This window comes from Xiphias gladius, chromosome 10, assembly GCF_016859285.1.
Source record: "Xiphias gladius isolate SHS-SW01 ecotype Sanya breed wild chromosome 10, ASM1685928v1, whole genome shotgun sequence".
NCBI lineage: Eukaryota > Metazoa > Chordata > Actinopteri > Istiophoriformes > Xiphiidae > Xiphias > Xiphias gladius.
In genome coordinates this window covers 9749870-9860198 of record NC_053409.1, presented here as the reverse complement: position 1 = coordinate 9860198, position 110329 = coordinate 9749870, and the positions used below count along the sequence as shown (strand labels likewise).

General features: G+C 43.1%; 3 protein-coding genes across 6 annotated transcripts; 1 reads left to right on the top strand and 2 right to left on the bottom strand.

Annotated features, from left to right (window-relative positions):
• The first annotated feature begins 4243 nt into the window (after positions 1 to 4243).
• On the top strand, positions 4244 to 29669 carry tfb1m (transcription factor B1, mitochondrial). 2 transcript variants are annotated; one of them, XM_040137871.1, is made up of 8 exons: positions 4244 to 4335; positions 5428 to 5574; positions 6110 to 6261; positions 6472 to 6580; positions 6669 to 6820; positions 7328 to 7447; positions 28320 to 28447; positions 29375 to 29669. In XM_040137871.1, the coding sequence occupies exons 2-8, from the start codon at positions 5442 to 5444 to the stop codon at positions 29652 to 29654; spliced, it is 1074 nt and encodes a 357-aa protein (XP_039993805.1). In that variant the 5' UTR covers positions 4244 to 4335; positions 5428 to 5441; the 3' UTR covers positions 29655 to 29669. The 2 variants fall into 2 exon arrangements, with proteins under 2 accessions (XP_039993805.1, XP_039993806.1); XM_040137872.1 differs by lacking the exon at positions 4244 to 4335 and adding an exon at positions 4351 to 5249.
• LOC120795742 (claudin-20) lies at positions 17839 to 19971 on the bottom strand. Its single transcript, XM_040137873.1, has one exon. It carries the CDS (start codon positions 19969 to 19971, stop codon positions 19243 to 19245), a length of 729 nt encoding a protein of 242 aa, XP_039993807.1. The 3' UTR covers positions 17839 to 19242.
• Positions 29670 to 31521: 1852 nt separating the features above from the next.
• tiam2a (TIAM Rac1 associated GEF 2a) lies at positions 31522 to 100602 on the bottom strand. Of its 3 annotated transcripts, XR_005708253.1 has the most exons (28): positions 100290 to 100602; positions 78742 to 78836; positions 76579 to 77760; positions 72849 to 73299; positions 72433 to 72605; positions 71048 to 71272; positions 67382 to 67567; positions 66918 to 67061; positions 63170 to 63226; positions 59035 to 59211; positions 58322 to 58426; positions 58149 to 58227; positions 57904 to 57993; positions 57568 to 57786; positions 55056 to 55150; positions 42173 to 42406; positions 40479 to 40547; positions 39355 to 39480; positions 38751 to 38859; positions 36334 to 36513; positions 35930 to 36048; positions 35229 to 35337; positions 34756 to 34814; positions 34541 to 34643; positions 34208 to 34304; positions 33545 to 33699; positions 32337 to 33199; positions 31522 to 32242 (listed from the first exon to the last, which is right to left on the bottom strand). XR_005708253.1 is itself a non-coding variant. In XM_040137571.1 (27 exons), exons 3-27 carry the CDS (start codon positions 77752 to 77754, stop codon positions 32496 to 32498), a joined length of 5241 nt encoding a protein of 1746 aa, XP_039993505.1. In that variant the 5' UTR covers positions 77755 to 77760; positions 78742 to 78836; positions 100290 to 100602; the 3' UTR covers positions 31522 to 32495. The 3 variants fall into 3 exon arrangements, 2 of the variants coding, with proteins under 2 accessions (XP_039993505.1, XP_039993506.1); XM_040137571.1 differs by having other exon boundaries at positions 31522 to 33199; XM_040137572.1 differs by having other exon boundaries at positions 31522 to 33199; positions 34208 to 34301; positions 100290 to 100601.
• Positions 100603 to 110329: the final 9727 nt, after the last annotated feature.

The window sequence follows — 110329 nt, the reverse complement described above, 5'->3', positions numbered from 1 at the left end:
TCTGGAACAACCTCAAAGAGGTTTTTTTTTTTTTTTTTAAACTTTTTGATGTCCTGTGTGTGACACTCAAAGTGAGTCAAAGCAAAGACAAACTCAAAAAACAAAGTACATTTGTTTGGCAAACGCCTTCCTCCCCACATATGAAGTCATCCCCCTACATGTGGTATCGAAGAGGAAGATCTATCTAAACTGAGGTCATGAGAAGTGTACTTTGATTGAATGCCATAGTTCCCGCACCCAAAATGAAGTCATGTGGCGGGAGCCAGTGAGGAAGAGGTTTGTTATGATTTCACTCAGTATATATAATGCCCACAGGACGGTGGTCCTGTCTGGGCCCATTGGGGCTGCGGTTGTTATGAATCACAGTCGAAATATGGGTTGGCTGAAGTAGCTGCTGTTCCCACGCTTATAGGATGTGATCGGAATGGATAGCACTCACTCACAAGATGGGGGATAAAATGTTGCTGTGGGACTTGAGCTTTGTCACTCAGTTGCGACGAAACAGTGTAAATCTTTGTTGAAGGTTTTATCCAAGGAAACATACATCACCACATCACCACATCACATCTGCCCTCTGAATTTTTAACACAGGTCTCTCAACGCTACCTTGTTGTCACATATCCACCCCCTCAGGCAAAATAAATGACTGCTGTTCCATCCAACTGTCGCGTGTGTCGTCAAAACGCTCCTCCAACATTAGCGACCTTATGTTCACTTCCACTTCTTCTGCTCAGACATCACCTCATCTTTCCGTTTTCAGCTTTGGGCATGCTGACAGATGCTAATGAGCTGTCCAAGCACAGTGAGATTACACCAGGCCGATTCAACAGGGAACATGGTGTTCCTGGCCCAAAGCCATGAAGGGACTACAGTGGTTTTTAGCAAAAGGGATGAAGGCCAAAGAAAAATGATGAAACAAAGCCATGGAGCAATAGGACATGGGAAGATCATTATACCATTGTTTATGCTTGTGGTCACCTGTATATAGTGTGTTGTTTCAAAAGAACACTTTGACATTGGGAAATAACGCTTATTACTTTTTGTGCAGAAGACTGACACCATCCTCATATCTGTACGGTAAATGTGTAGCTGGAACCAGCAGCCAGTTAACTTACCTTAGCATAAATACTGGAAGCAAGGGGAAACAGCTAGCAACCCCCCTAAATGACAAACTGTTTTTGTTTTGTTTTTACACCTGTTTTTTACTGGTTAAAGACACGAGATATTATGTGTTAATTTATGAGTTTTAGAGGTGCTGGTAGCCATATTTTTTTTTAAACTTTGGACAGAGCCAGGCCATCTAACTCTCAGCAGGAAAGCGAATAAGCATATTTCCCGAAATGTCAAACTATCCCTTTAACATTACTGCCACCAATCGGTATCAGCAGAACGACCTGAATCATTTGCAAACAAAACTTCTAGATCTATTGATTATTTTCCCTGAGACTTGACTGGCACTAACATGACTTATGTTTTGCTTTAGTTTGTCTCAAAACACACAAAGCACAGGAAGCACTAGTTTTATTTTTTGATTGTTTTGAGCCCAGATTTCATATCAGGTACAATGTCAGACTTGTACTCATATAACGCTGTCGTACAACAGAACACCAAACGACTCAAAGTAAGTTGTCCTAAAAATGCCAGCAAATCTCACGGTACCACAAAAATACCACAACACATGTATCACAGGAACACGATGATTACCACAGGAATGCCAGTGCTGAAGAACCACCACTTCTTTTATGTGGTGCTGTGCTATAGGACTTTTTAAAAGGTTGACAGACAAGTATGTATAATTAGGGTTTGGATTTTCCACTTCTGAACACAATAATAGTGTCCTGTCCAAAATGAAAAATGCACATAATTTTGTTTTTATATAAAGGATCAAAATGACATCATATAACATTTTAACTCAAAGAACTCTAACCAAGCACTGCTTTTATTCATCCTTAGACTACTTGAGCCAGATTCAAGAGATTACACATATTAAAACTATAGTATTTACTGTGAACGTAGATGTATATGGTGACCCACACGTTTAACACCATTTACTGTGGTGTCAAATTCCTACGCAGCAAAAACATCAGAATGTAAAAATACTTCTATGTATCCCACTCGACTGTGATACTGGAACCTGACATGTTGGAGAGATGTTACAGATATAGTAGATTCACAGGATCATGTGCTGAGATAACTTACAAACAATATAATCATATAATAACAACCTAGTGTTCACTACCCTTGTATTTGAATAGGACAAAATATGACTGTGATACTGGAACCTGACATGTTGGAGAGATTTTACAGATATAGTAGATTCGCACGATCATGTACTGACATAACTTACAAACAATATAATCATATAATAACAACCTAGTGTTCACTACCCTGGTATTTGAATAAGACAAAAAGAATAGGGTTTATTTTACCAGTTTTACAATTCTTTTGTTTTCAGTGGAATACAATATTGCTATAGTAAATACTTGAAACAAGTAATCCAAATCACTGGAGTCATTATAGAATCTAGTTTCACTTTTTGCACAGTTAACCCTGTTGAACTTGTTATGGCATCAATAACACATCCAGTAAAAATACCAGAACATAATACTGACTCAACTCTGAATTATCATCGCAACAGAAGTTATTGCTGAACAAACTGTAGACATCTCATGTCTTGTGGTTTCCATGTTCATTGATGTAAGCCTTTTTTAAAAGCTAAATTGGCTTGCAAATTATATACTCTTAAGTATTCCAGTCTTTGTTTTTCTTCTGATGTTTCAGTTATAGTGATGACTTACCATCTCAGAAATGTTAATTACTTATGTTTCATTTCCTGTTTTTGCTGATCACACACACTATAGAGTTGCATTGAGGAAGTTACTGTCAAACATCCTCCTTTATAAATAGTTATACCAAACCCTGGTATACTGTATAAAGCCCACGCAATCAGTCTCCTCGATTTAGGAAAAAGACATGGGACTTGGTGAGTATATTTAACTGTTCCTTTGACAATATTAGTAAATTCTTTGTAAATTCTCTTGTATTACCATTTAACGATTATAGTCATGACAGCAGATATCTTTAAACCAGTTTTATCTGTTGTATATTAATGGGGGGATTATTACTACTGGAATGATACACCAAGGGGCATTCTTGCCTTTTTGGTGGTTTTGTGGCTTTATGGAAGCAATTTGCAGTCATATTTGTTGTCCTATTCAATCAAAGACAAGGCTGACATGACTAGGGTACAGCCACTGTGCATGGAATATGGACTATGGGTGGAAGGCATGACCCCAGGTGATCTATTCATGATTCTGTAGACTAAACCAATAGCTTGGTCCCATTTTTGTGTATAACTAATTGCGTAAACTGTCAATAAGGTGCCTTTGCAGAAGCTCCTCCACAGGAGCAGAGCCAGGATGACCCTTGCCCGTCACTACCAGTGCTTTTCTTTCGCACTTCTTTTGGATCTAAGAGCAGTCTCCCAAGGCCAGCCACGACACGAGACAGAGCTGCCACTCATCCGCCAAACCCTGGAGGAGAAGGGTATTTCCATCTCTTGCTCCGACACCCGTGACCCGGCTTGAGGCATGGGCAGTACCGGGAAACCGAAGGGCCACAGGGTTCGTTCCAGACAACAGCTGTGCATCATCCAGCATGACAAAACACTTAAGCAATGAATTGCAGCCCTGCAGTGGACTGTGGGCATGCGGGCTGCTCATCAGTTTAAGCTGAGAGTTCTAAATTAGTTCAACATGATGGTGATGTCTGAAGCCTGATATGCTGGTGGAAGCCAAGGGGTATTGTGTGTTTGCAACCCTGAGTGGACTCAATAATGATCCTCCAACCTCCTGCTTTTTCTAAAACAAATGCCTGGATTTGATCATTTTAGATATCAGCTGCATTTTTGTTCATTTTGCATGTATCTGTAACATGTATTTAATATATGTCAAGCACTTCTGCCAGTGGCAGCATCTTTTGAAGCCATGTAAAATCCAATAGCCTAGTTTCACAAGAATGCATTAAGGTTACATTAAGAGAAAAAAATAATGTTAGTGTAAATAGTGACACGGTGATTTGCTCCTTTAGGACTAGTGCTTTTTGTAGTTCTACTATAAATAAACACTTCAGTATCATCGCTGAAATGTCGCCCTCTCCTGGCTGCGATGCATCATTACATCAACACAAAACGGCTCTTCAAGGGCAAAGCAAAATCCCGCCTACTTTGATTTTATTGGTCGAGGTTAACATTCTCGCAGGCTCATTGGATACCCAGAAGTCAATTGAATGACGAAGGAGGAACTGTAAGGGAGCGAAACGGTACCTGTGAGAAACGTGGGTTATCTCTTGTGTATTTTCAGCTTTGTGTCCTCGTTGTGTTGTTTGTAGTTTGTATCTCAGTGTTCCCTCGGTTTTTAGAAACAATGTGAAGTGTCTCGGCTGAATTCTGAGCCTTATACAATTGACACTGCTAAAGGCTTTTGGACTAAACGCTAACCTTAGCCGCAAATGCTAACAACTGTGTGACAGTGTCACAGCTCAGTATAATCCCAGAAAGAGTTTAAAGTGAATTGAGATTGAAATTTGCAGGATTGTTGGGCACTGTCATCCGGACGTGGCGCTGATACGTTGTTACTGTATTTAGCAGCTAATTTTACTCATGTATAATTAAAACAAATTGGAATTATACTGATTTCTTTGCTGCTATTTAGACTGACTGATAGCAGCAGTTAAAATGTAAAAATCTCAAATAGGGACGTGTTTTCAAAATGCGCTGTGAAAGAATAGTTATTCTATATTTTATGTCTTAATCTTTGTAAAATAGTGTTCTGTTACAATTCCACTAGATGGTGCCCAAGATCGTATTATGAGACACAGTAACTTTGACACAGTCAGCCCTTCAGCACTAATGCCTCAGTTTAAGGATAGAAAATGGAAATCAATCCCATGATCTGATAAAGAAGTAATTGGAATCGATAAGAGTTTGCCAGAATAACAGGCATCTTTAGATTTAGACCACTCCGTTCCACATACTGCAACATGTTTGTGGGAAAACATGAATATGTTTGAATTTAAAGGGTTAAAATAAAGCCCACTCAATCATTCTGCAAAAATACAATAGTTAAAGGACATGCTGAAATAACAAATTGCTTAACTGTATACACATTCCTTTCAGCGTTTGCAATTCAAAAGGTCTCTCCTGACTTGAATTGCTATATGTAACAACTTTAGAATACTACTACTGACAGGTAGTTATTACCATTAATGCCTCACATGTTACCCTTTTCATATTTTTATGCCTCTCAGCCTTTGAATCGCGTTGCTGCCAAGGAAGCGGATCAGTCATAGTTTCTTTCTCTCAATGTGTGTGTTGTTTTTTTTTTTTTGGTTTTCTTTGTTTTGTTTTTTTGTTATTTTTCCCCACAGAGGTCACCGGTACGATGTCTGCCTCTGGGAAATTGGCATCTTTCCGTTTGCCTCCGCTGCCTACCATAGGTGAGCTGATAAAGCTGTACAATCTGCGAGCTGAGAAGCAGCTGTCCCAGAACTTTCTGCTGGACTTGAGGCTAACAGGTTGGTCTTCCCTACATCACTCTCTCTCTCTCCCTCTTTCTTTCGCTCCGTCTGCAATGCACCAGTAGCTGCTAGCTCCTGTTCTTTGTTACTGTGTCTACACTACAATGTGTTTTGTCAGCGCAGTTGATTGCACAGCTCCACATAGCCTTGTTTGAAGGCATTGAAAGTGACAGGCTTTTCTGTATGGGGAGATTGAGTAGATCTCCTTCTAATGTGAATGTACCGAGTCAATTGTTTGCAGCCCTTGTGGAGCTCAATCCTTAATATAATTATCAGTGATGCAGTGCAGGTCTGATCTGCTCTCTTGTCCTTGGACAAGGTGACTGTTAGATTAATACATCTCATCTTCATCACACAGAGGCTGATGGCTATTGCAACGTCACACAAGATTAATCTCAATTTAAATACCTGAGACTCTGATGAAAACATTTGATTTGAGAGTATGGTGTAATTTAGTTGATGCATGAGTTGAGTTAGTTAGTATATAATTCCGAGATTGTAAGCAAAAGTCATCCATTTCCCATCTTCTCAGACAAAATAGTGCGTCAGGCAGGCAGTTTGAGGGATGCCCATGTGTGTGAGGTGGGTCCTGGTCCCGGGGGCCTGACGCGCTCCATCCTCAATGCTGGTGCGGCGGACGTGCTTGTGGTGGAGAAAGATACACGTTTCATCCCTGGGCTAAAGGTAAACTGAGCAGCTACAATTATACTGGCTTATGCACAAGGTCAATAGGTCATTCAGTAGAAAATCCTCTAACACCTCATCTGTCAGTTGCATGAAACCAGTTAATATATTCTCAGCTGTGGCATCGTTAGCCGCCTGCAGAGTGACTGATGACTATGTTGTACCTTTTCATTTTTCTCATTTCATGTCAAATCACTTTCATTTCCACAGCTGTTGTCTGAGGCAGCACCGGGGAGGTTGAGGATTGTCCACGGGGACATACTCACCTACAGAATGGACCGAGGATTCCCAGTAAATATCTCTAAACCATGGGAGGAAGGTGAGAAAATGAAATTATATAAGTTGTTACTGTGGACAGAGTGAAGGAAATGCATGCGACTAAAATGTGCCAACGTATTACTCCTCAGATCCACCAAACCTTCACATCATAGGGAATCTTCCATTCAGTGTCTCAACCCCTCTTATCATCAAGTGGTTGGAGAACATAGCCAACAGGACGGGGCCTTTTGTCTACGGACGCACCCGACTCACACTCACTTTCCAGAAAGAGGTGGCACAGGTGCGTGAACACTGTTACCTGTTACCTGTGGGATACTCTAAATTAAAACAATTTAAACAAAGCTTTGATACTCTTTGAATACTGAGTATGAAGCCTACATAGGAGATTTAATTGCTTTTTTGCTATGCAGTCTCTAAAGTACGAAAATATTTTTGGATTAGATGGCAAATTGTATTGTTATGATTAAATATGGATTTTTAAAAACCGATGGTTAATCATAATTTGCAACCAAAATAAATAAGTCTGGAAAGTTTTTTTTTTTGATCATTTCGGCCGGTCAAAATCATTCAGAGCAGGATTTAATTATGTATGCTTAATTTTTTTCTATTTGTGACATAAAAACATAATTAAGATACACTCCATTTGTTCGAGTTTTTTTGTCTTTACTTACCATGTTTATCAGACATGTTTGGTTACTACTAAAAGCAACCTCATATGACCACAGCAACTTACCAGGTCTTACTGAATACGCATCACTAATTTTTGGTACTTGTCCTCTCCATCCAGAGGTTGACAGCCAGCACAGGCACCAAACAGAGGAGCCGTCTGTCCATCATGGCTCAGTATCTCTGCACTGTCCGCAACTGCTTCACCATCCCTGGACGGGCTTTTGTCCCCAAACCAGAGGTAGGACTTAACTTTGATAATGATAATTAATATCTCTATATAATGCTACTATAACAAATTTTAAAAAAGCAATCAGGCAGTGTATTAAAGCGTAGTGATGCAATTTTAACACAGGGATTTTGATGTGCTGATTTGTATTTGGAAAAAAGAAATAGTTTCTTTTTTTCCACCTAGGACCAGTTTTATTAACCAGTCAGACTGGGCTCCTGTTCGACGTGTGACGGTCCGTTTGAAATTAATTTTGTGTTGACTTTTGCGGTGAACTGGCTAGAGCTATTCTGTTGCTGTCTATTCCAGCTATTCCTCTGCCTTCCTTTCCACTTGTGTGCCTACACGTAAAAATCATGCAGTGTTAAGAAAGTTTAATGTTTATTTCAGTCTTCAGCAATAGCGTTGGAAAGGTGGCAGATGGACACATTACTATTTCACAGAGCTTACCCCAAGGTAACAGTGGGCCCTTCTCACTCCTCCTAATCTCTGCTCCTCATCTGGTCCGATGTTCCCATCAGTACCCCTCATCATGTCACCGTCACTCATCCCTCCCTCACGCTTCTTGCTTTAAGGCTTCATTAAGATTGTGTTGAATCAGTGTTGTTTCTGTTCTGTCTTTGGACCCTTTCTAGGTTGTAATGATGCCTGGTGGGTATTTCAGATGTGGCACGATCACACTGTGCCTTGTAATGAGGGCCTAGTTCTTTTTTAGGCCCGATTTCCCTCTGCATTTTTCTGCCCATGTGCTTGAATCAATGGTGAAAGAAAGGCGTTCACTCTTACGTAACATGAGGATGCAAAGAGTTTTTATTTTAGGGGTTAGGATATAATAGTAGGACTAGGGGGATTAAAAAAATAAAAGTACTAATAGATTAATAGACAGCTCCGCTGAGATACACTTTGAGAGTACAGACACACAACTCTTTTGAAAGACTCAGAGGCTCCCTTACATCTTTGTACAGATGAAACCATGTTTTTCTTTTCCTGAATTAAAGGATAGGTGTTAGGTGAATATCAGACATGGACTGTTGGTCCCTTGAAGATATGGTGGCTCTTTAGGAGACCCACTGTTGGTAAATATTTAATCTCCTGTGTGGAGTAAAATGCAGCAGAGTGTATGGGACCATAGCTGATTGTTCATTCTCTTAGAAAAGATGGCTCCCAATGATTATTTCATCACACTCAGCTGCCTTTCCGTGCATTTTTATTTTACTTACTTTATTTTTTGTGTGTACATAAAACTGTAGCTTCATGGTTTTCAGCAGGCTTGTCTGTGCTGTAAAGGTGCACACACATGCACGTGTGCTAGCATGCATGTGGTATGTATAAACGTTAACAGAGTGGACTCACACTGGACACGTCATGAAACAGCACCTCCCACATACCCACACAGGCCATCTATCCCGCACTAAAAGTTTTAATGGGCAGTTGGTCGAATTGATATCATTAGGAGAGATGATGGCTGTTTGATGAGCAGGCCCTCTGCTGCTGGTGTCCTATAAAGATCAGAGAGCACATAGAGTGTGGTAATGCTGTCATACTCTCTGCATTGCTCAGGGCCTTTTTACTAGTATGTCATGTAGTATAATTCATAAAAAGCTCTATGGTGCTGCATTGTTGACTGGTGCACACCAGAGTAATTACGCAGAATAGCAGGAACAATAAAAATGTCCTGCTTGATTTATGAGACAACATCAAAGTGCTGGTTGGAGGGGGGATTGAGGTTATGACATACAAGAATATAGACTTCTAGCTAAAGCAATGGGTTGCTTAAAAAATAGACCTATATATTGTCAGAATACATAATGAGATATAGGAGATACAGTAAAATATTGTCATAGCATTAGTACATAAGTTCTAATGGATTCTGTCTTTGGTGTTGATGCTATACACTGCTTATAGTGCTCGACTGAAAAGGCAGAAGCTACCCTTTGGGGGCAGAAGTTAAATATAATGGTGGAATAACTGCCACATATAAAAGTTCTTTCCCTCTGTATCCCTCTCTTTCTGTGTGTCTCTCTCTCTGCGTTTTCAGGGAGCGTGTGTGTACACCTATAGCCAATAAATCGGCTCAGTGGTCTGATTATTGGTATTATCTTGTTCCCTCTGAAGCTTTGGGATCACTGATTGTGTTAATGAAGAGGGATTTGTTCAAATTGAAGCACAGCTGGGCTTTCTTTTTGTCTGCTCTTGGCATGTCTTTGTCATGTCTGAACCTGAGGCTCTCTGTGTTTTTTTTTTTGTGTGGGTTGGTCATGTCTGTCCTTCATTGTGTCAACTCAGTCATGGATTGATAATTTTTTTCTGTAATTATGAACATTTCTGTCAAAAAAAACGTCACTTCCTCTACATCGCCAGTGGCAATTCTCCTACACTATAATGAATGAAATAAACAGCAGCAAATGCTATACTACACATATGGCAATTAGTGGAGTGTGAAAAACATCTAAAGAGGTTTAATATTTTGTAATCAAACAAACAGAGCCACAGAAAAAGTGATTAAATTACTGAACCTTTCTAAAGGTCTATGATTACAAAATAGCAACAGTTAAAGGCGGAGGGTAGGGGAAGTGCAGGATGATTGGCCAGTTGATTTGAACCTATAGGAGCTGGGCAGTGCAGGGTAATGGGATAATGAGAAGGGAAATGTTGAATCCATTTTACATTAGCAGATGCTGGAGCCCATATTGATGTAGGGTGGACAGATAGGCTCTTATCCTTGCTGTTTAATCTGTCTGTCTTGTTCTTCTCGCCCCCGGACTGCAACTCTCTTGTGTCACATTGAGTGACTGAGATTGTCCTTGAAGGTTTCCGAGGGTGGTGATTGGCTGCTTTGATGGTGTTCCCCCAGGCTCAGAGTGCCCTAGGTCTGTCCTACTGCAGATCACACCTGCCTCCCTTTCCTTATTAGTCGCTCTCCTCCTGTTAATTCTCACATAGACAGACAGAGTGAGTGATCCTTAAATTGCGTCTGTCATTCACAGCTATATATATATCTAAAAGATCTCTCTAAGGAAGGAAACTGAGAATAAAAAACAAGCTTTTATGCTGTTGCTTTAGTTATTATACACATTTCCAATTGATATTCTGGTTAGAGGTCAAGGGGTTTTGGAGTACACACTGCCATCAAGGAATCTGCATCTTCAACACGAACATCCAGTCATCCAGATTCATCCTCACTGTCTCTTTACATAGAAAGTAGCTGATTTGCAAAGAGTAAAGAGTGTGTGTTGACTTGCTCATCTCTCTTCTCCTGCCTCCCTGCCTCTCTGCATCCGGGCAGAATGTGATTTAAAATCAACTTCTTTCCGTCACAAGGAGGACTATAAGTCAAGCATTAGATGCTCCATCACGAGCAACCTGTTGTTTCTTCTGTAGGGTACCTAGAGGGTTTCATATTGTGCTAACACTTGTGGTGTTCATTGAAAAAGGTAATGAAGAAATGGAGGCACTGAGAAACGGGTAGTGGGAGACAGAAATACTAAATGATAGAGGTGAAAGAAACAGTAAGAGAAAATTAGTTAGAGGAAGAAAATGGGAAAGAGGAAAAATGGAGTGATAACTAGGTAGGGAATAACAATAAAAAATAAAAGATGGATGGAGAGGAAACATTGGAAACCACAGAGATAAAAGAATAAAGGCAAGAAAAGACAGGGATTGACTCTAAGAGAATGGAAGGAAGATTAAATTATATTTGGATGGATGTGATATATGGAATGACAGAAAAACTGGAAAAGGATATAAACACAGCAATACCTCCTCCACATGAGTACAGAGCACCAGAAGACAGATTCATGACAGAGATCGATCTGAAAGGAGAGTGAGGCGTACCTCCAGCAGATGGTTGTCTGGGCCAGTCATCAGCCCGCTCTGAGTAATGGCTGCATCAGCCATCACCCACCAACTAACTGAGCCTCACAGGAGGAGAGCCCTACAGATGTTTGCCTTGTACACAATTGTCTATCAACAGCACAGGCCAGATGAGCAGCGCCTAAATTAAATTTGTTAATGCTGCATTGAGCATCTAATATGGCTGGCAGTTGTCAGGGAGTGTTTGGACTTGTGCAGTAAAAATTTAACAGATTAACAAACCTGGTTGAAATTATTGGCACACCAATAATACAGTACAGAATTTAGAATATCTTCAGAAATAAATGCAAATTAACCAATTTTTTTATAATCAGAATATTTGACACAATTATTGGCACCCTTTTAAAGAATTTAAATTAGTTCCTCACACAAAATAAAAAACAATTAAGACTCTCCTGTGCTTAATTTTCAGTGTTCACATGACCTGAATTAACCAAAGAAAGATGGTTTTACTGCATAAAAAAGATTGTTTCCGGTTTCTTTTTCAAAATGGTGAAGACAACAGAGCTGTCTGAGAGCATCAGAAATGCTTTTATAAAAGAACATAACAATTCCGAAGGCTACAAGGCAATCGCCAAAGATCTTGAAATCCCTGTTTCAACAGTTCGTAATGTTATCAATAAGTTTCACAGTCATAAAACTGTTAAGACGCTTCCAGGACGTGGTGCTAAGAAGAAATTCAATGAGAGAAGACTGCAAAGGTTGGTGCCGATTGTGGGGAAAAAACACCACCCAAGACATCTAAAGAGCTTCAGGCTTACCTGGAGCAATCTGGAGTGGTAGTTTCAGCCCGTACTATACGCCGCACACTAAATCAAGTAGGGCTCCATGGGTGGAGGCCAAGGAAGACACCACTAATGAAAGAAAGGTGCAAAAAGGCAGGACTAATGTTTGCAAAAACGTACATGTATAAGCCACAGTCTTTCTGGGATAATGTTCTACGGCCAGATGAAACCAAAGTAGAGCTGTTTGGGAATGCAGTACATTATTTTGTTTATAGGCGACGAAATGAAGCACAAAGATTAGAACAACCTATCTACAGTAAAACATGGTGGAGGTTCTATCATGCTGCGGGGCTGCTTTGCTGCCTCTGATACTGGAGGCACTGAATGTATCAAAGGAATGATGAAATCAAAAGATCGCCAAGGCATTTTAGAATGAAATGTGTTACCCAGTGTCAGAAAACTAGGTTTGAGGTGAAGGTCTTGGGTCTTTCAGCAGGACAACTGCCCAAAGCACACATCCAGCAGCACAAAAGAATAGTTGTTTGAAAAGAAAAAGATGGACTATTTAAATTGGCCAGCGATTTGTCATGACCTAAATCCCATTGAAACTATCTGAAGATAGGTGCAAGAAGCTTCTAGATGGCCACAAGAAACGTTTAGAGCCTGTCAATGTTGCCAGAGGTTCTGTAACCAAGTATTATGGGGCCAATAATTGTGTCTGGGGTACATTTTACGTTTGTATTATTTCACACTCATGCAAGTCTTGTTTTTATTTTTCCGTTGTTCAGTAAGTTTGGATATTATATTAAAAATGTTTGGATTATATAAAATTGGTTAATTTGCATTTTATTTTTAGCCGGTGATTTTTAAAGCCTTTTTGGTTTACTATCCCGCTAAGATGTCAGCTGGTGTTTCAAGTATCAAAAATAAATCTGTTAAAGTATGAGGGTGTTTCAGTGTTGAATGTTACCCACCTCAGTCCTGTGTACTGCTCTGGCAGGCTCAGTGATGGATATCTTCCCTGTGACCTGAAGTAGCTCAGCTCTCGCCTCAACAGTAAGAGTGAGAATCTACTCGCAGGGGCTACACTGCTATCTCACCTCCCGCTGGACATTCTACAGGCACACAATTCATCTAGGCCTATTCCTATCTCATAAACGGGGTCAAACACAGTATCAAGAGTATCGGGGAAAGTTATTTCAATGACTTGTGCCAGGGCGGTAAACGCTTGAGGGCTTGGTCTCGATACATCACAGACCCAAGGTAAAGAAAAGCTAAAAATACTCTCCTCCTCCTCTCTCCTTAAACAAAATGCAGAGGTTGGCAGAGCTGGCTTATGAACATCTCCAGAGATCTATTGCTCCTCCTAACAAGAAACCGTGCCGGGTTCGCTCAGAGTCAGCACTCAGAGTTTAGCAGATTCAGCTCTGTTTACTTACTGAGCATGCCAAGAGAATATGCAGGTATTTTCAGGAATAATGCTAAAACCTTGGCTATATCACAAAGAAAGAAGGTCAGCTTCAAATAATCAAAAATCAAATAAAGTAAATTGCTAGTGGTGCTATGATACATCGATAGCAAAGGAAGTCAGTAAGAAAAAAAAACTCAACACAAGGGGAGACATCAATCTATAAGCTATTAACTTGAAGGCTTATTTGGACGCTCTAATTTAAACATCATGCACGGTGATTTCGTGACTTCATTTCAGGCTTTTCAGAGGGGCTGAAGGTGTAGGTTGGATTTAGTGGGTGTGTTGATTAGATTTTGAACAGGTCCCAGTAAATAAATATATCATGGTTTTTCAGCTAAAAAAATTGTTTAACTGACAGTTCCTTCAACCTTTCAGTCCATTTGTGAAAGTATGCCTATTCCTTAGCTTGTAATTACATTTCTGCGTTATTATCTTTCTCTCATTAATACATTTTAGTCATCTCTAATACGAGACAATAGTCTCCACTGATGCATCCACACCTTTCAACCATTTAGCCTCCCTCACCTTCAGTTTATCGAATCCTCCCAGCCACACGTCCTGCCCCGTGCTCCAAGCTGAAATATTAAAGGGCCTCCTTTGAACTGTCAGAGTGTATTGTTTTCCCTACAAGCTCCCCTTTAGTCATCTCTATAGCTATTACTGCCGTTCTCAGCAGTTTACTGCATAGCCAAGGTCAGTGCTGTTATTCTCCAGCCTCACATGTACACTTGGACCCGCGGAGAGCAGCTCCAACAGAGGAAGGTCATTCTCCGTCAGCTTTGATGACCGCATTATATCTTTAGTATGAACCTTCATAAGCATAATAACTGTCCAAAACAAATAGCCACACATTAAGTATGGTGACATTCTGGAGTGATTTGGGCACGGGCATTTTGAGTGATGTGGTGATCCTCAATGGAGTTTTGGTAAGCGATGGCATGACAGTTCCTAAACATGCTCAGATATCTGTCTCGATCTTTGTGTCTGCAAGCACGACTGGTGGAGTGCATTAAAACTTCTGTGAGCAGTCATTGCCTTATTGTCTTCCACATCTTCCCTTTCTTTCTTGGTTGATCTTTGGAAAGGTTATTTGCTGGTCAAGAAGGTCAGTTCAATAATCTCCAAATTTGATGTGGCAGGAGAGTTCAAAGGAAAGCCTGCACATGATTAACCCCTGCCTCAAATTGACAAGCGCTCACCTCCCCTCATCTAAGCTCACATTCCAGATCTGTCATAGCGGCAACCCGGGGTGAAAGCCTTTGATGGAAAATGTAGGTTAAATACACAGAGGAGCAGATCTTATTAGCGTTTCCCCACGAGAGGAGTAGTTATTTGATCTGTGCTCTTGTTGCATAACCAAGAGGGGTGGGTGAATGAGAGAGAGCCTTGAATAATCCATGTTTGTTTCAGGAAAGCACATTCTCACTCAGCCGGTGTCAATGAGGGTCCAATCCGCTGTAATAACAGCCCAGATTCTCTTAGAGTGCTTATTCAGTAGTTACTTTCTATCCAAACCGTATAGGCTGTATGTCACAGATATTCAAGTTGAAGAACATACTGTACAGTATTCTGATTTGAAACAAGCTCCGGTTAAGGCGATAAACATCTTCATACAACAAGTTGATCAGATTTTGATCATTCAGAGCAGAAGTTGTGCTTTTAGCATTTATGTCTTTTTTTCTACATGTTAGCATTCCTCTTGTTTCTTTGTTTCGTCTATAAAATGTCAGAATTTAGTGAAAAATTACCATATTTCCCAGAGCACAAGGTGGCGCCTTCAAATTTCACAGTTTCAAAGTTTACTGTATATATAACAAATAAAAGCAGCAAATCTTCATATTGGAGAATCTGGAATCATTTTTTTTAAATAAATGACTGAAACAATTAATGAGCTATCAAAATTGTTGCAGATTAAATTTTTGAAAACGGACTCACCATTTCAGCTCAATTTCATCTAGATAATTTCTGTTGTTTATGTCCAGTTTCTTCATTTTATTGATTGTTACTGATTAATTGCAGTTGTCATTTATTCATTTAATTAATCTCTTTTTTTGTGGTCATCATAGATTATATTTAAATGGTTAAACTAAACTAGGAAAATGAAATCCTTCAGCTGTTCCTTTCTACACCCATTTAATTGCCTATCATCAGCAGCTACTTTACATGTTGCCATTTAGCTCATTACTTGGTGGCAGATAAACCGGACAACTGAGATAACTCCATTCCCTTAAACTCCCATGGGTGCTGTTATTATCTCATGCATCTATTTTCTAAGGCTATCATCTGAGCAATGAATGACAGGAACAGGTTTGGTGTGGTATTTTTCAAAACCTATTTGCACACAATGTTTTATGGATGCATATTTTATTTTGACGGATGCTGCTGTATTCTTGAGTGCTGCATGTGAGCAGCCTGTCTGCCTACACTCAGCACAGCCTGTACCATCCAACAATCTCTTAGATTTGGCAGAGAGATGAATGCTATCTCCATCCTTATCAGCCACACTTCAACACACACAACAGACTACACACAGTAGGCATGTTGCTTTCACAAAATAATTTTATTGGTAAAAAATAGAACTACTTGCACAAGCACATTGAGACAACTGTATCAGAACTTGTGAACTTTTCATCATCACAAATATGCTCTGGCAAAGTAAGAAGTGCTAAAGCATCCACAAAAATAAGCTGCAGTTATCAAAATGATAAATCAATGTCTTGGTACAGTATATGCAGGAGAGTTGTATCTCTTTAGACTTTTAGGACCTAGTCACCTTGCACTCTGGCCATATATAAGCTCATGGAATTGCGTGCTGATGATCAAGCTGCACAGCCACAAAAAGAAATCTTTAGCTCCTATTTCCCTGCTGAATCCTATCAGACAAAAATTGTTCCCTTTTTTTCCTTTTTTTTTTTTTTTTTCCTCCAGAGTGCCAGTTGTGTTACGTATTTTTACTGGTCCAGGGAGCTTGGAATGCTCAGCCATTTGAAACAAACTGCTGTCAGATAAAGTAACACAAGTAAAGGTGCATTGAGTAGTCTTCTTATAAAGAAGATATGGTATGAAAATGGTATTGTATCTTATATTGAAACAATCTGAGGGAATTCTGATCCCTCAGTAAAAAATAAACACCTTTTAAAAGCTTAGATACTTGTGTACAGTTCTCACAGATATACAGTGAATCAGGTTCCTGAAACAAATACTTGTTTTTGTTTTTTTTTTTCATTTATAAAATACCACACTCATGTCTTCCAAATGAAACTCTCATGCCCAGTGAAGTCTTGCTGTGCTTTGGGAAATGAGGAATAAAGAGGATTTAAAATAACCCTCAAAAGCTGCACTGGACTGTACACAAGCATCTAGTCGACTTGAGACTTAGTCTGGCAGAACAAATCACAAATCCATAAAACATTTGTTAATGTATAATTCATGTACAAACAACGCAATAAAAAAATAAACAGAAAGAACTCCAGATAGTATTAAAACGTGTCATCATGAGACAATTTGGCACATTCTCCAAACACATTTCGTGTCAGTATTAGTTGATGACATGTCACATTCTTTACTTTGTTTATTGCATTGGTTATGGTGCCTGGGCAGTGAGTTATTGTCAGGAGGCCAGTTCTGTCAGCTAAAGTCTGTGCTGGACAAGATGGCTAACTCAGGGTGGAGTCCAAACCTGACCTTAGAGGGCTGCCAGGGCCGGTAGTGGTGCCCACAGAGATGCCCGTGGCATGCCGGCAGCAGCCTGCGGGTGGCGAGCTGGGCTTAGCCATCTGCTCTCCCCCAGGAAGCTGCATGTTTATGAGAGAGAAGGAGGGAATGTGCTCTTCTGTACATCACTGCCAAGGCCTGTCACGAGCACGAAAACAATATTCCTCCAATATCCTTCCCTCAGAAAAAAGTAGACACTCTGGAACATGACCGTTTAAAAGCGCGACAGTGCTGCTGACATATGAGTAGGTGGGAGTTTTGTTTATGCGTGCCTGGCATGCATGTGTGTTGGGCAGCCATGTTTTCAACATGCATCAGCGTTCTCTTGTCACTGATCACATCCATGTGTCATGTGACAAAAGCAGGACAGGGAGTGGGTAAAAAAAAAAAGATTGGATTGACGGGCAGGAAACAGAGAAATGGTGGCATAGTCAAGTGGCCGCAATTTAAGACACCGAGACCTTCTGCAGGTGCAGACTGGTAGTGTGTGCGTACTGCTGACGCACTTGGAAAACAAGTCACATATGGAGAATGACTCAAACGTTTTTTGAGCTGCCTGCTACACAGTCGACCATAATTCAAGAAGCTTCTCCCTATCTGCTTCATTTTTGCCTCTCTGCCACTGCACCATTAAACATCTGCTCACCCCTATGAGACTACTTGCATGGTATAGACACAATAGCAGAGAAGAAGAAGCATTTTCCAAAACCGCCTGACCGGGATGCTGCCTCATGTCACTGTCTAATAAAGGGGATTAGTGAAAGTAGTGTGAGCAGAGGCTCTGATTAAAGCTTATGGAGCCATGGCTAGAGAAAAAAAAAAACAACTTCAAATCACTGATTGACACGCACATACCCCCAAACAATAAAGATATTTGAATGCCGAATTCTGTTTCCATGGCAGTGTGGGGGAGGATGACAGGAGTGAAAAGCACATGCAAAAAAGCCGGCATGTCTGAGTGTTTACTGTGTACACGAAGACACACAAGAGCATGTGTAAATGTGTGGGTGTGCATGTCTGAGGGCGTGCAGGAATGGATTGGGATTGGTAGCTGCTACTTACAGACAGGATGTTTTTGTCGGAATGGAAATATGAAAGCAGCATATCAGATGGTCCACTCTGCCTAAGGACTGAATCTTTCAATCAATTTTCTCTCCATCTTTCTCATATTTCCACCTGCAGAGAGAGAAGCAGGCATCTCTTTGTCTGCATTTTCGTCTCAAATCCAGCCCAGCAGCCCACATCTATTCCTCCTGACAGTCCTCTATGAGCAGTTACAGCAGGGTAATGTTTCTACAGCTTTTCAGGCACAGGCATTGTGTGGCTATGTCTCAGTCTTCTACCAGGCATTCCGCTGTATTAATACACAGACAGGCTCCACACAGCATGCGTTAGAGGCAAAATGTCAACATCATTCTAGTAGCTAACAAAAATACGACCATTTATTTCAGTCAGTTCCATTTAGCATTCTAGTGGAGAAGTATACGAAAAGATACAATGGCTTACTGTGAGAGGTCTTCCATCTACTGCTCTCAGGTATTGTATTGCCTATTTTGTCAAATGGGAGTGTACCAAATGATTGTAAATAGCAGCTAAATGATTGCTTTTTTAATTTTCTTTCAATTCAAACCTTTGGCAAGGAAAAAAAATCTACTCGGAAGCCTTCCTTATTTGCTTATTCCATTCCCCAGGGAACTCTTTCTATGATTTACTGATGAAGGATGTCTGCATTTGGTTAGCGGCTTCCTTCAGTTCGGCAGCACCTTATCCTGGCTCCTTACACATTCACGCTGTTTGTTCCAAGGCGCTGCTTAGGGAATACCTCCACTGTTTGTGCTTGCAAAACAGAGAAAAGGAGAAGAGCCAGATCGAGGAGAAGGGGAAAATGAATTCAAAGTTGTCACCCTCCTCCCTCATTTTTTCTCCACCTCCATCTGGAGTAGAGCCTAGTGTGTAGCATAAGCCGTGATGGTTTCCCCTCGGGCTCATCTCCCTTTAGCCATAGCATACACGGCGCTGCTTTATTACACATAGTCCTGCAGGCTGTAGCCAGTCTTATTGTCTAATGGGGAGAGAGAGCAGTACTGGTGCTGGAGCTCCTGCTGCTGCTGGAGCAGCTGTTGCTGCTGCTGCTGGAGCAGCAGTTTGTCAGGGGGAGGGAGCAGGACCAGGTCCTGGGGGCCATGCCTCTTTCCTGAGCAGGACATACAGAAGATGGACCCCCCAACAAAAAGGAATCCTGCGGAAATAAAGGCCACGTACACAGCGCCCCCAGGCTCAAACTTATTGCTCTCGGGCACACTGGAGTCCAGGAAGTTGGTGATGACCTCATTGGTAAACCAGGAAGCAGGCACCAGACACAGAAAGCCTGCAGCGACAAAGCAGCCTCCACTGGCAATTGCAGCGTGTCGCTTGGAGCGCCGTCCACCCCCCCAACGTGTGCATTTTAGTCCTAGGGTGGCAAGGCAGAGGCCCATGGCAGCCAGCACACAGCACAGCACCATGGTGGTGCGGGCAGTCTGCAAGTACGCAGGTAGTGAAAGCACCGAATACTTAAGTGTGCAGCTGAACATGCCTGTGCTGTACCATGTGCAGTCCATCCACAGTCCCTGCATCTGGGAGATTGCTGTGATGATGTTGGAGCCCACATCTGCGCTAACCTTCCAGTTGGGCAGCACGGTGGCCACCATAGCACCCATGATGCCCAACAGCGCTAGGACAAATCCAAATATCTGCATGCCCGTGGATGCCATGCTCTTTTTAAAAGTCGATGCTGCGGCCGCCCCAGCCCTTGTCCTCTCCTGGCAGCATTCAACCAGGGCCAGCCAGGCTCGTCGACCCCACCGCCCGGCCGCCGCTCTCCCCCTCCCTTGGTGGTGTACCAGCTGCCAGTCAGATCCCCAGTTCCTCAGTTCCTCAGCTGCAGCTCCACTGGACTGGAGGAGAGAGACAAAAATGAGAAAATTGAACTGAGTGGGTCTGGCTCTCCCTCCTCCTTTCTCCCCTCATTCACTTCACACAAGCACAGACTTTTTTTCTGGCTGGAAACAAAGGACAGCATGAAGCACGAGCGGTAAGAGCCGGCTGTGGCTGACTGTGGGTAAGCAAAACACCGGGGGTTGTTGGGCATGTGTGCCTTCTTCTATGTGCTGCCTCCCCCCCCTTTTCTTTAACGGAGCCCCATGGAGCTGTTTTAGGAGAGGGAGATATGAGTTTGTGGTATTTGCAATGCTGAATAGCTATGTGGACTTAAAGCTGCAGCGCCCTCACCCCACTCATATACTGTATATTCTACCGCTTTGATTTCACTGCTGTGTAACTGAAACACCGAGCCTGCCTTTGTAGCCGCCTTACAAGGTTATCCTCAGGTAAAACGCTAGTTATAATTTAGTCAGCCGCTTGAATTGAACTTGTGAATGTACAATTCTTTTTTTTTTTTTAATGATTGTTTTGTCGGACTTTCTAGCCGGCGCACTGTGGTCCTTCTCATCCAACTAAATCGCTTGTTCCAGCTTTGAATAAATAACCTCGGAGCTCAGTCTAATTGTTTGCTGTTGTTTTATGGTCCAAGGAGGAGGAAAGAGAAAAAAAAAAAGGGAAAAAAAAAAGCCGTGTTGAAATAATCCCTTACCCCGGCTGGTGCAGAGCTGGCGCTGAGGCGTCACGTTGTTCGCACTGACTCCTGTCAACACACACCGTCGCGCAGTGGAAGACAGTAGGCTGATGAGGGGGCGAGGAGGAGGATCCAGCCCGGACCACGGATCCATTCAAGCCATCCATTTCCTTAGCAACAGTGTCTGAGAGGACATCCCAGCTCTGTAGACCACACAGGCTCGGCCGGAGCCTGGGAGGAATAGACGAAGCGCGCTCTCTCTCTCTCTCTTCTCCTCGCCGGTGTGTGTGCGCGTATATAATGTGTGTGTGTGTGTGTGTGTGTGTGTGTGTGTGTGTGTGTGGAGCATAGCATTCTTTGCTTCACCGCCACAACTTCAGAAACACCAGTTTAGTGGGAGTCAGCTAAAGGAACAGGTAAATCAGTCAGGTACAGTAAAGCTACCTGTCACGTCAAAACCAGTGTAAAAGGAGGGAGAAAGAAAGCCCCCAGACTCAGTTCACCCAGACGACAATAACATGTCACCTACCTCTAGAAGTTTCTAGGCAGAAAGCTTTGGTTTGAATTGCCCAGTGTTTTTGCACTGGTGGATGTAATTTGTACAAATTTCAGAGGGAATTTGTCTCCAGAAGCAACGTCCAAGCTACTCTACATAACCCTCACTGTCTCCGTGAAACCATTTTTATCCAAAGTACTTCCCCCAAGGAAATAGTCCCTGTGACAATTCTTCCGCTTGGTGATAGCTAGATTGTCTATTTTGTGTCATCTTTTTTTTTAATCGTTAACTATCTATTTGACCGAACCACTCACTATCCTCACAGTCAGCTTGTGATTATGTTTAAACAAAATTAAGTTGTGTCAAAATTATGCTGTTTCTACAGTGCATTGTAAACAGATTTGAGTATATGTAGGCTACCTGTAAATATTCTTTATTAGTCTTGAGAATTGATTTTTGTGAAAATAATATGAAAAATAGGGGGAATAAAAGTCAGAAAAAATATACCATTACAAAATTTAATATCAAATAAACGAAATTAAAAGTGACAAATAAGGCAACATGTTTGACCTAACATAATAGCATGAAGTTTTGCAGATCTGCATTTGTTACTCAAATAGTAGTTGGCTGTAGAGAGTGACATTATTTGACTCCACTGACTTTATGGATGTAGAAAACTCTTTCATGCTGTGTAATGTAAACTAAGTAAAAAATTACATCTAAATTCACCCCATTCCTCCATTTGAGCTGCTCAGTAGTCATAAGGCAATACCGTGGTTGTTCAAAGATAAGAAATTGCCAAGATGCATAGTTGAGATAAGATTTCCAAACATAGCCCCACTGCACAAATGAGAAAGGTAATCTAATTAACGCAGAAGAAGAAAAGCTGCTATCATTATGAGCAGATTGTGTTCTGTGAAGCTTTGTTTGTTTATGTGTTGGTCCAGAGGCCAGAGGAGCATGTGTAGCCCACCGCGCCAAAACTGACCCTCCCTGGGGCGTCATCTTCATCAGGCATCAGTCAGCGGGAGGCTAACACTCACAGCTGATACCCTGTCTTTGCCTGTCTTTCCTCTCCTCTCTTTAGAGGACATACAAAACAAGGGAGGGAGTGGCTAGGGCGGCCTTGATTCATGAATGACAAAGAGGACAAAATGAGAGAGGGAAAAAAAATCAGACAGGACTAATAGACCTGATAACCTTGGAGACGCAGATGCGTGTTTGCTATTATTTTGCTGCATGCGCAAATCAGCAAAGGCAGCCAGCTGTGGGAAATTATTTTGCATACCCCCCCACTTACAGTGTAACAGCCAGGCACTGACCACAGTGATGTGTAGCTATTACATGTAGATAGGTTGGTAGCAATTGATTTGTTTAGCTATTGATCTGTTTGTTTAATGTGGCCCAGTGCTCTCTCCAGCCTCTCCGTTGTTTTTCTCGTAAACTACCCCAAAGAGACCCCTTTGTTGAAATGAGATCTGGCCGGTATGCTGAGATGGTGCTCACCACATTACCTCTAGTGTGATGTTGTTGTCGACCTTCAGCACTACATTCTCAGAGCTCCTTGTTGGATACCGCTGCAGCAGGAAGAGAAATTTTCCCGTTTTCTCGGACCCACTACAGTATGGCATGTGTGACCTGTCTCCTTGTAACTGATGAGATCCTAAGTGCTTATGCTGGTGTTGTTCTGTGGGGAGTAAGATAAATAAATAATTATAGAGGGAATGGATGAAAGGAGGGGAAAAAAATGGAGGAGAGAACAGCAAAACGCGGTTAACATACACCCAGTGAGTGCAGATGTGTGACGCTGTGATGTGTGAAGATATTGCGGGCTATTATAAGGAGGTCCCCTTTATTTTATCACCTCGCAGCAGAGTTCTCTAGCCTTTCTGCAGCATAGCTCTGAGGCACAGCCGGACCAACCACACTCTCTTTTGCCCACACGAAGGGCTTTTATCGTTCAATTTGCATTTTCCTCTTTTATGTCTTCCCTTGTGTAATTGGTTTTCCTGCCCATCGTCTTGCAGCGGAAGTTTGTTCATAGCGGCGGTGCAAGGTGTCGTGCGATAGCTGTGATGTCGCTGTCAATGCAATCTTGTTGTGGAGCAGGGCCCATGTCAAGTTTCACCATACATAAAAGCTGTAAACCTGTCCAAGGCAAAACACTTGTGACATGTTGTGAAATTACCAGCATTGGCTTGATCAAAAAATCTATTCAGCTTACTCCATTAAGACTGACTCCCAAGTGAAAAATGTGGAATGGCATTTAGGAGTTTTTAAATAACACATCAAAACTATTTTTCCCATGTTGCCCTCATTTGCTGTTCTGCTGGTCCAGTAAATTTCACATTTTTTGGGCAAAATTCAGACTTTTATATGATGAAAGCCTCTCTCCAAGGAGTTGATCTTGTCAAAGACCAGGGCTATAGTCTTGAATGTCCTGCGTGCATGCCGTGGGCGGTTTCATGGGAAGTAAGCCAAAGCCTTTCCTCCTCAAACCCTTCAAGCAACTTCAACCTAGTATATTCAGTTGCATTGACTGCTACCTTTTCTTCTCTAAGAGGATGTCTCCCTCCCTGATGTAATGGAGGTTGTCTTCTCAAGGTAACGTCATGATTAATGCAACTCTTCCCCCTTTTGGTTGCGGGATCTCTGTGAGCTTTTTTCTCTCATATTCCCCGGCTGTATATATAGCTTTCTTCCATCCCCCCTGCTCTTTCTCAGAACCTGCCATTATGTAAGCGTAGATGTTGGTGGTTCAGGTATAGCGCAGTGGCTGGTGCCCCAGGGCCCCTGCCATCTCATCTTGGCTACGCTTAGAGGGACATGACAAATTACTGCTCAAATGCCATTGGGCAAGAACTCACCAAGAAAGAGAGATCAGTGGTGTAAATGAGGAAAGGAGAGCTGTAGAACCACATGGCAAAGCTGGAGTAATAGAGTTCCCTGTTGAGCTTTGGGAAGGTCAAACACATGAAATATGGTAATGCACAGGCCTGTTAAGATGGATGTATGACTATTGTGCTCAAGTGGGTAAGAAAAGGTCTTGAGTTGCAGACAAAAGCAGATGTGTGACTTTTAGATAGAGATCTGTCATATTTTGCCCTTTTCACACGCTCTACCAGGGGATTCAGCAGTATGAGACCTTCTTTTTAACAGTAGAAATGAAAGGTATCAGTGTTGGTTTATCAGATTTTTTAGTATACCTAGCATGAGAGGAGAGGCAGGTTCAAAGCAATCAAATTAGCCAGATTGAGAGAGTCAGAGCCAGAGGAATTTTCATGAGCTTGAGTATAGATCCTTACATAACAATCTAATTTAGAGGCCAAATTAGTGGTAATGATTCACTTGTTTTTCCCTGCTAAATACGATGATTTGCTCAAGCCTACAAGAAATGATTACCATCAAAGCATTTCCAGCCTTTGTCTGCTTTGTGTGTATGATCCCTGCAGCCATCCATGTAAATGGGGGGGTTACTATGCTTGTCAGATAGGGTCAATAAGTCAGTCTGCTACCCAATTTCAGGATCTCCCCCAGCAGATGCAGAGTATTTTAACCATTTTTGTTTGTTTGTTTGTTTGTTTGTTTTTAGGGGGGGGCATGTCCATAGCCCCTCAGTGGAGGGACCAGGTGACAACATGTGATTTAAGACGGAGTTTCCTTGCATGTTGAGGTTATCAGTGGGAGGATTAATGGCAGGGAGCGGGATATATTACAGTGGTGCTAGCAAGTGAAGCCGTGTAGCAAGGCCATACATAAATCATAACAGCAAAGTAACTTGGACAAGCTGATGGCTGAAATGCTGCTGCCTGTATAGTCCCAGTATCGACTTTTCCCCTTGCTCCTCTCTTAAATCATGAAGTGTGGAATATAAATGGCCTAATTATTCCAGCAGAGAGTGAAATTAAAGGCATTCCTTTTTATTGCTCCTTCCGAACAGATGGTGGTCTGTTCGTGCATCATGGAAGCAATAGTAGAAGCAGTTTGCAAATCCAGATATAAAATCCGTACATGTTGATGTGACAGGTAGAGGAATTGATTCTCATGATACAGGCCTCAGTTTCAAACCAAATGAAGCAGCCAAAGCTCTCAATGCCCTTGACAACACCTGCCACATGGCCTTTGTATTTAAAATGCATCATCTGAACTAAAAGGGTTAGTGTATTATTAAAAGACTTATCAAGAAGAAGCCAGGGCCATTAGTGACACTACAAATAAACCATGGAGTCATCATTCAATGTTAGACTGTGTTAAGCATGACAAAAATCAACATTAAAATTAAACATCAGATTTTCTTAACAGCTGTATGGTACATGCACTCACAGCTTCAACTCATAACAGCCTTACGTCCCTCGTCCATGTCGAGCCGTCTAATTCTGAAGCCAGGAGTTTGAAGCTTTCTCTGCACTATTATTGAACATAGCCTTCAGGGCTGTTGAGACACTCTCCACCACTGCCGTCCCATTAAACGCCACTGCGGCAGGAAACTCAGCAGCAACCAAGCGTCTTAGGACTACAAAGGGATCTATAGATCTGATAAGGGAGAGAGCTGCGGTTTACAAGTGCTCCCGAGCGCTACCTCAGTTGTTCACAGAAAAGGGGGAATCTAAACAGCTCATTAGAAATCCTTCGTGCGCCCTTGGACCACTTTAGTTTTCCTCCCCTAATTATCGACGCCAGCCCATACCCTAGAAAAAGCAAAAGGCAGCTGTGAATGAGATTGAGTCACACAATCCAGAAATACAGGCTTCAAGGATGCATGAGGAGCTCTGCAGGGCATGTAGTCTCAGCAGGAGGGCTGTTGAGCTGAAATAGATGTCCTTTTATTTTACCTCTGTGTATGTGTTTGTATGAGTAGGAGGGGAGCGTGTCTGCGGGTATGGGTTTTTGCATGTTTGCGTTGTCATTTAATGTTAAGTTAACATGCTGTGTATCATTTCCACTCATGCACCTGCATCCTCCCTCCTTTACGACTTTTGCCTCGTCTCTGTTAACAGTACAAACCTGCCCATATTTCAGCTGTCTCCTCTGTTTTCTTTCTTCTCAGCTTTGATATCCGTTTTTAAAAACAGCTTATTCCACTTCCAGGTCTCCGATACATTTCCATTCAGATGGAAGTTGATTTTTTTTTAACTTAATATATTAAGAGTCTTTGAGTATCTTGAAAGGCACTCAAAGCCAAAAAGCACTTAAGGGCAACCAAATGTATTATTATTACGACCAACACTGCTGATGTTTCTCCACGGAGTACCATTGTGAGTCCACTCAGCCAGAGTATAGACCCCCTCAGTGCTCTCTCACTGGTGAAGTAAGGCTATTACCTACCATGGAAAGACAGACAGGCGACCGCTCTGCTCTGGTGCCCACTGTCTGACTGTACCATTGGTCCACACACAGTGGAGTATAACTCTGATTGTGCTGCAGCCCCTTAAGCTATAACTTGCAGGAATGAACCCCATCATGTGAAACACCCTTGAAAAATGTTGGCAACAGACACACAGATCTGGAGATTCAGAAATGTTCTTTGATTGTATTTTTGTTCTTTTGATCCTATAGTGGTGTTCAGGAGATAAAGAGAGTAGATGATCCTTTACAGGAAGCAATAGTGGAGAGAACATGTTGATGTATATCTGCTTGAAAGTTAAAGTGATCTGAGAGCGACAGAGCAGGACTCTGCTGAGAGTAGCACGATTACTTCAACAGTGTGTCATGTCAGCTTAGTGCTGACACAAGAAGGATCGGGAGGCAGCAGCTAGCGAGGAACTGGAGCCAAGGTCCCCCACCACCACCACCACCTCCACCACAGGTCCTCTACTGTAGTCACGTGATCCCCAACCAGTGGCAATGGGGTATGTGGAAAGATTATAGAGTAGCTCAACTCTTTTGGAAAAAATAGAAATTGAATAGAAAGAATTGTCTGCATGTTGAGTCACCTGTAACACTGAACACGTGTTGTGATTGAGAGCGTGTGATAACTCTGGAGGTGAGCAGAGGCATCTAATCAGTTAGCTAAAAGTAAAGAATAAGGAGTCGAAATAGTTAACTAAAAGTAAGGAGTCGAAATATTTACTGAAGTAATGAATAAATAGCTGACAACATTGGCCAACAAACATTGGGAGCCATTGCTCTTGTTGACCACTAGCGAGGACTAGTTCTGCTGAGGTGACCTTCAAAAAGCTAGATTCCTTACACCCACACATCATAGATATACTAGCTGAGCTTTACAAGGCCAGGGTTTAGTGGGAATAGTGTTTCCATGACTTTTTTCAATGATTATTGTATTTTTATTTGTCAGAAGGAGTTGAAAACAGGTAAAAAAGTATGAATCATAGTACCTGTGTCCACCGAGTCTCTGATGAAGCAGGATATGAGCTCTGTGGCTGCCTAACGTACCCATCACTGGATCTACTGGATATACAGCATGTTTATGCTCCACTGGATTCACCCTCAGTGGAAGTGATAGAGCCGGATAGACAAAGACAGTAGGATGAAGAGAAGAGTGCTACAGTGAGTCAGGCTCGTTGGTATTAAGTAACTCCGTAGTGATGCCATGACAGGAAGAGAGACAGGAAAGAAAGGCAGAGGCTCAGATTCTACGGTCCATCTCACAGGTGTTACTGTGGCAACTGGAACCGGCCTGCCAGCCAGCCATGCTGCGTCATCTTATTTTCTTCCCTTTCTCTTTTCTTTTATCCCAGTGTGTTGATCCCTGTACCTCTCTCTCTCTCTCTCTCTCTCTCTCTCGCCATTTGCCAGGCAACCTTTCGCGCCATCTTTTTTCTCCACACGTTGCATACTCATTCCTCCTCACACCTACCTACTCTTCCTTTACACTTTTTTCCTGTATTCCCATGAGTAAGTTCTTTGCTATCCAGTTGTAACCCTGCTTTTTTTGGATTCCTCTTGGTATGTGTGTGTGTGTGTGTGTGTGTGTGTGTGTGTGTGTGTGTGTGTGCGTGTGCGCGTGTGTGCGTGCATGCGTGCCTGTGTAGGTGGATGTGGGAGTAGTTCATTTCACCCCTCTGGTTCAGCCCCAGATCCAGCAGCCCTTCAAGCTGGTGGAGAGAGTCGTCAGAAACATATTCCAGTTCCGCAGGAAGCACTGCCATAAAGGAGTAGAGTAAGCACAATTATACAACTTGATGTAGCCGGTAAAGCCTCCATCCTCTCTTTCCTCTGTCTCTCTTTCACTTTTTAATCTTGTCTCATCCTCATCTGTCACTCTCTCCTCTGCATTTTTCATTCTCTGTTATCTGACAGCGGCATCTTCATCTCATCATTAATTAGAACGGTTTATGATTTGCTTTCCTTTCCCGCACACACCACTCTCGACAGCGGAGATCCCTCAGAGCTCCGTTGAAAACCACTTGCAGCAAACCCACACGCATGTGCGCACTGCCCATCGCCCCCATGCCTGTTAGGAAAGTGCATGTGGGCCCGGATAACAAAAGAACTCGGGCTGTGTGAAAGAGAGCAGCAATTATGAGTCATTGAGGTGGCATAGGAAGACGAGGCAGCATATTTTATGTAGCTGCAGTGGGTTGGCGGCGGCAGCACCAAATTGGAGAGGAGGCGCCAGCAGTGAAGCGCCTAAAAAGCATCTGTACTGGAATTGGCTACTGCTCACTTACCTGCAGAGAAATAATATGGAGGAACATGTTAGGCTGCTGTTTTGAAAAATTAATGGCTACCTGTCTGGAGAACTTTTAAGCCTGAGATCCAGCAAAATGAATGAAAATTGGAAATTTAAACTATAGCTACCCTTTCATTATAGAGACGTTTGTGTCTGTGTGAGTTTTGTGTCAATGACTACCATCCCTTGATGTTACAAGGTATTGGAACAAATCAACAACTCATGAGCAGTTCTAGCCCCTTGTTTGATTTCACTTAACTTCACAGATTTAAAATAATTGCTGAGGGATTATTTCTTTCTGTTTGAATGTTATAATGCCATTAAACTTGCATGATCGTTAAGATCTCAAAGCAACCTGAGTTCAGGAATCTCTACTATCCCTTCTTCTCTTTTTTTTTTTTTTTAATCCCCCAGAAAGTTGTTCCCGGAGGCGTGTCGTATGGAGCTGACACAGGAGATGATGCAGAAGGCAGACGTGGACCCCACTCTGCGCCCTACAGATCTCACCATACAACATATCAGGGCTTTAGTGGATGCCTACGCTTGTCTGAGCGCCCATGAGCCCAGTCTCCTCAGCTACGAATACAGAGAGGAGCTCAGACTGAAGCACATCGCCAGGCAAACAAAAGCGCCAGCGGACACGTGTATGGACACGCCAACCAGCAAACCACCAAGCCCTCTGCAACCCTGCTGAAAAAAAAAAAAAAAAGGAAACCAAGAGGAGCCCACTCATAGCCTCTTTTAGCACAGGGAGACAGCAGACTGCTCTTAGGCTTGGCATTTCCACCTGGCATAAGCATGCATTTTTTAAAACGTTTTTCCCTGCGCCCAAGGAGCAATAGTTACCTATTGGTGTACATGAAATCCTGGGACAGAGACAAGAACCACAAGGCACATAAAGATCCTGGGTGGGCTGGAGCGGCTTCAAAACCTGGTTCCAGGATGTGACAACTCAGAGCAGAGTTGTGTGTTTTTGGCAGAATAAAGAAAAGCATGCTAGTCACCCACAATAGCGCTTTAAGAGTGAATATCTCTTTATGTCTCAGTTCTTACTGCAGAACTAACTCGTGTAACACCTTGTCCTGTGGGACCTTAAAGAAACGTCAGTGGTTTCAGGGTGATTTAGAGACAGAGTTCAACATGGCAGCACCATATCCAGGCCATTTTTTTCCTTTCTCTATGTACTGTACTGCTTAGTCACTTGGGAGACGGAGCTTAAAGGGAGGAGGAGAGTGCTGGGAATTTGTCAGCTCAAAAAAGAACTCTTGTTGTATTAAAGGAAGAGGACTCCTATTAAAATCATTTTTGTATGAAAACCTGGCAATCTCGTTTTGTATGTTAATATTTGTGTAAGTTTGTCTACTAATGTACATATTCATCTATACACTCAGGATTCAAAACGTCCGGCTCTCAAACTGGCAGATGAGACAAACAAATTCTAACCTATAACATATATACATATATATATATATACACACACACATTTATATACACACACACATATATATATATATATACATAAAAGTTACATAGGTGCTTTAAGCAAAATAAAGCGGAAAGTAGCCATGCAGATAGCACTGGGTCTATGTGTGAAAATTAATGAAACTTGAAAAACATCCTTTAATTGATGATGAGGGGGCTTTCAGTCTGCTGACATTAATATAAAAGAGAATTAAGTATAGAAAAACAAATTGTCCTTGTGGAGTAGCTAGATGTGCTCAGCCGATAGAACATTTCCCAACATGTAGCATGGTTGACTGCACACACATCCGTGTATCAAACTCGAGCACGGCAGTAAAGACTTTTTCCTAAGTCTTTCTTCATGTAACTGTGGCCCACTTCTGTCAGATAATTATGTATTCTACTGAGGATACCTTTCCTTCCAATACCAGGATATAGAACTGTGTGTTTCCTATGACAGCTAATCAGGGACCGGTGGCAAGTCTAGGCCTGGGACTGAGACTGATAAAACACTTACATCCCAGTACTGCGTTACCTGTCAGTAGAGCAGAAAGGACATGCAAAAGTGAACCCACAGACTTTGAAGGGCAAGTTGAAACTTTCTCCAGACGTCATTCACAGATAAAACGTTTATTTATAAAACAATTCCATAAGAATGGAATAATGGGGCATTCACATTCATTGGTATCCTAGCATTAAAGGCATGGTAAAGTTGGGCTGAGAGGGTAAAGAATGGAGTAGTGGTTTGCCTTTTGATAGTACCTCAGCATGTGCTTCAGGCTATGGCAAACAATGTTTTACAAAAATATTAGCTGCATTTATGCAAATTCCTGCCTTGTTTCTCATCTGTACAGTGTCAAGTATGTATGAGAGAAAACATAAATGTGTCAAAGATAGAAAAGATTATATATACAGGACACAAACATAACAAGGAACACTGGGTTTAAAACATTATTGCAGTTTAAATCATTCCGTTAAGTAGCCTCATCTCAAAAACATTTGTACATTCAAATGCAAACACTGGAAATTACAATCTTTAGCGAAAGACAACCAAAATCCAGTAGGCTACATTTAAAATGAAGTGAATAAACGTCAAACTGTCATATGTATTTTTTTTATTGAAGAGTAGACCAGATCTTTAACCAACTGTTCAAGTCTTCACCCAAAAAGTTACATTGCTAAGATATACATAATCAAGACCTATTAATAAATAAAAACAGCATTAATAACATTAAAAACTATACAAATAAAAAATATTTCAAATATATAGGCAAACAGTGTACTTTAGTGCAGAAAATCCCACAAAAAGGCTTAGTTACGAAAGTCAGTCTACTTCCCGTTCATTTAAGCCAATGTCCTCTCTGCCACAGCTCTTTGTGTCGCTCTTGTTAGTCTGTGATAGCTTTTACTCAGTGCCTCCTTTCATTTAATTTCTGACGAAAATACAATTTTCAGAAAACCTGCTGTGCCATAACTGTCGCAAAGCGCCAATGTGGCCGTCTGAAAAACTCATTCTATCTCAGTTTCCCGTGGACATGTATTATATATGTAATATATATATATATATATATATATATATACTGTGGACTTGTCCCCCTCTTTCAACTTTCAACTCTCTACTTCTTGAAAAGGTCAAGGAATGAATAAAAGCTTCCAATCGGCATGAGCTGCAGGGGACACGTGGATGGAATGCGTCACTCAGACGGTTTGTGGGGAGGAGGCAAAGCCCAGAGAGCTGAGGAGATCGCCGGGACGCATCAGTGCTTGGCAGATTCATTGCAGTCATCGTCGCTGTGACAGAAATCACCTCGCTTCGCCTCTCTAGGGGGAAAAAAAACTGAGTCCGTCAGCCAACAGGTTTTCGTTAGAATACATGGCTTAAACCTAGCCTTTAGCGGGCAGGTGTGTGGCTTACTGAACTGTCTTTTTGAAGGGAGGCACAGCTTCACAGCCACCCTGGCAGAGCCTGCAGTGAACGACGGGTTTGTCCTGTTGTGACTAATGGGCTCGGGTCTGACTTTTATGACCACTAACCTGTGGCCCAGGTACAGTAAAGTCTCGTCCGTCCCAGCCCCTAGGAGGAGGTGGCATTTCCAGAGTCAGTGGCGCAGCTCTCAGCTGGGTCATAGAAACAGTCCTCATTGACTACAGACGTCAGGCTTTGAACACTAAACTCTCTCTCCAGCAACACGTTGAGGTCCACAACCCCTGGTGATGATACTGCGTCCGTCTGGCTGTCCAGTGACCTGCTGTGCTCCTTCATGTTCAACAGTCCACCCTGACTCCTCCTGAAACTGCCGGGTTTCCTCTTAACAGCACTGAAGTGTCCCCGCATCAGCTTGGGTTGGGTCTCGGGAGTGTCCCCGACCCCCTCAGGTTGAACACAGGGTGCCGGTGCACATTTTGAGACAGCGTCCTCTGAGAGTTTAAGCTGAAGGAATTGAGCCTCAATGGCGCTAGTTGGGGAGCTGCTGTCTCCACTGTCCCTCCTCGTTCCCCCCTCACTAAAGCCGTCATCATCCTCATCACTTAAAATATCGGACTCTTTGACAGAGGCGGGGCGGGGCTGTGAATTGGACCCCGGGGTCTGAGGCCAGTTCTGCTGGACAGGGAGGATTTGCGAGTCAGAGGGGGTGCAGGGCGGAGGAGCGCCAGATAAGCTGTAGGTTCCGCTGCTCAGGCTTCCTTCATCTGAGTCTGGCCCCAGCTTGGGATTCCCAGCCTGGGCGGACAGATCTCCAAGTGGCTGCTTACACAACCAGGAGGCCCTGGAGGAACCTGGTGGCGAAGGTGGAGACAGAGGTCAGAAATTGCACGCTTATCTGAGCAAAACACTTGCACCTATAAAAAGTAAGATATGACGATTTGTAAGGTAAAGGCATACTTAGAGCTACAAAGCTGATGATTTTTAAAGCCGAATGACCTTAAAGGTTAAATGCCATTCAGCAAGAAACTCCCCTATGCCCTATGTGAGCGTGTTTTATTTTTGTACCGCAGTCCCAGGAAGCAGTGCCTGGTACTCGAATCAAGTGTCAAGTGTTTCACAGATCTTTAATTGGAAGTAGTATCTCCTCCGTGAAACATACAAGCATACATTTCCCAAGAATGCCTCTGAACTCTCACCTAGCCTGGCGGAGGAGGGCAGGGTAGTGCGCAGGGGGGCCAGGCGCTCCTTGCAGCTCCTCTCCTGCGTGCCCTCGCTCTTCATGTTCCTCCTCACGCTCTCCCTGAGGATGGCGCGGATCACCTTGATGATGCTGACCTTGCTCTCTGGCACACTGGGGAAGGCACAGCAGTGGTACAATAGTAACATGAGCACAGGGCATGTTAAACTTGATTTCAGAAGCTAAATATAGATTAAGAGGATTGGTGAGAGAGCTCCATTGTGTCCCCAGTGACATGGGTGATTTAATTCATTAGGAGTGATCCCGGTTTCCCAGTGTGTAATGAGAAGTACCAGTTCGGTCACAGGCTTCACTCTCCCCGCTCTCTACATGTAGACAGTTGGCACCATTAAATGCTAAAACAACAGTAGTAAATTTGGCATCCATGGGAAGAAATGCAGATAACTACAACTTAATGTGTCTTATTTGGGGACCATGATATGAAAACAAAAATGGCCTTACAAGATTAGATGGTTGGACTACATACGACACAATGCTACATGGATAGGGGACAAAGGGAAACATTTGTATATTCTATATACTACATTTTCTGTAGTAAAACGACTTTGGTATTCAGGAGAATCAATCATCCCCGCTTCCACCTGAGAGTTTCATCTCTGACCTGCTACACAGCTGGAAGATGGTTTCGGGTCTCCCTTTCACTTCAGACCTGGAGTGAATCAGCTCCCAGATGCAGCTGCTTTCCGTGCCAGGTCCTGGGACCGCGAGGAAATAAAAAGGAGAGGCTTTTAATCACACAGTCCAAATGTGCTTTATGGCTTTCAGAAGAAAATAAGTAAGGGGGGGAGCTGAATGGAAATGCCAGAAGAGGTGTGTGTGTGTGTGTGGACAAAGAGAATGAGCTTAAAGTGTGTGTGGGGAAATATGATAGAACAAGAAGATTTAGTGGGAGTGATTTAGTGGGGGGTAATGTGGCAGTGTGCGGGCCCCTTACCTGCAGTATTTCCCAGTCTGACCTGCAGCGCAGAGAGCGGGATGAGCCAGCGGAACTTAAAAGGGTCTGAATCTCCGTGAGAGAGTGCCGAACGAGGGTTGGCCTGGTCATCACGCAGAAAATGCCACACGGGGACAAGAAAAACGCTGTGTTTCACACCAAGACGATGTTTATGGCATGTGAGAGTAAATGAGTGCAACAGACACAATACTTACAATCTTCTTTTTCAGCTTGTTGTTTTCCCTGTAGACCAATATCACCGCTTTCTTGAACACTGGTGAGAGAGAACACATCAACGTCTTAGTTCTGACTGCGAATGCCTCTTGGGGAAAGCCGACTGAAGGAGTGCAGCACACAGAAGCATTTTAGATGCCAGCTTGAAGCCTTAAAGCATACATCAGCGCTACAGCTACAGATATTGAAATTCACTGATATCTGTTTTGAGTGCTACCGCAGGAAATTCGGTGTGGCACTACAGCAAACCTGGTTTGCACCGATTAATCATTTTCACTGCAAGCATCTGTGGGTGACATAAAATTGTCTTCTCTCTGTTGATTTGTGACAAGACAAAACCATACGTGGAGTTAGATGGCAACCCGAGCCAAGGTATCGGTTGCCAAGAACCTTGGGGTATGTGCGTTTCCCAGAATGCGAGAGCAAAAGTGGCCGGAGCAGTGTGCAGACTCACCAAACACGGTCATTTCGGGGTCTTTTCTCATACGACCCAGCGATGGATGCGGGTTGAGCCAGACCACGGAGGAATGCATGAGAAACTCTCCCATCGAGATCTCTGTGACCTGAGAGTGACACACACACACACACACACATACATGAGTTGTTTTGGAAGAGAGTGGAGGCTGAAGAATAACAAGCAAGACTTTTGGCTTTTCACTGCTGTGTGAGATACATACTAAGCATCCATGTCTGTGCACGGAGATCCACAGACACCACAAACTAGTGTTTGCATACAGGGCTGAAAGCTGATTTTCAGGCAAACCTTTATCAGGTCTTTATCTAGGAGCTTTTTAAATACACTGAAAACATACAGCACCCCAGACAACATTATTTAGCATTCAGTTTGAATATTTATACTGCAGTGCTTACCAACTAAATATTCCATCAATTTGTAAATGTATTCAGTTCCTAGCGGCAATGCACAGAAGATGGTGTAAAGAACATAAACAACTCTACTCTGATGTACTAATAGTTTGCTGGGTTGAAGTAGTTTAAACTTATTGTAATAACTTATTGTTATTGCATTATTAAGTATTAAGTGTTTCACTTAATCTTCTATGAGAGTCTCTTTTAGCAAGTGTTGTGTGAGACTCAATGTGACCAACTTTAAACTGTTCTTGGTCGTAGGAATCTGACTCTAAAATGTGTATCTACCTCCTTATCATGGCCAGTCTGCTCAGCAACTAGCTGATCAAACACAGCGCCGTAATCCTCGTAGATCTTCTGCATCTCATTGATGTGGCTGGCCACCTTCTCCATGGCTTTCAGAGCCTCTGCAGGGACGAGAACAGAAGTGTTGAAAGGGATCAATCCCTGGCCGTGCCTGTGTGTGCTTTGCATTACAGTAGCAGGTTTTATTTGCTCATTGTGTGTGCCTCATGTCTGGGGGGAAAAAAATGCCAGTTCTTATGTGCCAAGATCTGTCATGTAATGTTCCCATGCATGACAGCGCAACAACATGACACTGAAACGACAAGTGTGAATTAATATATTTTTAGCACATCTTAACCGTGCGTGGCTATGCGTGTATGTCAATATATACGTATTTCTCTCCCTACCAGTGAGGTGGTAGTGCTCCTCGCTATCGGCATCAGTGAGAGAGACCAGCTCCCGGAGCAGCAGGGGGTACTTAAGCACCCTCTGCACCGGTTTAATCAGGTAGGACTCCAGGGTGGATGAGTGCTGCTTGGTGGGGTTCCTCGCATCCAGGAATTCCTTGAAGGCCTGATCCGTCTTAGCTGAAATAAGAGGAAATGACTGTATTAATATGGATCTTGTACTAGTCTATTATCTTTGCTGTTTGAGACCATCAGGAAACACAAATGCCAAAAAAAACCATAGTTGGAGAGACGTGTGGCGCATATTGTGAGCCAAAGTCAGATGTGACATAGAAAACTGTTGGCCTTCCATTGCATATCACTAGTCCTGTGCAGGCCAGTGCAGAATCACGGTGCAATAACAAGTCCCCAGCAGGGGGTAGTGTAGGCCTCTCCTCAACCTACCATGACACCTGCAGTATGTAAGTGTAAACATCTGCTAATGAATCCATTATGCTCGGTGCATCACCTCTGAGTACCTTAATAAATTGAGGACAAAGAGCTTTCACACAGAAAAAGTAAAAAAAATCAGAAGTGTGATGATAAATACTTAGAAAAGCTGTTTTATTTTTAACCTGGTGAAAACTATCAAGTTGGGACTGCTGAGTTTACGCTGAAGCCAACAGCAGAGTGTGAAATGGCAGGTGTAATACAGAGCCAGCCTCCTATAAAGGTGATGACATTTTCCCTAAACAGTATGCTTCCACTGTGCTTACTGGGGGGGGGGCATTAAAGTAGTAATTATAGCACTGCCAGCCACAGACAGGCAGCCGCCATCGACACCTCCCTGAGTAATTGGCAGGCAATTAATGAGTCGACAAATAAACAGAGAATCTAAGGTAACCCAGGGCCCTTGGCATGATGGGAAAGGGAGGGGATTGATGAAGATGGCAGACACGGGCATATAATTACTTAAAGGGTTGAAAAACGCCCACAGATTTCTTCTCGTTGTCCTTGGATCAGCTGATTGTGACCAGGCTGCGCTGGGTGTTCTGTATCATGCTGAGCCACTTATATACTCGGCGTGTGCACTGTGCAACTATTGCCTTGTTATACTCGACCTTTTTTTATCTGTGCTGTGCAATTATTGTGCTACACATTGTTCTAATACAAGTGTACGACACCAACTATAACATTTAAAGTTTCGGTTACAGAACAGGGTGTATAAACCCTGTGAATGCTGGTGCTTTGAGTCTGGCATCTTTTCCCTGCACTCAAACATTTGGAGCCATTTTGTGCCAAGTTGGCACTGCCCACAGACTGAAGCACATAAGAATAATCATTATGCTGAGACCTAAGGGGCATTTTGAAAAGGACAGTCAGTAATTTTTCCACCACATAAATCCCAAGTAAAAAAAAAAATTCTTTTGGTCTCTTCGATGTTTGGTAGTGGGGTTACCCTTCTGTTTACATTTGGATCACAGATAATATCTCATCTCTAAAAGTAGGGGGGGGGGATTATGTCAATCATAATGTTCATGATTTTTCAAAATATTTAACTGTATAGGAAACCCTTTCATGCACCACATTCACCACATTTTATTCTCTTCTAGATAATTAGAGACTTTTCTGAGCGTTTTTGTCCTGTCTAATCCCATTAAACATCCATCTCGCTGCTTACTTCGAGGAATATCCGTCGCAGTTCTGGTAATGGGGCAGATTTAAGCTGCACAGGGGGTCAATTTGCCCCCCCCATCCCGCCGTGTCAGCAGAGAAGCCAATCTTCTTACATTTCTCTCTGCACTGGGCGGCGTTCCCAAAAAGTGCCAGAAAGGCCGGCGTCTTAGCGGGCGTAAATCAACATTAGAAATTCTACTCTGTCACATGCTCAGGGAGACGCAAGGAATTATTGGGGCTCTCAGGCTGTCACGGTCGCGGTGTCTGCCATTAGCTGACAAGGTTATCCAAAGTCTGTGTATAAATTAATGCATGTATTTGTTTAAACTTCACCTGCTTGTAAAACAGGTAATAGCTTTGGATGTTTAGAAACCGTAGATCACTAAATGAAAGGCGAGGCAGCTCCACTTTTGCTAACGCTTATATTTTGTGTGTGTCTGCGCATGGTGTTAGAGATGGAACATGTCTTGCAGTAAATTGGAGAGGCATCACTCACCTCGCTTTTATCCACTGTCTCACTCTGGGACATATTCTTTGGTACCTAATTGACTTTTTTCCCAAAAGACAGGGCCAAACCTTCAACGGTGAGTGCCATGAGGTGTCTCTGATGCAACATAGGTGCAAGGAAGCGGAATCTAGCAGGGGTGTGGCGCATATTGGATTAGTATGTGTCTCCAGATGTGTGCATTATATGCCAGTTCTCGTAGTGTAAGTCTCAGCAGTGTATTTAGGCCATCATGTGTTCTTCGTGTGTGCAGTACCTCTCTCCAGGACCTTCTGGACCTTGATGTGGTTGGCACAGAAGCCGCTGTAGAGCTTGAAGTGGTCGGCGTAGTAGAGGAACGACCCCCCAAGAGAAAACAGCAGCTTCTGTAAACAAAGAAGGTGCGAGAGAAAAAACCAAGACCAAGGGAGTGAGCGTTGCACACAGAGGGAGAGAGAGCGCTGCCACGCAAAGCCAGAGAGTGATGAAAGAGTGCGAACATGTGAAGTCGTGACTGGACGTCTGTCCTCCCTCTCCTGGGCGACTATTCAAATGCCCCGTCTGTCCTCTCCCTCTTGCCTAACCTCTTGAGTACACTAGCTTTCAGCAGCTCGCAATCCAACCAGTGAACCACCACCTCGATCAATAGACCCCACACCTTGTCATGTCAAGCCTATAAATCAGCCCGCGATGCTCCTGTCACACCACCTCAATTATTTATAAACCGCAAGATCTCAAAGGTCATGCATTTCTTTGGAATAGAGGCTAAAAGCACCTGGTTTGAGAATGATGTTGCTCCGTATATTCATACTCATGGAATCTACACTGAATCTTTGGACAATTAATAAGTAATATAATATGTTACTTTGTGCGTATCTCACCTTGAACTGTGAGGGGGTCTCCAGGGTGCTGAAGTCGGGCGAGGAGGCAATCCTCTCCTCTAGCGTCTGCAGGAAGACCCTCTGGAACTCCAACATCTCTGGCAGGCTGCCAAACAGACTCTCCATCTGAGGAAAAGAACAGGGGTAGCGGGTTAGGAGGATAATGGACAGAAAGAGGCCACGAAAGGAGAGGTCGTTTTGGAATTTGTGGGAAGGTGATGGATATGGATGCATGAGAGGAAGATACAGAAAGGAGTGGGAGGGGGAGAAGGGAGAAAGAAAAAAAGAGCCAAGATAGCTTGTAATTCTTAATCAGTCAGTCAGGCCCCCTGGAGTGTTATAAAACCTCCACTCTGATGGCTCTATCTCGGACAAAGGCACTTAAGGACAGGCTATAGCCCTGCTAGAAATACAGCACACACACATGCGTTTACAAACTTATACAGTCTTATACACCCTTTCATCCACACATACCCAGGGTCAGCGCTTCCCTTCATTAAAAGGTGTTCGGGAGCTAGCATGCCCTTGTCCATTTTGTGTCTGGACATGTCCCACTGTCCCATAATTGCCTTTTAATTTGCCCCAGTGCTCAGTGGCCTATTGACTAGTGTGTCTTGGGAGAGACGTCCTGTGTTTGAGGTCATGCCTGGCACAGCGGTGCACAAAGGGCTGCAAACTGTAATGCTACGGTCATTAGCATGCTACCGCTCCTCTATATGTTGCCGCAGGAACACATGATGACAGTCTGAGGTGTTTTTAAATGGAGAAAAATCCCACTTTCTTAAAGAAAAAGGTTCACTGAAATCAGTGGAAGGCTATACGGTGGCATGTGGCTTCCACTGAGGTGAAAGCTTAAAGGGCAGGTGTCCTCTTAAGCTGGCCTTTATTAGTGTGTCCCTCTGGGACGCTGGAAGGTCAGTGTAGGTGAATGCTAATTTGTCCTCCAGCCCATCACAGTGGTAATGAGGGAGATATGGCCTACCAGAGTTCATCACTACCAACTCTGGGTAATAAAAACTAATTGATTTTGACGTCCTATACAGCCGCAACACCTCCCAGGACATGCCTCTGGGTGCTCCACCTTTCCTTACATGTTCCATTCTTCACACACACTTGCCACCTACCTCGTCCAGTGTGAGGAAGGTTTCATTCTGCAGGGGTTTCAGGTAGATCTCAAACAAACAGGCCAGGTCCTACACCAAAAAATCCAAAAGATGGTTAGTGACAAGGAAGGAAAACACCAAGAGTAAACACTATTCCTTAACCCGCCTGTCCTTTAACATCCCTTTCATGATCAGATCACTACTTATTTCTCCCTTTTTAACCTCTATCTGCCTCCCTCCCACAATCCCTCACCTCATTCCTCCATCTTCTCCCCTCTACCCCAGACCACCCTTCCCAGCTCCTTTAATTTGGCTGTAGCTTGTCTTGGTATCAGTGGGGATAGTCTCATTAGGTTGATTTATGAGCTTCCTCCTGGTCCTGGTCCTCCCCCCTCCGCCTCATCCCCTCCCCTAGCTACTTTAGGCACTAGAGGTACACAGACACAGGCGAACAGGCACTGTGAGAAGACAATCTCCTCCCTCAATTACAAATCAGCGGCAGGCAGGTTGAAGAAGAGGGGTGCGTGGGGAAAGGGACTAAATGAAAAATGAGGAGATGAAGAAGAAAGGGAAAAAATGCTAGCCATCTCAAGTGTTGCAGACCCAAGAAGATCGTGAATGTGGCCGTTTAATATGCGTCAGGAAGGTAAAGGTCGTATTGGAAAACACGAAGGCAGCAAAATGATTGGGCGGGACGAAGATAAATAAGACTAGACAGAAGGAGGGGGGAAGGAGGAGCTCTAACTGTGACACATTAAACAGCATCTCTTTCAGTTTTTCTCTTCTTTATGTACCATATTACTACTAAACACAATATCTTATATTAAAAGATAGAATGTGACATTTGTGAAATACACGTATTTGCTTTCTTGCTGAGAGCAAGATGAGAATGTATATATATTATATATACACACACACACACACACACACACATATATATATATATACACATATATATACACATACACTCATCTAGCTCTCAGCAAGAAAGCGAATAACATGCACGCACGCACGCACGCACGCACGCACGCACGCACACACACTTCTCATGTCTGTATGGTGAATATGTAGCTAAAGCCAGCAGCCCTTTAGCTAAGCATAAAGAGGGAAAACAGGGAAAGAGCTAGCCCGGATCTGTCAAAAGGTAATAAAATCTACCAAACACCTCTAAAGTTCACCAAATATTCTGTTCATTTGTCATTTCTTTAATCTATACAAAAACCAAAGTGTAAAAACGACAATTTGCCGTTTTTATGTGCCACACTATTTCTTGGCCGGGAGCAGTAACCTCCTGTAGTCTCAACTGCTCCGGGCCAAGAAATTGTCAGGCACATAGCCCCCCAGAAAACCTCTTAAAGTTGTTGTTTTTACACTTCAGTTTTAAAAGAGATTAAACAAACGAGCTATAACATATTAATTAGTGAGCTTCAGAGGTGCTGGTAGGCTGATTTTTTACCTTTAAACAAAGCCAGGCTAGCTGTTTCCCCCTATTTCTCTTTATACCAAGTTAAGTTAACTGGCTATTGGCTCTTGCTACATATTTACAACCTTGTCTTATTAAAAATAAGGATTTTATAACCAAGGAGTAAATAAATAGGATAGTGGAACAGTTTTCCAAATCTTTAGAAAGCATGAGGATAAGTTTTATCACTCTTTGAATCTGGCTTCTTAGAAGAAATTCTGATATGACAGCAGTCGAAGCTTTGTAGTCTCACCTTAACATAGGATTTCTCTGTGTCCACCAGCTCCTGGATGACCTTTCGTAACCTCTCAGTGGCACTCATGTGCTTGGGGCAAGGTCTGAGCAGGGTGGCCTCTCCCGTGGGACCTGACCCCAACTCCCCTCCCTGCCTCATCCGAGGTTCCTTGGCGTCCTCCATCAGACCCCCAGGGCCTGAGCCCGTCCCTTCCTGGAAGGACTGGTAGAGTGTGCACACTGTGTCCACGCTCTGTAAGGGGCAACAGAGAGGGGGGGGGGTTGTATATAGGTTAGGTAAATCAGGGATTGTATTAGCCAGCTGGATAAAATAAGCATCACAATTTACATGCATGTGCCCACAAACACATTGTCTAAGATGCAATGAAATGAAAAAGTTTTTTACCTCACCACTGATTATTTCAGTTCCACAGCTGTATAAAACAATGATGTATATAATTCTACACTGTACAAGGCCAGTCATTCCCCTTGGTATACTAAGGGCGTTATGGAGATTTAGTTATGCAATCTGCGCTAATTGGCTTTGCATCAAAGACTTTACAGTGCATCTGAAAGAGTGACTGGATATCCCAGCAGATAGTATTACAGCACATTATATTCTTCTTCTAAATCCATAATGGACAGTTATGCAGCTTTGTGTCACATCAGTTCCAGAAAATTTGACATGCCAAGAGATCCCAAGTGGTCATGTATTAGTTTCTTAATAGTTTGTACTAGAGGGAGAGGAGGAGGGGGTTAGTAGCATCTAATTTTCTAAATTTAGTTGGCAATACCTCATTTACAAAATGTATAGTTTCCTCCTGCCCGCTTCGTGCTTCTTTGATAGGCGGAACCCCAGGACGAACTCAGCGCCATATCATTTACAGAGGTGTTCAACGGAAACACATAATTCGCGTTATTTACATTAGCTGTAGGCAACATACTGAGAAGTCGCCTATGGCGGGTAAGATTTTGTAGACTGGGAGCAACTATGGAAGAAAGTGAACCATTATCATGCTCTATGTTCTATTCCCTGGGACATAAAAAAAGAAGCAGTGAGGGAAAAACCTCAACCTTCTCTCTACATTACACCATGGTTGCCAATCTTTTTCAGAACTATAGCAAATGTATGTACACTTAATCAAAATCCAGCCTAATTTCTTTCCTGAAAAGCTCCTCAAGTACATCACTTCAACTGCACCAGGCTTTGGTCGACTACAGTGCGCAAGCCATCAGTTATGATTTCTGTTCTAAATATAGCCTCATGATGACCAGTCCTCCTCATTGCAAGTAAATGACATGATGTAGCATTATAATCTGTGGCCAGTCACTAAAATCAGCAGAGGCTGATAAGTGCCAGTAATAGCAGGCTCCAATCCGTGGCACAGCAACACAGCATGGTGGGATGGCCATGGTGCCAGGCAAAACAGCTGCTCAGCACTCTCCATATTCTTGTGTGTTTATGTGTGTGTGTGTGTGTGTGTGTGTGAGTGTTTGTGTATGTGTGAGCGCGGTGGTATTGATAATATTGCATGAGCAAGCATTCAAGTGCAACTCACTACTGAAAGACTGTCCAGTAACACACATGGATCAATAAACCCGTTATTCTGACACTGCAGGCCTCGACGCACACATGCACACTTCCTGAGCAGTGGGTGAAAGCTTGTCTGAGTCACTCAGCTCTGATACTGATGTGAGCTCCCTCCCCATCCTCTCCCAGGGAGCCCAAAGACAATCAAGCTTTCCACTAATAAGCCTGCGACTCATCAGCTAGCTCATTATAGCATGGTCACTCCATAGACGGCCCTGCAATGCTACAATATAGACTATGTGAGAGTGACAGACTGAAAGAGAGAAGCAGTCAGAGAGGGAAAATTCCTCTCTGTGTCCTCCATGTATGTCTGCGCTAAGCCTCTTTCAAGGGATCCACCATCCACAGCAGCGCTCCATACTGGATCTCTTTGAATGTGGGCAGATAATCATGAGGGGGACTTAATGTCTCCCTTTGCGCTGTTGGAGGGACCAGTGTTCTGACTGGAGAGCAAGACACACTCATATACTGCGAATAGGCATACCCGCATAAGTAAGCAAACTGGCTGGGTTGTAATTAAACCTTATGCTCCGTTAACAGTCAAAACAGGATTAAATGTTGACAGCCAAGCTAGTAGCTCTGTGAAGCAGCAGTTCTTTGAGCTACACGCTAACGTCAGCATGCTAACATTGTTCACAGTGACAATGACAACATGCTGATGTTAAGCAGGTATGTTTACCATGTTGAACATCTTAGTTTCATGTGTTAAAATGCTAACATTAGCTAATTAGCACTAAATGGCTAAAAAGGCCGCACTGCTAGCTTTTAGCCACATTGCTAGCTTGGTTAAAAAGGTCTTGCTACACTGATAATTGAAATGAAGGTTGATCTAATATAACAGTGCAACTTTCTCCAGTTGGAATACATTGTATTTTTTTGTCTATAATCGTGTACTTCAGCATCTGAGCTTAACAGCATTATTCCCAACATTCATTCTGAATGCTTACATGAAAACATTAAGGTAGCATACAATAGAACATACAAAGAACCTAAGAATATCATCCATGTAACTACAGCTGCTGATGCACACTATCCCACTGAAGATCAAAAAATGTGCTTAACACACTGATGATGGTGCCACACACGGCGCCAGTCAGCCTTCATTCACTGATACACGCTCTGGGAAAACTCCATATTGCGGCAGGCAGGGGGAGATTGCCTGAAGGAAACACAGAGGTTGAAGGATATCAGAGCGACATAATCATTAAAATAGGCTAGTGGTAGCTCCAAACACAGGAAAGGAGCCTTGTGGAGACAGATAACAGTCATTTCTGGCTTATATTTCAGCGACAGGTGGCCAGACAGGGGAGGACTACCCAGGTCTTTAAAATGTGTATGTGCCTGGTAGCACACCACCGCTCAAGTGCTGAGTTAATTCTCATCACACCCACACACTGGAAGGATATGGGCTCGTGTTCACTTCTCTCACAGTAGCCTAACTAAATAAGATTTTCATCAACATTAAATGGCAGATATCTGCATTGGAGTGTGACAAGAAGAGGTGGGCAGAAAGAAAGAGAGAAGGAGGGAGGAGGGGCAGATGAGGGCCTATACACTGTCATGACTCAGGAATCGCAACTGCCTCACAACAACCCTACCAACACAGCCTGACAGCTAGCCCAAATAACCAATTAAGAGCTGAGGACAGGAGCCAGCAAAGGTGGGAGAAAAGCCTGGGAGCGCCAGGAAAGACAAGTGGATTCAACAGCACTGCTGTGGATTCCTATTCAGGTTTTCTTACTGACAGCTGTCAGCTCTGCATCATGTTTCTACCTCCTCTAGGTGCTCATGCCCTTTAGTCAATTTAGAAAAGAAGTCTCTGTCAACCCTTGCAGGTTAAAAAAAACAAATAAAATGAACCGAGATGCTGTTATGAATTTTTTCTCCATCTCCACGATTTCCTTCTGATGGCGTCCAGCAGCATTTATTTCATTTTCAGTCAACTGTCATACATATGTACGTGATGTTCATTTGCTAGATCCCCTAGGTCAAAGTGAAATGTTTCATTCCGAAATGCTATAACCCTCATGTTAAATAAAAATCCTTATTTTTATAAATCCACTAACATTTTCATTCCAAACTGACCAAAGATATTCCTATGACACAGATTAACCTAAACCTCTACACGAGCCCTCTCATCCCTCTGAAATTAAACCTCATCTATCCAATCCAGAAAGCCCTTGTTGAACCTACTCACTATCAGGAACAGTTATACTCAAGCCTAGTTTGGTACTGCTGACTTTCTATTGTCCCTCTTAATGAGGCCTCTTCATGAACTGCATCAAATATGACAGCATAAGCAGTGTCAATTTTTCTAAATATTTACTTGATCTCTCGGTCCTCTGCTCACCATGAAGAGCAGTCTGTAGAGCAACCTCCATGCTGCTGTGGCCTGCCGCTGGGTCCTCCGGGCCAGCGAGCAACCTTTCCTACGCAGTCTGCCTCCCCTGGATGCCGGCATGGCAGCTCCAGAGACGGTGTGTGGTTTAACGACTTGACCAAACTGGAGAAAATATCAGTGTCAGAACTGAGAAGCTGGCCTGACTGACTTGGAGATCTTCTCGCTCCGGCCAACTCTGTTAATCATCTGAGGGTAAGTCAATCTTCTCTTCAACTTTTCTCACCCTCCTTCTCCTTCCCTTCTCTTTCTCTAATTTGTTGCTGCCGGTCTCTCTGTTAGGCCCCGGGTCAGAAGCCTTAACCTTGACTGTGCCTCTACCTCCGGGGCGGAGTAGGCTTTGATGGGGATCGAGCCATTGATCCTGCGTCCTGCCGTTCTCTGGGCGTAGTCAGAGAAAAAGTGCTTGCTGCCTGCTTGTTTTGCATATCAATCAGTAGTGGATGATCTGGCCATTTGGTTTGTGCAAATAGAGGGGGAATTCTTCCCCTCGCATTTGTCCTCACTCAATATCTGTCTCTTTGCATCAGTGCTGTTCAGCCTATGTTTCTACCTCCAAACCCTGCCATCCATCCTACTTCCCTCTGCCCATTTGCGTCCAGATATGTCCATGCCTCCTTCCATTTCCCCTGGTTCTTCCCCCCTTTTCAGCTCCATGTGACCTCTCTTGTGTGATTACCAGAGAGCTGAATGGTGAGGCCGGGGGCTGTATCAGTGTCCAGTCTCTCAATAGGAGCAGTACAATGTAGACTGTTCTGGCTTGTTACCTCCACACACAGAAGAATGGCTGACTCAAAAACGGGAGGCTCTGAGCTGGTGGGGGTAACAGGGCAGGAATGTTAACTATGGCCTCGCACAAGAGTAAAACGTGACATGTATCGTTCATTGCACAGAGTGCTTTCACATAGAATAAATAAACAGATTACGGCTCTGTCCACTTGTTTTTAAAACTTGCTTTATTATATCGAAGTTTTTGGAGTTTATACCTTGTGAGGTTAGCCAATTTATTGAGGGGGTTAAGATTTGGAAGGCTCAGGTACTTTCTTACCTGGTTTCCTGTAAGAAGACAATGCAGTGTCAAGATGGGTGTGAAGGTCCCTTCAACTGTTCCTCTACTTGACAGTATGCCTGATGACAGTCGGGACTTTTTTTTGTTAAGTATTCTTGGCTATTTTTTTCTATTACTAGAGAGACACAGTAGAGAAATGACAAGAAATAAGGGGCAAAAATGGGAGTGACATGCAACAAAGGTCCAGACCAACCAGGGCCATTGCAGTTGATGGACATAATCTTAACACCTGGTCATCAGGGCTCCCCTCACTCAGGATTTTTTCTGTAAGGTTTCAGTATGCTTTAAACAAAATAGGTTGTACAATGAAGAAAGGAGAAGTTCAAATCCCATCAATTTTTACACATCTATACACCTGGCCAGATGCTGCATAAAGTGGGCATAATTGTCAAATTGTCTGTTACGGAGTCCAGCATCAGAAAGGGGGTTTGGAGGCGCTGTTAGAAGATCCCACACAAACCAGCCTGAACCATGCTGAGGCCTTACCAAGAGGGGTTCTTGGCCTTTTTGTGGGCTCATTTAAGTCTCATTTGAGTCATACTTCAATATTTTTTCTTCCCAAGTGTTGGGCATACAGCGCATTCATAAAGTAAAGCAGGCTCCTTCACTTTTTTCAGATTTTATCATATTGCAGCCTTATGCTAAAGTCTTTTAAGTTAATTTTTTCCCTCATCAATCTACACTCAATATCCCATAGTGACAAAGTGAAAAAATAATTTTTAGATTTTTTTGCAAGTTTATCAAAAAGGAAAACCTGCAATATTACATTGACATAAGTATTCAGACCCTTTAATCAGTACTTAGTTGAAGCACCTTTGGCAGCGATTACAGCCTCGAGTTTTCTTGGGTATGGAGCGACAAGCTTCCACCGGCTTCTGTCCGGCCACTCTGCCATAACGCCCAGATCAGTGGAGTGCTGCAGTGATGGTTGTCCTTTTGGGAGTTTCTCCCATCGTCACACAAGATCTCTGGAGCTCTGCCAGAGTTACCATCTCTTACTAAGGCCCTTTTCCCCCGATTATTCAGTTTGGCTGGGCAGCCAGCTCTACAAAGAGTCCTGGTTGTTCCAAACGTCTTCCACTGACGCATTATGGGGGCCGCTATGCTCTTGGGAACCATCAATGCAGGAGAAATTTTTTTGTAGCCTTCCCCAGATCTGTGCCTGGACACAATCCTGTCTCTGAGCTCTGCAGGCAGTTCCTTCAACCTCATGGCTTGGTTTTTGCTCTGATAAGCATTTTCAGCTGTGAGACCTTATATAGACAGGTGTGTGCCTTTCCACATCATTCCCAATCAATTGAATTTGCCACAGGTGGACTCCAATTTAGGTGTAGAAACATCTCAAAGATGATCTCAAAGAGAAATGGGAGGCACCTGAGCTAAATTTCAAGTGTCATAGTAAAGAATCTGAATACTGTATACTCTGTACCTTATATTCTTTTTTTTGCTTTGTCATTATGGGGTATTGAGTTTAGATTGATGAAGTAAAAATAAATGTAAAGGATTTTAGCATAAGGCTGCAACATAACAAAATGTGAAAAAAGTGAAGGCATCTGAATACATTTTCTGAATGCATTATAAAGAAAGAAAACACACACAGCTCAGCTCTGTCAGACTGGGAGGTTGCAAGATAAACCCTAAACACTGTCTCCATCTCCCTTTAACGCTCCAATGGAGTAATTATGTTCAGAGCTCAGTCTGCTTTGCAGATGAAACGCTACAAAAATCAAAACAGAAGCCTTGCGCTTTTATCAGCGGAGGGGCCGCATCTTAGTGGAAATAAACAAATGTGGGGAGGGAGAGGATAAATAAGGGGGATGAAATACAGGCGTGTCCCTGGAGCTGGCTTTACCTATCCCTCAAAGGATGATACTATGATGGAGATAGAGAGAGAGAGAGAGAGAGAGAGAGGGGGGCCCGATGGCCAGTAGGCAGGCCAGTGATTCGCTTGCCATGTTAGTGGGCTATAGTACCATGATGCCATCTTCTTTTGAAAGCCCAATAAAAGTAGACACACGCTCATAAATCCAACAGATTAGAGGGGAGGAGAGAGGAAGACAAGAGGGAGGGCTGGTCCCGTCGCGCTCAACTCAAGCCCATTTACTCCTTTTATTATTCATCCTAAACAAATATTATTCCACAGAGTCTCGGAGGACTTTGGGAGAAGAGTGTGTTTTAATAATGAAGCCAGTTTCAGATTAAAGCACCCATTCTACTGAGTCCCCCAGGCTATTCAGATCCACTCCACTGCATGACTGCCAGTACAAAGGCAAAGTAATGCTAGCATTATATGCTATTCTTACTCCACCTACATCCCTAAAAATAAATAAAAGGTTAAGTGAAAATGCTTGTTGCCAATATTAAACACAGCTTGATTAAAAACAAATCTTTGGAATAACTAATGGCAATCCCTGTGCTGCCCCCACTCCCCTTCCTGACATGGAAAAAACTCAATCCGGGTAATTCTGAAGCAAAAGGACGCAACCTGGACTATCCCCACCATACAACTGCCAAAAATGACATGATGCTAATATATAATACAGCCACTGAGCTCACAAGGTGACCGCCCGAGAGCGAATACACGCCAATAAAGACAGTAACTGCTACTCAAACCAATACCATTAATTCTAATAGTGCCCATACTGCTGAGATAACACCATGGATGGCAGTAAAAGCAGGAGAGACAGATCGAAAAGTAACACTATGACCATTTGACCTGTTCCAATCTGGCTAGACTATAAACCTTACAACAGTTGAATTAAAGACCACCAGGACAAAAGTGTCGAGGGAGGACAAACAAGTAGAAAAGTAAAAGTCTACAGCCACGTAGACAGCTATGTGAAACTGTGTAAAATGCTCACAATGACAATGCTAACATGCCGATGTTTAGCTGGTAATGTTTACCATGCTCACAATCTTTGTTTAGTTTGTTAGCATACTAACATGTGCTAATCAGCACTAAACACGACGTCGAAATGAGGCTGATGCGAATGTCATTCATTTTGCAGGTATTTTGATAGAAACCAGTGTACTGGAGAAATTAAAATTCTCCAGTACAACAGCATTATAAGGAATTCAGGGGATCATCAAAGTGGTTAGGCTTCATCCTCTTGGCACCATGGGTATCTGTACCAAATTTCATGGCAATCCATCCAATGGTTTTTGAGATATTTCCGTCTGGACTAAAGTGGTGGACCGTCCATCTGACCGAAACTGCAACACCACTAGCATGGCTAAAAATGTAGCAAATCATTCTTATATAGTGCATATGACACTATAATTCTTGTGCTCTTTAAAACTAATTTTTCAATGCTAATGAAATGCAAATAAAACGCAAACAAATTCTCTAATTGTAAAACTAGTCCAGACTCACATTTCTGGAGATATTTTTACCAATACGCATAGGAAGGTTGTGGGAGTTGTGTGAAACTTTGCAGCTTAAGTGTGAAGACTCATAGCATCAGCTACTTCCTGTTAAAACCTCCCACAGCCCATAGTTACCAGATGTTTGTCCCCTTTGGCATCTCTCTGGCAGGAGAAGCAGGCAGCCATGTCCTGGGCCAGGCAGGCCAGCTTGTCTTTGAGGAGCCGTCCCCAACTGAGCAGCGCAGAGCCCAAGAACAAGTCCTTCTCCTTGGTTTCGCAGCCGGATGGCCAGAACCAGCACATGGCCAGGAGGGAGCAAAGGGCCTGGACAGGCGACTGGTCCCACATAAAGAGCTCGATGAAGGTGGTGAGGTAGAGGCATGACCGAGGAGCTTCATCATTCACCGTTGGGGCTATGATTGGTATGGACACTGCCATGGCTGCACCAGACACCCCCCCCTTTGTGGTCATTCTAGCTAGATCTGGATCATGTTGGATCCGGGTCCCTGTTGGTCCCTCCGTCTTTCCTTCCTTTTAAGTTTTTATCTGCCTTTCCAACTTGTTTACAGTGGAGTGGACTGACAAGAGCACGCTAGAATTAACTGCACTGACAGCAGTAAGCTCAGATTATTAGCCTGCTCATGGCCAGATGGTGGCTGATGGGCTTAGTCATAACACACACACACACACACACACACACACACACACACACACACACACACACACACACACACACAGTTTAGGGAGGGGATGATTGTAGCTCCGAGGAAGACGGGATAATGTTTGAAGAATATGATACAGCCTTCGGCATCTACCAAAACTTTTTGAAGTCTAGGACCCATATTAGGAGAGGAGAATCGAAACTGAATAATTCAACTTTCTCTTAGTCGCGCATTTTTATAAAAAGTGTTAAAACACCTCTCAGATGCCTTTCGTCCACTGAGACAAGTAAAAACAGAAGGTCGACACCAGAAAAAAGAGGAAGAGGTAGGGAAACCTGCACAAATGCTGCAGTCTACTAATGCATATGCCTTCATCTAATACAGTGAAGCCTAATAACAAGAAAAATCAATTCAACTAAAACAAGCAAAACTTCTCTGCACTGACAGCCCGATACAGGACGACTGTGTCTGGCCCAGAGAAGTTTGGCTCCAGTCATGGTTTTCTTCGTAGGACCATTCAAATGCTCCTACTCAAACTTCTGGTCTAGACAGAAGCAAAGAAGCTTAATATGTCTGTCTGCTTTTTAACCTTTGGTATAATACAAGACATGACTGTCTACTTTGCAATGCGTCAAACATACATCATCTGTTTATGGTGTAAAATCAATGTCACAGTATTTATAAGGGAATTTGACATTAACGTAACATGGCAGTAATCCACCAGCAAGGCCAAGACCTGATTATGCACGATAAATAAAATAGATATGGTTTGATTAGGTTCCACAACATTACATAAACACATGAAACAAGGGATGCTTTGGTATAATTGATCAGTCTGGGAACGATTTATTCATATAATTTGTCAAATAATTGTTTGATCAGTGAAATAAAAAAGTCCATGGTGACATCTTAAAAATGTCTTGATTTGTCCAACCAATAGTCTAAAAACCAAATATAATCAGTTCACCATTATTGAAAACCTAAAATCAGCAAATACTTGGATATGAAAAGCTGAAACCAGTAAAATTTTGAAATTTTTGCCTTAAAAATGACTTAACAAACTAATCAATTCATTAACAAATTGTTTCAGGCCTACATGATGCATTTTTAACCGGGTACATAAAGGAAGAGCTGAAACTAATGATTGCTCCATTATTTAGGTTATTCAGTTTATCATTTGGTCTATAGTAGTATTAATAATAATGAAAAATGCTGAATCTCATGTTGACATATTCAGTGTCCAGAACCCAAAGGTATATGGTTTTTTCATGAGAAATTAAGAATAAAAGAAAATTTTCCTATTTGAGAAGCTGTAACCAGTACATTTTTTCACAAAAAAAACAAAACAATTATTCAACGATAACAATTTTTCCAATAATTTTATTGTCAATCAACTAAACAATTAATTCACTAATTGTCTCGGTGCAACATCTAAGTGGGTATGGAAGGGCCATTTTGGTGATAAAGGCCCTGCCAGATTACTTCCCATGTCCTTCCATCTGTCTCCTGGGATCGCCTGCTATGCTATAGATGTGTGTGTTCACATGTATGCGTGAGAATGTGTTGATGAGCTGCCACCCAACGAATCCCAATCAAGCCTCTACTCAAGCCTTTCATTTTCTAAATTAGCAGAGATTAGGTGAGGCATGAACAAAATGGATGCTTCAGTTTTGAATTTGAACATACACATCCACATTACTGTATTGCCTCACTATAAACAAATGTATGCATGTCAAATCCATTCAATTTACGGTGCCTCATGGGAGTTATCCAGGACCAATTCAGTTGAGTTACGCAATCAATTGGTTAAGCTCACAATGATACCACAACATTGTGTTAAACCAGTTGCTATGGCGCTCTATTGCCAAATGTATTATGAAGTAACTCGCAGGCATAAGAAGCTTCCTGACAGTAAACAACATTGTCAACTGTGCCTAGTAAGCACTTCACCTCAAACACACACACACAAACATACACATACAAATCTCTCGCGTAATAAGCAAAAATTGGAACGCAACAGACCAATTAATCAAAAGGTAAGAAGTCTAGTCAGGCAGCCGATTACAAGATGTGACAAGAGGCTTGAAATTAGTCCTTCCCTTCCATCCATCTCTACTGACTTCCACAATGCCATGTGCATGCATGTCCGCACCTATATGCTGATACATGGCTGATTTTCTACCCGGTGACTCGACTTCTTTCTCCCCGCCCCAGAGAACAAACTGATGGCCGTGCAGTGATTAAATTCTGCTCTTCATGACAGCAAAAATGTGATTTACCAGCACCAATATCTCACCCTGTGTGCTTTTTTTTTTTTTTTTTTATATATCGCCTCCACAGTGGCTGACTCTCCCTGATGGAAGGAGAGAGCTTTTTCTCCTTTTATGCCTCAAACGTGCACGTATGCAGTGACTTAAGCACAAACACATTCATAAACCTCCCTCCCCCCCACACATACACACACCTATCATCCATTCTTTCATTCATTCCTCAGTAAAAGACAAACAGCAGGGGACCTGAGCAGCAGCAGCAGTGGTGCAGTGCAGATCCCAGCGCAGTGGGGCTGACTCTTGTCACCGGGCAAACAAAAAGAGAGAGGAATAGAGCCAGAAGAGAGAGGAGAAGAGGGCTAGTTGTCCTCTCTAATCCACCTCCTGGCTGACCTCGGGTCAAATGCTGCACGGCATGTTCTGACACTGTAGGCAATTAGAAATAAAGCCATGGCAGCCACGGCAATTAACAATGATTTCTGGATATCTGGCATGGATTTAGTATCGATTAATCACTGCCTATTCCCTTTTTCATTTAGCTCATATTACATAACGAGCAGCTTGGTCAAAGCGTGCCAGACATGCACTCCCACAGTTAATAACAACTACATGGCTTTAAAGGACATGAAATATTAGCTGAATGATGCAAAAGAAGGTGAATATGCATGAACGCACACATCCGCTCTCAGGCTTCCATCCACGTCTACATCATTAACACATGGCTTTTTCATGATGACCACACACTCATTACTGCTCTCAATAAACACCAGCATACAGATTGTCCTGTATTACATTACCGCAGCTCTGAGGCGTAATTGCCAACGGGACCAGTTTCCACTCAGTTTAATGACTTCAATAAAGTTGGTTTACATATCAAAAACCTGACCGGATATTCAACAACCGACAGGACAAAAATAAGCGTGTAATCTGCCATAAATCATGAGGGACAACTATTTGGCATATTTATAGTGGAGCTATTCCTCTAAACTGGTTTGAAACAGCAGAGTTGTATTAATTGCAGGCCACCTAGACCAAAGACAGGACTATTAAGGCAAAGACAAACACAGGAATGTCACCGTTAAGAGAAAGATATTTGCCTGTCTAAAATATACTCACTAAAGAGACCAAAGTAGCTTTTATTGCTATGATAGACGTGTATTTGAGTGAAGGTAAGGATGATAGAAGCACATTATACAACTATTTCTTCTGAGAGATTTGCTTTTGCCCACTGGTATGCATGTCTCCATTTGCATGTATGTATGTATGCGTGGGTGAGAGTGTGTTGGAGGCAGTGGGAATGTTACACAACCTCCTCTCTCAGTCTGGATTCCGTCTGCATGACAGTAATAAGATGTGTTTATACCGGTGGCTATGATGAAATATCACACTCTTATTCACATAAAACAAACATTGACGAAGAGAGAGGTACCGTGTGTGGATGTCTACGAGACAATAGAAATACTTTCTGGCACACACACACACACACACACACACACACAGTCACACACACACAGTCACACACACACATGCCCCTCGTCCCTCCTACCTTGCTGTGCTGAACAGGCCTGTTTGCGCAGTGGGAGTGACCATTCTCCAGTCCTATGCACAGGGACTTAACACCATCAGCTGCAGTACACACGTCTGGAAAGAGAGAGTTTCAGAATTAGGTTAATGTCACTGTGTGTGTGTGTGTGTGTGTGTGTGTTTGTGTTTGTGTGTGTGTGTGTGTGTGTGAGAGAGAGAAAGAGACAGTGTTACGCTCATACCACCCATCACTGTATCTGTGCCATAGTGGTTTTTGCTACAGCACATCCTTCTTCTGACTAAAAAACACGAACAATGCTGGCTAGTCTAAAACCATCATGAGCGCCTGCCAGTCGCAAAGAACTTAAATATGCCTCCAAACTAAAAATGGCAATGGCATTCAGTTATCCCAAGAAAGAAAGAAAAAAAGCCATTTGACAATCCTAATTAAAGACTCTGTTATTTATTTTTTTTGTGTGACCAGAAAAAAAAAAAAAACAAGCCCAAAAACACTGCAGTTCACTGCTGGTTTTCAGGAAAATCCCTCTTAATAAAATGTATATTTGCATATGTATATGAACCATCCTGACATGATGATATTATCAGTTTTGAAAACATTTTCCTGATTTTTCTCATGAAATTCAAGGTACCAAGGACAAATTCTCTCACAGTTGGCAGAGGAAAAGACTTTATTTCTAATTGTAGCCTGGGAGGCAGGCCAATGTGACAGCATGAAACAAAAGGAAACTTCTGGACCTCCCATGGAGCTGAATTTCTCCTTTTTAAGCTGGCAATCATAGTCAACCAAATATCTGACTATTAGAGCAGAGTTATTAAAGATATCTAGTCATCTGAATTTGATTCTGTTGTGTTATACTTTTGCATCAGGCTGAATGAATCCAGGTGACAGACAACTTCTTTCTAGGAATACCACCATGAAATCGTTTTTGTAATTTGTGTCTGACAAGTGTTAATTCCCCACTCTTGGCATTTGCCTCCCTGCCTCCTTATCAGCCTGCCTGGCATTATATGCCCTCTAGAGACAGAGAAGAAAACTGCAGGAACTTTGATCACACCACTTACTGTAATGAGGCCTTCAAGTAATTAATCCCTTTGTGTTCAGTTATGGCCTCAGTGGAGGAAAACACTGATGAATTACTATCATTTAGGTGACACTTTCTCTGAAACTGACTGACTTGTTTTGACTGTTTTTGGAGGAAAATGTCAGCAGAGTTTTGGTCGGGTTTGGTATATTTGATCAAAAAACAAATCCACTAACATGTCATCCTGTGGGGTAAACTGCAACCCACAATATCCTGTGTTCAAATCAGCAAGTCATGCCCTTTGCTTCTACTCTAGTAACACTGTCCGGTTCACTGTGACTTTCTCGAGTTTGTCATAAAAATGAAAATCGCCCGTGTGCTCTTTTTAGAACTTGTACACATGAATTAGCAGACCATTCCAATTTATGAATGTACTTAGTAGTAATGAACTGTGGAAAAAGGCGGTTTTGTGCCTAAAGCCTTGTACTGGGTCTTCTCTGACAACACCAAGACAAACACAAATCAATAACGATGGTTTAAAATGTAAGTTTTGATCTGATTGCATCCTGCACCATATCATGAAAAAAACATCAAATTCTTACAAAGAGAACTGCATCAAATCTTAAACTTGACGATACCACAGATAATATTTCTTTGGTTGAATTTCCCTTACCTTTAGAGTGAGGCCTGAACAAAAAAGAAAAAATGCTTCCCCACTACCTGGGTATCAGCTGTGCCTGTCCGGCAAAACGGACGACCTTACTGTTCACTTCTGACACCTCGCATCCACAGTGAGACTGAACGAAGCCGACAGAACGCTATACATTCACAGCGATAATGAGCCCTCTGTGGTCATAAGCCCCTCCCGGCTTTATCTCTCCCCAAGAATGCACAAAACTTAATCTGAAGCTTTTTCCACCACCTTTAACTCTTGACAGTGAGGAGACGAAATGTCGCCCTTGAGGAAGTAGAGATCTTAACTGGAACGGAAGTGTGGTAAGTTGACTTGTGGTTGAGATGATAACAAGACCTACTCTCTCAGCAATTACTGCTAATGTGACCAACTAATCCTCACAAAGCATTGATAAAAGAACGTCACAAAGACAAACCTACTTAGATAACGAAGATTACTACTGTATGCACCACACCACAAAACAGATCAGAACAACTGGATGGGTAAACTAGGATTAAACAGGCTGTTGACACAGCTTTCTTACGGAGAAAAGTAATAAACTGGTGCCTAGTCATGTACATAGAACTGAGACATCGCTACCCCTAAAGGGTCTACCAAGTTGTTGCACTTCACTGTAGCTAAAATTTCTCTCTTTATACATCTCCTTCTCTCTCTCTTCACTGTCACACATAAAAATCTATATCCTTTTACCACAAAAACTGTCCTGTTAGTGACTAGATCTACAAGTGTCTTGCTGGTTTGAGGATGTGTGCGTTGTCATCCAAGTGTGTGGATGTAAGTCATTTGGATTTAAGCACCTGAGGAAGACTTGGCTCGGTGGTGCTTGCTGCGAACCTCAAGGTTGAGTTTGGCAGGAGGGGCCTGGTGGTTGGAGGCCACAGTTGGCGGCAGGGGACCGTCCCGCCTCAGGCTCAGGTGCAGGGTTTGTTCAGCAAACAACGTCTGGATCAGCGACAGGTCCAGACCCGACACACACTGACCGTTCAGTACCAGGATCTCATCACCTGGACGCAGACCTGGCAACGCAAACACACAAATTTCAGAAAAGAGGTGTTAAAAGCCACAAGGATCACACATGATAAAGTTACTGGTGATTTCAGGGTTATCTTTATCAGTTTTAAGGAGGTAGGCACCTTCATTGAGGGCCAGTCCATCAGGAAGAACCTCACTGACGAAGATGCGGCTTTTCTTTTGGCTGTCTATGTGTCCTGTTACTGCAAAACCTGTAAAGAGGAAGAGAAACAGAGATGCAGACATACAGTGGGAAAAGAGACGAAGAAAGTTAGATTGACAGAAGTAATACATAAAGGATCATGCGGTGTATAGAAAAGTACAGACACAACTGGACTTAATCAATCCACATCTGAGGCTGACTCACCAAAGTCTCCAATGCCGCTCGGCCTGCTCATGTGCAGTGTAAACACATTAACTGGGAAAACCTCCAACTGATCGTTGACCTACAAGGTGATATATCAATACCCATTAAGTTAAGTTTAGACAATGAAGAGCACTGTGTATCCATGTGTGACTCTGCATGTTTGCCCTCCTCACCATATCGCGGAGGAGCTCTCCAGGAGCCACGTATCGAACCTCCACCCCCTGCCCCGCTCGCCTGTGCAGTCGGAGGCAGTGCAGGCCTAGGTCCAGCTGTTTCACCTGTTTACACAAGAGCCCGCAATGTTCAGCGGCCTGTATGCACATATTTCATGCAGTGACGCTTAGTCTGACAGCTGCTGTTTGGCCAAAGCATGAATTATTCACCGACTTTACACTTAGTGATGAGAAATTTGTGGTAAACAAGGGACGTTTTGGTCAAGGGACTACATGTATGGTGTATGTGTGGGTGTGTCCATCTATCTGCAGACATTCTTAGGGGGCTGTGTGAAGTCAGACAATGCATGAATAGGTGTTATATTTCAAGCCCTTGGGAGCATAACACCATCAGATCTCCTGCTACGGATGCTTCAAAAAAAGACCATTTGACCATTAACAAGACCAACCCTGGCGAAGCTGAAAATTTCTAGAACATTAACTTTGTATTCACATGTGATCAAACCCATAATTACAGGAAAATATAAATTCTAACCATTAAGATTTATTAAGATGATTGGCAGGATTATGTAAAAACATAAAATTCTACAAGACAAATATATCTAAATGAGAGTACTGCTTTTGTTAGGTGTTTTCACTATAACTGTCAGGAATATCGTTCTCTCGTTCTGGTGACATGTCATCATTTCTCTGAAACTGGCCGCCAACCCAACCTTGCAGGCTGCAGAGAGAAGGTCGGCGGCTGTCTGGTCTCTCTTGACGGGAACTTGGACTGTCAGGCCGTCTGGCATGTAGACACACGTCAGCACGTCTGTGGCACAACTGATGCTGTCCCACACAACGCCCTCGGGGGGCGACATGGAGTAGATATTGGTCAGCAAGTCCAGCCTCTGTGGGAGAGGAAAAGGGGGTAGGAAGGGAGGGTAGAGAAAGAAAACAGGGAGTGTGTGAGTAGCATTAGATGGAGAGGAGAGTAAACATAAAAAGGAGGAGAGGGAGGTTAATACAGAGAGGGAAGGAGTGGACGAGAAAAAGAGAGAGAGAGAGCGGTAGGGTTTGAGTAATAGCACACAAATCAATAGAGTTCCATTAGTCTAAATGCTTGGCTGTGGATCAAGCAGCGGAGCAAAGATGTCATACAATTAGCCTTTCAGAAATTCATTTGACAACATAGACGGCAATTGCTGCACATAAAAGTCATCGTTATGACTGTGTACACAAGAGGACTGACAAAGGTCGAGATGTCCAGATTATATCTGTGCACTTCTCTGGGACTTCCTTGGATTGAAAAGCCACAAGCGCAAATTTGACTTCGGTGATGTAGAGGGACAATATATTTCAAAATCAGTCAAACTTTCAGGAAGGTAATTATTTGTTGGTGGCATTAACAGTGAGGTTTGAACTGGGTATAAAGGCTGGGGGGTTAGCCCACTGCTCAGCCTCACAAGCAGCCATTTGGGGGTTTTGGTTGCGACTCTGTGTCTCTGGAGGGAAAACCACCACTGCTGCTTGTGGGGCTGTGGGAGATGCCACAGTGCAGCCTAAGACCACAATTATCAAGACCCTGGATCCTGAGGAAAGGCTCAATCACACCAAATGTACTGAAACTCCTGAGTTGAAAAAGTCAGTCATCACTTCTGACGAAGACAAAGATAGAAAGTCTCGGTTAAACTGAGACCCGGGACTCGGAGGAACAATTGCCTAAGTGAATACAGCTGGGTATATAGCAATGTTTTAAATGCATTATGGGAACAATAACAATGGAGAGTGGTATGTGTCTGAGGGCTGTCTGTCTAATGTGCATGCGTGTGAGCTCTTCTGTCTGTTTCAGAAGCTGGGTGCTTGCTCTTAATAAATCAACTCAAGAGGAAAAAGACCTTTTTCCCCTACCAGACAAAAAGCCTAAAGGGACAAGCTAAAGTCTCTGATTCACAGCATCACTTAGCTCCACACACAAATGCACACAAGTAGCAGTGTAGCTCAGAAAACACAGACACACAGGCAGACATTTGCCTCATTTTCCATCTAAATGTCCCCTTGACTAGTCTACTTCAGGAATCAGTGCCGAAATAAAGGCGACCAATGTTCTTACCAAAATGTTTCCTTAAGCTGTCTGTGATGGAGGGACACACGGTGCCACTTCAACACCCACCTCGCCTCACCTCTTTTGGGATGTGAGGTCATGCTTACAAACTGAGGGGAAAAAACAAGGCGTCATGGCAACTGGTTGCATAACCGCTCCGTTTGTGTCCCAGCAATATGGTGTGACCGGAAAACTAAGATTTAGTTGCCTGCACTGACCTGACCAGTGGCTGACTAACACTGTACACTCATTCATGGTCAGAGAGGGTTGTAAGGGACCGACGGTTGCCTGGTGAACGTTCCATGAACCCCTGCCAAGAGTACAGTCCAGGCACGCGCTTCACTTCAACAAGTGCTCTGTGTGGTGAGTGTGTACTCTATTTACGTTTGCATTCAGCCAAATAATTCAAACCAATACTTCAGTTTTTCCTCTGAAGTGTGGAAATTATTTCCAAGCAACCTGACCTCCACCCTGGAGCTTCTAAAGATGGAATGTGAAGTAACAGACGGTTTAGTGGCTGCTGCACAAATACACCCTTTATGTTCCACTTAGCAACTGGTTAACACAAATATTACAGTACTTCCTTAAATAGATATGGTGACCACGAAGAGGAAGCAGAAGAAAAGTTGAAAATAATTTGTGCCCATTTCCTTCCATTACATCTATCAAAAGAGTATTACTGTTCGCTTCCTTAAAGCTCCACCCAAGGGTCCTCTTTCCACCGCTGTGACAAGCCTTTCCACACAATCATACACACAACGTGACAATAATGGCCACCCAGTCTGGTTAGTACAAGTGCCTGTTCCTCAGCAGTGACTTCAAAGTCAAAGAAGAGGGGTGTATTGGTGGTCAGTGGAGTGTGGTGACACAGAAAGAAGGACCAGTATGTCATTGACGAGAGTGATGGAGTGGATATCACGAGCCAATAAAGTATTCTCATAACCCTCCCCTGGAGTTTACTCAACAGAAGCAGGCATTTGAATACATTTAAATATGTGAATTATTTACAAAAGTTTTTTTTTTTCTTTTTCCAGGAGTCAAAACATATTGACTCTCTGCACTGCTGACAGCAGGAGTGGGTGGACATCCTCAGCCTTTTGAAATAGTTGGTTGGTTAAAATCGTGTAGAAAGCACAGTAACCACGTGCACAACAACACATGGAGAGTCACACATATACGAGAGTGCACGAGCCATACAGCTACAATGTAGCTTGGGCACACACTCATACAAACACACCCTTCACTTGACTTCACTTCAAAAGATTAGTGGAAGATGATTGCTTATTAAAGGTTATTCAAGGGATTTGAGATCCAAGTAGCACAGAAGGCACAAAGTCATTAAGACAGAAATGAAGAACTGTATGTGTCTACAAAAATCAATACAGCTAACCTCTTTCTCTCTTTTTCCCTACCTCCCACCCCAAAGAGTCTTAATCCCCTCTAAATCAAAATGGATCCTTGTGACGAGCTATTTTCCACATTCACATCCAAACCTAGGACAGATCCAAACAGTCAACTGAGAGGAAGCCTCCACATTTAAAGCTAAATTAAAGCTCCGACCCAATGAAGGCCATTATTGTTTCCCAAACCACTTCCTGTTCTGAGTCCATTTCTAAACCCTTAATGACGGCAGTTTAACACTCGCCACATTCACCACAGGCTCACACTATGAATTACTGCAGTCTGTGGAACAGTGTTCTTCATCACAGCCATCCTGCTCTGTCTACAAGTGTCCATTATGCTCATCTCTCCGCACCACACTTCATCTGTTCCTCCAAAACAGATGAAGGGACAAACAGCAAAATATATTTTTAAAACATATTATGCAATAGATATTAAAGATATTCATTTATTTTCTAGCTTCCTTTTCACATGGACAGAACACAGACTCAGCTGCAGAGCAGCTCCATGTCAATAAAACCATTCTCCATTAAAGGAACAGTTTGATATTTCAGAAAATATTCTTAGTTGCTTTCTTGCCAAAAGTTAAGTGAGAAGATTAATACCACTCTCTCTGCAGGTTAAATATGAAGCAACGGATAAACAATGTTATCTAATAAGAATCAACTTCTAATAAAGCAGAATTATCATTTAAAGGGAAGTCTCATTACCCACAAGCACGCCCCTACTGTCCAGCGGCTGAAGTAGGAAATGAAAAAGCCTGACCAAGAGGACAAGGAGATGTGGAGGCTTGAGGACAGCAAGGTTTGGAGCGGAAGCTAACAGCAGTATTTTTACGCTCAATCTTTCAACACTTTTACCATACACCCATACACTTGCCCTTTCAACCACCAACACTTCAACCCAACACCCTCCATTAACTCAATTACGGTGTGAATTGGAGCCCTGTCCACTTCGGAGTTTAACACGGTTCTACTGCTGTAAAATCCTCTCATCAGATATACTGTCTATTTATCTTGCAGACACCTGCAGATCTACATGAAAGGAATCTGCGCTTTGATCCGGATAAGTAATATACACAGGTAGACACACACACACCTTCTGATCCCCTGACACACACAGACACAACACATCTGTTAAAAATATCCTTACATAGCCCACTATCAAAGCCATGAAAGACAGTAGAGGTGAAAGCGACAGCGGACCTGTTTCTGCTGTGACTACTTCATGCTAAAACAGATAATTCAGCACATAAAACGGTACCACAGGACTGGTATGACATATGGCAGTGGAATTTTTAAAAGCTATATCAAAGATCCTCAAATCGTCATGGACGGACAAAGTTACTGAACACTATGACTCACCTCTGTGCTCCTGGGAGGCAGGGCGAAGGTTTGACCTCCAGCGTCGCTCTCAAAGATCTGATATCAAGAAACAGACAGTCAGAACTACAGACAGAGGGGTACCACAATGATTGACTCATAGACGATTAAGTGCCCAGCCACTCCGGCAACACAATAATAGACACACACAGTGCTATTATGTAGTTAATTAAAAACTACGCGTGGCGAGTGCAGCGCTTTGATACTGCTTCCAAACAGAGTCTGTAGCCTTTGAAGGTGCCATAGTGGAAATATGGTCTGTGTGTCTGAGCGGAGGGGGTGTGTATGGTGGTGGTTTCTTTGTAGCAGGGAGGTGAAAGGGGGAAACAGTCTGGTGACAGATGAGAAGAGGACAAGTCCCCCCTCCCCTCATCTCCATCTCCACATTCACCCTTCAGTGTCAAAATCTTTCACTTCGTCATCCATTCCATCTTCCTCTCTAGCTGCTCTCCCTGGCTTGTGATTGTAAGGCGCGCTGTGTCTGGCTAAGCCTCGGAGCAGCCTCAGAGGGCTTTAACAACTCTATAATACAGCAGTGACATAGAGCTATCAGTTATATGAGGTTGTAGCTCCAGTCCTCACTCAAATCAGCTGCAGTTATGAGGTTTTGCTGAGACACTTTGTCTCTGGGCGGGAGAGACATGATAGGTGACAGAGCTGGTGACAGAAATGGGGCATTTTGTCCTCAAAATGGGTCTGACACACTCACACAGGTGTTTGTATTGTGCTGTCAAATTAACTGAGCTGAAGCTGAATTCCCTGCAAAATTCCCTCTTATAGTACACACACTTCACTTAGAAATTGGTGTACAGAGGAGACTTGCATGGACCATACCCTTTTCTAAGGATCAGGATTTCTTTTCTCCAAAAACAATCCCAAGAAAACTCCTTTACAATCAGAAAAACTCCAGCTCCTGTTATGATAGTAATAGCCCTCATCTGACCTCTGATCAGCAGACTATAGTAACTCTAACCCCCCAACATGAGTACATTTATAAAGTGGCTGTAAACACTGCTGCTTCACCATAAACTGACTAAATTTAGAAAGTTTTACCAGCTCTCCCACAAATCCTCAGACCTTTCTGGCCCACTTCCCACAGTCAACTGCCGGCCAGCTCCTAATTGTATACATAGCACTGCTAAGAAGGATGAGAGAAGAGAAAACGAGAGGGAAGGAGATGGGGGGGGGGGGGGGCATGACTTTGGAGCAAGGTTGTCAAGCGCAGCGTCGCAGTGGTAAATGGGATTTAGTCTTAGTCAACACAGATGAGTCAGTATGGAAACTGTGGGAGAAAGACCGCCGGGTAACGCTCTGATGTTTATGCTCTAAGAACCAGAGGGTTTGAGAGAGACGAGGCTGAGGGGAAAAGGGAAAGACAAATTGTAAGAGAAATTGGGGGAGAGAATGAGATGAAACTCTAGGTTTAAGAGATTAAACAAGCATGAAAAAAGAATAAGCTAAAAGATAGTGGGTTTGAGTTGGGGGAAGGGGGATAAATGGAGAGCAAAAGGGAGGGAAAGCAAGAGGATATCTTGAAAATCTTGGAGAAAATCACAATCTACAAATCTGAGAAGGTAACAACAGATTAAGTGTATGGATGAGAGTTTGGCTCCTGAGATGGCCCCGCTGTCCAAATCCTTCTCCCGCAAACACGTCTCGTCGGTACTACATGAGAGAACAGCCAAGGAGCTGATGGTGTCATTTAAAATGGCCGTGGCTGAATTTCCCTCAGAGAATAGCAGAAAACCGAAACTAACACGGCAAAAATCTCTCACTCTTGAAAAACAACACAAAAACAGCAGACGTCCAGGAAAGCCCAGCACTCTGAAAATCCCTTGAAGCACTAATAGCAATTAACTGTTTCTTATTAGTCTCTCTCTGTCAAGACAAAAAAAAAAAAAACACCAGAAAAGCACTAAAAAGAGCTTGTAAGAGAAAGAAAGTAATAGACCTGGGGAAAAAAAAAATAAAGGGAGGCTCTTTAATATTTAGTGTCTTTACACCAACCATCTGCTGATGTCTGCGGGGCTGAGGAAAGAGTGGAGAATGCCATCTACCACATATGGCTTTTAATAATTCATGTGTGTGCTACAGCGCCACCTCGGCCTTCTGCACTGTGAAATGTAACTGGGCCTCATTACGCCGGCCGGCTGGAGTTCCCCCAGAAAAATAATAATACACACACACACACACACACACACACAGATACATACTTAGTTGCTGACAGACGTGCGCAAATGCAAAAACATAAATATCACAGAGCAGGTGGTGGGACGAGTGAGCTAGATAAGAGCAAGTGAAACAGGACAGGCAACACTGTGTGAGCAGTCAATTGAGTCTGGGCTCACCATCCGAAGAACATGACTGGCTCTTAGCTGTGCTTGCTCCAAAACAATAAAACTCCACTTTGACATCACAGCACAAAGGAAAATGACGCTCCCTCCTATAGTCTCAACTGATGAACAGAGGTCCATAAAAGACTTGTGCAAATGAGTGTTTCCTGTGGCAAAAAGAGTAGAGTATTCTCCGAGGCCATACCTTTAGGGTACAGAGTGGTGGATTTCTCTGTCAATAAATAACCAGCCTGCATGAGTCTAATTACTAACCTGAGAGGATTTAGACTCCCCCTTCCGCACCTGGGTAAGGAATGCTTCCCTGTGTTTATGGTGATGGGAGGTTTGCACTAAAACTTACCGGGAAGCAAAGGGGGACATGGGCTTATGTGCTTCTAATTAATAAAATCTCCTTAGGGGGAAAATGTGCTGAGAGCGCTGCATGACTGTAACAATCGCTTTCTTTCTTTCATGTCAGCGAAGGCATTCTACATGCGTGTAAGCAATAGGGCAACGTGTTTTCAGGTTGTTTCTCTAACAAATATTCATAATGTGTACTGAGCGTGTTGAGTATCAAGACGCAGTTTTTCTCAGCAGTAACGTCCCAGGAGACTGTGTGCTCACATTCACACATCTATATTATACCTCAATGGGGTGTGCACGCACGCTAATGAATTCTGCATGCTCATGTTATGTGTATGCATAGTTTCCCCTACTGCTGAATGAGGTGGGTGATCCTGCATTAAGAATCTAATAATCCAGACCACCTGAAGAGTTTTATTACTCTGAGATTCAGATGAGATTAGTTAGTGTTACCTCAAGGTTTAAATGCTGCTCTCAGGCTTTCAACAATGACAAAAACACAAAAATGCATATTTGTTATGTAATCTTTCTTCTTATTACCATATCTGTTTTTTGATTGAAATGATTGTTCATGGGCTTGCTACAAGTCACATATCAGAAGCTCTTCTATCCTTGGTTTTTTTCTAAGTACAAAATGTCACAGGGACAGAACACAGTAATCTTTGTCTCAAGAAAACAGCTGCGAAACACATCAACACCTAAATGAAGCGCTATTTAGTGCACAATTTTATCCAATGGCAAGAGAGCTGTACTGTGTTTGACTACAAAGGAAAACACCAATTGCATTGCATTTTTAATGCAGCGTCTTACATACATGCGTAGAAAATTTTGAATTCTTGTTTCTGAAAACTTTCAAGTTTGAAGACATTAAATATTTTAACAGTTGCTGAAGTACTGAACATTTTGCAGCATCATTCACACTTTTAATGTAAGAAAGATAACCAATACCTAAAGATTTTAATCATAGAAACTGAGTTTTGTATTTTTCAAAATAGTACCTCTCTCTGTCCATCTATTTGTGTGTTCAGGAATACCTGTGATGCAGAGGGTCTCTTGTCCCGTCCTCTCTTTGTTAGGTTGTCGAGGCCTTTGAGCGAGGAGAAAAGACCTCTCTTGCGCTGTCTATAAGTCACGGACAATGAGCGTCTCCTGAGTGTGGCCTCATCTCTGGAACAGATCTGAACAGATTACACAGTATCAGGACTGTGATCATTTAGCTCGACAAAAAAATTCATCTAATCAGACCATCTTAATTAGGTTTATTTTCCTCCAGTAAAGCATAAAGGGAGTGTAATCAGGACGCTTTTTGGTTTTGAATTATTAAAAAGATTTTCAAGGTTACTGTTAGACATCAAGTAAATGAAAACTAAATATATCACATACAAAAAGAAAGGCTACAGAGCATCAAAGAATACAAAGACGCACTGCTGGTCCTCTGACTCTTTATTTTGCATTCAATCATTTGTCCTTTCCCAGTGCCCGTCCTGGGCCTCCTCACCAGTGCATGGAAGGAGGAGACAGAGAAGATCCCAAGGCGTCCGAGGGTGGTTTTGGTGGGGCGGCTGGCGATAGCTAGCAGGCTCTTTGGGTTGGGCAGCTCTCCACCCTGTAGACTGGCCAGGTAACAGCGCATCCTGAAGAGGTCCATGTTGAACCTCTCCAGATTCTGCTCCCACTGCTGGATCTGGAGGAAAAGCAAGAATATTACCTTGGTAGGTTTAGTAGAGGTTGTGAATTCAGTGAAGATTTTTGGGTGTTGGCTGGGAAAAGAAAGTTGAGGGGAGGTAATGGATCGGCTGGGGGAGGGAGGGAGAGTCAAAGAGGGAGATCTAGGGTCAGTTGAGTGCTTTCCATCAAGCTGCAATTGCCTGCAGATGTTGGTGGAGGGTGAGGGCACAAATTGGTGGGGGTTTTTATAGTGAGGGGCGACTGCATATCTAGCGGAGGAGTGAGTGTGTGCAGTAAATCCAAATGCCCACCTTTTTTATGTAAGTCTAGAGAGGATGGTGATGCTGCACAGACCACCCGTTAAACCTCCACCCCGCACACACACATGCAGTATATACACACAATTTACAGTTGCCTTCGCTCTATCCCTGTTTGCACTATGTAAACTATGAGAAAGCGCTTATTTTGTTGGCTGGAGACTTGTTTTAATGAGAACACTCAAGTTAAACAACGCTCTATAACAACTGACTTTAATAGGCCTCGTCTGCACTGAGAGTTCTTTTACAATAACGCACCCTATGGCGTGGTCCCATTAGGTCTCATTTACATTAATGGCATTCTTGAGTAGCAGGAACAAACTGAGGAGGGATTGGAAGGTGGCATTTTATGAAACTCTGACTTAAACAAATTCAAACTTCTTAACCAAATAACTTGCACAGAAATCACCAAGGGACCACACTGGGCTATGTTATGTGCTAAACCCATGAAAATGCCCAAGTATGTAGCTGTGCAGGTGGCCTTGGTTAACAAGTCTTGAGTCAGTGACATTCAGCCATTATTCTCATTCCAGACCATGAGACCAGCTGCTTGGAGTCCACATACTTTGGTTTAAAAATGACCTTGCATATTTTGGCATGTCAGTTATTTAAATAATTGAGAAAATGATCAAACACCAGAGTGGAGCATTAACAGCATCCACATCAAACACTATCTCTAGAAAATCAGTATGTTTGAAATCTGTTTTACATAGATTGCTACAAGGACATAAAAGTTTTGGAGAGCTCTGTCCCTTGGTAGAACATTTGCCCAGGCAGTCCTTGCTAACACTTAGAGTCAGACTAATTTTTTAAAAATCTGGTTTAATTTGCCTCTTACAAATTAAAAAGTGAATTCAGAAGCTGTAAAACAATCCTTTGCTCAATTTGATACATTTAGGGGTTTTACCGCTAGAGCCTTACTCGGTGTGGTATGACCAGTAGCTAATGTTGATGTATAAGAATCATTACTGAGTCAGTTTGCCACCTTTATGATTAATCTCTACTTGCGCTACTGTTACCCCGTGTTTCAGCCTTCAGCATTATCCCGCAGTTGTCACTTGTGGCCACAGTTGCAGCAGGTGAGCGAAAGTTGCACAGACTCGTTTCACTCTGTACGATAATTACCTGGTAATTACCAGCTATTGCTATGGACTATAGGGAGATTGTAGGCCACTAGCCTTATCTGAAAAGTTAAATGTAGCTATAGAAAAATAAGAGAGAAGGTGGGTCGCCTTATTTGGATAATGGTTGTAACATATAGCAGTAACATGGTTAGCATGGAGCACCAAGACAGATGACAACTTTGGTGTCTGTGTTCTCGTTAGGTGACAAATGTGTATTCCTTTCACATTTTCACTTTGTCTAATGCCATCCCTCTCAGGTCTAATTCTTTGCATTATTCGGCTTAACCTGAAGACCTTGAACATACATCCTCTGATGTAAGTACACAAAGCACATTTTAATCTTGCTATTCTTGGGTCATTATATGTATCACGGTGTTCTGAACTGGTATTTAATTCCAGTGAGTAGTTTGAAGATGACTTTAGATGGGGAGGTAGGTATTACTGAGTAAATCGGATAAGCTCCTTCCTCAAAAGCAAAGACAAATTTAGGAGAGTTGCTGCTTTGGAAAAACTCATGTCTATGTATAACCATCACACAAGATCCTAGCATGCTTGTGATTTACACGCCATCTGGGTGTGTTTTTCCAACAGTCATATATCTGCATTTTCATTCAGGGATGTTCAGAAATAGTCCTGTGCAGAAAATTCAATTTGATGATTGTACCACTGATGAACAGCATTTTTTGATAAAGACCTATATGTAGTCCATGCTTCATGTGCTTAGCAGGCTTCAATCAGTGCTGTCAGACAGACAGTCAACCAACATCAGTGAAAAGCTCAGTAGAAAAAAGCCTTTGTTTTAATAGATTCTGATCTTTTCTTATTTGCCCTCTTTAACATCTGCTCCCCACTCTCCGTAAAAGCTCTAATGCATAATAGGTCTTTCAATGCAACCTGATCGCAGTGTGTGTGTGTACGTGAGCTTGTGCGTGTTAAAGGGGGTAACAGCAGACTTCAAAAGAGGTCTACTGGCACTGATTTCAGTAGACATGGGTGGGGGTGTGGAGGGACATCAAAGTAGTGCCCTGTTGGTGCTAGACAACCCCACCGAAACTTTAAATCTATCATCAGCCTCTGTGCGCCAGTATCAGAGTCCCGCCCCATACCCCCCTCTGACCCTATCATTTGACTCCATCACCGTCTGTCTCTTTTTCTACACTGAGGTGGCATACTGGCTAATTGGAAACAGATCCGAGCATGCAGTCAGTCTCATAGTCAGGCAGTGACATCTCCGTTGCTGATGACTGCAGTGAGAGACCAAATAACAGCCCATGCAAAATGGACAGTGTCCATTTTGCTTTCCTAGCACATAAGCTGTTAGTGCGCATGGACATGGGCAGCTGACAAAATGTGGACCAATGTGGCTACGCAGATGCAGAAAGTTTACATTTGCTTTAGGATGCACTTTAAGTCTCTGACCACATGAGTTGCAGGTATAAAACAGCAGCTAAGTTTTACCGCATTCCACAGCAAACACTAGTTTCTTATAAAAGTATTTGTGTTCTTGATATAGGCTATGGGCTTTTTATACCCGTCTGCAATCTACTGTATGTAGGCTACAGCGCAGTGCTGGGTGCTTGGGATTCTCCCCCAGGCTGTGAGGAGGAGGAAGAAGATAATGCATGTTGAGAGCCCATTACCAAGAAACATCTGGAATCCCAATCTTATGCTCGGGGAAGCGAGCTGCTCCCCTGGGCCCCTCGCAATGTGTTTGGGGACTGATGCATTTAGGCCACTTCACCCACCCACAGACAAAAATAAAGCACTGGCTTGTCACCGCAGTCACAAAATCAGGAAAATTAAGTGGGGCACATCTTGTGGTTGTTGCACGTATCATGCAGAATACAGCACACAGAGGAGTCTAAAAATCATAACTTAGCATGAAAAGAGCAAATGTTAGGCAGCCGATATAGATATTCTGTGAAATTTGTCCCAAGGCCATCAAATGTATAACGCAATGTAAAAAATGCAACAAGAGCCTCCAATACAATGCTGGTATTAATTCCAGCAAATTCAACTGATTCCTCAGTATCAATATCATTATCACCACCTTACCTGGTTCTCAATAGCTTTGCGGTTCTTTGGGTCGTTGACTACAGTCAGTTGCAGCTCAGCCATCTTCTTCATCTTCCCGTCCATGTCGATCTTCTGCAGCAGGCCTCGGACCTGGCTCCGCAGCAGACGCACTGTATCCTCCTTCCCCTGGCGCTTGGCCAGCAGTGAAGCACTGGCAGAGTGGATGGCTGTCACCCAGTTCTCCAGGTCGGTCTGGTTGCTGGCCTGGAAAGGCAGAGAAACAGGGAGTAAGATTTGATGGAGTATTAAGGCCAATATTCCTGTTACAAGCTGGATTCAGAGTATCCATACCTTATAAATCTCCCAAGATTGCCAATGCACTGCTATTGTGTTATTCTATCATATATCACAATACAATCATTGGGTGGCAAGTTAGTTTTTGGTGGATCAATAAAAGAAAACTCAATTAAACTTGATTAATAGTGCCTCTATGAGAAAGCACAGGTTATGAAATGTTGAAATCATACATTTTCCCTGTTAATGAGCCATTTCATTATTGTCCCGCTGTCTTTATAAGGTGATTCATTAGGAAGCAGAACATTGGTTGTGATCATCATTTTGAATGAGAATGATTCGTGCTCAACAGGCCATGTGAGTGGAAACAAAAGGATGAAACCTAGGCTCCATCTTTATGTTAGAGAGGTGATTTTTGTCCGTGCTTGCCTCTGGGGCTACGTAAGCTCCACACCGAACTATTTTATTAGATGTAGGTCTGGACACCGTGATCTAGTGCAGTCTGGTGCAGCTTGTAATCTTGAGTGGAGGAGGCTACATGGAGGGAGCAGAGGCTCTGCATGAATTTGGCACAGATATGTAGGTCAGTAAGCACAACGGGAAAATGGGATGTTCTCTCAGACCCCTTAGCTGAGAAGTTTGGGCACTTTGCTTGCAAGTCCCTCATAGGCTGGTCACTTCATTTTCTTCACTCGAAGGAAGGGAAGCTAAAAAGTATGTCTGGTATAATTCAACCACAAACTTGTACTCTAACTGTGCACTCTGGAACATGCTGTTGTATATCTTATTTGTTCACTTTTATGTCTAAAGTTATATTCCTTTCACACTTAAATGCACATAAAGGTTCATTAATATCAATTAAATGTCAATAACAGGAAACAAAATTCCTATCTGGTTCACAAAAACCACCTTAAACCTAAGTTGGGTGGAGCATCACAAAGCCAGGTCGGCTGATAGGCACTGACTCATTCACAATCAACCAACTGAGACGGCTTGAGCCTGTGCCACTCTGTTGGCCTGACAGAGATACGTGTGTCCAAGATATTTCATGATTTAACTTTTCCAGTTATGTGCAATGGATTTTAGGAAGATGTCATATATGGAGAACTGTGTCAGCTGATCTGTTTTACCTGAAAGAGGTAGACGTCTCCGTATGAATTGCTAAGGCAGAAGACATTTTCCTTTTTGGGGTGCTCAGGAACCGCCTGGACAATGCTGTCCTCAGCCAAGAGAGCGTAGCGAGGCGACAGCTCCGTCTCCGGAGAGCCTTTACCATAAGTCTCATAGAACAGCAACGTACATCCTGGAAAAGAGGGAGTAGAAATACAGACACAAAGACAAAGAGATGGACACAAACGTCATGAGTAAATTATGCAGAAAGAAAGTGTACATCATCAAGTCAAGTTTCTCTAGATTGTAAGAGTTTGGGGCTTTTACAACTGTTACCTATTGTTTTAGAGACAAAATGTCCCTGTAAAAAACAACTAAGAAATGAAGTTCAGCAGGACTGGGATATTTCCTCCTCCACCCCGAGACACATGCTCACCTTTAAGGGTCACCCAGTATTGCTTCCACTTGCGGCGGGTCACCAGCTCAAGCTTCCTGTCCTTGTGAAGGGTGACAAGGGGTTTAAAAGAAAGCCAGCCAGCCCGTCTGACCACCCCCTGCTCCTTTTCAAACAGTAGGTCCAGCTGCTCTAGGGAGCCCTCTGCCGACTCGCTGCTGCTCTCCCCCTCTTCAGTGCCAGTGGACGGGTCTCTTCTCTCGCCTCCTCCCCCTCCCTGTCCGGTGCCCATCTCCAACTCCCTCATGAAGTTCTCATAAATGTTCTGGCGGAGGGCGTCGCTGGTTGTTTGGTGAATGGCTCCTGAAGATTGGGCCCTGGAGGTTCCTGAGAACCACAGGAGGCTAGAGACCTGAGAGGGGGAGCTGGTGTCTGCAGTCAGGCCATCAACTCCACTGTCAAAAGCATCGTTCAGGTCCTTGTACCTGGTTTCCTGATAAGACACAAAAGGTGGAGGAAAGGCATGATGAGTATGAGGGGTATTAATGAGAGGAATGACAGAGGATGTGGGGGAAGGATGAGACTTTCATGACAGGTAACAGTTTTACTGATTAGTTGGCAATGGGCTAGTTTGGCAATTTCAAACTTAGTTCAGAGATTCATTGATCCCATCTACAGGTATGCAAAACACACCATGTTTGCCGGTAGACACACCTCTGTATATACAGCAAGAAATGTGAGCTTACATTGGGACTAAAATTAAACTGAGCTCCTTTCAATTAACCCGGAGGCACTGCAAAATTGCAGGAGAAACTTTTGGAAAAAACTAGTCAAACCACTCAAACCTACTTCAAAGTCTGCATTACACTCTCTAAATCTTTCGCAGGGCTGAGAAAGTGGGACAAATTTCCTGAAATGGCACCTGGGAGGTTGGAACCCTCCAGGCTCACACAATTCCGCGTCATTTGAGGTCTGCTGTGGCTTCCCAATTCCCCAAATGAACACTTGATGGAATTGCACTCTTTCATGCCTAATGATAGCCTACCTACACTTGACTAGATTGCAGCATTGATTCTGCCCCTGGCAACAGAGTGGAGTGCTCTCACCATGCAGACACACAGTATGTGATGTCATGACGGAGCTCATTCTCCATCTTTGTTTGTGTCTCACTCAGCTCTGTCCAGGTCTTCTCCATCCAATCCTCGTTTCATGCCGTTTCTACAGTCCCTTCTCATTAGTTAGCAAACAATTCAGATTTTTTTCTTCTCACATCCTGTAACCATACAGTGCAGAGATCCTGTTTAGCTACAAGGCAGCAATGAACCCTTTGAACCCACAGTGTTCATTTAAAGACAGCCTTTGTTTAACCATTACGTACAACTGCCACCAAGAAATACACCGAATTTGTATAGTATAGCAGTAGGAAAATGTCTAATGTGGATGGGGGCGTGTTTTCGTCAGCTTTCCCACAGCCCAAATTGATCCACATCTCCCTCACGCTCTTCCAGCTGCCTTTCATTACAAGCAGGTTATTGGTCTTTGGCATCAGGGTCATGGTGTGACCTTTAAACCCACAACAGAGCCCTGGAGGGGAACCAGAGCTGGAGGTGCTCCTGGTTTTGGATGACCTGCTGAAAGGAGGCACAGTGACCAGCCCTTGGAGGTTTATGCCAAGGAGGTGTGGCAGTCAACAAAATGGCCCCCTAAAGGACTGAGGAAATTCATCAGTCTGGAGACAATCTTAAGCTCCCCACTCTGAGGTGAACTTGCAGGCCTTGTCAGTCACTTCCAAAGAAAATCCCAATTGTCAAACACGGATTCTTTTCTTTTTAATTTGCATGAAACCCCCTTCAGGCTTTAATGGAAATTTGGTCTTCCTAGCATTTGTCTCTAAAAACAGAGCCCAGCTTGTTATAATTTGTCACCATTACCTGGATTTGGCAATGCATTTTATTTTCTCTGAATGACTACACCTCATTTAAAAGTTTCTTGAGGATTTCTGTTGGCAAAAAACACAACTTCCTGTCACCTTTATGTCCAGATAAGGAAACAAAGACTAAAGTAAATCTGTGGGTGATAGTCTCTCCCCAAAACTGGTTGGGCATCCACAAATGGCCATAGATTAGCATGGCATTATGTCAAGCAGGAGATTTAAAGGCAGAAATTACAAATGTAAAGTGAAAGCTGTGTAACACTCAAAATGAATACTGCCTGTCTACTAGGTATTCCTCACTACAGAGTCAGGTGACAGTGTCAAGGCAAAGTAGCTCATATATTTCACTTAGCATTATCTGTTATTTAAGTACAAGGAGAAGCTCACAAATTCTCAGAAGAAAATGCCATCTGAATACAATGATTGTTCTATTCTTTCCTTCGGTCAGACCCAACTGACTAAACACCAATCCCTATAAGCAGATTTACTCTCCAAGGACCGTGAGGGGGGCCCAGAAAATCTGCACCACACAACAGCCAGAACAACCGTAAGTCATTCATTAACATTAGAGGAGGGGTGGGGTTAAATCTTCAACTAGGATTTAGTTTCTCTCTAACAGAGCCTCTCAAGGCTTAAAGCTATTCTCTTGGCAGTGCCCAAACAGTGTTCTTAAAACTTTTACAAGGCAAAGCTAAACCAATTAATGCAGAAACAACTGCTTTCAAGCCTGAAAGACAGAGAGGGACACGAGTTCAGGCTCAGTTTAAACAAATGTTTTATGTCAAATTAAAGCTATTAAGAATGTAGTGGTTGTAGGACAAAATCACATGGTTCTTAAAAGCCTGTGCAGGCAACATGCAGACACGCTGTGGTTATTTTCAATCTCTCCTCTGACCTGTGCCTGTATGGAACAAGTATCACTTTACTGCTGGGAAAATTTATATATGTATACATTTTCCCAGTAGTATATGTATCTATGTATGTATGTATATATCAGCTGTCTGCTGTCTGCTCTCATATGTTAGATTTTCACTACAGAACCTGTTCCATTTACAAATTTCTATACGTTTCGATCAGCCATACGTTAATGTGAAACCTTGAGAACATTTTTGAATAAAATGCAAAGCCTGGGCTAATAACCACTAAGGCTAAAATCACACTTATTCAGTTAGATCAACACCCCTATAGCCAACATGTACATCTGAACGTAAAGAAAAGAGCTAAACACATAAACATGTTACAAGTACAGTACATACAACAACTAATCATAAACAATCAGTAAACTATAATACTTCAGATGTACCCACCCAGATAAAGGCATTATGGCATCTGTACATCAGCCCCTGACTTCTTGTCCTCGGAGGATTATCCATGTCTTACATTGTAATATGTAGTACCTCTCATCCTTGTTCCATCTACATAAAAACAACAAGACCCAGCACTGGTTGCCTTACAAATTTCATTTTGTGCCGCCCCACTGTGCTCTGTCCTCAGACAGCTGGTGTTGTGGTGCTAAGGACCACAGGACGGTGGTTGGTTACTGGCCATGCCAGGACAACCGCTGTGGCTCACGATCAAATAAACCTTGCCAGACAGAAAACTCTGCATGGTTGTTACTTATGCCCACTTCTATTAAATAAGCTGTTGCTAGTGATGGGGGAACTAGAGATGACCACAATAAAAAAGCGATACATTTATGTACTGTTTGCTTAAACTATGAGGGCTCTACGTTATGGGGCACGTACAAGCACCACATCTATCTGACCTAACGTTTTACATACCATGTAGATAAGATCCCTTTATGAACCCTGTGAGTGGTAAAGAAGTGACCAAATCTACCTGAGACTTCCTCTTCTTGCGGCTGAGGCTGCCTGTCCAGTCACTGAAGCGTCGCATGCGGTTTTTGATAGAGTCTTTTTTGTGGAAGACACAATCTGGGACACCCTGCTCCTGGTGCTGTTCCTGGTTAGGGTACTGATCCAGGCCCTCGCTCATGGTGTGGGCTTTGGGCCTGCGACAGGGCAGGGTATATGATGAGTATTGCAGAACCTCAGGGCAAGCTTCCTCCAAGGGCACATCCAGGACGGATGCAAAGGAGGCTCGGTGTGGCCTCTGGCCTGGTGAAGGCTCCTGTAACTGGGAGGACAGGTCCCTGGCTGTGGGAAAGGTAGCAGCCATTGTGGAGTCCCTGTAGAGGTCTGTGATAGACACAGGGGGAGATTGTTCAGTGAATGAGTGAAGCTGGTGGATGGGGGAGTGAACTAGAGTCCTACTGGCAGAGCAGGGTTGGTCCTGCTCACACACCTCTGTGCTGGGCCCCCAGGGGGAGTCATACCATGAGCCATCAGAGCTCAGTGAGCTTCCCTTGCTGGTCCTGGCTGTGGAGGAAGTAGAGGTTGCTGGGGGACCGCTGCGGTGGCCATCCTGCCTACTACCACTGGAACCGGGCAGACTGGGAGTGGAGGCGGACTCCAGGTTGGGAGAGAACTTAAGGAGTTGTACAGGGCCAGAGGCCTCGTCCAGGAGGAGGGGATTTACGGAGGTGTTGGTGAACTCCACCCTGAGACTGCCATCCTTCTTGATCACCACCCGTGGGCTGCTCTGTTCCTCTAAAACCTCATGTTCATCACTGTGTCCATTCAGGGTGTGCCCATTGAATTCAGCCCCATACGGATTGTTTTCGTACTCATCTGACATATGACGCCTTCGTATACCACATCCTGGGGACCGATGCCACCGATGGTCACTTGGGCTGCTTCTCGCTCCCCTGGATACATAGTCATAGTGCCGAGTAGAATAAGGCTGTCGGCTTTTAGTAGGGGACAAACAGCCACGGCCAACACACCTGGCCTTGTACCCTGAGCCTAAAGAGGTGCTTTTCCACCATGTATGGGGTGACAAAGTGTCGTCTTTGGCTGAACGGAACTTCAGTGAATATGGCTTTTGTTTCCCGGGGAAGACAAAGCTGGTGCCTTTGGGGCCCTGGATGCTGTACTGACTCTCTGAATTTCCCATCTCTGCCTGGAAAAAATAAAAATATAAGCAAAACGATAATGTCACCAGCATTATGCTCGAATTATGCATGGTTACTCACACATAATGCAGTATAATATATATGACATGGTGTGGCATAATGCCAGGTCTTAATAATGCCAGAGATATGAAATTAACATATTACTCAAACAATATGACTACACTCTCATAAAATAAAACTATACACACACATAATTGTTTTATTTGCATTGGCTGTTCCCAGAGTAAAACAGCAGCAGGTCTAATATCTTCCTTATGCCTTTCAAAGAGAATAGTTATAAGTAATTCTGTCACATCTGGTCATTAACCTGTTTGGTCTACCCCCGTCTCATTTTACTACATTCTTCCATTCTTTCTCTAGAAAAGTCAAGTCAGATGAACAGGCTTTAGGCTGTCATGGTTGTTATGTGTGACAGAGTTCAGGACAATGAAAAATCACTTCCAGACTGTCAGCAACACTGATGGTGAGCCATGACAAGACAGACATTTCATTACAGGGTTGAATGTTAAAGCACATCAACTGCTGGGACACTACTGTCGTTAAGCCACAGTACTGCACCTTTGTCTGTCTGTGATGGGATTACATAATAGGTCCAGGTAGATACCTTCAACAGTCTATAAATCTTTGAATTAACACACCAAATAGATTAGGAACTAAAACAAACCTCTCTACAACATGTGAAAGGGATACTAAGAGTTAAAACAGTTTAACTACACAACCTAGGACAAGGTTCTGTATTAATAAAAAAATGCAGGTTTAAATAATGACTTAATTATGACCATTTTAAAAAGGACCAATATATCTGAGGAGAGAGTAACATCCATCCGTACTTGTATGCTACAGTGAAAACATAATCGATACATTTTAATGTGTATACCAGGGACAGATTTTAAAATTGGGGGGTAAAATATAATCAAGCATAATAATACTGACAACCCAGATATGAAGGCCACAGTTCTCAGACTCACCTGTCAGAAAGTCTTGTCTCAGATTGGAGGTCCTATGCACGCCTCTCTCCGCCTCATTTCTCAAAATAAACTAATTCCTCCGTCGTCAGGCTCATCTGAAACACACAGAGAGAAGCTGACTTAGTGCTTAGTCTCTTCCCACAGCACCGTAATTTACTTCAGGCAATGAGTTCCATGTTTGATAACAGGTGTGCCAGTTAAAGAGCAGATCCTAATCCCCAGTATTTGAGAGAGGACAGTGTTTGGTAGGCAGCACTACTTGTTTCTCACTGTGATAAATGAAGGCAATGCAATGCTGAAACAGAAATAAGGCTCCTCCCCTATCTGAGATTGTCTGACTTTTAGTAGTTTGAAAATTTCTGTGTCTGGAAAGAACATTGTTCTTATTGGCAGGTTTGCAAATAATGATACAGCCAATATCTCAGAGATGAAAATATTTCCTTTCAAAAGCTATGCAGCCCTAAAGTATCAAGCAGGTCCAATGGACAGCTTTGTAATGTACAAGACAGCACAGTAGAGTAGTGCCACCCTGGCGCTTCAGTATGACTAGTTTAAAAATTCACTCACCCCCCAAATTTAACTCTCCTCAATCAGGCATCCAAACCAAACATTAGTCACATTTTTCCACCTCCCCACAAGTAAATGACGTCGTCTTTGATCAGGGTTGGGAAAGTTTTCGAAAGCCGGCTACAGTTTGCCCGTCTGTTTATTTTTAAACCTTGGAATCCTAGCTTGCTCCCTTTTTTTTTTTTCACTCGTCACCACCAAATTTGTCCAGGGGCAGGATCCAAAACCAGAAACGGCTGAGGAGCGCCCTTGTGGAGGCACCGGGCATCTTCTAAGAAACAGTGCAACTGTCTTGTGTGTGTAATATAACCCACTTACATGAATCTAGCTCACTCTCCAGAACGGCTTTCAAAAAGTGCTAACTCCGCTAAGCCTTGCAGCACACGTACAGCATGTGTAAGGTTACAGTGTAAACAGCCAACTGCCAAAAGCCCTAACCTTCAGGATTAAGTGATCTGCAGAATTAAGAGTTTATCTGCTCCTGCACGGGTGCACCTTGACTCTGAAGTGAGATTAAATAGTTTTGGCATACTGAGTAAATGGACTACTGTAAAGGAATGTGTTTAATAGATGAAGCTGAGAGGGAAATTCCAGGGGACTTGAGTGATTTAAGTGTAAAGCAATTGTTGCACTGGATCCCAAAGTTCAAGGACGGAGCAAAGATCCAAGCTAATGTTAAAAAAAAAAAAAAAACATGACAAGGAGCCACACGAGGAAGTTATTCTCTCCCTATTTCAGCTGTTTAGAATAAGTGTGAAAAAGTAGCATTTTTGTGCAGTGGAAACTTGGCTGGGGACATTCAGGCCTGGTAATGAACTTGAACCTTCACTCTGATCTGATCAGTGGATTAACTAAACAGTTGCTTCATTCCTTATAAGTTAGAGGGTGAACCAGAGAAAGAAGACATTGAATACAAGCAGCACTGATACCGAAAGGGACTATAACCCTGAACCTACCTATTCAAGCACCTTTTTGCCAATAACACACTAATAATCTCCAGCTTTGTCATGCTAGTTGAGCTGGGGCCATGGGTCACATGAGCATGAGAGTCCACTTCATTAACCTAGGAAACCGTTTGGGAAAACTGGCACATTTCCTCACTCAATTCCCCATTTCCTCCTTACATCCCATGTCTAAAACCCTCACCATGCAAACACCAACTGACCCTCAACTTCTGTTAGCATCAACAACTTGCAATAAGCCTAGCAAGCAGAAGTAAGTGAAGGCAAAATAATTTGAAGTACCTCTACATGTATGGAGAGTAACTAAACAATGCTCTTTCTGGAGTAAAGACTGAGAAAGCAGCTGCCGACAACACCAGGAGTCGGCATAAAGCTGGTCGTCGAACTTGTCACGATGACTGCTTTCTTTTGACACTACCACTACTCTTTCTTGCTGTGAGTATGAAAGCCTCAAAGGCATGCCAACACACAAACCTAAAGACACACACGTTTGCCTTCTGCTGCAAGTTGAACTGGGGTATTGTGTGGCTGTTTTGGGAGAACAACAAGACAAGTCTTCCTTTTAGCTGCAAACCACTGTGCCCAGTCTGAACTCTCCCTCCCTCTACCCCTTCGATCCTCTGTTCTCGTCAATGGGTTTCCTACATGCCATCTGCTCAGGGGCCAAGGGACAAACTGCCACCCCATCGCTCCCCGACACACCTCATGACCTGGCATTCTTCTCAGGCTGCCCCTGGGTGACTCCCACGCTCCATGTTTAGTCTGGCACTGGTTATGTCTTGGGTCTGGAGCTCGGGATATCGGTGAGTCACACCTCAACATGGTATAAACACAGTGGTTACATGAAGTGTTAAGGAAGTAACTGTCTTTTCCTTCATGAAGACCAACGTGCATCTGTGGAACAGGAGCTAAAACCTCTCCCTCACAAATGTAGAGTCAGAGGACTATGCTTGCAATTCTGACCCTCGTGTCCTTGAATCTAAACTTGGTCAACAAAGCTGGAGGAACAAACTATTGACACAGCAGCGTGAAACACACGGTGATTCCCCCAGAGAACTAAGCCACACACTAATAGCATGTTGTTGTTAGTGCAGTTTATGTCTTAACCTACTCTACCATAAAACCTTGGATATACTAAAATCTCACTTGACTATTTCATACGTTTCCCAAAACCGTACATTCATTGAGCAATAATTCTGAAAATATGGGCTAACCATATGACACAATGTTAAGTTAACATGTGGTTCTGATAGAAGAAATAATAGATTAACAATGCAAATGACTAATAAAGCAGCCAAAAATAATCTCGTTCAAAATAACGTACCAACAAGGTTTCATGCTTTTTGAATTATTAGGCTGTGAGCTACAAATTATGAGGTCATTTGTTGTTGGTAGTGACTGTTAGACAATCGCACTGCCTCCCTCCTGTCAAATCACAGCCTATGGGACTTTCTGGTCTCTTATCACTTGCCTCTGGCGCTTTGACAACTGAGCTCTTAAAGGAGAAGTGTGCTTAAGCGTCAATCTTTTAGACTCAGCCTAAATTCAAACTTATGCAAAACAATCAACAAGTTCGTTCAGCACAAAAACAACAATGGGCAGTGAAGAAGAAAGAGAAAACAGTGTTATTGGAGCCAAAGACCAGGACGTCTCCTGCTGAGGTTTTGTCACATGAACCAGATTTAAAGTATCCTGCGGTTGTTTGCTTATGAGGAGAAATGTCTATCTATGAATCACTCACTGAAAGCCCATATTACTGTGTGGTGGGTTCAGCCAAAGCCACCAAACATTCATCAAAGTGCTTGTTAAGTGTCATTCGGACCTTTTCATAATACATTTCGAAGCTCTGCGCTTGGCTACTGACCAAAAATGACATGGCAGCCTTCTGAAAGATTTATACATGTATGCCACTGCAATTCCAGAGTGATGCCAAGAAAATAAAATGTGCATTTTAAAATGTGTACACTGTGCTCCGACAGAGTAAGCCTCCAGCTACATCAGCTTGAGATACAAAGTTTAGACAAGATGGTTGAGTTAGTCAAACTCACTTATTCTTATGAGTGAATGTGAGTCAGGCATATTAGGCTGTCAACCCTGAAACAGAGCAGAAAAGTGATGAAGTCTGAGATTGTGAATGGTCACTTAGTTCTTCATTTACATGGCTACGTGCCGCGTATGTGTATACAAGAAATAAAAACTTAAGCACACACTGCTCTCCAACAAATAAAAGGTGGAAACTAAACAGTGCTCGCACATGCAAACACACAGTGTAACCCACACCTGTGCATCTCAACAACAGGGAATACAATGCAACCTCTTCACCCCCGCCTCCTCTTCTTGAGGTAAGTTGGAAAAACAAGGAGAGAGAAAAAATTAAACAAAGAACACACATCCCTTACCTCTGTGGCCCGGGCTTTAATCTAAAAGCTCTTTGAAGAGCTTGCAAAGAAGAACTCTAGCTGGTGTTCTCTGATCTCAAAGTGGATTCTCCCTGTGAAAGCTTGTTGAGTCTTAAAGCAACATACACACACACTGGATCTGACTCACACACCCAGACACACTGGAGGACACGTGGAAACTCTCTCCCGGCTTCGTAGCAGCAGCAAATCACAATCCTCCCAGGGTAACCTTGGGTAACGGAGCGCCAAGAGGAAAAGCCAGAGAGCAGGGAGGAAAAAGTGAAACGTTTTCAACAGAGAAGCTCTCTCAGAGAGAGAAGCAAGGATGTTTTATAGCGCTCATCCATTTCAAGTCTCCAATGCAAAAAGGCTCCGCTACTACACAGTGTTGTTTTTCCTATATCCTGCTTTTCCGTTGGCAAGGAGGAGGATGCAGGGCTCGTTACAGCCAAGGCGGTTTTCCAGAGCTGTTTGAGGCGATTGGGTGAGACAAGCTGGCGTATAATGGCTTCAGCGCTGCCTGGGAGGCACCGGGGAGGACGCAATGACTGGAGCTCTTGTCTGACCCTAAATACCACAATGACCCCAGGAGGAGGCCAGAGAGGAAGCCAGCTACTGGGGAGACAGAAAGAGTGTGTGTGTATGTGTGTGTATTGATGAGTGAGTGTGAGCCAGGGAAATAAGAAAAAAGTCCTGTGAGTGAAGACAGAGGCTTGGTGTGAAAAAGAGCAGGGCCAAAGAGGAAATTACAGAGGAGGAAACAGAGTTAGCGACATGGCTAAGCTGTTTGAAAGTTTCTGGAGGCCAGAGGGGCCAAATTTGCATCTCATTTTAAGGAAAAGCTAATTAAAACAACAAGAAAATGATTCAAAACCTTCTCTGGAATTAAAATTTCTAAAATGCATTCAAAGTGTTGTGACTAAGCCTTATCCAAGCAGAGACAAACTCAAGACCGCCGTCGGTCTAAAAACACACAAATGCCTCCATTTGTCTATGGTTCACATAACTGTGGTCAAACAGTCAAACTGGACCCATTCAGAAAGCCACACCAGAACACAACGTAGCATCAGAAATGGACGGAGCGCGCCAGACTGTTCCAAAAGCTGCTCCCAAGTCTCTTGCGAGCCAGTTGTTTATTTCTGAGTAACTCAGTGAACATTATTAGTGTTCAGGGACGCAGCACTCCTACAAATGGAAAACATGAGAGCCTGAGTAACTAGAATGCTCAATCTGGTTGTTCCTTAGAAATTCTTTAAAAATTCATGTTTGTCTGAATAGCTATTCAGAGTCATGGCCATGCCATGCTGTATAAGCAACTGTGGAATGGTCTTTCATCAGCCGGCTGCTTGACACAGAGACTTCAGCTCCAGGACACAATATCAGCAGCGTTTTCCAGGGCTAAACAACACAATAGCCCTCGTAGGCTAGTCTGAGCTCCTCTCAAAGCCCTTTGTCTGGCTATGATGGAGACAGCTAAAAGGTTGGTCAACAAAAAGTCGGAGAGACTGAGAGACATGAAAAAAGTGACGTTCTGAGAAAGAAAGAGAAGGCAGGGGGGAGCAGGGGTGCTGGGTCGACTTTCACCTGGCTAAATGGTCTGACTCCTAATTAAGATCAATTAAGGCCCCAACAAGCTCTCCAGAGCCAATTCAAATCCCTCTATATCCAAAATCTAGGCAGTTAACTCCCACATGCATCTCAGCGTAATTTCCATTCACATGTCCAACTGTTGAACTAATGCCGAGCCTGATAGTGGAAGCTGAAGGTTTTCCACCTGGAAGAAATCGGGAGGTACTACTGCTGCGTGTGTCGGGACATAGGTTTCAAAAAGTTTATCAGCACAGCTTTGCTTTAGGATAATGCTGTCAAACACCAGGGGTGAGGTCTACATTATCCCTGGTGGCCTTTCCCCTGCCATTATTGAGCAGAGAGACAAAACCCACGTCCCCTACACAAATCCTCCCCGCCAAACTGCGAACAATTAAACCAACATTACGTCATAAAACAACTTCTATAATGGCCAAAGGATTTCACTTTAATCCCTGCTACCGGCAGCGTTTTAGGGACTGCAATGTTCATGTTGACATCTGAAAATGTCACATTGGGCTCTGGGAACTTTGAATGTGCAATTTAAAAGAGAAATCAGAGCAATGATTAAAGGGCAACCATAAATGCATCAAGCACATTGGCTAAAGCATCTCAGATGGATGCATTCCATTTATGTGTTAAACTGACAGAGGAAGGCACTTTAACTTTCTATGCAAAATGTGATTTCTATGTAAAGTACATAAATGATGTCGCATTTTATCTCAGACTGACTGCTTGAAATAATCCATCTCTGATGAAAAACTCACACTGGTCGAGTGATGCTCATGGGGCCCGGCTGCCAAATGGGGTGGAGGAAGAGAGTCGTTGGGAAGACAGAGGGACAAATATGAGTTTTAAGTCAGCATGCAATATTTCTTGCCTCTCTCCTAAACAGCATGATGGAGCCATTCTCGTGGCTGGAGGCCGTTTATGGTTTGATGCCATTGATTATCCTGCTCACTGGGGAGTGCAGTCTGCAGTCAATTTGTGAACGAAACATCCGTTGGGGGGAAATAAATTTATCTTAATTGTTATTTTAAGCAGAGATTAGTACACTGCTTTAACCAGAAACACATATCTACGGTCTGGAAATACATTGGAAAGAGGGTCGGCAGAATTCAGGGTATAGACTGATGGACTATAGTTAAGCAGGAATGCTCTAAATCGGGGTGAAAGGTCAAGTCTTTTGTTTAGTGGTCGGCTTCCACCCTCAATCCCACTCTAACTCTTTAACAATTCAGCTATTGGTTATTTAGTGGAGGAATCCAAATACATTCTTAAGCTGAACATTTTTGCATGTAAAAAAAAATAAAATAAAATGATTCCACATAAACTCACCCAAATTAATTTACAAAAGTATACTTTTGACAGAAGGTGTTTTTCCAAAAAAAAAAAAAAAAAAAAAAAAGTACTACATCTGAATGTGAAAGGTTTAAAACTAAGAACTGAAGGAAATACAAGTGTAAAAAATGTGTCTCTAATGTTCTGTGACATTCAAGTCATTCAAAAGGTTATCCCTCCCACTATCTATCTTCTATTCCTCCTATTCCGCCTCATCATCCTTCTGTCCCATACAGTGAAGTCTCTATTCTCTGCCAGCCTCCCTTGCTGTCAGCTCAGTTCATTTTCCACAAATTGGAGCTCCTGTCAGATGAGACATCCCACAACAGAGAGTCCAACACGACTTTAAATTAACCAGGATATGTCACCGCATTCAGGCTCTCTGCGAACAAGAGTGGTTATGTGTGCCTGTGTGTGCTGAGTATTAGTGTGTGTACAAGAGGACAATGCCAGGGGGTTTGCTGTCTGCTGCCAGTGGCAGTGTAGAATTCTAAGATGAGAAAAGTGGTGTAAACATCCTCTGATACTTTGTTTAGAGGAGACACTGGCTCAGAACATCCTCAAGGGGGTGTCGGTATCCATCTGCTGCTTCCCTGTGTTCACGTGTGTGCACTTTTGCATGTGCATGCTTCGGGTGGCAAAGGGAGGAACAGGTTAACAGCTCTCATGAAAAGATGGAGTGTGTGTGCGTGTGTGAGATCTAGCAAACAGCTGGAAGACTGCAGGTGGAAATCAGCTTTCCATCAGCTTCTCTGCTAATTAAGCAGCTTAATGAACAGAGGAAGGGCGTTTTGAGGGTTAAATCTACGAAGGAAAAAGACACACACACACATACACACATAAACAGCATATACTTTAACCCTTTCCAGAGCTGCAGTATCTGGCTTTCGGACTGACTGATATTCCCAGAGTTTTGCTGGATTGATGTTCCAGTGCTCTTCACCACACCTCAACATATGTCCGGAACATCTCAGCCTAGTTGTTTGGTCAGCTTCATTCTATTGTCATATAGTCTACTAAAGCAAAGCAAGCTTCAAGAGCCCCTGACTTTAAGCCTGGAGGTGATGGTAAAAGAGTGACAGGCGGTGCATGCGAAACATGTGGAGCCTTTAGAATTTCTTCAGACGCCATAGGGTCAGATAAGAGACCCTGAGGCTGCTGGAAAAACAAGCACACACCCAGCCCTGCTCAGGAAGACGGGGCAAGGCAGGACAGCTTACTTGAATAAAGGGGAAGGAGAGATACCTAATTATCTCTCCGCCAATAAGAGATGGGGAAAGAAAAGTGCCTCCGAGGTGGAGAAAAAGGGAAAAGAACAACAACATTAGTTCTTAACCTTCAGGAAGGTCGGTTAGAATCTCAGGCGTCATCAGTTAAGGTTCCCAGTGACTTTGTATATTTTGCGCAAATGCATGCAAATGCCTGCAAATGCCTGCATTAAACTCATTCGCAAAATGTATTATCTCCACTTGAATCGACTGTGGCCGTCCTTTGCGCGCTGCAGGATAATCTGTCACACGCTACCTGGTGTGAGCTCTAGTGATTAATACAATCAGCCCCCGACTCACTCACTCATTACCATAGCAATAGCCACTGTAGTGTACTGCGGCAGTCTTGAGACACACTCCAGGCTCCCTTAGGTGATCCATCAGAGATCATTGACCATTGCAGTACAACATCAGTCACACATAGCCAGCTGCCACAGGTCACACAGAATCACCAGAGGTTTCAGGGAAACAATGAGGTGCTGGGGATTTGCGAGCAGGTAGACAAGTGCATGTACAGTAATGGAAGTCACACACTCACATCCTAGACCATAAACACACACATGCAGCATCGATCATTGGACCCAACAGGAAACAAAAGGGGAGCAGAAATCGATTGATTGGAGATTTGAAAAGGACAAAGTGAATCTCTCAAACTGCCCCAGTCGTGAACTAGCATGATAAAAGCTGCACCTTTGAAACAAAATGACATGTGGCTGGTGAATACAGCTCTGTCTGGGGTAGGAGGGCAAACAACCATGTCTGGCTTTATGCCAGTGGACAATCACATACACACAACCCACACACACACCTGCTAAACTGGCACATACTGCAGCAGGGGAGGGTCCAACAGTCTGCATCCAGATGTTCAGTGGCTATATATGTGAGTGTATGAGTGTGTGTGCGTGTGCGTCTCTTAGTCCCATCCATCACTGCCAAAGACATGCATTAATCCCTCTCCGCATTCTTGAGGAGCTCTGACGCCAGAGGGAGTTTGCCCTTGTGGCCTCCCCCACCCTGGGTGTAGAGCACAACTCGCGGCCCCAGAGCCACTTTCTCCCTCTCCAAGAGTAAAACTTTATTCAGAGAAATCTGTGTGAGCTGATGGATCACTAATACGTGACTGCAGCTTGGAAAGCCAGAGGACAGGTTGACACTAATGGATATGGTAATTCAAATGCTATTTTCCTGTGCCAAGGTGAGCATATGTTCATGTTAAACCAATGCTCCAATGGACAGTTCTCTCCTTTTATGGCCTATCAAGGGCCAAACAGTGGACCACCGTCGGGCCAAACCGCACATGAATCACTCAGCTCGCTCTAATGCAATTCATCAGCATTATTCTATTGACCGTGCAGGATACAAGACCATCTGACTGATAACGCAAGTAAGTGACCTGGAAAACAAATGGTAAATGGGCAAGAAATACAAAATTAAGCATCGACTGGGTCACAGTAATTGTTGTCGCTAGCTCAGCACTTTCGCTGACATTTATACATCACAGTCATGTCTGCTAAAGGCATAAACTGTGACAAACTGACAGGCAAAAGCCAAGATGACGCTTTAAGTGTATTAGAGGTGGTTAGACTAGTCTGGGCCTGTCTGGTTGGTTTGCTCATCGTGGTCAATGTTAAGATAGATAACAAAAGACCTGATGCTCAGCCAGCCATTAGAGGCCAACCTGAAAACCATGACATCCAACGTGGCAACTCAGCCAATATGGTGCGAAAATGTCCCCTTTAGTAGGAGATAAGTCAGAGCCAAACAGCTTGCTCTTCATGTGGCAAATGTCTCTGAATATGCCAGGAGTGATCCGTTTTATTCTTCCTTGTTTCAAAACCCTGATGCTTACAGAAGCGCCTGAAACAAGTGAAACTGAACTACAAACAAGCAGGATAATCCCTCTCTACCAGAACGGAGGATTCACTTGTTTAAAACAAAGTTCAGGACTGCATTGCTTATAACAGCTGACCTTTTTTGCGGCTACAAATTCAGACCACATCACTAATGCATTAGACAATGTAGGAATGCAATTTCTTTCTGTCTACAATGAAAATTAATGCGATGATTCACCAGAGAAGCTTTAGTATTCTCTTCACACTGTTGAGCCTGTGTGAGACAAGCATACATCTTTGTGTCTAGCTGAGCTGAGTGGAGCGGCCGGCTGTAGATGGTAGGATAAGGCGGCGGATTTGTCAGCATCAGCTCGCGGACCTACATCAGAGCCCTGTAAACACAAGACGATAGTCGGGACAGCTAAACAAACCATCCATCATGCAAAATCAACGCTGTTTAGATATGTATCGCTGGATCTGGAGTCTAAAGGCACGCATGTTTGTGCACATACAGCTTAGAAATGTCCTTAAATACTCATGTAGCCTCTAATAAGAAGTATCCAACTTACAGTACAGCTTTAGTAAAAGGTGCCGAGCACAAAGGCAGAATCTTCTCTTAGAGTAACCATTCTCTGACATAAAGTTTCTCACAGCTACTGGCTCTCTACAGACGAGGGAAAACAACTTATATTCTCTCCTGAGCTGGCCGCTGATCAAAGGTGGGTAAACTCCCTGGGCAATAAACAGGTTATGAAATAAGACCAGCTTAGTGCAATCTCACTTTTACAGGAAAGCTTGCTCCTGTTATCATTAACCAAAACAATTTGTTTTATTGCAGCTGCAAGCCCAGCTGGCCATGATATATACACTATCTGTAACCATGTGCTGTCCAAAGCAGACTTACAGCACAGATAACAGGAGAGGAATCTGAGCGACACTGTCTGCTCAGCATCCTGAAAGCACTGATGATGGGCGAGACATCCAGGCACACGCACAGAAATTTCACTCCTCACCAGAGCCACCAGTTCTGGGTGTCTGATGTTACTCTGCGCATGCGGCAGGCTCTTAGGTATTTGTAGACGATGTATGGGCGAGCCGCTATGTAAATACGAGAGCTCCATGCCGACAAAGAATTATGCACACAGCTGAAGCTACATTTTTATTTTCATAGATCTAAGTGTAATTTGATTAAAGCTAATCCTCTTTAAATCAGACCACAGATTTGGAACAGTCTTGACAGATTTCATTTCATTGCAACAGCCAATAAATAGCCATACCTGGGTGAATAAAAACCACAAGTGACTGTTAGCGTCAAGCTGTGGTGAGCCGTGAAGAGTGGCCCTTTTTTTTTTTTTTTTGTAAAAAGGCGACAAATAAGGCCACACTGGACACGTCCTGCAGTGAGTGTGTGTCTTGCGTGTGTGGACACAACTTTGCAGGTCTTCTCGTCTCTTTTCCAGCAGACGCTTAGTCAGTGCCATGACCAGCCCTGTTTTAGTTTCCCACCCTAAAACTGTGTCAGAGGTTAACATGCAATTCACTGGACTTTACAGAATGCTGTGTGAAACCTGTTTTAAGAAAATGTGCCCAGTAATGCATGTGAGCGTGCATGTTTAAGTGTGTACGTTTGAGGTTTGCGCTTTGTCTCTGACTCATTTTCTTTTCAAGGACTTTGCAGGACTTCTATAAAGCTCACTCTAAAAGGAGCCCAAATGGCAGAGGTGAGATTAGATTTCACCGCTGAATTATCACTAGAAATTAGCTGGGAGCCGTTATCGACCTATAATCCAGAACAGGTGCTCAAAAAAGCACTTAAGGCAGCACTGTGCTTTAACAGTGAAAGTTAAATAAATGCAACACCAAAGACCTGTGCCTTGTGCAAGCTGCAGGAAAACACCTAAACCAGTTTCACGCAGATGCAGGGACACGTGAGCTAATTCGATTGCTGCAGAGAAGTCACACACAAATCCTTGCAAAACAAACTCCTTTGTCCAGTTCTGCAAAGCCTTTTCACTAAGGAATGTGGTTCATAAAGACTGATAGCACAGACGCAAGCCAATGCAGGCACCCAATGGCACCTCCTAAGCGCATGGCACGACTCGGCTATAAGCGCTAGCAGCTGTGCCACATGTGCGCGGCATTTACCGACATGATTAAATTAAAGCCCCTGCCAAACTCATTATTATCCCATCCATACAGGAAGGCTCAAGAATGTCAATGAGGAACGCGCTCATTATGCAGTCGTCATGCACAGTGCACAGAAAGAAACAAGTACTCTCATACAATTAAAGACAGTAAATCATCAATAAACTCCAGCTGATGGGGTTTCTGTTGTGACTGAAAAAGTATAGGCCTGTTCTTAATTTTTATTCTGTAAAATAAATTCCTCAGTCAATTGAATTACTTCTCACAGGCAGATGTGACAGCCCGGTGTTGTCCCATAGGACCGGCTGGAGGAATCAACAGACAGATGCTCCAACCAGCAGAGGTCACAGAAGGTCAAGCTGTTCCATTATGAGAGGACAAGGGTGGTATTTATTCACAGCCTTCTCCTCCTAAGCAGGGTTGGGCTTAGAGGGAATAGAGATGGATACTTAACCCTTGAGGTAAACGGCTCACTACAAACCATCCACTGTTTCTCTCATTACTGGTGTAGATATAGCAACCGTTCCACCCACACCCAGTGAGAGGAAGGCGTTAAAAAAACAAACAAACAAAACAGAAATTCACAGATTATGCGACTCCTGAATAATCAAGAGAAAGCGCTGCCAAACTGGCAGAATAATAACAGAAAAGAATAATACAGACCGCCAAGACTGATGCACTGCACCCCATTTTAAACAGCAATAATGAACACAGAAGCATATAGTGGCTTAAACAATCTAACCTGATCTGACTTGTCCACAGAGTCTGTGAGGCTGTTTTGTCTCAGAGCACATCAAAGTGACGTTCCCCTGCACACAGCATATAGAAGATGATTGTAAATTTTTTCAACATTTTTTCATGCCATGCATGAATGTGTCTTGGCCTTGGTGGACTCCTGTGGCTAGCCAGAGAGTATTGCGTGGATCGCCAAAAAGCCCAGACATTATGCGTGTTGATATGGATGCTGGAAAAAGATCGGAAAGAATGAGTACAGTCTTCCAACTTGTTAAAATACTTGTTGGCTTAGAGAAAAAAAGCCCGTGGTACTGTATTATTGCATGATTAGCAAAAGCAGCAGGCATGTCTAGGACCAAACATTAACACTTCCTTCCAATCCCCCTTACACACACACACACACACGCAGACACACACACACACACACACACACACACACACACACACACACACACACACACACACACACACACACACACACACACACACACACACAAATTTTTCAGAAAAGAGGCTCACTGACTAATGGCATACTTTCTTCTGGGCCACACTTAAAGTCTAATTAAGTGGTGTACATGCAATCGAAAAACAAAAGTTTGAAAATTTAGAATTAAGAATTCCCACTTCTTAATTCTAAATTTCATCAGCTACAGGACACATGTACACATGAATGATCGAGTGAGAGGAAAAAATACAAAGTGAAATGATACATGAGGCTAATAAGAAAACATGACTGTAGAAGTACAGCTCACCCAACCCCTTGAACTGTAACGATCATCTCAACTGTCAGGAAACCCCAGTTCCTGGCGCTTCTCGGCATTGTTATTATTAGTTTAAGCTTGGGCAGGCCAGTACGAACCTATGGACTGTATAATATCGTTATTAGCGTATAAAAAGGCCACCACAAGTTTCCAGTGAGGCGGATATCTCCACGCGAGCAGACCACAGGGCTTGACGCTGGAGACGAAACCGCTCACTCGCACACACACAAAATTACTACTGAGGAGCAGGACGGCTGCCTAAAGACACAAAAATGGTTTTCAAAATAGCCTTAAGAAAAGTATCAGTTATTAAAGTCATTCTTTTACAGTTAGAGTCTATGCCAGTCAGAAAAGGACGTGTGGACGGAGAGAATTGGCGATCACTAATGAAAACTTTCATGCTGTATCTAAGCCCGAGCATAGACACCTGAGGCAAAAAAAAAGTGAAATTAAGCTTTCTAGCAGTTGTTTGTACTGACAGAGAATATGGGTTGCAATAACAGACACCAAAGTGTATCCAGTGCGTGTCAGTGGGTTGAGTGACACAACAACAGCCACCGATTAGTCACCAGTCAGGGTGCGCTCCTTGGATCACTAACCTCACGAGACTATGAATAAATGATTTCCCCCTCCAAAGGGGAAATGATTTATAATGAATGATTTTGTCGCCGTACGCATTCACTTTACACCAGATCCTGTCAGATACAAGGCGAATATCAATGAGTGTTTAAAAGGGTGGCTCCTGGATGTAGAAAAATGCAGCATTTCTGAAAGAGGCATTTTTTTTTTTCTTTGATATGCTGGCAGAAAGATTCTTACCATGAAAGCAGATGAGCTACAGACTAAAACTTTCACTGTGTGAAAGCCAACAGGCGGCTCACACACAGCTACTCTATCAGCATGGCTGATGAAGGCTTTGAGAGAGTTATGCCGTGTAACACAGACTTCTTATTCAGCTAGAAAGAATGCAGGCAGAAGAGCTGCTATACAACATGTGCACCACAGTGGTCCCGCATACTTCGGCAGTGATTTTCTAATATACACACATACACAGGATAAGCACATCCCTTGTAGTTGTGAGTCAGTTGTTCCCATTTTACCACAGAGAGACAGTCTAAACTGTAGACTTTGTGCTCTCACACATCATCACATCCAGACAGATCCGTCTGGAAACACCAGCGGTGTCCAGTTGAGTGGGTCAAACCACGAGGGAGGTTTTGACAGGTTGAGCGGGATGACCCATACCAGCTACCGTCCTTGCCATGCTTTAAATTTTGCAGCATTAAAAATATCTTTTGAATACTGTTCTCTTTTATGTGCAAAAAACATTGATTGGCTTTCACAATTACACCAGAAAACTAGGGTTATATTAATAATTTCCCTTTTAAAGGAACAGTTCAACATTTTGGGAAATATGCTTATTTACTTTTGTGCCAAGAGTTAAATGACAAGATCGATACCTATGTTGTGCTGTTTGGGTAAATATGAAGCTGGAGCCAGGAGATTGTTAGCTTAGCTTTGCATAAAGAAAGCAAACAAGCACATTTCCTAAAATATCAAACTATTCCTTCAAACTCATGTTGTGTTGCTTAGTCCTTCTATATCAGAGAACCTCTCTTGGATCAGAGTTGTAGTGCTTGGACAGGGGAACCAGGACCAGATCAGTGGGAGTCTATAAATCAAGCAGTTCACTTTCTTGGCTCCAGCACCTTTAATAACGTTAGGATTGAGCTGCAGACAATATACGAATCAACTTCTCCAATGACAGTTGAATGTCGAATGCCATTAATAGCCTCTGAAATCCCCTGTACACACAGCACAACCGTGTCTGCCCATGCCCACCAGCCTGGTGAACTGGTGGCTCTCCATCTCCTCTCTAATATCATAACATAAGGTTGAGAGATTCAGTCTCATTGCATAGAGCTTCTGTGAGTGGCAAGCTTTAATAATCCTCTGACATGGCTTTGAACCCATGTCAGCTGAATTGCTAAAACTTTTAGAAAGCGGCATTTAAGAGAGCCTGGTGGCATCTGCTGTGACATCGTTTGGGGAGGGAGACGTATTAATATTGCAGGACTGTCTCAGGTTGTAACAAGCTTAGCAACGGCCTGCACTCTGCGTTATCTGATTGACTTGGCAACAACCCATGCAGGAGCCTGCTAGCGGTAATACTGACCTTCTTGACTTTGTATAAATGCAGCACTCTTGTCGGAGTTTGTTGATGGCGAGGTTATTCGATAAGAGTGATTTGTTTTAGTTAGTTTTGTAGCAAAAATATGCCAGAACTGGGAAGCAATTATCTTCTACTTATCTGCAACTGTTTCTCCTCTAAAAAATAGAGTAGAAAAGTCTAGACCATTCTTTGCACCTGCCTTTGCACCTGCGCCCATCAACTGTGAAAACGACGCAAGCTGTGGACTGTGCAGCCAGGGTGAATTGGAGAGCTAGCCAGGCAGCGTGAGCAAGTTGGTTCCCCTGGGCCAGAGAGGATGAACCCTGGGTTAAATAGCTCTTATGTAACAGCCAAGCGAAGATCAGGTCTTGACGCTAGCAGAGCAGAGAAAAGTGGAATTGGATGTTTCTGGAAAATGAGGAAAATCCAAGTCAACCGTATTGGGAAATGGAGAAAGGCTATTCAATGTGGGCATCCAGAGGGTACTGTAAAAATAAGCAAGCCGACACACAGGCTCGACTACTGTGGCCTGCTCGATACAACACTTCCTTTACATTGAGGATGTGATGCATATTTGACAACATTTTCCTGCTGTTTCAGAGGCATATGAAACTGATTAAATGTTCCTATAACTACTGTTTCTTTGCTCTTATCTTAATTTGCTTTACAATAAGTTCCTTAACGTGCAAACAGCATCCTTTTCCTTCTGACAGCTGAGGCCTGTCAGCCAAAAAAGCCTTGACGATGATATCGCCCCAGAAAACAGGTTATTTGGATACATTTACCTCTTTGGAGAAAAGGATTTTCAAGAAAGCTTTAATTGAGCATGTTTGCTGAGTGGATGCCAGGATTGCCGTTGACCTAAAGCAATTGGGACCACGTCTCTGTTTACGCTGGCCAGACGCCAAATGACTGAACCAACATGACAAAAGTCTGGAAACTGAGAAGTGGAGAAAAGAGTTTATCTTGCTCTGAGATCAAACCACCGACTGCTAAAGCAGGGAGGGGGCTGGACATGGTGAGGAGTGCTAATGAGCCTGAAAATATTCCTCAACATAACACGAATACAAAGGCTGCCAAAGACCCTGCAAAGCACTTCAAGTCTGTCACAAAGCGCAGGAAACTATGCAGATAAGGTCACGTCATGTCCCACACAGTTCAGTGGAGCGAGCTACTGAGCAAGCAAAAGAAGGGAAACAACATCAATATCTTGTAAGACTGAAGAGTTATATCAATTTTTTGTTGTGGCTGACGGCTGATATATGGCTGCTAAAGATAAGACTGTGATGAATGGACTATTAGATACAGTTGGATCCATGTGTGGTCAGTGATGGATTTGTGCACATTACGACACTCTTTCCCATCTGCTCTGTATAACTTTGCAGTAGTAACATTTATCATTTATTCAGAAGAACATATTGCGATTGGATACTAATCAGACTATGGTAATGAAGAAATTTTTATAAAAAGCAAATTCATCTTACCATGCAGAATCAAAGAGATGAACACTGCTTTGATTTTTTTTACATATGATTCTGAATATGTTAGAACAATCAGTAACCAAGCTTGATTTGCTGCATGGAAAAATTAATTGAGGGTGGGCTTCCTAGCTTTCATCAAAAACAAAAAGACGGTCAATCTCCACCCACTGATGAGCAGGGGGGATCTGTTGGAGTATATGTGTAACCAGAATTTGCTCCATCCATCATGGAGGAGAATACAAGACACATGGCGCCAAATGAACATCCCAGCACCGAGCACTTTGGCCTTCAGCACCAGCTGTGTTTGCCTTTCCAATCGGGCAAGGATAGTAAGTGAGACCTTATGGCTACTGGACCGAGGTAGGGCAGATCAATCACAATTTCTTTTGTTATAAGGATTGATGAGTAAGCAGCGTAGAGCCAATGAGTTGGGTGGGGGCAGAATGGGTTATTTCCATATAAACCGGGCTGTTGATTGCCCGAAGAATGTGGCAAAACTTGCCATCGTTTGAAGCAGGTATAGCAAACAAAATTTATCAGACATGATGCAACTGGACTGTTTCAAACATGAATTCATAATCATAGGCTCAAACAGGGTTTTACACACAGCATCAATGCGCTGAGAGAATATGCTCTGAGAATATAAGATCACACACACTCCAACTGGATTCTCCATAGCAGGCAGACTGTCAAGACATCAAGTCCCATATGTGGATCAGTCCACCAGCGAATAGTTCCTATACCCAGTTCTCTTTGTCCTCTTCATCTCATTGTTCATACATTTTGACAATCAAACCACTTCTCGTGCGTCCACAGCTTGTAAATCACTTGGTCTGGTTCAGAGTGCTGAAACAGCTCCTTTTCCAGTCTGAAATATTGTATGCTGTCTGGTATGCTTACAGGAATATCATGCACTGCTACTCAGCTGCTACCACGGGGGCTTTTTGCCTCATGTACACTAATTGCCATATGATTTATATGACCATTAATAAAAGAATGGTAATGGTGTGTCTTCAAGTTATTTCTTCGGGGTTAATGAAAGTCTGAATCACAAGTGAAGTCGTCTGGCAGTGTTCAAGAGCGACCTCCCTTCCTTGTTCACCTAAAACCTAAACATCTGCCAGGTAACTCTTAATCTGATACCTCATCTGACACAGTGTAAAAACTCCCGCCACCATTTAATCTTCATTTTTTTTGTAAACCTTACAGGCCATTCTGTAGCAGGTGACCCGGAAGGAGTGAAATTCAATTTAGATATACACATTAATTTTCTCAAAGGCCAGGGAGCTGTGGCTTTCACGAAGAGGGTGAATGGGTACATCGGTTCAGTTGGATGGCACCACATCGCTCTGCTGAGCTTGACAGAAGGTTCCTGTTTTTGCAGCAGAGCAGGGGATCTCGTGTTGGAGCAGATACACAAAGTGCAGCTGACTGAAACCATCCCTCAAAGTGGTTGGCTGTGTGTGTGTGTGTTCGCCAGCCCAGTAGCCATAGCAAAATGAGTTAAATTCAGAGTCACTGAATTATGCAGCACACATGGTACAAAGCGTCTCTTTTCAGCTGATTTTTAGTTACAGCGTTCAGTTGTTATTTTGGTCCAAACTGCTGCTACAAGACAGGACGGGCGATGTGAGCATTGCGTTGGTGATAGCTCAGCGACCTGTAGTTGTGTGCACCAGGAAGGGGTCAAAGCCAGGCATGTGTCTCTCAGTGAGTGCGGTAGCAAATGAAAAGTCTTGGCCAAGATGCTGTCAACACCAGCGTTCAGTCCACCTGCTTTTTATAGCAGCCACTCCAGACACTGCTGGTCGCACACAACCAGCAAACACTTTGAAACCCAAATATAATCTCAACCGCAGTAGTAAGAAATAGAAACATGCAAGTCACTATTATGCTTGCCTAACTGGGCTGTTCAAACTAGAATAAAAGCCTTGAAAGGGCATTTCGTTGTAATCGAGAGTCAGAGTGAATATCCGGTGAAATAGGACAAATTAAAAATTTTTGTAGATTCCAATTTGATCCATTTCAAATCCTTTTGTCTGGAAGATCCAGCAGTAATGTGGACCCCTGTGGTTTCCCCCTGCAGCACCTCTCTACCTAGAGACAGTAAAAGGCCCTCATCCCCGTGTGACAATAAGCACAGATGTTACCCATGCCTGATAAGTCACATGCACGCCACCTTATATGGAGAAAAATGTGCTGGGGAGAAGACATGAAACATTGGCGTTTCTCGGCCAGTGTGCTAGCACGTCAGAATTAATGACGACGGGCGCTCAAACACAGCCTGCAAAGATGAGAACAATTCCTTTTCTCACTCGACAAAGGTCACTGTTCACACAGAGAGTCAAAGTATCAAAGACAACACGTTTTTCCAAAAAAGTAAGACTGGTCTTCTTTACATAAGTCCACAAAGTTACACACAGCAAATCCACTGACTTCAAAATAGACTGTTTAACAGGGGAAGTTCCTGCGGTAATTATGTCACTGTTTGCTGATGTTACTGAGCCCTTCAACTTAAATTAGACAAGCGATGAGCTGTAGATGCCTGTGAAGCAACTCTGTGCCACCCAGAGAGGGGGTAGAATTACATCTGGCTTTTGTCACTGGTAAACAATTTTGGCAACCGGCAGTCCTGCCAGCTGAAAGACTCAATGTGCAACTCATGGCACAAAAGGAAAGAGTGAACAAGCAAAGCAATCACGTTTTCCACTAAAAAGAAATTACGGGCCACACTCAATCGGCACCACTCTGGTTCAAGAACCCGTCCCAACCAAGAGAAAAACAGAATAGTAAAAAACATAATGTTCCTTGTGGTTGAGGATTTCTTTGCCACCAAACTGTGAGCAGCAAAGGCCAAAATATCCATAGAGTGCCACGGCTTCTGACCCGGCGATTTTGTTACTGATAACGGATTAAAAAAAACAAAAAACTGGGTGCACCCATGAGATGAACAGCAATTATGTAAGTAACTAACTATTTCTGTATAGTCCATTAAACAGGCGGGGGGCTGAAACGCCTGACTAAATATAAACCAATCACACAGCATGTTCCCCCTCCAGAAAAATAAACAAAATGCATTCTTGGGTATCTTTTCTCTTCTGCTCATTTTGGGCTGAGCCCAATTCCTTTTCCAAGTACATGATTGGTAAATAACTGCAGTGCATCCACTTATCAAATCCATCACTCAATAATCATTAATCACATTATTTGCCATTACCATATCACAATTCCTCAAGACTGAACTTCTCCACCAAGATACAGTTGTGAGAATATCGGACAAAACTCCAGCCTTCAGACAGATCAATGAACGGGCCAGCCAGCCTCTTTTAATCAAACATTAGCCTGTGTTTTTATTATTACAACCCTCCTCAGCGGCGTGCAAAGGTAGAAGGACAGTCACACTGACACCTTCTCCTGAGGGTTTCCACAACAGAGGGCCCACCATGCCAAAAGGCATGCCTGGCCCTTCCTCCTGCTCCATGGTTCTGTTTGCTCTGGGAAGGCCCTTCACTCCAGGGGTCTCGGGGCCCCTTTTGTTGCCTCTGTATGTGGCTAGAGAGCCCTTCCACCCCAGCACACGGACGAACAACAATACAAGTGGAGGATAACTCACACTGAAAGGTAACAGCAGAACATACCCAAGCGTTTAGTGGAATGACTTCCAATCTCTCGGTTCATAAATCAGAAGGAAGAAAGAGAAGCAATCAGCAGCCTCTCTCAAACTGACGCGGCTGGGGACTACATGTTGAACATCTCCATACACTGATCTATTATGTCAATAGCATGGCACCCAGATGCCTTTAGTATGGCGTTTCTATCCATTTCCAAGGCTGAACATAATTACAGGATGCAATTCCTTTGATTTATCATACCAAACCGCTTTTCACCGCCGCGCAGAAGATTTTATAACAAATATTGTATTCCAGTTTGTAATTCTAATTCTCTCCAGGACAAAGCAGGCTGGTGAATGAGTACAATGTAGTTTCATACGGTGGCCCATGGTGTCCAAACTCCTTTCACCATGAATAGTTATATTCACTGACCACAATCACATCTTTGTGTAGGGAAAATCATTTATCTCACAGCTGCTGCGGCGGGATTTGCAACACGCAACGGCCAATGAGAAGTCACTTGTGAAATTACACGCTCATCCACAAACTTCTGATTCACAGACACGTTGCAAGTGAATACGCTGATGCGTTTACGGGTTGAAGCGGACAAAGCGCGCGCACACACACAAATGAGCAGAGTCCTCTCAAACCAAGGTGACTGTAAAATAAGTTCGCTTGCAACTTACCCGGCTACTGTTTCCTGTGATAAAACACCATTTTCTCAGTATTCACGCGTGCCCCTCTTCGCCACCGCTAAATATGACGCTGTGGCGTTTAACGGAGGCATAAATATCGGGCTTTCTCGGACCGCACTTCCACGACTCCTCCGTTTGCAGACCAAGTGTTCCCGGGACGGAGCGCCAGGAGACTGCGCACTCCTCCCAGGCAATGTGGGGTTAAACTCCTCCTTCGCATGGACACGGGGAAGGAGGAGTACTCCGACGACACGCAGCGCCGGGGGATTAGTGACAGGTATAGCTAGACGGACGATTAAAAACACGGCAAAATCGGGAGTACCCAAACTGTGGTCCGTGGGCCTTAAGAGGCCCCTCTGGGAGATGTCAGGATCCTCAGCAAAATCCAATAAAGTTTAGTGACATGACTGGTTCACCTACATTAAAGGGGCACTCCACTGATTTTACACATGAAGTTCATTTTATTCGTCAGGAGGAGGGATACTTGGTCTGTGAAAAACGCTGTATAATGGGTTCTGTAGGCAGATTTCCAAAGATTTCAAAAAAAAAAGAAAGAAGACCAATATAGACCGATATAACCCTGATGATGTCATCAGGGTTATATCAGTTTGGGCTTAAGATGGTTCTTATTTTATTATTTTTAACAGAAAGTTTGCTTTATGAACTAGAGGCATGGGGGTGAAAGAAACTGGCATTTAGGACGCAGGCAAGCCTTTATTGAAGTGCAGTACGCCATCAAAGTGCAGTTTGGGAAATGTAGGATCCATAGTTTTTGCACATTGAGCCATACTAGGGACAGAAAGTTAGGATTTCTCAACCTCTGCTGTTTCAATTTTAACCTTTTTTTAAAGTCTCTCTCTCATATAGGCCATCCAACTTTATGGAGGTGCAATACTAAATAGTTGATATTTATTTAAAACATTTAAGGCTAAGATTTAGAGCAAAAAATGGAAACAGACAGTAGATGCACACACAGTGATATTTACAATACATTGGATGTCCACTGAACAGACATCTTCACGCATTTGTCGGGCCATATATTCTGCATGGACCCTTGCAGACATGGGCAGACGATAAATGTTATGTCACAGGGACCCCAGCAGACCCCTGTAGACATACAGATGTGAAGACTAGAAATCAAGCTTTTTGGCGATTTTCTGTAGGTTGTTTGTCTGGTTGTCACAGGTTTCACTGCAACTAATGAAATGCTATACTTTTGTTGTCACTAATGATGCCGACAGAGAGAATATCTAAGTGTGATTTATTTATTTTTTTATAGACCTCAGGAATCACTCAGCTTTCTTGAGACACACTCTTATTGAATTTAGATCCGTAGTCTTATGAGGATCTCTTTGGTAACCCTCTGCTTAAAAAGTTTCCTGCCCATGGGTTCTCATCCAGCTGTTTGTCTGTTTGTCTAGCTGCTTGGAAAGGTGAACGAGGTGAGCATATTTGGCATAAAACTCTCAAACCTGTCTGTCACATGGACCAATGAACTGATAAACAGAGTGAAAGGAAACTGGTTTGGTCAGACCAGACGTTTAAGTATTCATTCCTGCCTTGCATTTTCTGTCTATCATTCTCAGTCCTCCTCATTCAAATGCCTCCACTCCCTGATAACACTACTGCAACGAGCGAGCCTTCCTTCCTGCAATCTCCTACGCAATGCTCGTAAACCTTGTGTTTTGTAAAGTCGCTCTTTGGCCAGGCGTGTCAGCCCGGCCAGACCCATCTAATCTGCATATCAGCTTCTTTACATCTGCTACAGTGGGGTTCGAGTGGAGCTGCCTATCTCGCTGCTGCTCATTGTGGCAGCAGATACTGTAACACTCTGCTCCTTTCATCACAGACCGATCAAGATCTGTCTACACAACAAGCAGCCTCTCGTTCCCCCTCGGCAGGTTTTAGCCACAGGGTATTCAACTCCAGTTAGCCAAGCATATTGTTTTGAAATCAACAACAAATCCAATTATGCGTCTTCAGAAGTGTCAAGGGATTATGTATATGAATGAGGTTGTGAATCATCCAGAAGAACTATCATGTTGAACCGTGATTACTGCAACGATCCCCTGGGAAAATGTCATCAGTCTTACCAGTGATGTGCTACAGATCTGAACCCAGTATGTAGTGTCGCTCAGTGCAGCATTCTGGAAATATTCTAACCACACAGAGGTTTTCTGTGTCGTCTGGCAGCTATCAGGAGCTCTGGTCACCCCGCGTCTCATTAAATATAATTGCCTCTGACGGACATCCTGCCACCCATCCTCCTTTTCTGTCTGTCTGTTGGTCTGTCACCAGACAACAGCCTTGACTTGGCCTTTCCCATGAACTCACAAAGAACTGGTCGAGAACCAAAGATACCCGAAATATCAGTAGTGCCAGTTTATTGCTTTTAAAAGACAGAGGGTAGAAAAACAGTGAGCTCAGCTAGCATTTTCTTTTTCTGTGCTGACACAAGACAAATGCTCCAAAGTCAAGCAGACAGGTACTGGCAAACACACATGTACAAACAGACACACACCTCAGCGCCTCCTCCTTCTCTTAAACGAGCCTTCTCAACACCTTTGGTCTAGCCATCCTGACTGTCACCACTTTGTTCTGCCATTATGGCCACTCTAATAGGGTCGTCATAGTAATTGTATGTGTATGTGAGCGTGTGTTACTGTATGTGAGAGAAGGGGAGGGGGCCGGCAGATCCCCTGCTAAGTGATTTTCTCACTCTTCTCACTGCTGCCCATTGTAAAATGTGATCCGGCCATTATTACCATTGCATGAGGTGCGGAGCTGCGAGGACTGGCCTGTTCAGTGTCCGCATGTAATTACCACGCTCATTTGTCAAGAAGCCTTTAATGGCTCACTGTGGCTGGGAGAAAATTGTCTCGTGCAGTTGTTTCAAAGGCTGGTAGGCTGGTCTGGAAGGTCCTCTGCGGTTGTCCGGAGGGGAAGAGGGGTTCGTACGTGACAGCATCCAGAAAACACAAGGACGGAGTTGTCATAAGGTGTGTTTGTGAGACAGACAGAGGGAGGGCTATAATCAGACACTCTCACGCCACACCCTGAAACAACTCCTTACTTGTTTCTAAATACAGCAGCCCACAATAAAGCATCCACGACTACTTAGATTAGACTGCAGCAGCACACAGAATAGACAAAGGAAATCTTTACGCAGGAAAGACAATAAAAGGTCATGAAAAAGGTAAGAAGATAAGGTATGAAAAAGCCAGGCCATTTTGGAAAGGCTTTTAATTGAACACGACAGGTCTGATCCAAGTGATAGCTTGCAGACTCCTGAGGGCCTAACTAATGAGAAATCAATGACGACAACGAGTGAACAGTGTGTCACAGCCGGCAAACTCTCAACGTCAGTGTTTTTCAGGTCTTTAAAGGATGCACAGAGCATTTAAAGCCCTAGATTTATCTTCCTTTACAAATGATTTAATTAGCATTAGTTAAAAAAAAACTCAGTCCTTTTCTTGTGATTCTGCAAAAGAAAATAGTCTTTTTGAATGAATTGCTTGAACTGTAGACCTGTGAAAATGACTCAACAGAAACATCAGCTAGAGTCTCGTTTTGTGCAGAAATAAATCCAGCAGGAGTTAAAAATGATGGCTGATAGAGAAGGAAGATGTTTGATAGAGGAGCCTGTGCCTGCTATCAGAGGACATTTAAACCTGTATGGATATATCAATGTAGGAAACCATATATGTGATGGACCTGTCCCCCACACATTGCATCATCTGTGTGTCTGACTGCCTGTCTGCCACACGGATATGTCATTACTGAGAGGAGAGGGAGAGCAACACAGAGCAGGGACAAGGGATGGATGTGCCTGAGCTGTTGATTACTTGAGTTCTGGGTGAAGAAACTATCACAAGGGTGTGACAGAGTGAGGAGCTGAATAAGGTTTTTGTGTCCCTGCGTGTGGAGAAAGGTTGAGACGGCCGTTTGATAAATGGGAGAATGGGACCGTAAGACAAAGACAGAGCTAAAAGATAGTCAAGTGAGGCTGCACCTGCAGAAAGTAAATTCGGGAATGTGCACATGACAGACCACATTAGTACATGAAAAACTCCAAAACTCAACAAAATATGGATTTTGACCAGGGGTGCCCGACCTTCCGAACACATCTGGATTTTGGTGCCAGATCATACGTGACCAAATTTGCCTTCTGGGAAAGCACCTCCATTCTCTTTCTCTGGCTGATCGCCTATTGACATCTACTTGCGATGTTCTGGGTTAGATGAATCATTTCAGTGCAAGAGCGCAGAGTTCGTTAAAAGATTATCTTCACCTCTCAGACCAATCGAGCAGAGATTATCAAGACAGCATTATGGTATCAGTTAGTCATCATGGCAATTTCTGGTGAGAAAACCGAAACAAGTTCAGTATAGATGATTCCAGATTGTGCTGGCCCGCTGAGAGAAATAAACAAGAGAGGTTGATGGACGCCAGACACAGAAGGAAAGGGAGAAACTGCCAAAAGGGTTTCTAAATTGTGCAATATCAGTTAATACAAAATGTATCAAACGAAAATAAACCATACTAAGCTGCAGGACGCTGTGAGGTTGACAATTATCCAGTCATTGTTGAAACAGACACACAGCAGTAAATCTGTACAATAGTAGCTCCTAGCCCCAGCCTAAACCCCTGCAGGCTATTTTTGCATGTCACAATTCACAATTTGTCTTTTATGACAGATTCCCTCAAGTGCATTCATTCAGCCACTCCTGGATAAGTACAGTGTTTGTTTGTATACCTTTAGCTCTGTCTACTTTTTTTCCCTTCAAATGTCATGCAGTACATGAGCCAGGATGCGCATTTATTCTGGCAACAATTATGCAATTTTGGGGGGGTGTGGACCCTCACGTCTGTTTCCATGTGAAGTAAGAATCAGGTGATACCTCAGACAAGATAAGACATAAACACAATGCAAATATGGAGTATAGCCAGTACCAAAGAATCCATTGTACCATAATCAGCCATGATTGTTCAGGTGAGCAGAAGAGAATCAGGAATCTCAACTTTCCTATTATTGACTCACACATACACTATATGAATCTCACATCAGAATATGTTTACTTACCATACAGTATATTCATTTTACAGTATTACCCAATGCTTGCTCACTCAGATAAGCACAGAAAAGCTTTGTGGAAACATATGAGCATCTGTTGTGTGAAACAGTGAAATCTGTTCTATAGTTTTACCAAATCCCATAAGGGTACCATGCTACATGTACTACAGTCTGTGAGCAGCAGTTTTGTCTTTATCTCTCTAAGCCCTCATGTTTTATCTGCACTGAATTTCTACTTTTTACCAATTCCTCTCAGGCAACATTGCCCACCTACATTAGCTCAAACACATCCCGCTGCCTCGAGTTTCTCTCGGGCTCTGTAATAGCAAGTGACTGCAGCGACTGACAAGAAAATTGCTTATCCTAAAAAAACCATGTTTGTCTTCCCATCAGGCCGTGTCAAGTCTGGCACATGGTGGCACCGTACCACGTCCAAACATGGAAAGAGAAAATATGACCGATGAACTGGTGGTGGACAGCTAAACCTGCGGTCAGCACGACATGAGACCTCGATCTAAAAATGCACCCAAGAAAACACGAGGGCCCATTTTTACATTTTCTTTAACTGAATGTAGGGCGGACTGACAATGACAAAGTTGAGAGTAGGTGAGTAGCCAAATATAACCCACATGAGAGAGGAAAAGATATAAATGATTGAGAGACCGTGAGGAGATTACTTTATGAAAGAAAGATCAGGACTGGACAAGCCTTGTCTTTTATGGACTCACTTAAAGAGAATAGCTAAGCAGTCTGTAGCTCTGGGCTGGTGTGACAGTTTAAGCTCCTTCAAATCTCTTCACTCCTTGTCGAATGACTACAACCACAGCCCTGCAGCCAGAGGCCAGTGGAGGGGGATCCAGAGCAAACACAGGGACATTTGATGAATTTATCAAAAGCTTAAATCGAGTCAAAGGAGAATATTATACTAGAAGCCAAAAAACGTACTCTGAAATTCAAAAGCTCTATTCAGTAAAAAATAGTAAAGGCTGAGTCCAATGAGCCAAATGCAATCATTCACTCTGTAGCGTAATGTGGTTTGTATTTGGCTGTGCTGAGGCGAAATTCTGCTCATGCTAAGTCAATAAGGCCAACAGACAAACTGAAAACAAGCCAGACAATTCAGACACAAATAACTCAGAGCAGCAAGTTGAAGGCTGGGAATGACAGATGTGTTAATTACATTCTTTAATTGCAACAACATTCAAGCACACAACCACCTTTTCACCAATTAAAGCGGCTATGACTGTGATATTACTGGCTGTCACGGACAACGTCTAAAGTGTTAGAAACAAATGGGCTCTTATTGCTCCATCAGGATTGTGAGTGTCCCTCAGCCGGCCCCAGTAAGGTAACGTTCTCACACCCATTACCTCCCCGCTCCCCGCTGAGAAACACTTTCACACCCATGTGAAGGGAGTAGAGCACAGGGCTGTTAAAATTACCTTGTTAAAATCTGCTCATTTCACTGTCTTAATTAGAAACACTCACACTGCTCTGGGTCTTTCCAACAAAATCATCACCTACCAGTACGATGCAGAGGAACAAAAAAAGCACCAAACCCGAGCGAGGTGGATGTCTGTCTGGCAGCTCAAGTTTTAAACAAAGTAGGAAATGAATGACCTGGAGCTGTTAATGGAAAGCTGATACTTTCCCCCCCAAACTGTCTGGACTGGTTTGTTTACGGGTCCCATGGAGGCATGCATGGCAACGATGAAGGGCTCATAAACAGTTTTTAATGTCTCCTTGGGGATAAACTTCCGTTATTCCCAAGGAGAAATCTCGTAACTGCAATAGAAATACAATTCACTCTGTGAAATGTAGGGTTCCAGTTGGCTATACATGATACTATTCTTTTATTAATTGACCCCAGTGAGATGCTGCAGGTCATTCAAGCGTTTGTTTTCTCCACATTTTGAAGTTTTGTGCATTGGGCTGTAGTAAGAGTGATACTCGGAGTGTCCAGAGTTTGGACAGTGGTGTATGGATTAAACAGAGTGTTTAACTGCTCTAATGTAAGCTGTAGCTGTTAGCATGCTAGCAAACTACATGAGTTTCGGGAGTTACAGGTCCACTCCCAGCATAACCTCCATGTTATTCTGCTGTGTCATTGTGTGGGGGCCGGTCCCGGATGCTATCAAACTTAAGGCTAACTTTCGCATCTCAGCCGATTTTTAATTCGATTCTGGAAAGTTGACACAGCAACAAACCCACTGAAGTGTTACCAGAGCTAGCGTTGCGTCTGTCAAACACAATTAGTTTTCATTCTAAAAGCTTTTTCTTTTGTAATATTAGGAAAAGAAAACACAAAGTTTAAAAAAAATAGGATTGAGTATGTAAGCTAAAAATAGTGTAATGTTACTTTTTTATTTCCATGTCTGCTATATCAATCATAGGCGGGTGAGGGTGCTAACTTTTTGCCTGGAAAATGTAGCTTTAGTCCCAATCTTTTAGAACAATATGAAATCATTTTAAAGACACCTAGACATTTACAGTGTTCTTTTTAAAAACTAACATTAGCTTAATTATCAAGCTGGCTACAGCTGATAAAATCTGCTGGTGTCAGTTGTCATTTCAGCCAATAAAATGAACAGTGGCCGGCTAGAAATGATAAATCTGTTTTTATCTAACTCTATTTGAAATTAAGAATCCATTGTTTCAAAAATGACTAAGCATTATATGCCGTGCAAGAATTGAAAGCATGTGGGTTGTAGCATGGGGCTTATAGAATGGTCAATTTCACAATGACAGCAACTGCAGACGTATGAAAAAATTGGTCTTTGTTACTTGAGGTTTTAGAAACAACGCAACAACTAAATTAAGATTAAATGTTACATTTGACCAAAGTATAAATTTTACAGCTTTTAAGGCCTTGAGGTACGGTGAGATAAACATCTTGTTCTCTAGGTCCTTTTCAAAAGGCATGGACCCTGGACTATTCGTGTGGGAGAGCTGTGAACAAAAGAAAAGCACTCAACACATTTCAATTTTGTAGCAGCAGGTCTCCCTTGGTGTACGTTTTCTCCTTAGCAGCCCTTTGTGTGTGCGTTTGTGTTCGTGTGTGTGTGTGTGTGTGTTTACCTATTAGCTTATTTAGTTAGGCTAATAATAGCTAATGGATCTGTGCATGTGAGACTCTTTTCATTTGGGCTGTGAAATCAGATTATTTCTCCTGTGTGCTGTGATGTATGTGTGTGTGTGTGTGTGTGTGTGTGTGTCTGCGCATGCGTGTTTGATTTGACACCAAAATGTACATGTTAAATTAATGTCCCCTTGAAAAGGACAGAGCATCTTCCACTATTATGAAGACAACATGGAGTGTGGTTTGCATGTACTGGTAATGGACAAAATAAATGAAATGCCAAACAGAATATGATGAGGTTAAGTATTCCCCTTCGAGACAACTTCAAATCTGCTGTACAAATCCTGAACCCAGTGTAACAGGATGTTAAGGCACTCTATAAGAGGGGACGGCTGCCGGTCTCAGAGGTATGCACAGACTATCCCAGACAGGTTTAATGATGTTTAATGGCTCATACATTACCAAGGTTGGATTAAGATCAGGGCCTAAGATCTCCAGTGGCCTTGAAAGCGCCAGCTTTACTGTGCATCAACTGGTTTGTGCCACGTTACCTAAAAATGTCTAGTGTCAAGGCTATCTTTGTTTTTATTTTGTAGGATTTTGCATATTCCTAATGTGTTTAATTTAATTCCCTCACTACAAACCTGGGGCCAGAAAACTGCACATATTCCACAGAGACTAGGGGTTAATAGGGGTTTTTCATTTTTTGTCCCTGGAGTCTCCCTTGCAAATTAATCTGGCCGTTTTATTCATTACAGATCTTTTACATTACCTTTATTTATTGTCATCGCTCCATGTTTGGCCTGCTTTTATTCTGAACTGATAACCTTCAAATAATTCTCTGGCAAAGATTTCCATTTTTTCACCAATTCATCCATCCCTGTTGATGAGGTCTGACTTGTATCAGTAGATATTAATTGGCAGTGCAGTTGGACTTTCGGCAGTTCAGCCGATGGTTATGTTACCACTCAAGTTATATGGTTGTAGTGCTCCGTGTTAACACTTTAGCTCAGATTACACGGTGCCATTTGAGTGTGCACAGCTCTGATACAAAAATGGAAATATTTTTAAATTCCATGCAGACCAGCCTGGTAGTCTTGTGCAGATGCAAATACTGCACTTTTTAAAACTATCCTCCTGTTTTCATAGAGGTTGAACCGAACAGCGGACGAGAGTGTAGTTACTGAACTGAATCAGTTCCAAATATAAATGGTGGGTACATCAGCTATATTAGGCTCATATAAAAATTTAAAAATGTATGAATCCACAACCCGTATATTAAAACCCACAAAGCCCTTATTAAAAAGTGATTGTCAGACCTCTTTTACAGCTGACACACACCACTAATTGGTACACTGGTTAATTTGCCTGTGTAGCTGACTTTGTAATTATGATGATGAGATGTGATGATATGATGATGAAAGTTACTCATTTCATATGAAATGTTTGTTATTTTGTCCGCCTATGTTTAACGTATATAAAAATAAGATCCAAAATATAATAAAGTGGAATTAACCAGCCTTTAACTGGTGTATGTAAAAGCCAGTTCACCAGGTCAAGCTCATTTCTTTTCGCCACCAAATCCACTGGCCAGTCCCTGGCAGCTGGCCAAATAGACGCAAAGCCCTTTACCCTCTCAGCCTCCACCGCTTTACCCCCCCGTCCCAGCCCAGGCTCTTCCCTAACTCCTACATTCGGGTCGAGTGCCAGATTCATGTTTCTCATTTTCTCCCCTGGTGTCCCATGTGACACCCGGGGCCTTGGGGAGGGGGGAGCAACAAGGTGGGGGAGGAAGAAAGGGCAGAGAAAGAGGGAAAGGGTGGAGTCCAAATGGGTTGGTAGGGTAGCGGACTGTCTGCTTACTCATTAGTTACAACT

What these genes read in the sequence shown, in the direction of transcription:
- tiam2a (XM_040137571.1), bottom strand. Translation starts at nt 77,754, where the DNA reads ATGGGAAATTCAGAGAGTCAGTACAGCATCCAGGGCCCCAAAGGCACC. An exon ending in GCAAAGCTATTGAGAACCAG is followed by an intron (nt 67,568 to 71,047) that starts GTAAGGTGGTGA and finishes CTTTTCCTCCAG; the next exon opens with ATCCAGCAGTGGGAGCAGAA. An exon ending in TGGACTGGCCCTCAATGAAG is followed by an intron (nt 57,787 to 57,903) that starts GTGCCTACCTCC and finishes TTGCGTTGCCAG; the next exon opens with GTCTGCGTCCAGGTGATGAG.
- LOC120795742 (XM_040137873.1), bottom strand. Translation starts at nt 19,971, where the DNA reads ATGGCATCCACGGGCATGCAGATATTTGGATTTGTCCTAGCGCTGTTG.
- tfb1m (XM_040137871.1), top strand. Translation starts at nt 5,442, where the DNA reads ATGTCTGCCTCTGGGAAATTGGCATCTTTCCGTTTGCCTCCGCTGCCT. An exon ending in TCCAGAAAGAGGTGGCACAG is followed by an intron (nt 6,821 to 7,327) that starts GTGCGTGAACAC and finishes CTCTCCATCCAG; the next exon opens with AGGTTGACAGCCAGCACAGG. An exon ending in CTTTTGTCCCCAAACCAGAG is followed by an intron (nt 7,448 to 28,319) that starts GTAGGACTTAAC and finishes GTGCCTGTGTAG; the next exon opens with GTGGATGTGGGAGTAGTTCA.